The sequence below is a fragment of the Callorhinchus milii genome, unplaced genomic scaffold (assembly GCF_018977255.1).
Source record: "Callorhinchus milii isolate IMCB2004 unplaced genomic scaffold, IMCB_Cmil_1.0 Scaffold74, whole genome shotgun sequence".
Lineage (NCBI taxonomy): Eukaryota > Metazoa > Chordata > Chondrichthyes > Chimaeriformes > Callorhinchidae > Callorhinchus > Callorhinchus milii.
Genome location: NW_024704815.1, coordinates 1,590 through 145,768, shown reverse-complemented (window position 1 = coordinate 145,768; position 144,179 = coordinate 1,590). Strand labels below are relative to the sequence as shown.

The 144,179-nt window shown below is 40.1% G+C and overlaps 3 protein-coding genes across 3 annotated transcripts in view; 2 read left to right on the top strand and 1 right to left on the bottom strand.

Annotated features, from left to right (window-relative positions):
- Positions 1-202, bottom strand: part of LOC103182380 (protein-lysine 6-oxidase) — a 16,361-nt gene extending 16,159 nt beyond the window's left edge. Inside the window, exon 1 of the mRNA XM_042345688.1 lies at positions 1-202. This exon is cut by the window's left edge and continues 521 nt beyond it. Within this exon, the coding sequence (XP_042201622.1) occupies positions 1-176 (176 nt within the window). The 5' untranslated portion in view covers positions 177-202.
- Positions 203-11,943: 11,741 nt separating this feature from the next.
- Positions 11,944-27,392, top strand: LOC103182347 (zinc finger protein 474). The gene is made up of 4 exons (XM_007899326.2): positions 11,944-12,027; positions 13,736-14,255; positions 16,799-16,979; positions 27,146-27,392. The coding sequence occupies exons 2-4, from the start codon at positions 13,893-13,895 to the stop codon at positions 27,295-27,297; spliced, it is 696 nt and encodes a 231-aa protein (XP_007897517.1). The 5' UTR covers positions 11,944-12,027; positions 13,736-13,892; the 3' UTR covers positions 27,298-27,392.
- Positions 27,393-47,593: 20,201 nt separating this feature from the next.
- Positions 47,594-130,956, top strand: LOC103182348 (synuclein, alpha interacting protein). The gene is made up of 12 exons (XM_042345687.1): positions 47,594-47,751; positions 73,581-73,660; positions 76,602-76,710; positions 99,331-99,412; positions 113,265-114,148; positions 116,385-116,564; positions 117,584-117,697; positions 118,222-118,347; positions 119,641-119,810; positions 120,687-120,782; positions 123,689-124,733; positions 129,346-130,956. Exons 3-12 carry the CDS (start codon positions 76,651-76,653, stop codon positions 129,358-129,360), a joined length of 2,772 nt encoding a protein of 923 aa, XP_042201621.1. The 5' UTR covers positions 47,594-47,751; positions 73,581-73,660; positions 76,602-76,650; the 3' UTR covers positions 129,361-130,956.
- Positions 130,957-144,179: the final 13,223 nt, after the last annotated feature.

The window sequence follows — 144,179 nt, the reverse complement described above, 5'->3', positions numbered from 1 at the left end:
TCCCACTGAATCCGCTGTCGCCAAACGGCCTTCTTGTCCTCCTCCTCCGCCGCCGCCTTCTCCTCCTCCTCCTCCCGCTGCCGCTGCTGCTGTCCTCTCACCTCGTACAGCAGACAACTCACATACAGCCCAAACACCTGCACTAACCACAGGACACTCACACTCTTCATCTTCATCCTCTCTCTCTCTCTCTCTCTCTCTCCCGGAGGGACCAACAGATAATAATAATAATAATTGTTATTATTATTTTGTTAATATTAACGATGAAGGTGGGAAAATGTGCAATGAATGAGCTTTAGAGGATACTAAGGGGGGCACTGGGGGAGGGGGGGGGGGGGGGGTTACAAAATAAAAGCCAATGTGGGTTTCAGTCCCCAATGCAATATTTGCATTTGGGAAGTCAATGCAGTTCTTAAAGGCGTGTGAGTGAGTGTGAGTGAGTGTGTGAGTGTGAGAGTGAGTGTGTGAGTGAGTGTGAGTGTGTGAGTGAGTGAGAGTGAGTCAGAGTGTGAGTGAGAGTGAGTGTGTGAGTGAGTGTGTGTGAGTGAGTGAGTGTGAGTGAGTGAGTGAGTGTGAGTAAGTGAGTGAGTGAGTGTGAGTATGTGCTGGTAGTGCTGGTACTGGATGGACTGGACTGGACTGTGCGGCAAAGCGTTCAGACTCCGCTCTGCCCCGGGTTGCAGCTGTACGCAGTGCCTCTCATATTCCCGGTGCTGTGTGTCTGTCTGTGTGCCGTTGGGGCAGGAGAGGGGGATTTAAAGTTGTTGGCACTTTTGCAGTTACACAACCTGCTCCCAGGCTCCTCGCTATTTGCTCACGTAATGCCTAGAAACGTGCACTTTGACAGTTCCTCTCCATTCCTCTCTCCCTCCCTCCCTCCCTCCCTCCCCCCTTCCCCCTTCCCCCCCTCCACTCTTCCTCCCACTTCAGTCGATACGCAGGAATTTCGTGGCCCCAGACACCATCCGTTAGCTGTGCGGCTCTCCAGCCAAACCCGAGGCTGTGCCAAAGTATGCAACACACACACACACACACATACAATTAGATCATCGTGAGGAGCTGCTCGCCGACCCCAAGGCTAACTCCTCACTGACAACACATGGCGCGGAGGTTTGAAGGGGTTTACAGTGGCGCCTCGGGGGTGGCGGGGACTGAGGTTTGGATCACTGTCTGCGTTACGGTGCCTTTGGCCATCAGAGAGCAGGAGAGGCACCAGGAGGACAGGAGCGACTGCAAACAGCCCGTGTCGTGTGTGTGTGTGTGTGTGTGTGTCAGCTTCTGCCTTACGTGCATTCATTCACCTGCATCCTAAATAAATCCAGTAGCTCTTTACGCGAGATCTCTTCGGGTTTCTCCAAAGATTGCTTTTTATTTTTTTGCAACGGGGATTCCTCATTTGACATATCCCCGCTCTTTCCTTGACCATCGCCGAACCCCCGTTGCAAACAGCTGGTCATCGCTGCCTTCACTTGTGTTGACTTGTGGACTGGGTTTAGTGATGAATCCGAGGGGTTGCTTTGTGCAAAGCGATGCCATCTGATCGTTTCAAGTGCAAAGTGTATTAAAAACTCGAGCCCTGGGATTTTTGGTGTTTTTTGTTTTTTTTTAAAAAAAAGACTGCACTTTTAGGAAAACGTTGGTTGGAAGTAACTACGACCTGTTATAGTTTGGGGTGTGGGGAGGGGGGGAGGGTAGAGAAATCTGCAGGATGGGATCTGAAGCCAACAGAGCGACCACCCATCAGCCTCGATTAACGTCTCACCACTGCAGATGTTAGCAAAGGCTTATAAACTAAACGCTCGGGGTTGCATTTCTATTTATTAAGAAAATCAATCCAATCATTCCTCAACGTGGAGTGAACCAGAATTGGATTCTCTTTTGTTGTTGTTGTTGTTGTTTAAAACAGCGAATTCTCATATGTGCGGTGAAAAAAAAAGAAACACCCGACAGTTTTGTCATCTTTTTATTCATATTTTAACTTTGTTTTTTGCAAATATTAGATGGGGGCGACGAAAGTGTCTGAATGCTCTCCGCCACTTGGCTTTTATTTGAGCAGTTCGCCTGTTGTTGAAGGGAGTGCCTTTTTTCTTAGCAGAACAGAAAATGATCAGTTACAAAATGTGGAGTATAATTGGGCCGCTGTTTAGGGCTGAGCTCTTGCGTTGTAAATAGCACAGCACAAGTGGCAATCTGTAGTGAAGCCCCCGATGGGTCAATATTTTCGACTTTTCCTCCACAATCCGTAAATTGCAATTTAATTGAAGGAGTCGCCAAAAATAACCTTTCAAAACCTCAAAGGGTGAACTTTGCGAGACAGGCAGAGAGAGTGGAGATCCGGTCTGGGTGTGTTTTTTTCTCAGCAAAGAAGACTTTTTTTTTATTAATGACACGTAGAGAGCAGAGCCCACATGTAGCGCACTAAACACCAATGGCACTGTGTAACGTGCGACAGTTCTCAGGTGAATATGTTTATACGATTGTCCATTACATTGCTATCGCTGCTGATCGTTCACAAATGAGAATAAAACGATCGCACAGAAATTGTCAACGCAATCTTTAACCATCATTGCGTTACATTTCATATCCTATGTAACTGTGTAGATTAATGTCCCATTCGATGCACTCTGTTCGTGTTCAACCGATTGAAGCTGGAAAAGTCTTTGGTTATAATTGCCTTCCACTGCTCTCTAATTCTACTGCTCTGCAGCTACTTACTGACTGTGAGTCTGTCGAGACCACATAGAAATAAAATGAGTAATCAAATAGGGTCACTTGTGTTTACAACGTGTTCAGCCCTTTATTGTTCACCATCCTCCCTTCACAAACCACCGACACCACAAATGATTCGGGCCATGTGCAACTTCTACACTAATTTTGACAGTTGCATTTAGTTTAGTGCGTTAGACCAATTTAGTAATGATTTTACAAGAATAAAAAATCTGCATTTGATGTGGTTGGCTCCGCTTCAAACTGTGGAGACATTTCAACCAGGACACGTTGTGAGGGTTGAAACTGTGCAAAGCGTTTTGCTGGTTCATTTGCGTCCTCTGGCGGTTAATGCTTTAGTGGCTGCTTTTCCATTTCGCAGTTGTGCATCTGTTAAAATAAAATTGTCTGATTTTCCATCTCAGACACTTGGATTATCCAGTACTTATGTGATTTAGCATAAATGTATTAGGCTATCGGAAACCACCGACAGCACTCATTAAGTACCCATCCACAATAAATTCGAGATTCATCAATCATGTTGTGCTCGTAAGGTACCTCAGCACATTTTCCTTAATAATAATCCTTATATTTGATGTAGTCCCTTTCATGTTGGACAAAACACTTCACAGGATATACAGTAGAATGCAGTGAATAATGAGGTACAATAAAAAAAGAAACAATGTATTGAAATATATTTTTCATATTTAGCTTCATGTGGTTCTTGACTAAATTCCCAAAGGAATTGTGGCACTTGCTAATAAGTTCAACTGCAGCCATTATTAACCTATGCAGAGCCAGAATGCTGCAGTGGTGAGGTGTATGTAATAATTTTGTTTTTGCAGAAGATATCTAATATTTGTAAATCACCAGTGTTCTCTGCTGCAATAGAAACTAATTGTTGTGGACGCTGGTGTGACTTGAATTCCACCGGTAATGTCCAACTTGGTTCCAGGCTGGTTTATTGTGCCATCTAGTGCCGGCATGCAGGTAAAACTATTTCTTTCAGTTTCTTGGAAATATTGTGTGCATCAATCATCAGCACTGGTTCATGATCCTACTTCATGTGCTTGTGGATCAGTGATTACCAAATCTACTTGTCAGCAAGACATTTCTCAGGGCAGGGAAAGGTGTCAGCTGCTGTTTAGGAAGGGACTTGTTGTAGCACCTTAATAAGTCAAAACATCTCAAAATTAATTACTTATTGTTTGGCTACGAACAAAAGAGACTGAAATAAATTTTGACTGCATCCCACACCAGTCATGGGATAGGTCGGGAGGCCTCTGTGATGCAAGCTGCCATCTTATAGGATAAGTTATTCGATCAATTTAACTTTGTATTTACTTACAAGAATTTCTACAATGCGACTATTTACATGTTCAGCTGAGTGATAAATAAAGCAAAGTCTCTTATTGATATTTTGCATGGGAAGCAGCTGGGATATTGATAGAATGATGGCTAAATCAAGGTGGTACAGCCTTTTGGCTGCTGAGGGCTGGATGCCCTGTTTGAGAACCGTGCACAGGCTGCATAAGCAATATTTTTGTGTTTCCCTTTCAGAAACATAACGTAACAAATTAGGTGCTATGGAAGGAGTGGGTGGGCCACATGAAATGGAGGGAGGGGGGCTGCCAGTTAGACCAACCTGACTTAAGTGATTGTGATGAGTTAAGCCAGGGTTGAGTTATCAGGAGTTTACTTAAGTTAAGAGGTTAACAGCTGAGAGGTTCATACCAAATTGTTGGGGAGAAAAGTCCTATTCAATCAGGTCAAACAGAATGCTACCTGCACAAAAGAGCAGAGGTCAATATGCTTTCCAGATTGATGCCATAATTGTTGCAGATTTGGCACAGGAATGGCTAAATTAAAGGCTCATGGACCCAGAAACAATTCTGGATATACAATGAGAATCACCACTCAGAAATGTTTCAAGGATCATCATCAAGATCCATGTTCTCCCTCCTCAGTGTCCTTTTCTAAACTATTTCTCGGATGGTCATCACTGGATTGACAGTCATCCCTCTCACAGCAGTAATATTGTGCAACATTCACCAGACTACTATAATTCTGGCCAGGTTGGGAAGCACAGGGTTGCAACCCGCTGAGCAATGGAGACACTGTCATTGAATACATAATTTATTTACTATCATGATTGGTGCAACACAATTACATGGCACATTTACAGCATTATTCTTTTGGACATTGGAATTTCCCATGAACCTTTTGACACAGGGATATTGTGCAACAAGTGTGTAGTAAGGAATATAATTCTATTCTGTTGCTGTAATGATAAATAACTTAAGCTGTTTAGCAGATCTTGGCCCTATAGTGGTAGTCAGAGAAATGAATGCAGCAGTGTCATGTTGATTGATGCTCCTGTCAGCCACTTCTTGGCAGGTACTTTTTTTTAGGATTTCGCAAGTTAATTTCTGCTGCATGTGTTACTGAATTGCTGTACATTTGTTCAAAACTAGATGTTTCAAAACCACCTGGTTGCCAAGCTTACAGTAAACAGATGTATACCGCAAGTCTATTCCTCCACCCGTCCATTATACACATGACATATCTGCAAAACCTATGGGAACCCAAACAAATAACACATAGATTGCATCTGGAATTGAAACAACACCAAACAGAATGTGCCCGTCTGCTGCAAGATCCTTCCACCCAACTCCCCCAAATCTTTGCTCCAAATCCCTGATACACGCCTAAGGGCTTTTTCAGTGATACGTTGCCTTTTGAGCTTCCTCACTTACCATGTGATCTCTGTTCCCCCACTTACCAATGTGGTCACCCTCCTACTCCACTTGATCAGTCATTCAATCAACAACAACAACAACTTGCACTTATGTAGCGCTCTCCATGCAGGGTAGTATCTCAGAGTGCTTAACAGTACCTGTGCCTGACTCTGAGCCTGGGGTGGGGGGGGATGAGACTGTAAACATGGTCGAAAAGGAAAGGTTTCAGGCGGGACTTCAAAAAGGCAAGAGAGGGGGGGCAAGGTGCAGGGATTGAGGGAGAGTGCTCCAGAGTTTCGGGGTGTAGTGGCTGAAAGCGTGACCTCCGATGGTGGGGCAGAGAGTGTGAGGGATGAGCAGGAGGCCAGTGCCAGTCGAGCAGAGGGGCAGATGGTGGATTGGGGAGTGAGGAGGTTGGAGAGGAGGGCGGTGCCAAGGGGTGAAGGGATTTGAACGCGAGTGTGAGGATCTTGAAGTCGATCCATTGGGTGATGGGAGCAGTGGAGCCTGGTCAGAACTGGTGAGATGTGGGTACGGAGTTTGGTGTGGGTCAGTATGTGGGTGGCAGCAGAGTTCTGAACGAGCTGGATCTTTTGAATAGCGGAGCTGGGGAAACTGGCGAGGAGTGCGTTTGAGTAATCCAGGCGAGAGGTGACAATCGTATGGACAAGGGTTTCAGTTGCATTTGGGGTAAGGTACGGTCGGAGGCGGGCAATGTAGCAGAGGTGGAGGAAGACGGTCCTGGTCAGGGACTGGATGTGGGGGAGGAACGACAGCTGGGAATTGATCTGGATATCTAGATTGTGCACTCGATTGGTGAGTCTGAGGGAGAGCCCAGGGAGGTTGAGGGGAAAAGGGTTATTTTAAGATTGGAGCAGAGCTGATGGGTAAGGTAGGAGAACAGAGTTTGAGTGGCGGAGCGGAGACGACAGCTAAGTGCAAGATTGGATCCGAGACTGGGTGAATGAATGAGGAAACAGCAAGGTAAGCAACAAACTAAAACCGTATAGGTTGCCACTGTTAGACAATCTTCCAGCCGCTTGCCCACCTATAACCTTATCCCTGAAGTATTAGATTGCAGGATTACCAGAGACGAGTGGGAAGAATCCCTACTCCCAGTGAGAGCTGACAGGAGGTAGAGAGAATTCAATGGAGGTGAGTGGAAGATGTGTAGCTGCCACTCGCTAAGTAGAGGAGCTGACAATGTAACAGGAGATTAACTGAGTATAACTGAGAGCTTTTTGTTTGGATCAGCTGGGTAACTGAACACATGTGGAGATGCATCACCAAGCTTGAATATCCATACCAGGATGAGAATTCTACAAATATATGCCACCTAAAGATGGAAAGTTCTCTCTAGCGTGGAATGTTTGTTCTCTCCCTGGAGGAACCTTGCTGACTGAATTTTGGAGAGTATAATGTGTAGGTTGACAAAAGCCCAGACACCAGAGTATGGTGGAGTTTAATCAACTAAAACCGCATAGGTTGCCACTGTTGGACAATCATCCTACCGCTTGTCCAGCTATAACCTTACCTGTGAGGCGTTAGATTGCAGGAGTGGGAAGAATCCCTGCTCCCAGTGAGAGCTGACAGGAAATAGAGAGACTTCATTGTAACAATCACCTTAATTACTACAATATTTCACAATTTGATAGAAAAAAATTCGAAGGATTGAATTTCTTGTATTGTATATTTTCAAAAGTTACAAAAATCCCAGTAGAATCACATCCATAACTTCTAACATTTTTACCATGACTAATCTGTAATTTCCCCTAAAGATTATCATGAGAAAACTAGCGCCTGCTGCCTGATGGATAGTATGCATGTAACCAATAACTCACCCTTTATTTGTTTACAGACACATAGCTCTCTCTCTCTAGGTAGTAAAAGATGTTATTGTTATGCAGTCTTTATTGATTTTAATTATTTGATTTAAGTCTTGTTCAACTGAATGCCCAGTGGAGCCTACTGAACAAGAACAACCCCAGTGTGTTTTATTGGGTGAGATTCCAGCCTGGTATGCAGACCATTGACTGCTTATGAATACCTCTTAATAAACTACTTTTGTTTTACTCAAAGCTGATCCAGTAATCCATACAGAACGAAAAGTATCAGTGGTTAAATAATTCTTATAATCCTTGCATTTGATATAGCGGCTTATCACATTGTTGAGACATTACAAAGTGCTTCACAGAATATATATAGTAAAATGTAGTGAACGCTTGCATCCTGCAATAACTGGGCTGGAAGGCTTTGGCACTGCTTCCAACCCAATAATGGCTTAGTCTCATTTTACAAAGATTTACAAAGAATGTACAGCACAGAAATAGGCCACTCGGCCCAACCATGTTGGTGTTTATACTCCATAGAAGTCTTCACTCGTTCCTTATTCCCTTTCATACTCTTTCATTCCCTTCCCTTCATGTGAAGGTCCAGCTTCCTCTTGAATGAATCACTATCTGATTCAACCACCGCTTCAGGTAGTGAATTCCATAATCTCACTACCTTCTGCGTGAAGTTGTTCCTCCTAAATTGCCTTTCAGATTCCCTAATCACTATCTTATACCATCAAGTATCCTTTGCATGCCTTTCAATTGAACAAGAATATAAATACAACTATACATCATTTGAGGCTGTCAGGCCACCTGCAGGGAAATAGTTCTACAACAATTCATTTCTTTTTGATTTGAAACCCAACATTTATTGTAAATTGTTTTTATGTGGTAACTACATACGGGGAGAAATTCCACCTAGGTCTAGATTTTTTTTAATGATAATCTATGCAGTAACAGTAAATTTTATTTATTTGGTAATTAGGTGTCTGTAGCAGAAGCTGAAAGGGGAACTATCAAGATAGACCATTGGTGTTTCAGGGGAAAAATTATGCAAGTGTTTTTGTTTTGGCCATGATGACTTATGTGAAATGTTTGGGCATGCTCAAGTTACAATGGCTAGCTGGTAGCACTCTTGATTCTTGAATCAAACCATTTATCAGACCTCAAGAAAAAATAACTAAATTGGTCACTTCAATCCACGACTGTTTGTGGGACACTGCTGTGTGCAATTGACTGCCGCGTTTCGCCCACAAATATACAGTCAATTCACTTTAGGTATATTCTGTGAAGCGCTTTGAGACATCTAGACGACGTGAAAAATGCTATATCAAATGCAAGGATTATTATTATAGATTTACTCTGTTAATATTTTAGCATTCTGGAGCATCTAGAATTTGGCCAATTGTTGAACTGAATCTTAACTTTGAAGTCAGTTTTTTGTAACTCTTAAAAGAACTTGGAAAAAATGGCTTCAAATTATGGCTTCAGTTAAGAATTCGCCAAATTACACATGCTCTGAATTATTACATGAATGGATTAAATCTTGACCCAGGTAGAATTTTTTTTAGCATTCTAAATTATTAATTCTGAGTATACTAATAAGGTTGAGGCTTTTTCTAGTAATTTTGGTGACCTGATAACCATATGAATGAAGTTCATGTTCTGCAATTATTAATTTGAATTCAGAAATTAAATTACACTTTATACTTATATAGCACCTTTCATGTAGGGAAATGCTTCTAAGGTGGAAGTTTCACAAAGGTGAAATGGGATCCAGAGTAGGGTAAGAGATGGGGTGGGGGGGGGGAGTGGAGGGGGGAGGAGTTCATAGGAGTAGAGACAGGACAAGAGTTTGGAAGACGTTGAAGGTCATAATAAGCTTCTTAAAGTCAATCTTCTGAGAAACAGGGAAGCCAGAAGAATGGGAATGATGAGTTCATCGTAGCTGGCATGAGATAGAGCTGTGGAGCTCTGTATAATCTGGAGCTTGGAAAGGGTTGAGCTGGGAAGGCCAGCAAATAGGCATTGGACAAATCATATCTGAAGGTGCCATGGATGCTATTTTGTCTGCAGTGGGAGTGAGGTCGGAATGGAGAGAGGCAATATTGTGGAGTTGGAAGAAGGCAGACTTGGTCAAGGACCATATGACAAGTTTAAACAATAATAAATTAAATAAAAAAATAAATTGGTCATTTTCAATCTACGACTGTTTGTGGGACATTGCTGTGTGCAATTGGCTGCCGCATTCGCCCACAAATATACAGTCAATTCACTTTACAGTCTATTCTGTGAAGCGCTTTGGGATGTCCTCCCGACGTGAAAAGCGCTATATCAAATGCAAGGATTATTATTATTAAAGGAGACATGAGGGTGGACAAAAATTGCACATTAGGTCCATGATCTGAAGTGGGTTGCCTCGTAGGTTAATAATAATTTGGTCACTGAATTCATGATTATCTGTGGGACACTGCTGTGCGCAACTGGCTGCTGCGTTTTGCTCACAAAATATACAGTCAATTAATTTTCCATTATATTCTGTGAAGCGCTTTGAGGTGACTCGAAGATGTGATAAGGCGTTATAACAAATGCAAGGATTATTATTATATGATAGTCAGAAACATGGGTGAGTAGGGTCGAGGAAGAGCCAAACAGGATGACTTCAGTTTTGTCAGAACTCAGTTGATAAAAGTTAAGGCTCATCCTGGACTTGACTACAACCTTATGGTCACACCAAACTATAAGCACTGTTTATAGTATATGCTGTAGTCACCAGAAATGAAAACAGTAGTATGTAAAGATAAAATAAGAGTTAAAATGACATTGTTTTAAACCTCTGAGTAGCTATTAATGAAGTAAGTGATGCAAAATAACACAATCACATGATTTACAAGGAATTATTTTTCAATTTTAAAGCAGAATTAGAACTGAATTAAGATCTTTGCATATATATTGCAAAACTCTATTGGTTCCAAAGTGTGGAGATAGACTTATATAATGCAATAAAAGCAGAAAGATTTAGGATAATTTAAGACAAAGATAAGGTGAGAATGGTGATCATTTAACATCTTAAATTTGCTTTCTGATAGTAAACAAACATGTTAGAATCCCTCTATCCCACTGGTTATTAGATATATGCTAATCCAGCTTTGTAAAAGAATGCAGGATTGTTGCTGAAGTTGTTATTGAGCTGAAAGCTACCAGTCATTAAGAGTCCAACTGAGGTTATTTTACGACAATTCTGAGCTTCCTCAACTAATTCTAAATACAGGGAAATAAACAATTTGAATAAAAACAAAAATGTTTTAATAACTACATTACAACACAATAAGAATTTGCCTTATATAATAAGGCAGAAAGATTTGATGAAGGTGATCAGTTTTAAAAAAACAAACACAAATTCACTGCACAGATTTTTCAAGCACTTCAGCTCTCAGTACACATACTGACCACTGAGTTACGCTGTTGCTACTTCATGTAGAACAACTAACTGAATCAATGTGGTGGAAATTTTCAGTGAAAGTCTATTCCGCCAAAGTGTCTGTTTATACTGCACAGGCTTTTGTGGCTATTCTGACGTGATCCACGAAGATTTTATTCTGTGTAGCCTGAGCCGGTTTACACAGACAGCACAGCATGGATCACACTCATGACACTGCTACTTTGCTCTGCTTTTGTTAAGTGCATCATTTTAATTTTCACACCTGTAATAATCAGATACAATAAAAAAACCTTGCATTTGGTATAGTGCTTTTCAGATCGGATGATGCCTCAAAGCGCTTCACAGGATTTTATTGTGAAGTCTAGCGAATGTGAATTTGGTAGGCAAATGTGGCAGTTAATTTGCGCACAGCAATGTCCCACAAACTGCCATAAAATGAATGGATAATTTTTTTTTTCCCCTCTGGCCCACCCGATCTTCAATGTTCACCTGAACAGACAGATGTGACCTTGAGTAAAATTACCAATATTATCTGGGAGGTTGTTGACCAAGATGCCAGGAAAAACTCCCTTCGCTTTCGAATTGTGCCAAGGGATTTTTAGCTTCCAACTGAACAGGCAGATCTGAAGGGCGGCACCTCTAAAACTGCCACACAACCCCTGTACAGCACTGTACTTGAGTGTCAGCCTAGGTTGTGAGTTCAAAGTCCTGACTCAGAGAGGAGAGCGCTCCTAACTGAGCCAGGATGACACCCGTGTATAAACCTCGAGTTTTTGTAGTATTTCTTAGTGTATAACCTGTGCATTTGCAGGCTGTAAAGGGAGAACATAACTCTTTTGGACAGATTGAATCAACACCTATCCAAGCAAGGAGGCATTGGACAAATCATATCTGCAGGTGCCAAAGCCATGGATGCATTGTTGTCTGCAGTGGGGGTGAGGTAGGAATGGAGAGAGGCAATATAGTGGAGCTGGAAGAAAGCGGACTTGGTCAAGGACCAGACAACAAGCGTAAAGGAGACAAACAAGCATTGCCAGTTTTGTGAAAGGAATGGAATTTGCACCAGGTATAAGTGGAGACCTCAGCCTTGACTCAGTCGCTCCTACAACCCCCCCAGAGCGCTGTCAGGTGGATGATTGACGTGCGCTTTGTTGTCACGTTGCTGGGTGACGCAGGCCGTTGCCATGGCTGAGGTGGAACACTATCGCTTGTCCAGAGCAGGAGGCACCAGCCTCAGCGCAGCTCAGCGCTGTGGGCACTGTGGCTGTGGGGGACCTGAGGGGATGACATGAAGATGGAATTCTCTAAGGTGAGTAAAATATGTACACACGTAAAGCCAAGCATTCAAGTTGCCGGTTTATACCTTCCAAACTTCCAAATAGTTTCGGGTTATACCGTTTTTTAAAACACTAGAATTAAACTAAATCAGGTAAAAACACCTTATTATTTGCAGATCACATGGCTAAATATGCACAAACTGCATTAATTAAAGATGTATATCTATTGAAATATAGTTATATTTCCATTTCTTTTTCTACAGTTTTAAAATATAGTATTAATCCTTTGGTATAGCGCCTTTCACGTCAGGAGGATGTCTCAAAGTGGATCACAGGGGTTACTGTTAAGTAGAGTGACTGTATTTATGGGAAAACATGACAACCAATTTGTACGCAGGAATGTCCCACAAACATGAAGTGAATGATCAATTTTATTTGGGGGATTGTTGGCCAGGATACCAGGAGAAACTCCCTTCTCTTTTCAACTAATGCCATGGGATCTTCAACATCATCTGAAAAGGCAGATGAGACCTCAGTTTGCCAGCACCGCATTGAAATTTTATCTTAGACTATGTGATTTTAAGTCCCAATGTGGCACTTGAACCCAAAACCTTCTGACTCAGATGTGAGAGTGCAACCACTGAGCCAAGCTAACACATATAATACACTGTGAGTATACATGTCAGACTGTCTGAGTTAGAAGCATTTCTGGCTCTGTTTAGTACAGCAACAAACAACAACAACTTGCACTTATATAGCGCCCTCCATGCAGGGTAGTGTCTCAGAGCACTTAACTGTGGTGGAGCCTGACTCTGAAAGGTGGGCGGTGGGAGGTAGCCATAAGCACAGTCAAAGAGGAAAGTTTTCAGGGGGCTTGAAAGAGGGGAGAGATGGGACAAGGCGGAGGGATTGAGGGAGAGTGTTCCAGAGTTTTGGGGCGCAGTGGCTGAAAGCACAACTTCCAATGGTGGGGCATAAGTTGCAAGGGATGAGCAGGAGGCCAGTGCAGTTGAGTGGAGGCGCTGGCTGGTGGATTGTGGAGTGAGGAGGTCGGAGAGGTAGGGAGGTGCCAGGGAGTGAATGGATTTGAACATGTGCGTGAGGATCTTGAAGTCAAAAAGGACAGAATCTTGAAGGTTGAGGTAAGAGGAGAGGCAGTGGAGGAGGATAGAGTGGTCCACAGTGTCGAAGGGGGCAGAGAGGTTGAGAAGGACGAGGAGACAAAGGGAGCCCTGGTCACAGAGGGACAGAATGTCATTTGTCACCTTGACCAGGGCTGTTTCCGTGCTGGGGGTTGCACGGAAACCCAATTGGCGGGGTTTGTAAAGGGTGTGGCAGCAGAAGAAGGAGCGAAGCTGAGAAGCAACAAATCTTTCAAGGACCTTGGGGAAAAAAAACGGAGGTTGGAGATGGGGCGGTAGTTAGTGAGTAGGGGTGGGTCCAGGGAAGGTTTTTTTTAGGATTGGGGTGATGACAGCTGTTTTTAGGGGGCTGGGAACAGTGCCAGTTGACAAGGAGAGGTTGAGGAGGTCTGAGAGTAAAGAGGTGAGGAGATGGAACTGGGAGATAAGGAGAGGGATAGGGATGGGGTTGAGGGAGCAGATGGTAGGCTTCATGTGGGTTATAGTGGTGGTAATATAATAGGGGTGGGGTTGACGGAGCAGGTGGTGGTGATTATATATTATAGATATGTAGTAATTGCATAAATGATTAATTCTCAATGATACAACTTTATTTCAGTTCCACAGATTGTTTCTTTCTCAAAAATATCCTCCTTTAAAGCTTCAAATTCTTTAATTTTTGATTTAAAAGAACAATTGTACCATGGGGAAGAAATCTTCCTTCAAACAATAGTTCAGTAGTTCTGAAGTGAAATAATTTGGGGGGATAAACAGCAATGCCAAAGAACTTCAGAGTGTGCTATATCTGTGGGAGAGAGTTTGGATCAAAGTCAATTGATTTCCATGAACCCCAGTGCCTGAAGAAATGGCATATTGAGAATGATAAACTACCAAAACACCAAAGAAGACCTGAACCGATAAAGCCACAGGCTTTGAAAGCTGGTGGTTCAACTGACGTTCAAGCTTTAAATGAAGCAGCTTGGGAAAGTGTAACTGCCCAGTATGTACCCTGTGAAAACTGTGGTCGAACATTTCTACCCGATCGCCTCATTGTACATCAGAAAAGCTGCAAACCAAAAGATGGAAGCATGTCATCTTCACAATCAACATCACCTCAGTCAAGTTCGAATTACAGTTCAGTAAGTGCTTTAATGGTGTTTGTAATAGATAGCTTATATTAAAGTGAAACGTTTCCACATCCTTAATTGCTACATTTATAGAAGTAAAATCAATATCAAATGCTCAAGTCAGTAATGGAAGTGAAAGTTGAGTTGGTTGACAAGTGACAAGAGATATAATCAGTAAAACTGGATAAAGGCTGCTTACGTCTAGGGCAATACAAAAGCAAACCTATTAAACACCAAAACTTTACTTCAATTCAGAGCAAACAATAGTTGTGTATTCAAGACCTCACCAGCTCACAGAGCAAGAATATCACTTCAAGCCCACTGCCTGATTTCTTGCCATATCCCTTCAAACTCCTCTCTTTCATATTCCTGTCTATTTCCCTCTCAAAAGCTACAGTGGACTCTGGCATTCACCGCTACTCGGCATGGCATTCCACATCCCAACAGCTATCTGGGTGAAAAAATTCCTTCCAAGTTCTCCTTTCACTTGTGGCTATCTTGTAACTGTGTCCCCTCATCAATGGCTCCCCTATGAATGGAAATAACTTTCCCCTTATTTACCCTGTCATAATTTTGTACACCTCAAGCAGGTCCCAACTCAACCTCACCAGCTCCAATGAAAACAGATCCAGCTTCTCCATTTGATCCTCATAACTGTAGCCCTTTATCTCCAGAATCATTCTCATAAGCCTCCTCTGCACCCCTCTACAGCCTTTTCTGAAGTGATGGGCCCCAAACTGGATGCAATACTCCAGTTGTGGTCTAACCAATGATTTGTACAAACATAGCGTTACTGCTTTACCTTTGTTGTCCATGCCCCTGTGTGTAAAACCCAGCATGGTTTATGATGTTATACTCTCATAATTTAACACAGTATGCACTGTTAACATCATTGTATCAGCCTCTATGTCTCACTAGTGCTTTAACATAAGTAAATAACTGAGAAACAGAGTTGTCAATTAAAAGCATTCACGCCACAATTTCAAGTGCCGTACCACTTTATATACAACTATTTTATAAATGACACTAAAGAGGAAGTTAAAAGCTGAAATTTATTCTGTTTCACTGATTTTTAAATTATCATTGGTTAGGCCGCAACTAGAGTATTGGGGTCAGTTTTGGGTCCTTCACTTCAGAAAAGGCTGTAGTAGAAAATCTGACACAAGTCAGAAAATAATTTTCTTTCATTAATGTTTAGATTTTAACTTTTCACCAACTGAAATCACAAAAGGAAAGCCCTAACAGACAAAATCAGATTTAACTTTCTGAATAAATTTAGCACACTCAAGGGTATAATAAAACATATACTGAATGCTGGTTTATTCAGTCTGTTATTGGCGAACTATTGACTCTGGCTTCATGACTTGTAACACTCTATATCATTGCTGTAAACCTCAGGTTAATGGTTTTCTCTTTTTGCCCTCAATGGTAGTTCATTTCTTTGTAAATAAAAAGGCTTTAAGTAGCATAGATAATTTCCTGGGTCAATACAATGGGCATTTTAAAGCTGATAGACAACCACTTACTTAGCATTTATAAAATGGTTATGAATTCTGTTGTATAGGCTGTCTCTAATTGGCACTCAAAATTCTCACAGAGATTTGTTTTTATAGATGCATTATATTCAAACCGTGGGGCATCTCTGTATCATCAGAAGCATTTGCAGTTTTAGCCGCAGTATGAGAAACCATACACAAAATTCTAAACTAATGGTCTCAACTATTCTTCCACCCAGGGATGAGTTTTGTTTCACTGTATAGTGGTATGGTATTATTCTTTCCACAGTGCATAATGCTAAATATAAGAAGCAATATATAAAATACCCCTATTAATAGCAGTGCAAGATTTTAGAGTCATGAAGCTAAGACAGGAAAACAGCCCTTTTTAGGCAGCAAAACAAGAGGTACTCCATGTGATGTATTCAGCTGAGCCACACACTTAAGGTCAAGAGATTGTAGCCATAGTATTATTTTATGCTTCTGTTGCTATGGTTGACAGCTAAACATAAATCAATCAGTGTAAGGACTAGGTAGTAAGGAATGGATTGTTTGCCATTATCTAATAGGGGACAATAACCTTATCAGGTACCAAATCCTCCCACCGCCCAATTTTTATTTTGTTTATATTCAATTGGAGAGATGAGGCGCTACTGCCACATGTAACCATTCCTCTCAGTTGCTATGGAAAAATAAATATTGTGGGTGGCACCGAAGCACAAACAGCAAAAGAGGATGAAAATCATGTTTTTTTATTCATTTGGTGAAGTGTATTTCTCTGGGCTGCTGAATGAAATAAACTTCAAATTTGTAGGATTAATAATTAATATTTGTATTATTGTTAAAAACCATTGTGAAGATCAGATCAAAATTTTGTTCCATGTTTACTCGTTTTTTGCAATTGTATTTCTCTTATTCAACTTTGTGGAGAATCAAAATTTATATTATTTTGCTGGTCCCATATCACAAATATTAAGCTTTGAAAGTTCTATATTCTATTATTATTATTGACTTGTCACACCAGTTTTCAGGCCTAAAATTAAGTGATATTGTCTCCAGCCACGAATAGCGAGACGCCCAACAACAATTATCTGTTACATTTGCGGCCGAGAGTTTGGAACTACATCTATAAGTATCCATGAACCCCAGTGTTTGAAAAAATGGCACATTGAGAATGATAAGCTTCCAAAGCATTTACAGAGGCCTGAACCCAAGAAAGTTGCAGTCATGTCTTTAACAGGTAGGTGGAAATCTGAGCTCATAATCTTAAATTGTTTTATTGTATTTTTTAAAAGGTGTGCATGTGTGTTGGGGGTGCTATTTGAATTAATTGGTAAAACATTCAATTCAACAAGATGCATCCTTAAATCGGAACTAAAGTTAATGGTTTAAAAAAAATCATATTCATTTAAATTATACAGGAACTACCAAATGGCTGATACTAAATGGAGGTTTGACAATTAAATATTATAAGGAAGGGAAAATCGAAGGATAATGTATTTTGCTATTCTCGCACATTCCCTAGTAATGGATTTGTGTCAGTTGCTTATAGGTTAGGTAATAATACAAGATATGGGGAACTTGTATCATTAAGGAGGGTAGACAAACCTTTTTTTCATGGAAAGAATGGAAAGAAAACACCTCAAATATATTTTCAACAGAGGTGCCTGTGGAGGTGCTTATTAATACTGTACATTGTGTTCATTTCAAGATTAAGTTTTTTTTTAAAAATCTGGTCTGTGTTTACAGTTCATATAACTTTGAAATGGTAACTTTGGAGAAATGCTAGCATAAATGATGTCATGGACTAGAAAAAACACCTCAGGACATAAAGATATTCTCTTCCAGGAACCATATACAGTATGTGAACTTGCAAATATTTAGCTTTTAGTGAACTTAAGTTGGAGTTGAGTTCTTATGGGGAGTCAATGTGAAATACTTGATCTTTATGAAGTGCTTCATCCTACATGAAAGACATAAGCTAAGTTCAAGATTCACTTCACATATGGGAGCACTTTATTGGATGAAAGGCTCCATTTATTCTATGATTTTCCTGATAAGACATTTTCAGCCCCAATGTGGTAATCTTCCCAATTTCAACTATTTGCCATTAATGTATCCACAAGACTGACTTCTTTCCATTTTAATACAAATAATAGGAATTGCAGTTCAACGAGTGTTGGGTGCAAAGTAGTGTTGCATTTGAATTACTGTATAATAAAAGGGACAAAGTTCCACAGGCAGCAAAACTAGTGAATGAAGGTTGAGTGCAGAATTTCTAAAATTATACAGATTGCTGATACACACTTGACATAATAAACATTCAGATCTTGATTAAGTACTTGCAACTCTTGTGGGTTATTACTGGCAAGCTTCCCACATCTCTCTAGCATTGTAAAGAGTGAACTCTGAAACTGAGCAGCAATTAAGTTTTTATTACTTGGGAAGATTTTCTTCGGCTCCAATCTGTTGTTGTATTTACACAGCAAAATAGTCTGGTGCCCATTGGGAATAGAATCAGTGAGCTGTAACATGTCAGAAAGATTTTGATCTGCATTCTCTTGCTGTCTGCATTTGAAACCCAAGGTGCACATTTCCCCTGACATTTAGCATGGTACATTAAAGAGAATGTGGCTTAATTGCTATAATAATTGAACACCACCTTCTGAGAAGGGCAGCGTTGTTCCTTAATGCTAAGTATGCCTCACTACTTCATGATACAGCTGTAAAAGAGGAGCCAAAGGATCGCAACCTGATAAGTGTCTCAACAAGATGAAAAACTTCAGTACATGTCACACCAAGAACTGAAGAATTATGTGGTAGAAACAGAAGAGCAAGATTAAGAAAAAGTAATCTGAGGAAAGTTTAGTATTCTGTTGTGGCCCAGCAGGCATTGGTAAATGAGGTTATGATGAGAAATAAAAGGAAGTACTGGTTGAATGTCAGAGAAGCTAGAGTAGAAAAAGAGATTGGGACAAAGTTATAGTGCAATTAATAATAATAATAATCCCCGCGTTTTACATAACGCCTTCGAAACATCTCAAAGTGCTTCACAGAATACACTGTAAAGTGAATTGATTGTATATTGATTGCAGCAGTACATAGCAGTGTCCCACAAACAGTTGTGGATTGAGTGACCAAATTATTATTTTTTTTAAGGCATTTTTACCCCCGGAAACACCATATGCCACTCGACTAACAACCGGGTTCCTACATACTGCTAGGTAAACAAACAGAAGCGTCTGGAGTAAGGAAACTTGCCCTGTGTTTCGCCCTGCCGAGGAATCAAACTCAGGTCCTCTCACTTGCAAGGCGAGTGCTGAATAGATAAATTGATAGATTGGCAAGCAAAGAGGAAGCAACTAAGGCGATAAGGCCATGACAATGCTACTCACACCTTGCTACATTCCCCAGCCTCCTTTCCCGTTGTGAGAGAGAGAGAGAATTAATCCTTTAAGGAGGTGAGGAAAAAAATAATATGATTTGAAGAGTGAAAATATATCTGCCACAATTGATACTATTGCCTAAGGCTATCGGTTACAATGTATAACTTAAATGTTCAAGACTCTTTCAATTGAATTTAGCTACGTTGACCCGATCAGTTTTCAAGGAGATGCAGATGACTTAATAGCGTAAACAAGATGTGTACATATAAGGGGGACACCCCAAAAGTAATGCCTCCAATTTATTTTGTGAAGAACTGGAAGAGGTACAGTTATGAAAAACGTACACAAGGTACTCTTGTGGAGTCCCATAATGTATTGGTCAGAGCGCTCCCCTGCAAGCAAGAGGACCCATGTTCGATTCGGGGCGAAACCTTACTTTCTTTGCTCCACACGCTTTTCCTTACTCCACATGCCTCTGTTTACCTAGCAGTAAGTAGGAACCTGCTTGTTAGTCGATTGTCGGATCGCTTTCAGGGGTAATAATCCCTTCAAAAATTAAATAATAATTTGATCACTCAATCCACAACTGTTTGTGGCACACTGCTGTGCACAATTGGCTGCCGCATTTCGCCCTCAAAACACAGTCACTACACTTTACAGAATATTCTGTGCAGCACTTTGAGACATTTCAACAATGTGATAAGGTGCTATATCAAATGTAAGGATTATTATTATTATTTTATATATCCGGCTATTTCTGTGAAAGTTTGTTTACTTCTTATGAGATAGAAGCACATGACAGCAGTTAAAAATGGCACTTAGCAATGATATATGTGTTAAGCAGAGAGCAGAAATTTAATTTCTCACAGCTGAGGGAATTTTACTGATTGAGATTCATTATCATATGATAAAAGTGTATGGACACTTATGTGTTGTTGTGAGTACTGTAAGTCATTGGGGAAATCATGTGAAAAGTGGAGAAACTGAACTTCACTGTAAGTCTAGCAGTGGGCGAACAGCAACAGCTGATAATGAAGAAGAAGCTGAAAACCGTAAAAGGAGAACCCAAAAGCGCTTCTACACTACGACAATATGAAACTTTGCACATGACTTTCCATGAGCCTCAGAACATCAGAAGCCATTGGATGAATTGGATGCATTGTGCTTTGCACAGAGCGTGAAGCACTCTAAGACGCCGTCCGATGTGGAGGGCGCTATATAAATCCAAGTTGTTGTCGTTGTTGTTGCTGCTTCACCCTCCATACAGCCCAGTCTTGGCCCCAAAGACTTTCATCTCTTCAATGCTCCTTCAATCTCTCGCTCAATCCTCCTGCCTTGCCACTCTCCCCTTTTTCAAGTCCCCCTGAAGACCTTCCCTTTCAACCATGCTTATGGCTACTTCCTCCCACCCCATCGGAGTCAGGCTCCACCAGTGTTAAGTGCTCTGAGATGCTACCCTGCATGGAAGGCACTAAATAAGTGCAAGTTGTTGTTGTTGCTGAACATACATGAATTCAGATGACACCCAACTATACCTCTCTACTTCCACCCTTGACTCCAGGACTACTGCTGTCCTGACAAAATGTCTGTCAGACATCAAGTCCTGGATGAGAGCTAACTTTCTTCAGTTGAACATCAACAAGACCGAGACTCTCTTGATTGGCTCCTATCAGCGCCTCCTCACCTCAGGCGCTGACAGCATCACCATCCATGGTTGCACACTTCACCTTGCTAAGCCAGTCCAGAACCTTGGCATCTTGTTTGACCCTCAACTATCCTTTATACCCTACATCTGCGCCATGACCCCCTCTGCTTTCCCCCACCTCCGCAACATCGCCCATCTCCAACGCTGTCTCAGACACGCCTTCATTACATTGAGGTTTGACTTTGTAAACTGATTGCTTGTCGACCTCCCCAACTCCTCTCTCCATAGGCTGCAGATCATCCAGAACTCTGCAGCCTGTATCCTCTCCCACACCAGGCTCTGTGACTCTATCACCCTATCCTCGCCCGACTCCACTGGCTTCCCATCACACAGAGGATACAGTTCAAGATCCTGGTCCTCACCTTCAAAGCTTTCCATGGTCATAGCCCCCCCCACCTCTGTGACTCCTAACCTCCTACCATCCTGCTCACTCCCTCTGCTCAGCCTGATTCACGTCCCCTGCCTCGCTTGCCCCACTAATGGCGGGCGGGCCTTCTGCCACTCTGCCCCCACCCTTTGGAAATCCATCCCACAGTCCCGCCGCATCACTCCTTCCCTTGTCTCCGTCAAGACGCATCTCAAGACCCTCTTCTTCAACTGTGCTTTCAACCTCCCTGCTTCTCTCCCTGTCTTCCACCCCTCCAGTTCAGGTTCGAAACTCTGTCTGTCCAGCGCCTTGGGACGTCCTCCAGACGTGAAAGGCGCTTTACAAGTGTAATTTTGTTGTTGTTGTTGTTGAAGGATGGCCTAGGTGGACAACACTTCAAAAACAACAATGCTATAAGAAGGCAGTTCATCATTGGCTCCATAACAAAAGATACATTATTTTACCACAACAACATGATAGCATTGGTTCCACACTAGTGTGTAAATCATGATGGTGACTTTGTGGAAAAATAAGTGCAGTGGTGTATTTAAAAAAGCTTCTTTTGTGTCTGTGTTAGGTTTTGTAACTTAACAATTAATATTTTTTGAAAAAATAGAAAGGAGGCGTTACTTTTGAGAATTGCCACACATCAAAATGCACTACTTATTGCCCTTTATTACAATATTGTGTGTTTCTGATTTAATCTTATCAAATGCCCTCCTTAGTTGTTTATTTTTAGAGTATGACTACTGCTTCCAACTGCATCCACAGTTGGTCTAATGTTTTAAACCTTGCAGCTAAACATTGATTTTCCATAGGTACAAAAGACAAACTCAGACTGCCTGAACACAACAATGAAAAGCACAGGACTTGGTTTGCAATCCTTTGCTTTTGAAGTGAAAATATCTCCCAGGCAGTAATATTTTCCAATTATAAGAGTTAAATAAGTTAATAAAGACTAAATAGCTTAATATATACGACTCAAAATGTTCAGGATTAAATAAAAGGTAAAAATGGAAAAAAACTTAACACAAAAGATCACTGATTTCCTGAATGTGTTTTCAGAATGTCATGGTCTAGATCTCTTTGAAATACAAGCTTCCTCTTAAGATGAATTTTCTCTCTGTTTTTCTCTCTCTCTATGTTTCTCTCTCTCCCTGCAGTTTACATCTCTGTTGTTGCATATTTCTGCAGTTTGTCCCCTCCTAACAATTAAGAACTCTTCCCAAACAGGTTTCATTCCATCAATACACATTCATTCTTTGAAGCATAAGCTTGTTTCATTCAGAAAGTGAATAGAAAATTTGACACTAGGTTTTGATTAAAGCAAAATAATGTAACCAAATTAGTCTCATTCACACTTTATGGTGAATGGAACTTCAAAAAGTATGTCCATACAATGAGATGTCCTGAGAAGTCAATAATTGAGAACCATCTGTAAGCCCTTTAATTGCTGGTTTTAAAGAACATTTCAGTGATGAATGGAAGGGAATTGTGATTGTGCCTTGGCAACCTAAATTCAGTAATAGACACCATGTATCGAATCCTAAGATGAAACCACATAGCTTTCATAATTGATGTATCCATCATTGAAACAGAATGAATTGTTATCCAAGGCAGTACATCATGGTGAATGGAATTACAAAGGGTCTGTTTTTACAAAGTTTATATTAGTGTACAATATTAGACTCGCAAAAGGAAAACTGACGATATGACCGTGTCCCTTTTTTGACACAAGAGCTTGGAAGAAGTGGTCAGTACTGAGCTAAGTGAAGTCACTGACCCAAATTGTGATTATTGTAGTGTTACCGATTGTGTGGATTATAAACTAGTTTGTATTGTTTGGAGCATGGACTGAATGTTGATTACCCTTCTATGACCAGCTCTACTTTCCCCTACCTCTGCAACATTGCCCAGCTCCGCCACTGCCTCACCCCTCAGGCCACCAAAATCCTCATCCACGCATTTATCACATCCAGGCTCAACTATGCCAACTCCCTGCTTGTCAGCCTCCCCAACTCTTCCCTCCACAAGCTGCAGATCATCCAGAACTCTCCAGTTTGTGAACTCTCCCGCATCAGTCTCTGTGAACCCATCACCCCCACCTCGCCCGGCTCCCTATCCCCAGAGGATAGAGTTCAAAATCCTCGTCCTCACCTTCAAGGCCCTCCATGGTCTTGCTCCTTCCTACCTTTGTGACCTGTTAACCCCACATCAACCTGTCCACTCCCTCCACACAGCAGACTGTGGCCTGCTCCACGTCCCCCGCCCAGCCCACCACACCTTCAGCCTCTGCCCCCATCCTTTGGAACTCCATCCCACTGTCCGTTCGCCTCGCTCCCTCTCTTGCCTCCTTCAAGGCATATCTTAATACCTCCTCTTCAACCACGCCTTTGGCAGTTCTCCAGCTGAGGCAATGCATCATCTAACTCTGAAGCGACAGTGACTGCTATTAATGGTATCTCAATACGAGGAGCATTCCTCGACCTTTCTCTTAGACAAAGTCACACAGAAAGGGATCCTGTTGCTGCTGTGACTGCTCTAATAGTTACTCCAGAAAGGAATAAAAAAAAACTCCAAGAGTGAAACAATCTGGTAAAGGAACACAAGCTGGGAGCAGGCAAAATACTACTGTACATCTTGCATAATGTGTAGAATAAATTAGTTTTAAATCACAATGTAGCAGCATTGGACTCATTTTTGATTTTTTTTGGAGGAAACAATTGTGCAACTAATGTATGTTAATTTCTTTACAGATAATTGAAAAACTGCTATTTATCACTGGCAGTCTATCAAAGTTCAACAATGACGACTATGTCAAAACAATTAAAGAAACATGTTATAGGGTCATGTCATGTTTGCCTGCCAACACTTTACTGAATTTCTTCAGTGTTATACAGTATTTGTCATCAAAATCTCCACGTGCAACTTCAGCTGGCTGTTGCTGTTTGGGAGAAATTCCACCTGGTTTTTGACTTGCACTATTTTCTTAGTATTTCTGTACAGAATTTCCTAAATTTAATTCAGTCTTAATTCTGAAGCCAGTTTTCTGCCTCCAAGTATAGCAATGCGGATGGTTTTACTTTGACTATGTTTTGAAACAGGAAGCACTTTATCCCAAATTTACTGTCTCTTATGGAATAATTATGCAAAGCAACTACAGGATCCAAGCAACCAAATCTTTTTCTTCATTTGCTTTAAAAGGTATCTTCAATGTCAAGTGTGGAGTTCACGTGTGATTGATTATGTGCAACTTCAGAATTTATTTGACAAAAACATAATGGTGCTATTAGCCATGGTATTTAAAGCATACCTCATGTTACCAATGGTCCACCCTTGAATCCTTCTGGACCTTCAAAGAATTAGAGGCAGATTATAATAATAATCCTTGCATTTGATATAGCGCTATTCATGGCTTCTAGATGTCTCAAAGCGCTTCACAGAATATACTGTAAAGTGAATTGATTACATATTTTGTGGGCAAAATGGACACAAAATTTTGTGGGCAAAATGGACACAAAATATATGCATCCATGTGAGATTGTGGAACCTAGATATTGGCTATCAATCAGTGTGATGTGATTTCTCTTCACAATAACCATTGGACCAACTTTCAGTACCTGAATCTTACATTTTTTTGTCGGATAACTGTTTGTGGAAAGAATTGTGTCACATTTCTCCTTACTATGTATTAATAGACTCTCACTGTAACAATTGTATCAGTCCAAGATGATATTTAAGATTGAATCAAATTCATCTTTTTCAGAATTTGCCACTTAAGTAGTTAGTTAGTAGGTGTAAAGTTTTAACTGTCACTATATGGAAAAGAATTCCAATTGACATAGGATTAGAATCACAAATGCTGAAGGCTTGGAGGCTGAGATCACAGGCAGCACAAACTTGTGTTTGCGCCTGATGCAGAACATGGTTCAGTTTTGATGGAGAAAATTATTCACAAACTAATATCAAACAAATGGAGCTTTAGACTCAGTAAATACGAGCTGAAACCTTCGTGCTGTAAATAAACTCTGATGATTTATTGCAGCCAATACAAACATATTCTAGCACAAATCTAATCTATGTTCAATGAAGTAAATACTGTACGTTTAACGGTTTGTCGCCAAGGTTACAACTCGCCTCTAAAAACAAACTATAAATTATAACGCTGCTGTGACTGCTCTAGTAGTTACTCCAGAAAGGTGTACTGTCAAAATTGTCAGTACCCTTCCTTCTCCTTCACTCTACCAACAAGTAACAAATAATCCTTGTAACAAGAACTTCAGGTTGATGTAATGTGTTTTAGATACATCGAAATATATATATTTGACACACAATTGAAGTTTTGACTTTTATCCTTCTATTAATTCCACAGGTGCTGGAACAGAAATTGAGATAAGGTTCTCATGGAATATTAACTGTGATTCTAGCATTTCTTAAGGTTAAAGAATCCCCTCCAGTATGCCGAAGAAAAGTGGGGAATGTTTCTATGTTGGCATGGATGGTATCCCTCATTCACCTAAATTCACCCAACAATGCATAGTATTTGCTGCTCAACTCATTGTTGGTTTGCTGGCACAAATTAACAATCACATTTGCCTACATAACAACATTTGCTTCTTTTTATTTCATCTCATTTTGTCAAGTCCTTTTAGATATCCTTTTATGGAGAGATACTATATGAATATAAGTTGTTGCTCTAATCAATAAACCTGCCTTTATGGCATTTTGATTCACTCCAATTTCAGTTGGGCAGAAAGAGAGTGACAGTGTAAAATATGGTTGAGAGTGAACACAATCCTAGATTCTTGGCTGTGGTGAATAATGCATAACAGCTGGCACATAAGACAATGATGCAGACCAGATCCAGCAAGTCAGCTTATTCTGAATAATCCAGCAGTGATCCATTAGAGCTCACATTCTACAGTAAAATGTACAAATAACAGAGCAACAAGACTTCTTAAAAATAATAGAACACAAATCCTCTGGGTGAATTTTCAGAACAGAAAAAATACTTTACAGTAAGCAGCAGAGCTCATTTGAAGATAAATTCAATCAAGGTGTCAAAAAGTTTGTATTGAGGTACACTTAATGCTATGTATGAATCAAGTAGAATGGAATGTTTTTCTTCTGTTTTGATTTAGCTTGCTGTCATGTGTCCTCAGATCCCTCCTCAGTCTGCTAATACTTGTTAGCCTGCTGCTAGATCTAGTCTGAGTTAAGTTTACTTCAAAGAGTTCTTTCTACACATGTCACCACGCATTGCAGCCATGTTAAGTGAAAATAAAAATCAACCTGTTGTCTCCACTCAAGGTTTCCATTCAGCAAAGATCACTACTTCCACAAATCATCTTCTGAAATAGATCTTGGCACATTTGCGAATGCGGGAGAGGTTTGAAAGAACAATAAAGGAAAGACTGTATGGAAAGTCAAAAAAGATAAAAAAATGTGGATAAGTGACAAAAGAAAAAGGGATTACAAAGTAAAGAAGAAAGATAATGAAAGACGTAAAGCAAGTCGCAAATAGATTTAATGAAAAAAGAAATTGTAAAGAATGTTAAATCAAAGGAGGATATCTTGAAACCAGTTAGAAAAGAAAGATAAATCAACCAAAAAAAGATTTTGTCTGACTTAATAATCAACGATGTTGCCAAACATTGCTTGTAGCTGCTGCAGGGATTGATTCAATGAAATGCTGTATTTCTGTTGTCAGGCAATATATTACAAAAAGTCTTAGCAGTGTACTGGCACTACAATATTTCAATAGGAATATAAGATAAATAGCTACGCCATGTTAAAAGAATTTAGTCTAACATTACTTACCAGATGGGCTCTAAAATTCTTTGTTTAAACTATTCACTCCAATAGTTGTATATTTCCTGAATATATTTCACAAAGCAGACATTTATGTTTGTTCAAAATGAAAACATATTTTTCCTTCATCTTTTCAGGTACAGGTTCATATGATCCAGAGGCTTTAAATGAGGCGGCCTGGCAAAGTTCCTTGGCCCAATTGATACCTTGTGATAACTGTGGACGTACTTTCCTACCAGACAGACTGATTGTCCATCAACGATCATGTAAACCAAGTGTTCCAAAATGACGGTCCAGCTCAAACTGACGTCTCATGATTGACATTAGGCTGGAAAGTATGGGTCCTAAAATGGGTCCTATGAGACAATAAAATAAAAAAAGTGATTAATTTGTTGCCTTTTTACAGTAACAGTTACTAGCATCTGGAACTTACTAGCATCACAAGATGTCAAGTAACATTTTCATTTTTTAAAAAATAATTCTCCTCCAACAGTTTCACAGGTGATCCTGTAAGCCCTGCAATTTAATACAACAACAACAACAAATTACAATTCTTCAGCACCTTTCATATCGGGAGGACATCCCAAGGTGCTGGATAGTCAGGGATTTGGACCTGAGCTGGGGGTTGGGATCATAAGGGGTGGAGGACAGGAAGAGTAGGGGTGGGAAGGTGGCCAAAGGTGCAGTCGAAGAGGAGGGTCTTGAGACAGGGCTTGAAGGAGGCAAGGGTGGGAGCGAGGTGAAAGGTCTGTGGGATGGAGTTTCAAAGGGTAACGGCGGAGAGGCCGAAGGCCTGATTGCCGATGGTGGGCTGGTGGGCGGGGGACATGGAGCAAATCAGAGCCTGCTGAGTTGAGGAAGCTTACAGGTCAGTATGGGGTTAGGTTAGCAGGTCACAGAGGTAGGGAGGAGCAAGGTGGTGGAGGGCTTTGAAAATGAGGATGAGGATTTAGAACTCTAGCCTCTGGGGGATGGGGAGTCAGCAGAGCCGAGCGAAGATGGGGCTCATGCTGTCACAAAGCCTAGTGCGGAGCTGCAGCGTTCTGAATGATCTGCAACTTGTGGCGGGAAGAGTTGGGAAGACGACAAGCAGAGAGTCACCCTATGCTACTGGAAGTACACCATGCTACCAAACAACAACATCCCAAGGCACTGGAAAATCAGTGTTTCGGACCCGAGCTGGGGGTTGGGATTGGGGAGGGTGGAAGGCATCGGGGAAGGAGGGCGATCAAAGGCACGGATGAAGAGGAGGGTCTTGAGACAGGTCTTGAAGGAGGCAGGGAAGGGTAAGGCAAAGGTACTGCGGGGTGGAGTTCCAGAGAGTGGATCAGAGAGGCTGAAGGCCCACCCACCAATGGTGGGGCAGGTGAGGCGGGGGTTGTGAAGCAGACTGGAGTGGGCAGGTTGGTAGGGAGTTAGGAGGTCGCAGAGATAGGGGGAGCAAGACTATGGAGGGCTTTGAAGGTGAGAACCAGGATCTTGAACTGTATCCTCTGTATCCTCTGTATGATGGGAAGCCAGTGGAGTCGGGCAAGGATGGGGGTTACGATGATGGGAAGCCAGTGTTACAGAGCCTGGTGCGGGAGAGGACATGGGCTGCAGAGTTCTGGATGATCCGCTGCCTATGGAAGGAGGAGTAGGGGAGGCCGACAAGTAGGGAGTTTGCGTAGTCAAGCCTCGATGTAATGAAAGCGTGTATGAGGGTTTCGTCGGCATGTGGTGTCAGACAGTTTCGGAGCCGGGCGATGTTGCGGAGGTGGGGGAAGGCAGAGTGGGTCATGGCGCAGATGTGGGGTAGAAAGGATAGTTGAGGGTCAAACAAGACCCCAAGGTTCCGTACTGGCTTAACAAGGTGGACAGGGCAAGCATGGATGGTGATGCTGACAGCGCCTGAGATAGAGTGCTTGTGACACTAGCACTCATGTGAAAGGTGCTGTGTAAAGGCACTGGAGAAGAGGCTTTACTACCAAACCTTTAGTGAAGTGGGTATTACGGCACAGACCAGAAATTTAAAATCAAAATGATTATTAGGTTTATCTACATACAAATACCACAAAAACAAATACATTATATAACGGAATAACATGTATATTGAATTTACACATTTCTGTTTCAGTCACCTATTGAATGAATTGGATTCAGTAAAATTATTTCTCAATCTTCAAAATAGGTTGGTTCAATAAACTTATATTAAAATAATTTACAGGTATATAAATTGCTATACTTACTATACACTGATATGAACAAATGAGCCAAACATGGGTAGCTGGAGGCCTCCTGATATGGATATCAGTCTGTGCTGAGTTTGATGCTTGCAACCGAGCAATGTTCGGAAATCAAAATCAACTGGGTCTGCTGGTCTCACTTCAAAACGCTCTAAACGTAGTGCTTGTTTGTGCAGCCATGTGGGGGAAAAGTATGCTCAGTTGCGAGGGAGGGAGGGAAGATTAAGGACCAAAGAAATGGCACTGAAATCCAAACAAATAAACAGTCAGTTTGAAAATCTTCATAGAATTAATGAAAGTTGGCAAAATAAATCAGATTGCAGTAAATGTCTACTGATAAAAAGCAAAGCCTTAACAGCACAGCAGTAGGCCGTCTCTTCACTCATTTGGTCAGTTGACCCACAAATAACCTTAAAGGCAGATCCACAGCTATTCTAGTAGACACTTGGGAATCAGATAATACTTCTCAGAGGAGAATTTTGAAGCCCTCGGTGATCTTTCGCCCACAAATATACGGTCAATTCACTTTACAGTCTATTCTGTGAAGCGCTTTGAGACACCGAGAAGATGTGAAAAGTGCTATATCAAAAGCAACGATTATTAGTATTAGTATTTTCTTCAGATTAAGGGCATGAGTAAAGGATCAAACCAATTGACATATTCAATATTAAGGTAACTCAAAATATTCAAGAGACAAAACTACAGGCAGTTGAAATCCTTCTTACAGATTTGCTAGATGGAATGAAACACAATATAAGGAAAAAGGAACTAAATGTCTCCAGTAAAGGTGGAGGTGAGAGTAGAAAAACTGCCAGAAAAAATGAGATAAAATAACTTTCTAAGGAAAAGGGTTATTTGGGGATCAGATTGACAAAATATTTGAATGTTTTCAGAGCTAGTTACGTTGTCTGAAAGTCACAGTGGGTATGGTCTCCAGTCAATGTTACCCTTCAAGCAACAACCTCATCATTTAACACAAGGATAGCCTCAATTATATTAGCAGTCCTTTCATACAACTGCTATAATTTCCAGTACTCTCTTTTTGGTCCTTCAGGTTGTCCCATTATTGATGCTCAATAATAATAATAATAATCCTTGCATTTGATATAGCGCTTTTCACGTCGGGAGGACGTCCCAAAGCGCTTCACAGAACACACTGTAAAGTGAATTGACTGTATATGTGTGGGCGAACGCGGCAGCCAATTGCGCACAGCAATGTCCCACAAACAGTCGTAGATTGAAAATGACCAATTTATTATTGTTTTTAGTTTTGGAGGGATTATTATTAGGTGTGTGGAGTAAGGAAACTTGCCCAAGGTTTCGCCCTGCTTGGAATTGAACTCAGGTCTCTCACTTGCAAAGTAAGTGCTCTAACCACTGAGCTACAGGACTCCACGATGCTCAACCATGCAGGGGGGAGGCTTTCCCCTCCCTGTAACTACTAAATGTTAGTCCTGATCTAGTTGTGCAAATGTCTGATTCCCTTAAGGCAATAAAAAAAGACTTAATTCAGCGTAGATCAGATATCAAACCCACAACCCATCTGGCTCAGTACCCTTGCTAAGCTATTAGGGAGCTCCTACGCTAATGTGTAAGATTTGTATTCCAGTTATTATTTATTTTTACATGTAAGAGGTTTTTGTAGCAAATATTTATCCAAGAACCATCACTATGTCATAGTTCATAGGATTCTTAAGTAATCAATTTGACTTTTTAATTGAAAAGAATTGCTGATGTATTTTTATTCATTGTCTGTTTGATTAGAACAGGTTTGTAGTTCATTTGCATGTTAGAGAGAAAAGTAATATCTTTGAACCTCTGCGTACATTTTTCAAACAATTATGTTTTCATCTATTAAATATGCTTATAAAAAGTACAAACATTCCACTGTTTTTTCAATTTGTGGAACATGAAATTGGGGCTCTTTGAAATCTCAGAATGTTTTAACATCTTAAAACATCTTTGAAATCTCAGAATGTTTTAACATCTTAAAACATCTTAAGATGTTTTAACATCTTAAAACATTTGTCTGATTTTAATTTTCTCCTTACTTCAATCCTAGCTGTCTAGCACTTGCCTCAAAAATAATATGAGATTTTTTAAAAAAAGGTTACACAACCCTCTTCTTTGCCCCTGCGGTTAAAAGTGCCTCAACTTTGTTTTATTGGAAACAGTACAGTCATTCTATGAGTTTGTTTCTTTCTGACACACTTGCACCAGATTTGACAACTATTTTTACACTTTTCTTGTTTTCTTACAAGTTGTCTGACAGAAATAATCATGTTGCTTTTGCCAATTCAGATTTTTCCTGAATTTCTAGATCAAGTTTCAAAGTTTATTACAACAAAGATGGGGTTGTAACAGAAGTCGCTGCAGAAAATAAATAAAACTTACACAGGGGATTTTATGGTACTGATGTATATTTTAAGGATGATTCATGTGAAACCTAAATGTTTTTCTATGTTATGAACACTGTACCCAGACTTGTATTACATTATATATTTACTCCACCACCTCGCCCCTAAGGCTATCAAAACCCTCATCCAGGCCTTCATCACATCCAAGCTTGACGATGTCAATGCTTTGCTCACCGGACTCCTCAGCTTGTCCCTACATAAGCTGCAGACTATCCAGAACTCTGTCCTTTTTGTCCTCTTCCTCACTAGGCTCCGTAAGCCTATCACCCTCAGCCCACTCAGCTCCATCGGCTCACCATCCACCAGCAGATCCTTGATCCCTCCTTTAAATCCCTCCACGGTCTCGTCTCACCCTAACACTGTGACCTCCTTCAACCCTATCAACCAGGCCACTCGCTTCACTCAGCGAGCATCGGCTTGCTTCATGTTCCCCACCCTAACTGCCCTGACAACAGCAGGACTGACTTTCAGCCATTCTGTCCATGCTATTAGGATTTGGAATTCACTCCCTGCCTCTCCTTGCATGTCTCAAAATGTACCTTTTGACCCCACTTTCAGTCATCTTTCCTCTCCCCACCCCCAGTCGGGGTGCCCATCCAGCACTGTGAATGTGCTTTGGAACATTCTCCCAATGTGAAAGGTGCTATATAAATATACATTGTATTGTACAAAGATAATATTCTTTAATTGTTCTGTTTTTTATAAAGTTTACAGTGGCATGCACTTTAGATATTTGATTTCCTCTCTCATACATACAACTCCACAAATACATTTCTGTAAATGTTAATACAAATTTGGTAGCTTATCTTAACAGCAATATGGAAGAAGCCTTAGAAGTACATTTGGCCACTTGCATCCTCATCCTCACCTTTAAGGCCATCCATGGGCTTGCCACCTCCTTCCTCTCTGACCTGCTGAATCCCTACCAACCTGCCCACTCCCTCCGTTCATTAGGCTCCGACCTGCTCCATGTCTCCCGCCCAACCCTCCCTACCATCGGTGGCCGGGCTTTCAGCCTCTCTGCTCCCATACTCTGGAACTCCATTCCATGGTCACTTCGCCTCGCTTCCTCCCTTGCCTCCTTCAAGACTGGTCTCAAGGCCCTTCTCTTCAACCGTGCCTTTGGTCTCCCTCCCACCTCTGCCTTCCCTCACCACAACACCACCCCTCCCCCATGCTCGGGCTCCAACACCTGACTGTTCAGCGCTTTTGGACGTCCTCCTGATGTGAAAGGCGCTCTATAAATGTAATTTTGCTGTTGTTGTTGTTGAGTGTTCGTGATACTATATATTCAGTGCCTAAGAATATGACACCAAAGATATCTAATTGAAAGAGATTATTACTCCATGGGTTTCATCACATGATACAATCCAGAACCTGTTTCAAAGTACATTCACAAAATAAATAGAGGATTACGTGCCAGAATCTGTTAATCTGTGATTCCTTAACCCCCTTTGCATGGTTAAAATCACAAAATATCTAACTCTACACATCTAAGAATGTAGATAGTAAAGATAACTTTCCCTCTGTGAGGATAACATAAAATTTATCCTTCTTGGAGTCAAGAAACATCCGTTTTTTAAAAATAAATGGCCTGATGCTCTCCTAGCAAATCTGAATGGAATGAAGCACTACTGCCTGAATGATAAGGAAAAAACTATCGGATTGGCAGTTGAGCGTCTGCTCCAGGAGATAAACAACAGTTACTCTTTCCCGAACAAAGAAAAATCGCTGAACGAAGCTGTTGTCTACAAAATTGCTTACAAAATACTCCGTCACTACACACCACATTAAGTCATATAAAGCATTTTGAGATATTCTTTTGATGTGAAAGATGCTATATCAAATGCAAGGATTATGATTTTACAGTAAAACTCGTATAAGTATTATCTTTATAATTCAGTTTCCTATGAAAACCACTTGGATTTATTGCACTACTCACATTAATCACCTGCTAACCTATGTTCCCTCTAAATTTTTTGGGCCATGAGTGGAATGAATTTTGGTTTGTGGCCGCCGTAAGAAAAGATCAAAACTTTGAATAGAACATCTTTTCAGAAAACATTATTCAGGGTATAGAATAAACACAACAAATGTACAAAATAATGGATAAGTTATTTAGTTAAACAAAACTGGTTATAGAAATTTCAGAAGTAAAGACTACCACCAGAGGAATGGGGACATCCTGATTGAGACCTGGAGACTGTAGATGACAGGCCAGATGATGGAGAAGAAGAGGGTGACTGCCTCTGGTTCAAATGTTTTTCTCTTCTATCTCTCCCTCTCTTCCAGTGTTTATTTTGTCCAGGTTTACTTTACCACTTGACAGATGAGATTTGATCTGCATAAGTATATCAAGGTGATTTTCCTTCAATCCGTTTCGTGATTTCGTTTTTATATTATTCATAAGGCTGAAGTCATGCTCACAATCAGTACTTGAAGCTTGAAATGTTGCACATATATCCACCAGTTATGAAACCACATTGTACTGTTCTGCATTTTATAGACTGAAAGTCACCACGTCCTGAAATGTTTTCAATGACTTTGTTTCAATCTTCTCTGCAATTAAGTAATTGTAGTCATTGTATTGGCTCACAATGAGTTCCGTCTCAACCATGATGTTTTGCCCAGAAGACCTTACTCGACCAAGGATCAGGATTTGTCTGCATTTGTCAACCAGCTTTTCAATATTCTCAATGCCAAATTCATAGCTGATTTATTCTGGTGCAAGTGAAGCAAAATCGAAAGCGGACCATTCATTGAGGTCATTTTCTGGCAACCTTTTTTCCAGATGATCCCATAGTAGGGATATGAATGTCAGAATGGAATCTCTCTTGAACGGTTCATCTCTTGTGCATGATGCAATTAGATTTTTCACTGTGTTGCTCCAGAAGACTGTCTCACCGAGATTACTGTCCTTTGATCCTGCGGATCCTGGCCCTCGCTAACTGTATAGTTTTGATTGTTATTAAACAGCTCTTCTGAAAGCAATTGCACAATTCTACTAGCTCACATAGAATATCATTCAATGCTTCTATGGTGATACTTAAGTAGAGTCTGAGAGCTTCTTCAGGCAGTACTTGGCAACTGTGTCATTGTTCTCTGTTTTTTCATTCTCAAAGTATTGGAGAAGAACATTGTAATTGCGCATCAGAGCACCCACTGCAAAATGTCTCGATAGCCACCTCACTTCATTTTAGAGATCAAAAGGACACAGCTTTGCATTCTGCGACATTTGCAATTTCCTCAAATTGTCCATTTCGAACTGAAGATCTACAGAAGACTGTATAAATGATTTTCAGCAATGTCTCTATTTCCTTTATCATTGGTACTTTGTTCCAGGCATCAACTATTCCTAAATCTTCTTGATTGGTCACAGTGTTGCTCTACTAAATGTGGAATGGACTGCTTAAGCTGTGTGGCAACACCATTGTTTATTCTCAGCATGACCGACGCACCATCTGAAGTGAACATCACCATTTTCATCATGTCCAGCTGATTCAGAATGTAGTCTTTGATAGCTGTTGTAATAGGTTATCAAGAAGATAACTTAATTCCACCGAACACTGTTTTGTGCACTGCAAATGCCGCTTCTCTGAACTTAAAATAAACGATAACCATCTTGCTGACTGAAATATCCGTGCTCTCATCAATAATTATTGTATGAAATAAAGATTGTCAAATCTCCGACGTAATTTCTGCATGGACGACACTGTTGATTGATTCCAAAAATTCAAAGGCATAATTTTTGCTACTCCAGCTTGCTGGTACCTGGAGATATTTAGCCATGTGGTCATGTATATGTTGCACAGAGTGCATGTAGTTGTTCATTTGAACTCCAAGCAGTACATTGTCTATGAAAATCTTTATTTCATCTGGCTTCGATCGCTGTCTCTCCATCAGGTCCATTCTATTCTCTCTGTCAGCAGCAGTTTCTGTTAACATATTCCACAAGCCAAATCCCAGTGGGTAAGAATTTCTGTTTCTAAGAACAACCACAGCAGATTCAGGTGACTTGCTTGATAAATGCCTCTTCATATAGTCTAACTTCCATCCATCTTCCCAATTCTTGTCAGGAGAGAAATCACCAGATATTTTTGTTCCAGCGCACATTTTGCAGATCAAGCCCACATCTGCACTATATTGGAGTATCTCCCTCAGTTGTACACGGATCTTGCTTCTTGATTCATGAGATTCCGCCTCTACAATTTCATCTAGCCTCTGTTCTTTGAATGTGAGACAGCATTTCTTCTTAGCGCTGGCTCCATTGTTGGCTGATGCTGTTACCTTGCACGTAAACATCGGTATGACGGTGTGGTGTTGCAGTGACTCACGGCCTCGTCTGAGCAGTTATCGGCTAGCAAGTCTACAGCCCCCAAATGACCATGACTTGCATGTGACACTTTCTTGTGCAATGCACCGGAATGATTAAATGCGTGACACACCACAGGCTGCTGCGCAGCCCCGCATGCATCCAACTTAGAGGGAACAGTGCTCCTAACTCGTAACGCCACTCCCCTACCCTCCATTACTCCAGAATGTACCTACTACCTTGAATCGCAGGAAATTACACCCTGATCCATGGTGGCCTGCAGTGACGGGTTAAGACTTAATTTCCCACGATTCAATGCAATTCCAAAATTTACCGGTAAGTGCACATGCAGTGACGGGTGAAGGCACATTGAATCACGGAAAATATAGTCTTAACCCATCACTGTATGCACACCTACTGGCTGCAAAGACGAATTACCACATGCACACTTACTAGCTGCATTAAATTACGCATGTGCAGTGTAGGTTATTGATTAAATGGTTTGCCGTAACTCAAACCTCTGGTAATCGTATTAAATTACAACCCTAACTGATATGACTTATATGTGAGTTTTATTGTATCTGTGAGCACTAAAATTATGAAGGCAGTGGCAGATGACTTGAAGTCCACGAATATCCAGTATCAAGTGGATAAGAATAAAATCAACCTGGCACTTGGTTGTTGATCTGGAAAACAGAGATCATTGCAAAAATCTGTGGATAGTTTGTCTGCCGAAGGGGGTGTAAAGATAGGGTAATCTTACTGCATTCATGCCACAACTACACCTAAAATTGATTGATCTTGGTTAGGAGGTGGATAAGGTTCAGCATTCTGGTTATGATTTATAAGAGGTTTAATAAAAACTAAAACTTTATATTTCTCAGTTTTTAAAAGAAGTTACTCTATCAGGCACAAAACAACATAAATGTACAGATCAGTCCACATTACCATGCAGTACATAACAAGAAGCAGAATACCTTTTATGAGATAAAATAAAATCTGAAGGATGAGGGTTAGCACTGAATATCATTATGAGCGGCCAAGGTTAAAACTATGCGCCAATAAATTAATATACTTGAGGAAATGGCAAATAGTTTTTTGACAGGATTAGAGTGCAGTTCTCCTCAGGTGGCAGATGTTGAAAAAGCGAACAGAATCATCAGTGAGTATAGCATTTCACTGAGTTCATAGCTGCTCCTACGTCAGGTATTTTTACGGAGTATGATCCCAATCATATTGTTGCCTGACCTCCCCACTGGGCCTCTTGGCAAATCTTCAGTCAGAGGAATAAAAAAATCTAAATATGATCCCTGAAAATGCTCCAGCCTGTTTATAAATTTAATAACTAATACCTGCAGCATAATGAACTTATTACTGATACAAGTACTAGGGGAATTATTCTACGTTTTAGGTGTTCACTGTATTTGAAGGCTTTCTCCTGAAAAATAATAATAATAATAATCCTTGCATTTGATATAGCGCTTTTCACGTCGGGAGGACGTCCCAAAGCGCTTCACAGAACACACTGTAAAGTGAATTGACTGTATATTTGTGGGCGAACGCGGCAGCCAACTGCGCACAGCAATGTCCCACAAATAGTCGTAGATTGAAAGTGACCAATTTTTATTATTGTTTTTGGTTTTGGAGGGATTATTATTAGGTGTGTGGAGTAAGGAAACTTGCCCAAGGTTTCACCCTGCCTGGGATTGAACTCAGGTCTCTCGTACTAAAAAAAAGAAATTCTAGTTGTACGTTAAGATATTTAAGGTACGTTAAATATTGGTATAGATTTGAATATAATTATTATTCTGCAGTTACCTAAGTGTAACTATATTTCTTTTTTATTTTAAACTGATCGTATTATAAATAAATATATATATAATAATCCTTGCATTCGATGTAGCGTTTTTCACGTTTTCTAGACATCTCAAAGCGCTTCACAGAATATACTATAAAGTGAATTGATTATGTATTTGTGGGTGAAATGCGGCAGCCAATTGCGCACAGCAGTGTCCCACAAACAGTCGTGGATTGAAGTGACCAATTTATTATTGTTTTTTTACTTGAGGGATTATTATCAGGCGTGTGGAGTAAGGAAACTTGCCTAAGGTTTCGCCCTGCTGGGAATCAAATCCAGGTCTCTCGCTTGCGAGGTAGTGCTCTAACCACTGAGCTACAGGACTCTGTTAAACAAATTGAAGCTGGAAACCTGATGCAAACCCACACTGTTATAAAACGCTTTAATAAAAGGAGCTAGCAGACACGAAAAACACTTTTATATGAAAAAAAGTCAAGAGAATAAATTTGTCATCAAATAGAGAATCTAACTTTCAAAACACCTTGCAGCCTTTAAACTGCAAACTTCCAACACTCGCTAGAAGTGAGTGTAACTTGTCATATGATGGAATGGTGTCATGGCCACCACACCCCCATCCCCTTCGCCCCGAGATAAAATAATGATTATTCATTTCTAATATTGTACATTGCTATACATTTGAAATAAAGTACCCTGTTTTGTAAATTAAAATGCAATGAATTTACCTTAGATTCCAAATGTAGCTTATTAAAATATGCACTGGTCTGTTTGTCATGTCATACATCTTTCCAAAGACAGTTTGACACAGTTCTATTTTTGTTTTTGTGGTTTCTGAGACACTTCCATATATTATCATGAATGCCGCTCGGCAGTCTGTCTCTAAATCCTTGCATCTAATTTTATAGATGGGGATAAAAGTAAATTCTTTTCCATAAAGTAGGACTTCAACAGTATGCTTTTCTGTGAAGCAGGGCATTTTTTTGTTGCCTAGAGAAAAATACATTCAACTAAAATATATTACCATCAGCTGCACTATTGCACTCACTTCCTGATCCTGGTAAAGAAAAGCTGAATCCCTTGAATTGTTTAACACACACTGATATGCAGCAAACATTGCGTGTTATTGCATTTTTCAAGTGATCTTGTTTCCAACACCAAACTGATTTCTGTGAAATCAAATAGCATTATGCTGCATACTTGGCATCAGAGTAAAGAAAAAAATCTTGTACCAGTGCCAAACAAGTACTATAACTGAGACAGCGGACAGGTATAGCAAAAACAGAAGTCAGTGGGAACACCCAGCAGGTCAGGCAGCATCTATGGAGAAAGGAAAGTGAGTCAAGGTTTCGGGTCAGGACCCTTCAGCAGAACCCTTCGTTCTGACGTTCTGTGCAATATTGAATCAAATACCTGCACTGAATCAAATTAACAAGCCTGTTGAGATACCAATTAAGACAGTGGATGTTTTCCAAGCTTTCTTTAAAAAATACTGGCAACTAATTTTCTGACAAATTGACTCTACTTGTTCAGCCCCATGTTGGATAACAGTTTAGGCTGAAACTCGGACACATTGCTGGACTGGAGTGTTGTATCATCGGAGGTGCCGTCCTTCAGATGAGGCGTTAAACCGAGTCCTGACTTCCTGTGCAGGTGGACAGGTAGACAGGACCTTTTCAAAAAGAGAGGAAAGTTTTTTCCAGTGTCCTGGACAGCCATCGCACTGATAAAATTGATCATTCACTTCATGGCTGTTTGTGGAACACATTTTGTTAACAAATACACAAGTCACTATATTTTACAGTAAATCCTGTGAAGTGCTTTGAAATATTTCGATAACTTGATAAGGTGTTGCAGCAATTGGAAGGATTATTATTATTATATGTTTACATCCTAACTTGAAAGCTTTACTTTAACAAGTAATGACATGATTCTAACTCCGAACTGTTGTGAGCTTGAAAACTGTTGTGAGCTTTAAACTAAAAGCTTCTGAAACAGAGGCAAGAGTTATCTCTCTTAGATTGTGGAGGAACAGCTCTCTCTTTTTACAATAGTGTGTTGGTGTAGCTCAGTCAGTAGCACTTCTGCCTGTGAGTCAGAAGGTTGTGGGTTCAAGCCACACATTGAGTTTGAACTCATATGGTCTAGGCTAACACTTCAACGCAGTGCTCGGGGATGTGCTGCATTGTTGGATGAGACAAGCTGAGGTCCCATCTGCCTATTCAGGTGAAGGTTAAAGATCCCATGGCAATATTCAAAAAGAAGAAGGGTTTTTTCTCGTGTCTTGGCCAACAATCCCCCAAATAAAATTTGTCATTCACTTCACAGCTGTTTGTGGGACATTGTTGTGCGCAAATTGGCTGCCATATTTGCCCACAAAATACAGTCATTGTACTTTATAGTGTGCCTTGTGAAGTGCTTTGAGACGACCTCCCCATGTGAAATGCACTTCATCAAATGCAAGGATTATTGTTACTATATGTGAAAGAATTAGTCCTTCTCCTGAGAGTTCATGAGCCAACTTGAGGGTCTTTATCCATTTCTTCTGAAAGAATTACTGAATTTAAGACTATTAAATTTAGAAAGAGTTTGTTTTAGGGCAGGGAGACTTCTATTTATGATCATTTCCAATTGCCTAAAATATATTTCAGATTATATTAGTTATTTTGGAATGTCTCTACTAAGCTTTGCAATTTGTGACCATGTGCATATCCTAGTGCAACTACTGTAAAATCTTGCAACCATATGAATACACACACAGATACAGCAAAACCACATGATACTCAATAAGATGCAGCAATGTATGAAAAACGACTGCTGGAACAGCTAAAGTGTTGCTTACAACTTAGAAAACATGCAGAGTAACACCATAAAAGAGATGTGCATATTATTTTTCTAGCTTTCAAGCTATAAACTGATATTTAAAAAAAAATTGTTTTGTCATCTTTAGCTTCCCAAAGAAAGCAATGTAGTTCCAGCTATTGAGAGGCAGTTAAAAAACTCATCAAGGGACTGTTTTAAAAATAAAAACAAAGCATCTGGAGCAGTCTATAACAAAAAGGAAGAAACCAAACTGAATGGATTGTAGCAGACATGCTCATTAGCATCCAAGTCAATTTAGCCAAATGCCATTTATCTGGGTGCTATGGAGAAACCTGTAAAAAACAGAATTTACACAGAGAAAACAATGAAAATCCTGAAGGAATGATTCCTTGCATGAATAGATCCAGTGGACCATTTCAATCACTATATTCACCAAATTTGGAGGAGGTTCTTTTTTCCATTTTGAAAATAGTTTTAACAACAAATTTTATGAAATACAATAAACAATAGTATGCAAAATAAGCAATTTGATTTATACTGTTTAGCACCTCTCATTTAGGACATCTTAGAGCACTTTACAATGACAGGGTTAGATGCCAAGCAAGAGCAAAGGGAGAGGAGGAAAGAGGGAAATGGACCACGGACAATAGAAATTGTTTTCAAGGGATTTAAAGACAGATAGAGAGGAGCGAGGAGGATAGGGAATGGGAGGAAGTTCCAGAGATTTAGGGTGTACATGTTGAAGTTTCGGCCATTAATGGTGGAGCAGAGAGAGTGGGGGAGTTGCACAGCAAGCCTGAGTTACCCAGGTGCAAGGGGTGAGCAGAGGAATGGGGTAGGGAAAGATCACTGAGAAAAGTGGTGCTAGGCTGAGGATGAGGACCTTGAATTTAATCTGTTGAGAGCCAGGGAGTGTGGTAATGCAGTGGCGAGGGCTTGGGTGATGGGCATGCAGAGTTTGGTATAGATGACTATGCAGGCAGCAGAGTTTAAATTAGCTGGAGCTTGCAAATGGTGGAGCTATGGAGACTAACGAAGAATACATTTCAAAAGGCTAGACAGGAGGTAACAAAGCTATGAAGTAGATTTTGGCAATTGGTACAAGATAAATTGCAGAAGCAGGCAATGTGCATTACTAGATCTACTGCTTATTCTCCGAATTGTTTGTTACTAGTGTTGGAAGGCTTGGCAAACATCTGAGGGCCAGATGGTGATGTAGAACAGGAGTTCCCAATTATACTCAGACAAGGTCTGCTAACCTCACTCATCAATCTTAAAGTACGAATTTGATTAATTTTTTTGTGTGAACACCCAGTTTAAAGGAACAACTCTAATTACATAAAACAAGATTTAAAAGTGCTATAAAATCTAGAGATCTCTGTAGAGGTTGGTCTTTAATATGGTCAAAAAGTGATATTTAGCAACTTAGTAGTGTTTGATGACATTTGATGCCATTTATGATCCTTCACTAGTGATTATATATATTTTAGGGTGATTTTTAATAACAGCCACCTTTGCCATAAGCTATCATAATCACAATGTCATTTATTCTGCTAAACTAGACTACCTATTAGAGGATAGATATTGGCGGTGTGACTCAAAAGATAGGACTTTGCTGTGTATACTTTGGAACTGGCCTAAATTCTCTCCTTTCTGAAAGCAGTGGCAAATAGAATAACTGCTCACTGTTAGGTAAACAGAGGCATGTGGGGTTTACAGTGCCTTTTCTGAAGCACAGTGACCACACCCGGGCAGAATAGTTACTGTATTAAGCTTCATAAAGTGTCAGTAATACTTTCTTGGACTTGTTTTCTGTCAATGGATTTATATACCATGACATTTGATCTGCCTGAGAAATTGCTGCTGCATACTATGACAATACAATGTCACTAGTAACAGCTACCCAAATTAGAACCATTTTTATTGATCACTACCCTTTGATTTCTATTTCTACCCCATTTAAAACAACCCTCTTTGTCTCAACTTTTCACTTTAGTCCACAAGTTTCCTGTGAAACATCTTGCCAAATTCATTCTGAAAGTTTACATAAAGTATCTAAATATCTGCCAACTTAGTTAATCCCTCAAATTCTAATAAATTTATTATTAGGTACGACTTGCATATTGACCCAAACTTCATAGACTCCTTTTGGCTTGAAACTGAGGTGCTTACTCTTGTTAAATGCTCTGATTGCTCTTTAGAATGTGTTTAAACATTTTTCCTGTTATAACTGTCAAATTTATAGCCCTATAGTTTCTAAGATGATGTTTCAGACCTTTTTTTAAAGTTAGCACAGCAATTGGCTGCTGTGTTTCACCCCACAAAATATGCAGTCAATTCACTTTACAGTATATTATGTGAAGCGCTTTAAAACGTCTGGAAGATGTGATAAGGCACTATATCAAAATGTAAGGAATATTATTAACTATTTTCAGTTATCTCATACTACCCCTGTATTTGATGAGCTGTAAAAAGCATCTTGGCCACAGCTCCACTATTTTATTTTAGTTTTCAACTTAGATGTTTTCCATCTAGACCTTTTTTCTAAAGAATAAGAATTTTTTTTAAATGGCAATAATATCTAGTTCCTCCATGAGCTTGGCTGCATCGCCTACTTCTACTACCAAAAAGAATATACTGGACCGGTTCTCTATTGTGAAAACCAACGTTTTAAAAGAATTGCAATTGATTATCTCTTCTCATACTTCTCTTAACTGATTATTCACTGCTGCTTTTTAGTGCTTTGTACCTGATAAAAAGATAAATTGCAATCCTTCTTATTTACTTTGACATTTATTTTTTCCGATTATGTCATAGCTGATGGGAACCATGTCACCACAGTAAATGGACAATGATAACCAGTTTTATAACTAAAATGTAACTTTTAGAATATTTATTTCTTCTGCTTCCAATCAATATATCCAAAGACTTATAGGTATGCCCATAATAGTTAACACTTGAATCCTGAATGCCTTTTCGAGTTTCTAAATGTGTAGTTACTTCAAAAAATACATTCGGCACAGTCATGATGGCTTCCTTGCTCTGCTGTAATATTATATGATTCTATGAAAACCCAATGCATACATTTTTGTAGGATTCTGGATGTAATTATGAAGAAATTAAACTATCTTGATCACAATGCAACCTTTTCTTTGGGTTTTTGCATCACAAACCATGTGAACTGGAAGGTGATCTTCCCTGCTTTGCCAATGCTACTCTAAAACCAGTCACTAGGAGGTGTGTGAGAGCAGCTTAAGAGACTCATATAGGCTCCTGCAAATATTCAGCCTGTTACTAGAAAAATTACAAATTTCAATTGAAGGGTGACCACGTCAAAAAAGAGAAAAATATCTCTAAATAATAGAATGTTATGTCCCACGCATTAATAGTCTGCAAAGTATTTAAAAATGCTACAACAAAAAGGAAAACCATATTTGATATACTGTACATGGAACTCTTTCTGAGACAAAAGATAGCTGTGGAGAGGGGAGAGAAAGAGAATATACATCATCACAGAAATGAATGTCTAAATACTATAATGATAGCACGTTTTACTTAGAGGATTCAAGACAGTATTTCTTAAAACTATATTTTAAAAGGTAAAAACAAGTTATAAGTTTTAAGTGTCAAATGAAAATTGCCCTGAATCTGTCTTTGAATTGCAGCTGTGTGATTAGTCTGTGTTTTATATGAGACCACATATTTCTGCTAAAAGTGCCTTATCTAATCCATTAATTTAAGTTTCTAATTCCAACATTTTGGAAAAAAAAGCAAGTGCTGACTTTAAATTGTATCATTTATAATCCTGTTTCTTCCTCCAATGTCAGAAAATGCTTTTAATTTTGGTCTGGATCTCCTTGCCGGTGATATTGATTTCCAATTCACTTCCCCTTTGCTTGGCTTAATTATCGTGAGTGGTGGATGGATTGATTTATTCATGTTTTCCTTTCTGCTTTAATGCTCCTAAAATCATTCCAATACATTTTAAAATAAAGGTTAATTTAGATTTAATTTTAAACCAGTTGATCCTTTAAATTATTTGGCAACTATTGTAATTTGATATTTTAGTATTATAGTAATTAGGTATTTGTATCTTGAACTGTATTATATTTTGACTACAGTATATTGGATCTAAATTGGTATAGTACAGCTATTTAGTTCTCTAAAATATCTAATATATTTGAGGTTACATTTTATTTTAAATATATTAGTCACTAATATTTAGGTGGTACTGTAGTCATTGGAGAGCTTAAATTACCATCATATTTTATTGTTTTGTTAGCATATGGAAAATAGCATCTATTTGGATTGATATATTGGATCACGATTCATGACAGAAAACTGTTGGATAAGGAATTCCATTCTTATATCAAAATATTTACCTGCATAGCTTTGCTTCCACCCAACATAGTCATTCTTTGTATTTTCTAACTCACAGAGATGATTGAATCATACACTATATTGAATATATAAACACTGCATTAGCAGTGATCTGAAAATCTGCAATAGACAGGATTTGAATGGCACAATTTTGATCTGTAGGTAAGAAAGTGTCAGGATCCACAAACCAATCATGATGTTATAAGTGAACCCGGTTATAGCAAGGCATATTAAAAGTGGTCTGTCCTATATTTTAAAAGGAAAACTAGGATAAAATCATTCAGAGCCCTTGGGGGCAATATTCTGGTCATCGGGAAATTTATTAACTTTTGGCAGTATGTACTTATAATGGGATTTTCATGTGGGCTAAAGTGTTGTTCTGAAAGAAACACCTCCATATGCATTTTAGAGCAAAAAAAATGTCACCCAAGCAGGCTATTGTGCTGCTGTTTCTGAGGCTGGACACTGTAATTACAAGGTCTTCACTTCACCTCACTTTCCAGTTACTGCTTCTTAATGTTCTTTGTTTCTTGCTTTTGGCAGAGCAGCAGGAAATCCTGGTAACCAGCAACAAGCAAAGAACATCCACGTTATTCAGTGCCTCAGAAATACTCGTAAATGCAGCAGAGATAATATTGTAGGATTTAGTCATACATTTTTTCAAAAAAAATCATACCCTACTTATAAACCTAATTTATGAGACAAAATCAGATTTGGATTGTATTTTTAACAAATGTTCTGGTTAAGCACAATTGTAAGGATTCTCCAGGGTTACTTCTTTAAGCATGTTTCTTTCAGTTTCCCCCTTCCTACCTTGCCCTTTCAGCTTGCTCAGAAAATATTGTATAATTAATAAATAACAATCAGATTTTTTCACCCACAAAATACCCAGTCAATCCCCTATTCTGTATATTCTGTGAAACGCTTTCAAATGTCCTGAAGACATGGTAAGGAGCAATACCAAATGCAAGGAATATTATTAGCAGATTACCATGGTGGAAAACTACAAAAACACAGATACCATTTGCTAAACACCAGTGCAGCAATGTACACAGGGTTTATTTCATAAATGCTACTAGAAGATATTTCTGTGTCAGTTACGGTCATTTTAAGGTGCCAGCCTACCTTTGAGTCAGAAGCCGGTGACTTCAAACTCCACGTAAATTATTTGACTTCATTAAGACTCGATGACTTGATGATTTCCCTCAGGATGAACCAGCAATCTAACCCAGTCTGTATATTATTTATTACCTGTGTTTTACTTTAATCCACAAAATTTATTAAATTTAAGAGAAAAAGGCACAAGATTAAAGAGAAAGATTAGTTGACTGTTGTAGTGTTATTTTCCTAAATGTGCCAAGTGGAAAGGACTTTATCTGATATAATCCTCTCCCTCCAACACCTCCAATGTCGATTTAAGATATGCATTTCCAAAAGAGAGTTGCAGTTCTGGTTTGATTCATAATAATAACCATCTTTGCATTTGGTATAGCACTTAATAACGTTGGAAGGACATCTCAAAGCACTGTGCAGGATTTACTGTGAATTGGAGTGATTGTGTAATTGTCATGTAGGAAAACTAGGGAACACAATTGCACAACAATATCCCACATGCAGCCATAAAACGAATGACCAATTTTATTATTTAATAAGAACAGTCCTTGCTTTTTGGCACAGCGCCTTCACAGGATTTGCAGTCCACAGCATTTACTATAAAGTGTCGTGATTGTGTTTTTTGTGGGACACGTCAGCCGGTTTGCGCACAGTATTGCCCCACAAACAGCCAAGGAGCGAGTGACCCAATTTTTATTCTGGGGGACTCGCTGGCGAGGACATCGGGAGAAATTCCCTTCTCTTTTCAAATAGCGCCACGGGATCTTTAACGTCCAGCTGAACAGATGGACCTCAGTGTAACGTCTCATTCGAATCACAGCACCTCCCGCAATCCAGCGACTGACTGACCGACCGACCGAAGTGTCAGGCCAGACTGTGGAGAAATTATAATGTGCGTTCGTAGTTTTGCCCTACGGGGAAACACCTGGGGAGGGTGGGGGGGAATTCCTCTCTCTCTCGCTCTCTGTCCAAGAAAAAAACAAGAGCTTAGTCACTCGCTTGGTCCGCGTTTGTGGGACAATACTGTGCGCAAGACCTGGGTGATGCGTTTTCGCCCACAAAATCAGTGCGCTTTAGTGTATATTACAGTCCAAACGTCGCAACGACGCGATAAGGCGCGACATTGAATGCGAAGATATGATGATGACGACGATTATTATTATTATTATTATTATTACTCTCCTGTGAAGCCTTTGGAGGCGTCTCGACGACAGGACAGGACACGGCGCTGGATCAAACGCAAAGATTATCATCACTCACAACCAGAATGATAATAACGATGGGGGACGGGGGGGAGGGAGAAAAAAAAAAGGAAAGTACTGAACGTAAAACACAAATAAATGACCCCAGAAAAAAAAGCTACAGCACAACGTCGCTTCTCCTCCTCCTCCTCCTCCAACAACAACAACTCCTCCTCGCACTGAGCTGAGCGCAGGGCGGAGACGAGGCGTCACTCAGAGGGGAGGGAAGGGGAGGGAGTGAGGGGAGGGGAGTGCCAGTGCGAGAGCCACAGACCGGGCAGAAGCGGCGAGAGTGAGGTGCGGAACGGCTCGGACTTGTGCTTCATGACTTGCGGCGCGAAGGTTGAGCAGAGGACGCGGCGGCGGCGGCGACGACGACGGCGGCGGCGGCGGCGGCGGCTCTGAGTCGTGGCGAGAAGGTGAGAGGGGGGGAGAGAGCTTCCATCATCTGCTCCTCACGGGTCCGCAGCCGTTAAACCGTCCCCCGCCCCTGAACGGAACACCGCTCACATTCAAACCCCGCGTTCCGACCGACCCCCCCATCCCCCCCCCATCCCCCTCCTCCTCCTCCTCCTCCTTCCACCCATTGTGCCTGAAACTCTTCACCGCTATAAGAACAGAGGGGTCTTGGCCAGAAAATAAAATGTAGCCCAAAGTCCACCACGAGCCCAAAAAGTAGCCCGATATTACGCGTCCGTCTCCCAACGGGTACAGCCGCAACAGCCCCAGAGCGGAGTGGCCCCGTTTATTAGGTTCGGTGCTGTTGAAACTGTGTCAGAAAAAGATTCTCATGGGGAGGGGGAGGGGGAGGGGAGCGGGAGAAACATTTTGCGGGTTTCAAATTTTTTTTTAAAAAAATTTTTTAAAAAAGAGAGCTGAGGCACCCGCCCCGGGCTCGGGACGACAACAAAACCCGCCCAATTGGGCGTGAACCCGCCCAACCTGGTGACATTGGCTGAGGAACTGTCCAGAGTGGACATCATCATCACCACCACCCACCACCACCACCGAGACAACCTAACTTGAAACAAAGGAGGAGGCGGGGCGAGGAGCAGGGGGCGGGCCTTAGTGGTTCTCAGCGCGAAGTGATTGGTAGTAGTGCAACGCTTTGACGGCCGCCGCGGCCGCTGGTTGGTCACGGGAGCTGTCAATCTTTCACAGCTGGTTTCCCCCCCCCCCCTCCCCCAGAGGTTAGGTTGTCCGTCGCGGGGAGACGAGCTCCGGGATGGAAAGTGATGTGAGGAGCGGTGTCTGTGCTCTGTTATCTCTATTCTGCTTCTCATTTTGTTTAACCAAAGATGAACAGAGAGACAGAGAGGAGACTTTTTTTGCCCCCCACCTCGGGGATGCCAAATGCTTGTGTTTATAACCCGTACCCACCCACCGACCCACCCCCGGGTACCCACCCCGGATACCCCACCCCCGGGTACCCCACCCGCCCAACCACTCCACCGGGTACCCACCCACCAACCCTCCCCGGATACCCACCCACCAACCCTCCCCGGGTTCCCACCCACCCACCCTCCCCGGGTACCCACCCACCCACCAACCCTCCCCGGGTACCCACCCACCAACCACTCCCCGGTACCCACCCACCAACCCTCCCCGGGTACCCACCCACCGACCCTCCCCGGGTACCCACCCATCGACCTTCCCCGGGTACCCACCCACCAACCCACCCCGGGTACCCACCCGCCAACCACTCCCCGGATACCCACCTACCAACCCTCCCTGGGATCCACCCGCCAACCCTCCCCGGGTACCCACCCACCAACCCTCCCCGGGTACCCACCCACCAACCCACCCCGGATACCCACCCACCAACCCTCCCCGGGTACCCACCCACCAACCCACCCCGGGTACCCACCCACCAACCCCACCCCGGGTACCCACCCACCAACCCTCCCCGGGTACCCACCCACCAACCCCACCCCGGGTACCCACCCACCAACCCCACCCCGGATACCCACCCACCAACCCACCCCGGGTACCCACCCACCAACACTCCCCGGGTACCCACCCACCAACCCACCCCGGGTACCCACCCACCAACCCCACCCCGGATACCCACCCACCAACCCTCCCCGGGTACCCACCCACCAACACTCCCGGGTACCCACCCACCAACCCACCCGGGTACCCACCCCACCAACCCTCCCCGGGTACCCACCCACCAACCCACCCCGGATACCCCGGATATCCACCAACCATGGATTTCGCTTGACAAGCGAATGAAATTGTTGCAGAATTTGAGGATCCAAGTTGGGACGATGGGTTTGAAAAATTGCACCCTCTTTTTTCGTACCGGAACAGAGAGGGTTAAGAAGAGGTGTAGTGGATGACATCAAAATTTGAAAAGGTTTTGTGAGGATAAATAGTGACAAATTATTCCAGCTGGTTGCTGATACTTTAATAATTGTGAAGGGGGGGGTGTAAATTGTTGCTGAAAGAGTTTAGTTGGAGGTTAGTGGAAACATTTTCACTCAGAGGGTTGCCAATGTGGAATACTTTGCCACAAGCGGTTTTTGAGGCTGAAATCATAACATTTAAAGGGGAATTGGATAAACAATTGAAGGACATAAAAGGGCATGGGGTAAGAGCAGGGAATTTGGATTAGATGATGCTTCTCCAGTGGAGGAGCTCGCACAAGCAGAAACGCAGTGGGTCAAAATTTCTGTGCTGCAATTTCTACACATCTATTCTTTCAACACAGGGAAATCTTGTTATATCAACAACCTCATTTACAAGCAAGGTTCAAAAAATGTTGGATTTCTTGGTCATCAGGTCACTGCTGATGTCATTTCCAGCGCGCTAAGTAAAGGAAATTTTGCTAATGTGACTTGTTGTGCGCTATATACATGGAGGCAGCCAGCTGGGTGCACCATGCTTCTGGTTAGTGTGGGTCCACAGTAGACCCACATCAAAAGTGAAGCAGTGCTTCATCAAAAGATACTATAAGTACTTATGAAGCAATGCAGTTCAATAATCCTGTTAAAAAATTCCAATCTGCAGAGAACTTAATGGGGTAGTGATGCAGATGTGAAGCTTTGTAGTGGCTTCCAACATTTTAAAGAATGTCTCATTGAATAATGTCTGTTACATGCCCAAAACAAGAACGTTTTGCTTAATAAGTATTTCTTTCCTGATGTAGATAATGCCAGCAGAGTCTCTAAGATATAAGAATGCTCTTTTGAGGACTTGACACTTCCTGACCTTATAGATGGGTGACATTTCTCTCTTTCTCTCACTTTGAAAGCCCTCCACGGTCTTCTTTCTCCCTACCTCTGTGACCTACGAAACCTTTACCAACCTGTCTGCTCCCTCTCCTCAACAGGCACCTCTCCCCCGCCCTGCCCGCTCCATCATCAGCAGTTGGGTATTCAGCCTTTCTGCCCCCACTCTCTGGAACGCCATCTCAGAGCCTCTTGTTTCCTTCAAGGCACATCTCAAGATCTTCCTCTTCATCCATGCCTTCGGTCATTTTTGCACCTCCACCCTCCTTACTTTCCACCCCTCTTGATTCCAACCCCCATCTTGGGTGCAAACCCTTCACTATCCAGTGCCTTGGGATGTTCCCCTGGCGTGAAAGGCACCGTATCAATAACCTCTTGTCATCAAGTATAAAGTAATAGTGTACTCTGCTGTTCATGACTATGGGATTCAAAAGCATTCATTAGGAAAATGACAGGTCGAGTAACTCTTGAGGTTCAATGAAACTGTTCTGAGTCACTTTTGAGATGTGAATGTCAGGTGTTTGCTTCTCTGTAGATTGAGATTAGTTCCAAAACTCAATAACTGCCTCAGTCCTGTTGCACTTAATAGTCAAGGGACTTGTTGCTTAATCCTGCGAAAACCCTCTACAAATTTTTTTTATAAGCGTAATGACTCATTTTTTCTTAAAACAAAATTCTCGTCTCTGAACTGCAAATATTTAACAGTCAGCTTGTTCTCTTCACCTCTTAATCTGCCCCCCCACACACACACTCTGAATTGGTTGATACGGAAACTGTATCTTGAGTAACAAAGCAGCAAAATGTATAAATGCCACTATTAATGTCATGTTTCCTTTTTGAAGTGCTTGTTCAATTCTAGCACAAGTCTGCAATAAGACCCTGCCTGTAGCATTTACCCACAAAATGCAATCACTACACCTTACAGTAAATCCTGTGAAGTGCTTTGAGACCTATCCACGCCACAAAAGTCACTTCAGTAAGACTCACACAAGTCATATCGGTCTGGACCACAGCATTTATTATGACTTACACAAAGTCCGAGTTGCATGCAAACTGTATAAGCCTTAGAAAATTTGATTAAATCAATCTACATTGTGCATGCGTAATTTAATGCAGTTGATAAGTGTGCAAGCGGTAGTTCAACACTGCAGCCAGGAAGTGTGCATGCAGTGACATGTCAAAACTACATTTCCTGTCACCGCATGCGAATTTATCGGCAAGCATTGGAATCACATTGAATCTTGGGAAATTAAGTTCTTCTGCGTAATGCATTGATAGATCAAGACGACAATATGCACGAATCAATGCAACCGGCTGGTAAGTGCGCATGCATCGATGGGTCAGGGACATCATTTCCCACAATTCAAGATAGTCGGAAAGTTTGGAAGTAATTGAGATGTTGGGGAGAGGCATAACGCTTTAGGAGGTGATTAATATGAGTAGAGCAAAGAAATCTAAGTGGTTTTAGTAGGAAACTGAATTGGACTCAGGTGAATGTACAATTTAGGAGATTATACGATTTATAGGCAAGTTTTACTATATATCAAATACAAGGATTCTTATTTTGTACAAGCAAAAGCTGCTGCTTGTTATCTTAATGCGATAATAATTGATAAGAAGTTGCTTATTAATTGGTATGCTACATACTTAAGTGCTTTTTTAATAAATTGCCCCCAAAACACCATGCTACGACATTAAATACTGTAAAACACTTTGAGAATTCCTTTTTGGTCAGCAGGGAAAAAGTTCTTCCAATGAGACAGGCTCTATATCAAATGCAAGGATGATTTTTACACTCATCTTACAGATTATTCTCTGTTTATTATTGTGAATTGGATCAAGCGTAGTAACATTTTCGATTAGCATAATTTTTTTGTGTCAATTGAAACATCTAAGCTTGGAAATTGAAGTTACTACACACACATTTTAATGTAATCTCTGATATAACCAATAACATTTAATTCAATAATAGAGTCATCAATAATAATATTGATAATATTTGAGTGAGTAAAGTGTAGAGCCTGCAGATAATACTGATTAATGGTAGTATTATGTTGATAGCACTAATGTTTTGAGCTATTACTGTATCATCAAATTGTTTCAATAACTTAACGTATATGTAGCCATGGTAGTACAATAGTAATAATAATCCTTGCATTTGATCTAGTGCCTTATCACGCCTTCAAGATGACTCAAAACCATAAGAAAGAAAGGATGAAAGTTTTGAGGAAGATCAACAGTGATAACAATAACTTCGAATTATTGTTGGATAATCAAATATATACCAAGTCATTTGGATGACCGTTTCACTTCACAGAGTCATTGAGGGGGAGAAGGAAAGCAAATCTAAGGGTCTTGACCAAAGGCATTGCCAAAGCAAAATGTTTGTTTAAAAAGGATCTGAAAGGAGAAGCAGCAAGGCAAATAGGTTTTGGGAGAGATTATGTTTGGAAGTGATTGGAAACCTGGCCGAGGAGTGCAGGACAAGATTCCATGCGAGGCTAAATGTGATGAAATATTATTATACAAAGCAGAAACAGCTTGTGGCATTTTAATTTGTTCCTTGCTATATTTTAAGTACCCTCATGGTTATTATTTACTAAAGGTTCTTGCTCTGATATAGATTAAATTGTGAAATTGTACAAGCCACAAAAATGCTGGAAATTATGTAGAGTGAATATTTCACCATTGTTCCTATGAGACATGTCCTGCATATTGATGGTGCTTGTCTTCACTGCTGCAGCACATAAGACTAGCACAACACATAGGCAATAAAATTTTCACACTGCATTCCAAATGGATTCATCTTCATTAGGCTTGAGAAGTCTCAATGACATGATAAATCACTAGATCAAATGCAAGGATTATTATGATTATTCGGAATAGTTTCCAAAGAACATGTTTAATTGTTTGTGCAGCATTAGCTCTTCATTGCATTTACCTTTGTGGAACATGCAGCTAAACCAAGTACTGTATTTAAAATCATCCACGACTTTCATCTCCTTACCATCGCTGTTCACTTCTTCATTCTTGTTTTTTATTGTGGTGTTCTTTGTTCCGCCACTCTGTACCCATCCTCTGGAACTCCATCCTGCATTCCCTCTGTCTCACCCCTTCCCTTGCCACCTTCAAGACCCACTTCAAGACCCTCCTCTTCGATCGTGCTTTCGATCTCCCTGCTTCCCCCCCTGCCCTCTCCCCTCCCCTATCTCGACCCTCAGCTTGAGTCCGAAACTCTGTCTGTCCAGCGCCTTGGGACGTCCTCCTGACGTGAAAGGCGCTATATAAATGTAATTTTATTGTTCTCGTTGTTGTATGATAGACATCATCATAGTTTTCAGGAAGCTGATATTGTGATCCATTATTGTGGAGTCCTGTAGCTCAGTGGTTAGGTCACTTGCCTCACAAGCGAGAGACCTGGGTTTGATTCCCATCAGGGCGAAATGTTGGGCAAGTTTCCTTACTCCACACGCCTCTGTTTATCTAGCAGTAAGTAGGAACCTGGTTGTTATTCGATTTGGGGATTGCTTTTTCAGGGATAATAATTCCTTAAAAAAATAATATTAATAATTTGGTCACTCAATCCACGACTCTTTGTGGGACACAGCTGTGCGCAATTGGCTGCCGCATTTCACCCACAAATATACAGTGAATTCACTTTGCAGTATATTCTGTGAAGCGCTTTGAGACGTCTTGAAGACATGATAAGGCGCTATATCAAATACAAAGATTATTATTATTAGATAGTGCCAGCTAAGGATTCAGTAAGAGTAGCATTTGCATTTCAGGCTCTTTATCAGCTGCAGTGTAATGCCTTCACCTGCCTCTACTTCCAAATACAATGGAACCTCATTGTAAGTGGGTAGTTAGGATCCATAAAATCTCAACTTTCCTAATACCATGGTTGGCAGAGCTCCACATTTGCATATGTGGTTTGCGTAGCTAGGTGGTTGAACTGCTTTCTGCTTACCAGCCTGCTCCTGTGCTTTTTTAAAAACAACACGGACCAAATTCTGGATCATCAGGTCACGCAGTGTCACTTTTTCTGTGCTATGTGTTTTCAATGCAGGAAGTTGCCAGCAGCGTAATGACGCAGCAGTTGGCCATTTTATCAGGGAAACCTGGGTGTTAGTCGATTGGCGGATCTCTTTTTCCGGGGGTAGTAATTCCTTCAAAAAATTATAATAAGAAATTGGTCACTTCAATCCACGACTGTATGTGGGACACTGCAGTGTGCAATTGGTTGCTGCGTTTCGCCCACAGTCAATTCACTTTACAGTATATTCTGTGAAGCACTTTGAGACGGGATAAGGCGCGATATCAAATGCAAGGATTATTATTATTTTAGCATGGTAGCCAGCTGGTGCAAGTGTGTAAATCAAGCTAACTGACTGTTTACATGTGCAGTGAGTGGGATTTAAACCCCATTTGCATTATAAACAACTCAGTGCTATATTGGGGCTGAACTAGGTACTCTGCTTATGATACTTTCCAAGAAATCATTGAACAAAGTAGTTTCCAAGATGCCATTTGATGGATTCCCCTGTTGACTTTTATAAGACTGTGTTCAAAACTTATAACTACAGTACTGGTCCCACCATTAATATTTCTTGCCATTTTGTTTTGGTTGAATAATAACTTGCAGAGAATATTTTCTTAAAATTACTGGTTTGGGAAAATGAAACCAATCTCTCTTTGAAGTTTATCCTCAATCTGAATTGTAACCTTCGATCCATTCCAAGCAAATTATAAAAGGCAGTTTGAAATTTAGTAATCAAATATGTAAGACTACATTTAAATGTGTTTCCAAAAATATATGATTTAAGGCTACAGAATGCAGATGTCAGGTTGTTATTTTGTACCTCATAAAATACCATGTTCTTAAGGCTACAGCAATATGTTGGCAAATGCACAGTTTCCACAGGAAATGCTTACAGTACATTACATTCCTAAATCTACCATACTTGAAGGTACTGCTTGCATCTGCAACAAATATATTCTATGGAAAATGTTATACGTGGTGCAGTTGTTCTGATGTATTCAGACTAGATAATGGAGGCTGGAAGATATAGGAAGTATATTTACTGAAAGATTAGCACTAGATAATGCAACCGAACTCATTAACAGTAAGTGTGGGTGTTTAAAATTCCACTTTAATGGATGTATTGTGATAGTATTTTCTAATTGAACAGTGCCATGAATGATCTTATGTGGTTTGGATTAAATTGTTTCTATTTTTTTAAAGTGTGTCATTTCTATTGAGTATCATCGTAACAAAATAATAAAGACTACTAAATATAAATGGAATTTTTTTCAATTCCAGGTGTTCCTATTGTTCAGCCAAGGTCTATCTAAACTGAGTAGTTGGAAGTTACATGCAAATACAATGTACAAGGGATTTCCTGTGTTGTGATGAGCGATACACAGGGAAAATAACTGGAAATGACTAAACACAAATGCTATTCATTTGGAACGTATCGTTTCTGCTTAAGTCAAAATAGTGTTCTATTGTTAGGTCAGGGATTTTACACCATTACTTCGGTGTTCAAACTTTCAATTGTGATATGGATTGAATGATATATTTCCCTTCCAAAATATACTTGGATGAATGTAGGACATAAGTGTGACAGAGGAAAAAATAAGATGAGACATATTTTTCTGATAGCATTCATTTTTCATAATGTCTTAAATAATTAAGGTATTGTTACACAACAGGATAGAAAGGTATTCAACTGAATATAAAATGCCCACTGATCCTGAACATTATTTATTGTAGTAAATAACGTCCTCAGGTGCTGACAGCATGACCATCCATGGTTGCATACTCCACCTTGCTAAGCCAGTCCGGAACTTTAACGTCTTGTTTGACCCTCAACTATCCTTTCTACCCGATATAAGCGCCATGACCCTCTCTGCCTTCCCCCACCTCCGCAACATCGCCCGGCTCAGCCACAGTCATACCACAGACCGCCGAAACCCTCACACACACTTTCATTACATCGAGGCTCGACTATGCAAACTCATTGCCTCCCCAACTCCTCCCTCCATAGACTGCAGATTATCCAGAACTCTGTGCCCCATGTCCTCTCCCGCACCAGGCTCTGTGACCCTATCAACCCTGTCCTCACCTGACTCCACTGGCTTCCCATCACTGAGAGGATACAGTTCAGGATCCTGTTCCTCACCTTCAAAGCCTCCCATGGTCTTGCTCCCCCCAACCTCTGCAACCTCCTAACCCCCTACTATCCTGCACATTCCCTCTGCTCAGCGGGCTCCGGACTGCTTCATGTCCCCTGCCTCGCTCACTCCACTATTGGTGGTCTTCTGCCATCTTGTCCCCAACCTCTGGAACTCCATCCCACAGTCCCTCCACCTCACTCCCTCTCTCGCCACCTTCAAGACCCATTTCAAGACCCTCATCTTCGACCGTGTTTTTGATCTCCCTGCTTCCAACCCCCCTGCCCTCCACCCTCCCCGACCCTGACCCCCAGCTTGGGTACAAAGCTCTGTCTGTCCAGCGCCTTGGGACATCCTCCTGACGTGAAAGGAGCTTTACAAATGTAATTTTGGTGATGGTGTTGGAGTTATTTGATACAGGATAGTGTAATTTGAAGCTGACTGAGAACTCAAAATGTGAGCTATAATGTTTCTGTAGATGCTTATTTTCTGTTCCCAATTGTGTTTGTAGGAATAGGATGCCAAATGGATACTTTTAGATACTTTGTTGCACACTAAAAAGTTTATACTTTTAGATACAATATGTGTTTTCTCCTTTCAAAAAATGCCCTTAACTATTGTGAGAATCACCACTTTTAAGCCAAAACTGCAAGGTTCTCTTCTTCCTGTAATTCTTTTAATAATAATGCTTGCATTTCATATAGCGCTTTTCACGTCTTCTAGACGTCTCAAAGCGCTTCACAGAATATACTGTAAAGACTGTATATTTGTGGGTGAAACGCGGCAGTCAATTGTGCACAGCAGTGTCCCACAAACAGTCATAGATTCAAGTGGCCAATTTATTATTGTTTTTTTACTTGAGGGATTATTATCAGGCATGTGGAGTAAGAAAAGTTGCCCAAGGTTTTGCGCTGCCAGGAAACGAATCCAGGTCTTTCGCTTGCGAGGCGAGTGCTCTCACCACTGAGCTACAGGATTCCGTAATATTAGTTAGTATCTGAAAGATAGTATTTTAAGTATTAACTGCCTATTAAAAATGTGGCGCTTTCCTGAATTTTAATATCAGCTTTTTCCCTGAGTGTTTATTAAGTGATGGCACAACCCTGTGATAGTTTGGTTACATTTGTGGAGTATTATTCTTGTCAGTTTGAAGTAAGAGGTTTGTATTGTGCAGGCTTCGTAGTAACTAAACTTTATTTGCCTATAAATGTGCATGAGACGAATTATTGAATTATATCAGAGTCTTAAACACCGTGCAACAAAAGATATTGTTGTAATGGCTGTCCTTTTTAAAGAAACCTAACTTGTTTGTGTTTATCCTCTTTCTCACTACTTTTCATCTTTCTTGATTAGACGATAAGAACAGACTACCAAGGTTTCAAATTAAAAATTCTCTCCAGGATTAAAGAGGAAAATAATTATCTTCTCCGTCTGCCCATCCCCTCTCCCCCCCACTCCTCCCCCCCGTCCTGTCCCGTCCCCCCCCCACCCGAGACCGTTCTCCCGCCACCCTACCGCCCAAACACATACACACAAAGAATAGTGAATTAATGGAACAGACTGAAAAAACCCTTTTGATTCAAAGTTAATTAACTAATTCAAAAAAGTCCCTGCTAACTAACATTGGAGGGCACAGATGGGCTAACCCACACTCCCGCAAAACCCACACTCGGTGGAAAATCAGAGTGCTCCCACTCACAGTCTATGATCTGCCTTCCAACAGACTGTTACAATTGTCACTCAGTTCCATAGCCCAACCCATTGCAGAGATTGTGCAGCCAGGAATAAAATTACACTTTTTATGTACCTATACATCAGCCTGCTTATGTGCAGTGCAGCAATTTATTTGGTGGGAGTTGGATTTGCTTCAAATGGCAGCAGCCACGTTAATTCCTCTCCAACTCGGCTGTGTTCCCTATTCAATTTGGTCAGATTCTTTTCCTTCCCCACCCCAGCGAGGAAGTGAATGACCAATTTTATCTGGGGGAATGTTGGTCAGGACGCTCTGGAAAAACTCGTTTCTTTTGGAATTGTGTCATTGGATATTTAACATCCATCTGAACAGGCAGACTCAGTTTAATGTCTTATCTGAAGGACAGCAATGCTGACAATTCAGCACACCAGCAGCACTGAGTGTCAGCCTAGACTATGTGAGTTGAAAGTCCCAATATTGGGCTTGAACCCACAACTTTGACTCAGAGTGACAGCGATATTAACTGAGCTGAACTGATGCACCAAATCCTGATCACGGAAGTGGGCATTTTATTGTGGTTGTGTTTGTTATTTTACAAAAAAAAATTATTTGGATGTATAATTTCTTCCTCGTTCTGGAGATTTTCCTAATGTAGGGTTAGCTGTTTCTTTTCCACCTTGTTGTGAAGCTATTTTTCTCTGCTGCTTTTGTTGGTGCTGTTCTTCAAACTCCAATCTCTGCTCCTCCATTCTCAATGTGCTGTCATCTCACTCAGCTCATAGCTAAACCTACATTTGCTTTGTATTTGTGGTTATACAATTTTTGTTTCAACAACTTTTTTTTAACTTTGCCATGTCTACCACCAATGTAAGTGGGCTGTGACAATACAAAGTACTGTGTCTATTGGTGATGAATGCAATAACTGATTGAATCAGATTTGTTTTAACAAAGTTATGATGCAGGTACTCTATTAGAATAATCTAAGTTAAAAATCAGGTTGATGTTGGCCTATTTAATTTGGTTGGTAACCATAATGCAAATAGAGGTAAATACAAAATTCACAAGCTTACAGCTACACTGAAAGTTGGAATATTATTTCCCTGCAGGGTGGTAGATTTGTGGAACAGTTTCCTTCATTAAGTGGTTAATTCTGGATCAATTGATGTCTTTAAAACAGGGGTGGGCAAAAGATGGCTTGCGGACCATATCCAGCCTGCCAGATGATTCTATCTGGCCCGTCATTGTGTCTGGCGATAGAAAAAATTATAGTTTGTTCAGTCACAGAAAGTTGCACAAATTTCACATTTGATTCTGACCGGGAACATCAGCCAATTACACTGCTTAGTTGTGCGCACTCTCCCTTAAGTGTTAAATCAGGCTGAAGTCAGAAATGTATGTATGGATTAGCAAATTTTCAAAACGCGCATGTGGCAACTGCGGTAATACTTTTCACTGAAGAGGACGTAAATTCAAAATGAGTTTATCAAAGAAGCGGAAAGTGGACACCGAAGGCCGAATATTCAACACAGAATGGACTTCTAAATTTTTTTTTACCAGTGTGGGCGGAAAATAAAACAAATAAAATAAAAATAAATTTGAAAAATAAAATAAAGAAAATAAAAACTAAGCAATGTTGTGTGCAGTTACAAAATAAGTAAGCAATTTTGCATGTTTTTCATTGGCACTCGATGAGAGTTGTGATGTCAAAGATACAGCCCAGTTGATAATTTTTATTCGAGGTATGACCAAACATTTTGAGCTCACAGAAGAATTAGCATCAGTGCAGCCAATGAAAGATACGACAACTGGAGAAGACTTTTTGGACGCAGTAAATAAGTGTACGTTAAAATTAGGAGTGAAAAAAATTGGTGAATGTGACCACAGATGGAAGCCCAAATCTGACAGGCAAAAATGTTGGGTTACTGAAACGAATTCAAGATCATCAACAACAATATTATATTTGTATCGCGCCTTTCACGTCGGGAGGATGTCCCAAGATCAAGTCAAAGAAATAAATCCAGAACAGAATATTGGTTTTCTACACTGCATTATCCACCAAGAGGTCTTCTGTAAGAATGTTCTTAAACTAAGAAATGTTGTGGACACAGTTACGAAAGTGGTCAACTACATTCGAGCAAAAGGATTAAACCACAGGCAGTTTGTAACTCTGTTTGAGGAATTGGAATCCGAGCACACGGATGTTCTGTATCACACGAATGTAAGATGACTTAGTTTAGGAAAGATCTTGAAAAGAGTGTGGGAACTGAGAACAGAGATTGATTGATTTTTAGGCATGAAAAAGATTCGTATTTCCCACAGCTAAATGATGCAAATTGGCTCTCTGATTTCGCATTTGCTGTTGATATCATGGGCCACATGAATGAACTGAATTCAAAAGTGCAACGGAAAGGGGCCTTTGTGCACGATTTGTATTGCAGTGTCAAGTCATTTATGATAAAATTATTTATTTTATCGTGTCAGATAGAAAACAGACTGTTCGCCCACTTTCCAACTTTGCAGCAGAATACTGTTTGAGATCAAAGCCTTAAAAAGTATACTTTGTCACTACTTGACTTACATGCCGAATTTTCTCGCCGATTCCAGGATTTCAATTTGATCGAAAATGACTTGTCTTTGGTCTCTTCACCTTTCTCATTTGATGTTGACAAAGCCCCATTTGACCTCCAACTCGAGCTTATTGACCTACAATGTGATCCATTGCTTGAGAAGCAATTCAAATCAGTGCCGCTTCCCAGTTTTTACGCCTCTCTTAATGAATATACCTTTGCAAAAATAAAGCATCATGCCCAGAGGATGCTTGTGCAGTTTGGATCAACATACATATTGGAGGAGACATTTTATGTGATGAAATTCAATAAATCAAAACATAGGACTGTGATGACTGATGATCAGCTTGCAGCAGTACTCCGCATTTGCAACAACAGAGACGATGCCTGATTTCAATTGTCTGGTTAACGCACATCAGCGCTTTCATTCTTCGCATTGAGTGAGCTCCTCACATTCTCATAAATATGTGAATAAATGAATAAATATCGAATAAATGTCTGCTCAATGAGTTATTTTTATTTAACCTAATTTTAATGAATGTCAATTATATAGACTTTATTTTATGCATGTACAAGTGTAAGACTTGATTTTGAGCTATTATTAAGCATTTGCATCTATATTAAGTATGCGGCCCGTGAAGCTTACCAAAACGCGTGAAGTGGCCCGATAGCCAAAATAATTGCCCATCCCTGCTTTAAAAGGACCTGTTGATGAAAGAGGTAAAATATTATAGGGATAGTAACAGCTCTGCTTGATTATGATAGTCCAGGATATTTGGAAATCTTGAATGAAAGTGATCTATGAAAGAGGGAGGGTGGTACAATAGTAAGAATGAGGTCCTAAAATCTGGTCAGAGTTATGACTTTTGATGATGATAATAATCTTTGCATTTGATATAGCGCTTTATCCCATCTTTGAGACGTCTCAAAGTGCTTCACAGAATATACTGTAAAGTGAATTGATCATATATTTTGTGGGCGAAATGATGTTGGATTCTAATGGGATTTTCGTATTACAATTACACATTGCCAAAGTTATTACTTGTAATGGGAACTGGAGTTTCAGCCCTCAGGTTTCCTATGTAGATATCAAAGTGGACCCTTAAAAGAAATTTGAAACCAATGACTTGTGGGAAACTGGCAATTATTGCAGAATTCCACTGAAATTTCTCCTGCATGGATTTCCACTGACCCTGTTCATACTTTGTTCAAAATTGCTTTTGCCTCTACCCATAGTTGCTTTGCGTGTCCATAACTTTGCAATAACTAGGTTTAGCTGTGAAATATTGAATTCCTTTGAAGGCCATTATGTGAAATATTTCCCCAAGGACTTCAGGAGTATGTTTTTCCTGATGCCAAAGGCTATGATCATGATTGTACACTAGAGATCACTTTTGCATGGCTGGCTTACTCTGCGCTGTAGTCACTGGTGGCTGTTTTCCTGTGCATTCTCTTTAACTCAGGAAAATGTAAGATTCAGTAATAATCCACATATGCTACTTCCTTTGCCTTAATTTTCCCTTTTCTATGTAGGTGAGAGAACTTTTTTTTGCAATTATATGCTGTAAAGATATTCAATTTGCTGCATTTTATTTGAGTTGTAAATGAGCTTGAAATTGCTGTGAGCTACTGTATCTAAAAGATTCAATTAACTTGCAATGAGCAATGAGCTGGCTTCAAAAACTAGTTTTGAACATGTATTGCCAGCTAAAGTTCCTTTGTGATAGCTAGAGTATGAATTGAGTGGGACTACCTCATTTATAGTACTAGCTCTGAGCACTGTTGGAATGTAACCAGCTAAAAGCACGCATCTTGCCATTGCGAACACTGGCAAGCTTCCGAGCTAGGATTTATCTACCCACTGGGGCTTTGGCTTTCAGGGATAACGGGAGCCAAGTGGGAAGAATACCAGCCCCCAGTGACTGAAATATTCCTTCAAGTCCTCTTAATGAGCCGATCAGCCAGTTGTTTCCAATCAGGGTGAAAAATGTGTGCAATGTCATATTTGATAGCTTAAATGGAAAGAAAAATCCTAGAGGAATGCCTTCTGTTTGAAGTGCTTCCTTTAGATGTAAAAATATATTTATTAATGTGCTCTTGACATGTTAGAGTATTGGTGAGACCCACCTCCTTAAAAGTTAGGCTACACTGATGGCTTAAGTAACAAGGAAGAGATATATATGTACTGCACAATACAACAGCTTGCATATATACCGCACCCTTCTTGAGGGATATTGTATTGGAGTGCTGTGCAGCGTTGGGGTCAACAGGGGAGAGGGGAGATCGGGGAAGTGGACAGTGGCCATAAGCGCAACCAAAGAGGAAAGTTTTAAGGTCGTATTTGAAGACGTAGAAGGTGGAAAGCTGGGAAGGGGAAATAGGTAAAGGGAGGCAGTTGCAGAGTCTAGGAGTATACAATCTGAAAGATCAGCACTCAGATGATGGCTTGAATAGGTCAGCGGATGTGTAGGAAGCATGAGTTACCTGAATGGAGGGGAAAATTGATCTGATTTTGGCTCGAACCGAAGTTTCGCCCACAAAACATACAGTCTATTCATTTTACAATATATTCTGTGAAGCGCATTGAGACGTATCGAAGATGTGATAATAATAATAATAATAATAATAATCCTTGCATTTGATATAGCGCTTTTCACGTCGGGAGGACGTCCCAAAGCGCTTCACAGAACACACTGTAAAGTGAATTGACTGTATATTTGTGGGCGAACGCGGCAGCCAATTGCGCACAGCAATGTCCCACAAACAGTCGTGGATTGAAAATGACCAGTTTATTCTTATTGTTTTGTTTTTTTGGAGGGATTATTATTAGGCTCTGTGTGGAGTAAGGAAACTTGCCCAAGGTTTCGCCCTGCCTGGAATTGAACTCAGGTCTCTCACTTGCAAAGCGAGTGCTCTAACCACTGAGCTACAGGACTCCGCTAAAGCGCTATATCAAATGCAAGGATGATTATCAGCAACTTAGCACATCCTGCCGATGTGAAAGGCACTATACACATGTAATTTGTTGTTGCTGGGAGACGGCGAAGCTTGGGGAAGTCTGAGGTGATGGGCGTTCGGAGTTTGACCCATGTGGAGTTTTTGATGAGTTTGGAGTTTATGGATCACAAAGCCAGGGAAACCAGCAATCCTGGCTGTCGTTTCTTGAGATCAGTTGCCACGAGGTCGTTATTCTAAAGCCTCCATTTCTATTCAAATCAATGAAGCTTCTCTAGGACACAAAGACACCCCCTCCCCTCAACATAGCAGTCTGTGCATGTGCTAGATGCTATGAAACCAGGACCTTGAAATACAATGAATAAAACGATTCCTCTACATAGATTATAAATTGCTATGGTGAAGCTGGATGGTGGGGCGGCGGGGCTTTGAACAGAAAGTTTATCCCCTTGGTTTTCATCTTCATTCAACAGGCTCCATCCTGAATATTTCAGCTCTGGATCTCTGATTAAATATTTTATTTTTCAATTGCATTTGAATGTGTAGGCATGTTCATTCTTGAAAGAACTAAAGTTGCCCTCAGTTAGCTGATGCAGAGTGGAATTAATTGTCAGTGGACAAAACTGCAGCACATTGTGATCTTTTGGAGTTGGAGGAAAGGAAATTTAGGAAAAAGTGAATTTAAGGAAAATGACAACATTGAAGTTGGACGCTCTGGCATCCAGTACCAGAATGCTGCAGACAGTAACGCGTCAGTGGGTTGTTGGGGTAATTTTGCTTCAGTGCATACTTTTGAAATACATACTTTAAACATGTAATTTTTGTGTGGCAACAATTCTGTTTACAATACTTTAAAGGTTGCATAGCAATTGATTGTTGGTTTGGTGATTTCTGATTTTTTTTTTAATATGAATTTGAAGCACTGCCAGTTTCTTCTCTCATTACAAAACTGTATTTAACTATCATCTTCTACTTTCTTAACCATCTGTATAATTAGGTTATATGAAGCTCCATACTACAAATTAACTTTCTGTGCATCCCTTAATTTCAGTGTGTGCACATTCTTTGCTTATTCTGCAACTGATCTATTCAAGAAAGTCAATGGGTGGCATGCATTGCAAAGTATGGCCAGCAATATTGTTAGACCCACATTGTAAATCAACATATACAACAACAAAATTACATTTATAGCGCGCCTTTCCTTTGGGAGGACATGCCAAGGCACTGGACAGTCGGGTCAGGACCCAAGCATGGGGAGGGGTGAGGTAGGGGTTAGGGAAGGCAGAGAGGTGGGAGGGAGACCAAAGGCACGATTGAAGAGGAAGGTCTGTAGACAAGCCTTAAAGGAGACAAGGGAGGAAGTGAGGCGAAGGCACTGTGGGATGGAGTTCCAGAGTGTGGGGGCAGAGAGGCTGAAAGCTTGGCCACCGATCTTAGGGCGGGGCGGGTGGGAGACATGGAGCAGGTCGGAGCCCACTGAATGGAGGGAGCGGGCAGGTTGGTAGGGAGTCAGCAGGTCGGAGAGGTAGGAGGGGCAAGGCCATGGATGGCCTTGAAAGTGAGATCGAGGATCTTAAATTTGATCCTCTGGGGGATGGGAGCCAGTGGAGTCGGGCGAGGGTGGGAGTGATGGGGTCACGGAGCCTGGTGCGCGTGAGTACATGAGCTGCAAAGTTTTGGATGATCTGCAGCTTGTGAAAGGAAGCGTTGGGAGGGCCGATGAGGAGGAAATTTCCATAATCGAGTCTTGATGTGACGAATGCGTGAGTGAGGGTTTCGGCAGCCTGAGGGGTGAGGCAGTGGCGGAGTCTGGCAATGTTGCGGAGGTGATGGTAGGCAGTGCTGCTCATGGTGCGGATGTGGGGGAGAAAGGACAGTTCAGGGTCAAACAAGACTTCCTGATATAAAACGGTTGTAGCAAGGCCAATATGATTTATTTTACTTTGATTTGTGGATAGTGAATCATTCATTGGTTAAATTGTCTTCAAAATGGCTCTGAATTTAAGGATTCTGAACAATATTTGTACGCCATAACACAACATACAGTGGCAGGATCTGGTTTTGTTCATGGCTTTCCCTGAATGTAGATCTCACCTATGATACTTGAAAGATGCTGAAGAAAAACCACAGAGAAGAAGGAAAAAGAGAAGAGCAGAGAGAGAGAGGATCTTCTGAGGTCACTTATTTGTCCAGTAACGAATTATAGAAGGACTTCTTGGCTGGTTTTAAAATGTTTTGCCTCCATCATGGGTATATTGTTACCATATGCTCACTGGCCTTTTAATCACTGTTTGCCTGAGGTCTTGGACTCAATCCGTCAGTTTGATAACATGCCCATATCATAATCTTTCAACCTGCTCCAATTACTATCATCCAGTATTGTGAGTCAGTATCACTTTGAGTGCAGTCACTCATGTAAGGAGAAGTTTAAATGGCAGTAAACAAAGTGGATTCAAATTAGACAAGATAAACAAAAAAAACTCTTCCAATGAAGAATCAAAATTCTATGGAGAGTTGTTTCAATTTAAACAGAAAAATGATTCATCTAGTCTATTAAGCTGTCTTAACAGATTTGATGTCTTCTATAGGCATCTATTCAAGCAAATTACCCATTGAATACCACAAAATTCAATTTTCTTGGCACAATAGAGCATGTTCAAACAAAATTAATGAAGGAAATTATGGAGAATAGAAAGGGTAGCAACAGTATTTCTCAAACAAACCTCAAATGTGCATTGACAGTTACGTGCAACATTTTCCCCATTTAAGGTCCAAAGTTACAAACGTGTCTTTTCTTCAACTTTTACGGTTTCACAGTTCTAGACATTCTACACGTGTTTGATTAGCCTTAAATATTGAACTGTGAAATCTATACTTTATGATATGTGAGAACTTTCATATTGAATTTTATGCCCATTCAATTTTCAAATCTTTCTTTTATACATTCTTCTGAAAAAGCACTTGACTTCCCTGGTTATAATAAAATATTATCGGAGGAACTTATTCTTTAGCAATGCATGAAAATGCATTACTCTTCGCCAAATTTCATTAAGTACATTTCATGGTTACAGATTCACAAAGTGGAACCAAGCTTATGTTGCCTCCCAAGTTCAATAATAAAATGTCTTCCCCAATCAAAATATATCAATTGTTACAATAGTACTATTTTCTTAACATCTGAAATGATAGAAATGTTCGCAGCACAAAAGAAGAACATTTAACCATCGTATCTGTGCAAGCTTTCCTCCGGAGACAATGACTCTAAGCCCATCTCCTGCCTTTTATATTATTTTGCTTCAAATATTTATCCAATTTCCTTTTAATGTTATGGCTAGCCAAAAATGCTCTTTTATAGCTTATTAAGAGCTTAGGATTGATGCTGAATACATAGAAAGGATATATTGAATATATATAGCAAGGAGAATATTGTACCTTTATATAAACAGATTTGTCTTTCTCTCCCTCTGGGAGATGTGGTTAAATAGCTTCCCCTTCATTGCTGAGTAAGATGAATGCTTTCAAACTGATTGTGCTCTTGAGCCATTTTCAAATATCCTTCCGATCCCTAAGATTTTGCCAGACCATAAATCATCCACAAAACTTGCCAAGAGAAGAAGGTAGGACTTCTTAACTGCTTCTGTTTTTTTCTGCTTAACCAAATGTTAGAATGGATCTGTAAAATTATGCTGAATTGGATAACAAGCAGGATTACTCCGACCTTACCTCAATTATCTTTTCCCATTCTGTCTATCTCAGAAAGTGCAAACTAAAAGGTTTCACAAAATGATGAACCACTCTTGAGATTTTAAAGAAGTGATGCATGCAGTTTTATTGATACTTTTTCTGGACCTTTACAAATTAATGGAACAAAAATAATGATTTTGTACTAAGTTAAGTAAATCAAGATAATCCTGAACAATTAAATTGTGGTCCTTATAGGAAATGAAGCACTGAAGTTCATATTTTAAATAATGCACTTTTAAATGCCCCAAAATGTGTTGGATGGATTGTGAGTTCTGATTATTAATATTATTTGGCCGATGGATTCCAAATGTGCAGGGAAGTATATTTTTTGGAGAAAGCATGTAGCCAAGGTCTATTTGAAGTAAAGCTCATTTGATAAACTAATAGTTCATTTGTCCAGAACGTCCTGTGTACATAAAAGATGAGTAAGTTTGGACTCCAAACACTTTTTCTAGATAACTGAAAGCTGTCAAGCCACTAGCTGTGTACAATAAATGTCCAACAATCTGAGAGATCAAGTGGTTACATAAGGCCTGGAAGATGGTTATAAGAACATCGTCATCTAACTGTTCAGGTGTAATCTTGTTTGAGAGCTAAGTGTCAAGGATATTGTCCCAAAGGCAATAGCAAAATTATTTCATAATCCAATTGAATAAGTTCTTTGAGGCCCCAAACTGAACTTTAGCAGGTGGTTTGTTGATATAAGACACTTTTGTTGATATGGGGATTGCTCCAAAATGGTTTAATTGATAATGCTCCAGGCTAGAGAGCGGGTCAGATCTGAGAAAATATCCTCAGCAAAGAAACCATGAGTGTGAGAGAAGACCTGCTTGCTTGTTTGATTGCCTTGGATCTCAAAGAAAAGGTACTGTCTCACAATATGAAAAATAAAAGAATGTTTCTTGGTAAAACTTCTTTCTTATCTTTTTTACTGTGCAAACCCTTTAATGTATCACTTTTAAATAATGTGTGCAGAATTGTTTAGTGTAAATGTAAATTGTTGTTATGGTGTTTTGAAACAAAAGCTTATTTTTTAATTAGAAATGGAATTGGTGAGATTGGTGATGTATTTCCGACCTTATTTCACGGAGACTGAAGGTGTTTCTTGGTGGTTTAGTCATGACCCGGGTAAGTCTGGGCTTGATCATTTATATCTGCATCAGTATAATAATAAGCCTGCCATTTGATATAGCACCTTAACATCATTGAGGCGACTTAAATGATTTCACAGGATATACTGTAAAGCTGTGTGACTGTGTGTATTTTGTGGGCAAACATTATGTAATAGGCTCAAAAGGAGCGAAACCATTTGCAGTTGAAATTGGTAGTGACCAAGTTAGAGGCTACTGAGGGCATTCAATGGAGATAAGCCAGACAAAACCAACATTGTTACAGCATACTTAAGCAATAGCTCTGTGTGACTTTACACAATTGCAATAAATGGTGCTTAAACAAACCATAGGTGGATTGACATAATAATGCTTGCATTTGATATAGTAGTTTATCATGTATGACCTTATCGCACCTCAAAACAGTTCACAACAATTACTGTTGAGTGTAGTGGAGTCCTGTAGCTCAGTGGTTAGAGCACTCGCTTTGCAAGCGAGAGACCTGAGTTTAATTCCAGGCAGAGGGCAAAACCTTGGGCAAGTTTCCTTACTCCACACAGAGCCTAATAATAATCCCTCCAAAACCCAAAACAATAATAAATTGGTCATTTTCAATCCACGACTGTTTGTGGGACATTGCTGTGCACAATTGGCTGCCGCGTTCGCCCACAAATATACAGTCAATTCACTTTACAGTGTGTTCTGTGAAGCGCTTTGGGATGTCCTCCCGACGTGAAAAGCGCTATATCAAATGCAAGGATTATTATTATTATTATCATAGTGACTCTGTATTTAAATGTGAATGTAGCAGCCAATTTGTGCATAGTATGATCCTGCAAACAGCTAGGAAATGAATGATCAACTTTAATTAGAAGATTGTTGGCTAGGACTGGGAGAAACTCCCTTCTCTTTTCAAATATTATCATGGGTTCTTTAACTCAGTCAGAACAAGTAGATGGGACCTTGTAGGTGCCACCTTTCAGAAAAAAAATTAAACCAACAATGCAGCACTCCCCCAACACTGCACCAGGATGTCAGCCTCGAGTCATGATCAAGTCTCCAATACTCTGCCATGATTTACTTCTCACTAGTAGTTTGCCTTTAGGTATTATAGACTTTTGAATTATGGTGCGATTACTATCAGTACAGCAATTTGCTATCTCAGTGTTTTAAAACTCTGCTGTGCATACCAGTATCCAGCAAGTACTAAATTTGCAAATCCCTGACACTTCCTGATTGATACCCTTGGCTAAAGAAGCTGACTAGCACTAACTTTTATAGCTATTCACTGATGGATCCATTACCAATGTCAGTTCACTGGCTCTATGCCAATGTTAGTTAGTTTTGTTTTATGAGGATTTGTACATCTGGATAGATGGCATGTTTAGTGTAATTTTTATTTTAGTACAACTTCTTTAAGCTGAAACCTATTTAAGAAAAGCTTTAAGAAGGTATTTATCTTAATTGAATTCCTTAAATCAAGATTGGCAAAGGAAAATGCAAAATTTCAGGTCTCCGTGGCTTTCACGGCTGTGATAAAAACAACTTGCCTACAAGAAAACAACATTTAAAAATAATCAGAATTGTGATGACTAAACGGGAAAGGAAAATATTTTAAATGAAAGCATTTCTCCACAGCCTGCAATATTGTCCCTTGACGCTCAACAAGCAACGAAACACTATTCAACAGGGAAATCAATTTCAGCAATCTCAAAGTACAGTATTTTAATGTTCACTCTATAATAATCTGGGAGGTTGTATTTATGATCGAGGTTACTAAATATTCAAAAGAAAATACCACCAATAAGTTTTTCTCCAATGCTGCAGCAAAATGAATTGCACAATGGCAATAAACATTATAAAGTATTTGAGGTCAAATATGTCCAGGAATAATGTACTCTTCATCTTGCAACTTTTATTCAATATTTATTCAGTCTTGGTGCAAGTTAGTGCAAGGAACCTCCAGGTTGCACCATAGAATCTCTGAATTGCATTAAACTCAATTAACATACTTCAGTCACATGACATGATTTCCCTTTCATTGGAGCTAATATACCATCTAAGTTTATTAAGAGGGCTACGTTTTGAATTACTATACTATAATGTTGAAAGGTTAGTACACTTCGTTTCTTCCCCCTCCCAGCCTCTTACAAAAGGAAAGTAAAATGAAGCGGCGGTGTGTGATATATTTTTTAAAAACTTAAACTGTATAACTGATTTTAAGAGATGACATACCACAAGATTAAAAAAATGATTTTATAATATGAAAGTATTAGTTTGGGTGATTGCAATTTTCTTATTACGGATTCTTTTGTTTGGACTGAGGGTGGGGGAGGGGTATTTTTTGCCTAAATTTCATTTTTAGGTTAGTTATATAAAAATAAATAATAATCCTTGCATTTGATACAGTTCTTTTCACATCTTGTATACGTCTCAAAGCGCTTAACAGAATATACTGTAAAGTGAACTGACTGTACATTTTGTGGGCGAAATGTGGCAGCCAATTGCACACAGCAGTGACCCACAAACAGTCGTGGATTGAGAGACCAAATTATTATTGGGTGTTTTTCTTGAGGGATTATTATCAGGTGTGTGGAGTAAGGAAACTTGCCCAAGGTTTCACCCTGCTGGTAATCGAACCCAGGTCTCTCGCTTGCAAGGCGAGTGCTCTAACCACCGAGCTACAGGACTCGTTCTTGTTAACTGCCTCCAAATTTTACAGGTCAAATGCATTCTTTGAACTAAAGTTTCTGAAGACCAAGAGCAGCTTTGTGCTACTGTGAAAATATTAGTACAGGCTATGTTTGTTCTAGATCAAATAATACAAACCTCCTGGTCCCTCTGATCCCCGTTGACTCATTGTTTGAATTAAATTAAGTTTAATCTCTGATAGTCCGAACTTTATTAAATAAATTCCTGTTTAAAGCGAGTGTTTTACAGATCCTAGGAAGTAGAGCATTTTAAAAACCACTGTGAAACCAGCAACCCACAGATGCATAAACCCTGATAAAACTAACTGTTTGACTAATCCAAGTGAGGTAGTACAAATGAGGTTTGTCTGTTGGGACCAGCTGCCAAAAGTGACCATAGAATGTCACAGATTCTTTACATCAGGTCTGAATGTGAACCATCTGTCAGGTTGGAATGGTCTGGGATTTAGTTATTGAAATGCTAATTCATGTATGTTGAGTCTCCACTCGAGTGTAAATTGGCACAGCCCAGTTTCAAGAATAGACCTGAAACATGAAAGGTTAATGTGCTCTGTCAAACTGATCCCACAGAAGTATTCTGTATAGTAAATTAATCCGATTATGACCATACTGACATCTTTATTCAGTAATCCAGTTATTTTACAGAAATCTATTTTTTAATAAGAAATTTGTGAAAACAGTAATTTTGAATGGATCATTGTTAATTTCTGTATCTTATACATGTATAATTTTGTTATTTCATGTGTTTTAACTTTCCCCACAATTTTCTTCCCTTTGCTCATGGTAGTGAATGTCAGAGTAGGCATCATAAGCACAAGGATCCCTCATTGAAGGAACCATATACTGTTGGTAGCCTAATCAGACTACTTTCTAATAAAGCAGAATTTTTTTTTGGAACTTTGAATATTAGATTCAGTGCCTTGGGACGTCCTCCCGACGTGAAAGGTGCTATACAAATATAATCTTCTTGTTGTAGATTCGGGTGCCATCTGTGAGATTTGTGAAGTATTCAAATATCGATTTGAGGGAGTTAATGAATTCTGGGGCGGTCCTTATAGAATGGAACAAAGGAAACATGGTTCCCCCATTCAAGAAGGTTGTCTTGGTGATATCTGGCAACTATTAACATGTTAAGCTGACCTGATATCCAAAATTGACAGTAAGAAATCATATGAAGCAGGGTAACTTAACATCCAAAAGGCTTTTGATAGCATCTCATCTTTGTCATTTTCCCTCTTGACAACTTTGGGTGCATTCATACAAACAAATAATTTTTAATTGGGTAATGCAGTTTTTCGATGAAGTATTACATTCAGTATTTCTGTAAAACATGTTTATTTACAAATAATTGGAGGGTGAAGTTTGTAAAGCCATTTCATTAATAATAATAATCCTTGCTTTTCATGTTTTCTAGATGTCTCAAAGCGCTTCACAGAATATACTGTAAAGTGAATTGACTGCATATTTGTGGGCAAAATGTGGCAGCCAATTGCGCACAGCAGTGTCCCAAATAATCATGGATTGAGTGACTAAATTATTTTTGTTTTCTTTTTGAAGGATTATTATTCCCGGAAAAGCGATCCGCCGATCGACTAACAGTTAGGTTCCCACTTAATGCTAGGTAAACAGAGGCATGTGTAGTAAGGAACCTTGCCCAACATTTCGCCCTGATGGGAATAGAACCCAACTCTCTCACTTGCTACGCGAGTGCTCTAAACACTGAGCTACAGTACTCCACAATTGCAATGGCACAATTGCATTTGCAGTTTGCATTTGTTTGTGTAGCTTTTCGTTTTCCAAATTCTCTACTAATAAAGCACACTTTGAATTTTTTAAATATTATTCCCAAACTTTGCAATTTGTCTATTTAACTCTGTTTCAATTACGTATATAGGTTTGCTGTGAGCACATTACAAATATGTAGACTAGATTATTTATGTAAATATAATGAATTTTAATGTCAACTGTGTGGTAGAGAAAAAACAGACTTACCATAACATTGCATTGGTTACATTTTATTCACATTAGCAATAACATTTTGCTGATTTTCTGGTTGCAGGATGTCTTAATTGAATCTCAGTTTAAAGAAATCCCACTGGAAGAACCAATTGCAATAGTAGATTGAAGTCGTTTCCTCAGGTATATGCATTTCTTTTCCAACACAGCTCAAAATTCGCAATTAAAATACTTTGGAAATCATTTGAAAATAATCTAATCAAATTAGACCCAAGACTAAAAAGGTTTGGTACCATACCATCAATATATTTGCATTTTTTTCCAAAGATAAACAGTAATATGTTTGTGCTGAACTAACTGATCTCAGCTGGGATCAGCAGTTGCACTGCAACAGGTCCCAGCACCCCTGAGCAAGGAAGTGGAAAGTCAGTTTAGGTTACTGCACCTGACCAATGTTGAAAAGTATGGGTAACTGGACAGGACGGGAATGAGAAAACAATTTGGCTCAGCTGTTGCCTCCCCCCCACCTCCCCCTCCCACAAATTGTCCACTGACAATCACACATGAAAAAAGATAATTTCAGGGTACTTGACAGCAGTTGGCATCTATGTAACTGTTCCCAAGCATTTGTCAGTGTCTTCAGCAAAGGAGGGGAGAATATTGAAAGGAGAAATTATTTTGAAAAACATTTTGAGAATTAAGCTTAATAAAAGTTATAAACTTTTTAAACAATAGAAGTAGAAGTTGATTTCCAAAACAAAATCTGTCAAGGATTCTTCACATACACATAACAATAGTTCTGGCTTGTTAGTACATGTTTTAAAGACTGCATGCTGAGGTACATTCAAATAGCTGAGAGGTTTATGAAAGTGTCACGTTTTCATAAATCGCAACAGTAAAGCTGAAAAAAGTTTTATGAATGTCAACTGAACCCAAAGGTTTTCTTGATCTTACACTCGTAGCTTTCTGTTTAATTTAACTTAAAAAGAACATCCAATTATTAGTGCAAGCTATAATGTCTTCATTCTTGTCTTTGTGTCTTCAACAAGCATAGACAGTCAGTTCTCTCTTGCAATTCTATGTACTTAATGAAAGAAAGCCATGAAAGAATTATAGCTACAAAATGATCATGGTGTCAAGCCAGGATTGTTAAGTACCTTGGGATATCCCCTGATGTGAAAGGCTAAAAAATATAAAAAATGCAGAGAGAAAATTTCAACATAAAAATCCTATCCCCAAAAATGTAGGGGCATGAAGTTTAGATTAAGAAAATATTAATTGGTGTATCATTTCTTCCTCAAACAATGTACAATTTTTTTCATGAACTCTATTTAAACCATTTTATCTGCTGAGGAGAGGTACTGCAAAGTTTCTGCCTGCACCCAAAGGTAAATTAAGCAAAACTCCAGGAAGCACACAGTATCTAACCTTGGGTCTCATATTATTCATCCTGATCCAGTTGCCCTTGGCATATTTCCAAGGTTCACTAGTTCAGGAACCATTAGGTAGCTAATGTCGAAAGTGTGTTTTTTCAGCTGGTGGTAAGAGTAAGTACTGCTTAAAAATTCATAATGACGCTTTTAGTTGAATATGTAATCAATCTTAGTCACAGTCAGGAGACTTGTTTTGTTCAGCAGCAAAATGTGATTTGCAGGTATTTTAATTTATAGTATTCACTTTTAAAAAAACATAGCATTTACTGAATGTGTGTATTTACCTAACGGAACTGTGGAGATTTAAAGTACAGAAGACCACCGTTCGGTCCATTGTGTCTCTGCTGGCTCTTTAAAAGAGAAATCGATTCAGTCCCATTTAATTGTGTTTTCCCCAAATCCCTGCAAATTACTCCCTTTTAGATATCTAGTTCCCCGATGAAAGCTAATATGGATCCTGTGTCAACCTCCACAACAGCAAGGCATTTCGCATCCTAACAGTTCTGTGTGTGTGTTTAAAAAAAATCCTCCTAATCTCCCCCCTTGCTCCTTTGCTAATTATCTTCAATTGCTGCCCTCTAGTTACTGACTCACTGATTATTGGAAATAATTTCTCCCTGTTGACTTTATCAAAACTCGTCATAATTTTAAAGCCCTCTATCATGTTTCCCCCACCCCTCCCCCTTTCTCTATTCTAGTCAAAATGGGCCCAGTGTTACCAGTCTCTGCCACTAGGTCAAAGCACTCATCCCTGGAATAATCCTAATGGGTTTTTGTGAAATTGTTAAATAACGGAAATCAAACTATTAAAATAAAATCAACATGTGGTACCCAAATGCATTCCAATCGTTATTGAATCTCTACATTCTCTTCCCCTCTCCACCCCCCCCCCCNGGAATTTTTAAAGTTAGCTCCTTTCTTTCGGTAAACACTGTTGCCCACGTCTCGATCAATGATCACCCTTAATGTGCAAGTGCACTAACAGAGCAGGCCTGGTTTCTACCCGTAGAGAGCTAGCTCATTTCCCTCTACACCATTGCCTCACCATTCTGTGGCACGCTGTGTTAGAATGCTAATTACTTCATTGATGTGGCAATCCAAGTGTGTTTTATAAAACAACATACCACGGACTCCAGTTACATAGAAAGGAAGGAGCAGACAGAGCCCCAGAGGCTCATTTCATCTAACACTCTTAACTCCACTTCTCTCCTGTTGTTGGCTACTCAGTCTCTTCCCACGGGAGGTGATAAAACAGTGAAAAACAAAAATCCTAAGGCCAATTTAGGGGACAAAAATTTCTGGAAAATTTCTCCATGGTTCTCAAGCACAGTCAGGCCAGCTCCAGAGAGTTGAGCCTCCAAGATGAAAGCCTATTTAATCAACTACACAACCACTTTTATATCAGTGTTGCACATTTAGGCTCTCAATGGATACCGATCCAGTCTTCCCTGTGATATTCATCGAGATGTCTCTTGAACAATTGAATGCTATTAGTTCCTCTTAAAATGCTAATCACATATCAAAATTGTATTTATTTTCCAAAGGGGCAGAGGATGAGTTTGTCAAGTATAAACTAGATTTGTCTTGATTTTCTTCGTCTTTAATTTTAGCTGAGTATATTCGCAATGTCTTGATTTGGGGTAATCTAAGAAGAGCAGTTCTGTATTCTAATAGTATAATATGTCTTCCAGAGTTTCATCGTAGATGGTGTGCTGTACCTCAAAAAATGTGCCTTGACAAATGATGGACACTCCTGAGTACTTGGATTTGGATGCAATAGATTTTAATGATGATATTAATGTAAGTAATGTCTATTATTCTTATGTCATTTTCATCTTGTTTTAATACGCATGCTTTGTGGTAGACTAAATTGAAGTGCCAAAAAATAGCTTGACATTAAGAATAGAATATACAAAAAAAGTGATTTATTATCTGATAGAAAAGTGGCATAAGCTAACTTGCACAACGTTTACAAATGATATGCAACATACATCATTCCTTGATACAGTAATTCACATCTTACAATGAATTTTCGGTTAGAATGGTCCTCGCTGGGTAAGTAGCGGGAAAATTGCCAGGCAGTGTTTTCAGTGGCAAGCTATGTGGTTTTAGCTGGTTGGACTCCAGCAGTACTCCAACACACTCTTGGGTCTTCAAGCCTTAGCTCTTGCCAACCTGTGTCTAATATGCTAGGGAATTTGGTAAGCAGAGTGTGTCCTCCAGGGAGACAGAGTTGTATACTTCATTTTAGATATGGGAATTTTCAAGTGTAGGTGGCATGCATGGAACTCTGTTTTATTTGGATATTCTGAAGCATGGTAAAAGGTTTCTGCATGTGTCAGACAGCCAATTAGCAAAAAAANGTTGGATTTAGTAAAACTGCTGAATTAAAAAAACAGATGTTACTTAAACTATTGAAAGTCCATAAATGATAGTGACCATCATACTCATTTGTTTTATCTTGGAGTTAAGGCAGGAGTATACAGTACATATCCAGTAGAAATCTTTGAGCTGGTATTGTAGTTATCCTGTCGAACTTTGCAATTCGTAAAATGTGGCAGTAGTATGACTACTCTTACGAGATGGACTCTATTTTGAATAAAAAATACTTTATACTCAAATTAATAATTACATCAAATACTAATTCTTGGCTTTTGCTACAACATCTAATGTTGAAACATCTCAAAGTGTTTACAGTAATTACAGTTACGGGTAGTGACTGTATTTGTAGGCATATGCGGTAGCCAGTGACCAATTTATCTGGAGGATTGGTTGGCTAGAAAATCAGGAGAAAGCCCATTCTCTTTTCAAATAGTGTCGCAGGATCTTTCCATCTCTCCAGGCAAATTGTCTGGCAAATTACTTGTGCAGATTCTGCATTAGTGCAATCTGAAAACTATATCAAATGCATGCAAGGTCTTTGGTATAAATACCTTTTAGATCGGGTAAAAAAAAGATTGTCTTTAAAAAGCCTTCTTCCTAAAAACTTCACTCTCTACAGATTGATCTTTTGATTATGAATTTCTCGTGTGAACAGATTTCCATAAGAAGTTGGCCAAATGTCAAGTTTTATAGAACATTTGTCATTACATAGTTTATATTCCTTCATAAATGCAAGACAATCCTAATGTGCCATGATGTGTTCTCCATCAAGGTTATTTAAAAATACAACTAATTGTTAATAAAGCTCTTATTTACCACAGGCTTCTGACGGGTGATGTTATTTGGTTAAAGAAAAAAAAATGGATAATAAAGAACAAATTATTGGCTTCATTTCCTGTTATGCTCAACATTTAACAGATTTCTTAACATATCTTATTAAGAAAGTGTGCTTTTTGTCTCAAATGTTAAACTAACACATATGTGTTCTTTGTGCTGAGATTATGCTCACAACTGATCTAATGCAATAATTTTTTAAAATAAATATACGGCACAAGAGTGGTGAAACTATTCCTTTCATTTGTACATTATTTGTATTTCTTTTACATATTTATTGTCTCCCAGATAGCTGATGAGAGAACTCTAAAGCTTGAACGACAACTGCTGGAACTGCTGTTTTGTCCACAAAATATACAATCAATTCACTTTACAGGATATCATAGAATTATACAGCACAAAAGAAGGTCATTCGGCACATTATGTCTGTGCCGGCTCTTTGAAAAGAGCTATCCAAATCAATCCCACTCCCCTGCTCTCTCCCCATAGCACTGCAAACTTGTCCTCCCCAAATAATTATCTACTTCTCTCTTAAAAGTTGTTATTGAATTGGCTTCCCTTTCAGGCAATGCATTCCAGATCCGAACAACTCGCTGTGTGAAAAAATTTCCAACCCACCCACCAGTGGAAATAGTTTCTCCTTGTTCACCCTATCGAATCCACTCATAATTTTGAACACCTCTGTTAAATCTCCCCTTAACCTTCTTGGCTCCAAGGAGAATAATCCTAGCTTCTCTAGCCTCTCCTGATAATGGAGTTCTGTAGCTCAGTGGTTGGAGCACTCGCTTTGCAAGCGAGAGAACTGGGTTCAATTCCAGACAGGGAGAAACCTTGGGCAAGTTTCCTTACTCCACACAGAGCCTAATAATAATACTCCAAAAAAAAACAATAATAAATTGGTCATTTTCAATCTACGACTGTTTGTGGGACATTGCTGTGCGCAATTGGCTGCCGCGTTCGCCCACAAATATACAGTCAATTCACTTTACAGTGTGTTCTGTGAAGCGCTTTGGGACGTCCTCCCGACGTGAAAAGCGCTATATCAAATGCAAGGATTATTATTATTATTATTGAGCATCAATAATGGGACAACCTGAAGGACCAAAAAGAGAGTACTGGAAAGTATAGCAGTTGTATGAAAGGACTGCTAATATAATTGAGGCTATCCTTGTGTTAAATGATGAGGTTGTTGCTTGAAGGGTAACATTGACTGGAGACCATACCCACTGTGACTTTCAGACAACGTAACTAGCTCTGAAAACATTCAAATATTTTGTCAATCTGATCCCCAAATAACCCTTTTCCTTAGAAAGTTATTTTATCTCATTTTTTCTGGCAGTTTTTCTACTCTCACCTCCACCTTTACTGGAGACATTTAGTTCCTTTTTCCTTATATTGTGTTTCATTCCATCTAGCAAATCTGTAAGAAGGATTTCAACTGCCTGTAGTTTTGTCTCTTGAATACTTTGAGTTACCATAATGTTAAATATGTCAATTGGTTTGACCCTTTACTCATGCCCTTAATCTGAAGATAATAATAGTAATACTAATAATCCTTGCTTTTGATATAGCACTTTTCACATCTTCTCGGTGTCTCAAAGCGCTTCACAGAATAGACTGTAAAGTGAATTGACCGTATATTTGTGGGCAAAAGATCACCGAGGGCTTCAAAATTCTCCTCTGAGAAGTGTTATCTGATTCCCAAGTGTCTACTAGATTAGCTGTGGATCTGCCTTTAAGGTTATTTGTGGGTCAACTGACCAAATGAGTGAAGAGACGGCCTACTGCTGTGCTGTTAAGGCTTTGCTTTTTATCAGTAGCCATTTACTGCAATCTGATTTATTTTGCCAACTTTCATTAATTCTATGAAGATTTTCAAACTGAATGTTTATTTGTTTGGATTTCAGCGCCATTTCTTTGGTCTTTCATCTTCTCCCTCCCTCCCTCCCTCTCTCCCTCCCTCAATTGTTCATAGTTCTGTTTTCTTTCTTTTTTTCTTTTCTCCTCCTTAACTACCACCTCAGTATCTTATCTGTGATACGTGATACGTGAAAAGCGCTATATCAAATTGCAAGGAAGGATTATTATTATAACTGAAGTCCCTCATTCCTGGTACCATCCTAGTAAATCTCCTTTGCACCCTCTCCAATGTCTTGACATCCTTCCTAAAGTGTGGTTCCCAGAACTGAACACAGTACTCTTGCTGAGGCCTAACCAGTGTTTTATAAAGTTCATCATAAATTCCTGACTTTTATTTTCTATGTGCCTGTTTATAAAACCTAGTATCCCGTAAGCTTTTTTAACAGCTTTATTTACTTGTGCTGCCAACTTCAAAGATTTATTTATGAAACCCCAGGTCTCTCTATTCTTTCACGACCTTTAAGATAGTACCATCTATCTTATATTGCCTCTCCTCATTCTTCCTCCCAAAATGCATAACTTCACATTTCTCCACATTAAACTTCATCTGCCACGTGTCTGCCCATTTTACATAACATAACATAACATGTAGGAGCAGGAGTAGGCCTCTCGGCCCTTCGAGCCTGCCCCGCCATTCAATCATGGCTGATCTTCTAATCTAACTCCGGCTAATAGCATAACCCTGCCTTATCCCCATATCCCTTAATCCCTTTTGCAATAAGAAATATATCTATCTCAGTCTTGAATATGTTCAAGGACTGAGCGTCAATAGCCCTTTGGGGGTAGTGAGTTCCATACATTCACCACCCTTTGAGTGAAGAAGTTCTTCCTCAACTCAGTGCGAAAGGGCTGGCCTTTGATTTTAAGGTTGTGACTCCTGGTTTTAGTTTCTCCAACCAGGGGAAACAATCTCCCACTATCTACTCTATCATGCCCTTTGATGATCTTATAGGTTTCTACCAGTCTGTCTGTATCCTCTTGCAGTCTGCTACTCTCCTCTTCACCATTTACTACTTTTCCTAGCTTAGTATTATCTGCAAACTTGGAAACTGTACTCCCGATACCCAAGTCTAGGTGATTTATATAGATCAAAAATATCCTGTGAAGCGCTTTGAGACATCTTGAAGATGTGATAAGGCGCTACATCAAGTGCAAAGGACTATTAATAATGTGATTGTTTTGCAGCTGTTTTTCCATTGCTGCGCTCAGGACATTCTATTGCTTAGGATTAGGCCCCTTTGACTGCAGTATTAAATATAGTTTTGTTTGGACAAATAGTCATTGTGTAGTCTGTCCCTAATCAGCCCGTGTCATAGTCTGACTGAAGGTGGATAGGTGAGATTTACATACCGACTAAATAGTGGGAAGGGGGAATTACTGAAAAGAAAAGTTCTCGATCACAAACCATATTTATGTACTTGTGTGTAGTTCTGGGTTAGAAGCACTTTAGTTGTTCTCGTTTTTCTTCAAGGACAGGAAGGTCTCAATGCAGGTTAAGCTCGAGGCATACAAGACGAGTGTCCAAACAGTTTCCTAGCTCTTGGGTGTTCAGTGGGGGGGTTGCCTCTGGCCTATTCGTGAAGTTCAGGATCAAGCAGTGAGATGAATTTGTGGTAACTAAGGGAAGCGGCTACAGGGAGGGAGGGCTCCAGTCACAATCCATCTGACACATTGATTGATATGACCTGTTGCTGAGCACCTCAAAGGTGATGTTGACTTCACAGAGGGCACGTCTTATTTGGCAAAGCTTCTCGCATGAGGACCTGGATTAAGCAGCTGGTGCTGATCAAGCCTGGTAAACGGCATTGGACTTGGACCTCAAGAACATCAAGGTGTATGGCACATCACAAGTTATCTGGTAAAAGTCCTCCCACCACACTGAAGGCAGATGTTACCCAGATAGCTGATGAGCGAACACCAAAGCTTGAACGACAGTTGCTGGAAGGCGTTACTTTGGAGTCTGTGTTCCTGAACACACATTCATATATTCAGGGCTTGGAATCCACCTTGATTGATTTGCAGAGAGATAGGTTCAATTTTCGCAATTCCATGTGTTGGAATCATCGCTCAGTAGGTGGGGATGTCACATATACATAAAAATCGACCATGTGGCCTTGCTGGCTTACACATTTAATGCAGAGCTTTAGTCAGGAATCTAAATGTTATCTTGAAATACATTTGGTTGGAGTCCAAACTTACCAATCTTTTATGTGCACATGACGGTTTTGAAAAAATGAACTATTAGTTTACCAAATGGACTTCCCTTCACATAGATCTTGGCTATTTCCTTTGTTGAAAAACATGCTGGCCTGAACATTTGGAATTCATCAGCCAAAAATACATTGATATTCATAACTCACAATCCATCTAACACTTTGATTGATATGTGGAGAACTAAGCAGCTGCTGCTCAAGTTCAGCACTTCAACTGGTGAAATTGTTGCTTAATGAGTAGGTCTGCCTCTCCAAGTTCTGTCAATGAGCCAGGCTGGCTGGCCTGTCATGAGCAGTCAATGGGGGCAGGCCCTATTAATCCTGGAGCCAAAGCCCGAACAGATAGACTGGACAAGCAGTTGGAAGTTTGTCAGACAGTGCTTTCAACGGCAATCTATGCAGTTTTAATTAGTTAATCTCCAGCAATACCCCAACACACACTCTGGGGGTCCTAAACCTTGAGTTTTGCCATCCTGTGACTAATCCTCTCTGGGATTAGGTAAACTGGGTCCATCCCTCAAGGGAGAGCGTGTGCATTTCGTTCCAGACGTAGCATTCAAGGAACTGATGGAACGCAGGTAGAATTACATAGCTTGCCATCATGGACACTAGCAAGCTTCCTGCTGGTTGTCCAGCTAGCACCATAGTACCCACTGTGTGCTGCAAAGTTGAACAAAAGGTCCGAAAATAATCAAGGTTTCAATCAATATGGTAGCCTAATTCACTAGGCAGCTGTGTTAATCATACATGACTAGCAGGCATGTGTATATGCAAGTCCATATAGATCCATCCAAGAAAGCCGAGATTGGTACATTCTCAAAGAGTCCTGGGACTGTGAAATCCATCCAAGTCCATTCAAGAAGTTATTATTAAATCCTTGCATTTGATATAGTGCCTTTCATGCTGAGAGGATAAAATGATTGCAATATAATGTGTAATGATTCTATTTTGTAGGCAAATGCGGTAGCTAATTGGCAGACTCGTGTTTTACAACCAACTATTAAGTGAATGATCAATTTTATCTGGGGAATGTTTTGCCAGAACATTGGGAGAGACTCCCTTCTCTTTTCCAGTGGTGGCATGGTATCTTTAACATCTACCTAAACAGATAGATAAGGTTAATGACTCTTTAATATCTCATCCGAAGGATGATATAGCACCCCCCCAGCGCTGCACTGGAGCGTCAGCTGTGTCTAGGCGAATTCTAAGTCCCAATGTTTGGCTATAGACATTACCTTTTGATCTAGAGGTGAGAGTACCACTAACTGAGCCAGGCTGACACCTATTCAATTTGCATCATCAAATCTAGGCACCACCACCTAAAATATTTCTATAAAAGATTCCCTCTGAATTCTCTTCTGGCTAAACCGATAAATGAATAATTTAAACAGCAACTAAGAGCCCTCAATTTTCTAATTTGCTTGTAATGTTTAACAGAAATATGATGTATTGGTACCCAGGTGATCTAAATACTATAAGTGAGTGCAAAGTACTTGGAGTAGAGAAATTAGAAGCAGCTGAGAAACTAACCTAATAATACTGGAGAAATAGGAGCAGCTCACAGATCATGGCATGTTTGAAAAATGAGAGGTCTGACAGCAGAACATATTAGTGACAATGTTCTGATTGTGTATGTACATTTGGCTTGCTCCACAAAATATTTAAATGTGGCATCACACTGGGACTTTGACGTGGTCATTTTACACAATGGGTGAGTAATATTGTACAGCAATTATCTTTCTCAGTGTTAAAAAACATTTAAAAAGAAAACATTGAATCAATGGGCATCATCGAGGTGGAATGCAACAGATGTGTGTTTGTAGTTTGTGATTCATGACCTGGAAAATGTGACTTGTTCTTTTCACGCAATTTCAGTGGTGAAGAGTGACAGTAGCAGTGTGGCATGGCATATGGTCTTTTGGAGGTATTTCACCCCCAGAAGAGTGGTTGCTTTCTATTGCAGATCGGTGACTTTGTTTAGAATAATGTGGTTCCAGTGAATAGTTTGGGAAGATTTATATCAGAACAGGGGATACAATTATGATGAGTGCCTTAGTTGGGATCTTTCTAACCTCTGCATGCAATTATAATTCATTGAGGTCAAAATTCCAGTATTCTGCTCCTTATTAAAAGAATGTACGTTATTAAAATATGTTATGAAAATAACTCTGGCACACAGTTTAAGGATAATGGGAGTGCTTAAAACCAACTGAAAATGATTGGAGCTCTTGGATTCTTACATTGTGAGTTTGTGAGGTCGAGTGGCTTTTCAGCCATTTAACCTGCCATTGCCTCTCCCCAATTCCCTGTACCTGATCCTTCTCTCACTGCCTTTAATACACTTGTTAAAACAATTTCTTGGACTGTAAATTTGGCTCACATCCTCAAATTCTTCCTCCTTCCCATCTGCTTGGTGATCCCCATTGACTAGTGTTTTTGAAACATTGTCCTGTGTAAGAAGTGCTATATAGGTGATCAGTTGTTACTAACTTAATGCTGTTAGCCTTTGATATAGGATTTTGTTTCGCAGTCTTAATTGGGTTTCATTCCCGATTATTTTTAACATTTTTAGTTCTCTTACAGAACTTCTACAAATTGTAGCTATAGCTATTACACAGAAATTAGTTCCGCTGTTGCAAATGTCCCAAAAAATGATCCATTACAATCTTCTCTAGATTATATCTCAATATGTTTTGTTTTCCTTTTCACTTCAGCTGTTTATTTCTGTCTTGGCAACTTTATGGCCTTTCAGCATTTCTTGCCTTTTTTTTTACAACTTTCTACACTGAATCTTCTTTCTGGTAGTTTTTTTAATCTTTCTGTTCACCAGCTGACCACATGTACTGTATTTATGTCTCTCTTATGAAAGGTTTTCTGATCTGTTGGTTTTGTTTTAACTATTCTGCTGTTCTTGACTTCTCTTCAATCAGTTACTTACACCCTCCTTTTACAGCTGGAACTCTTCAGTGCTTGAACCGCCACTTACTCACTGGCCTTTTTGTACCTCTCTTCCCACATTATGGAACCCATCAGTTTCAAATGTCAGCATTCCAGCCTTTCAGCTAACTAGCGTAAAGTAACAGCTGTCTACAACAACAGCTAATCTGTATGCTGCATTCCTGTAAACAGCTTCTAAACAAAACCTAATTGAAACATCAGGTGTGAGCTAAGCACTTGAAGTTTGAATCCAGCACAAAACCATCATTTATTTTGAGTAAGATCTCGATTCCCCCACATCACAGTTGAGGACTGTTCACATTACTATTGCTGCGTACAGATGGTCTTTGATGGGGTGGACATCCTAAATGCTAAATGTATGTTTTATTGTGAATGCTAAAGTAATCAGTTTTCATGTATCTTAATTATTTTTATTTATCAAGGTATAAAGAGTTCTAGCATTAGGGAACGGAAGATTTTTGCCATTTGAGGCACCAATTATCAGGATCAAACACTCTCTGGTCTACGACTTCAAGATCCTCACACTGGTGTTCACATCCCTTCACTCTCTGGCACCTCCTTACCTCTCTGACCTCCTCACTCCCCAGTCCACCACCCAGGGCCTCCACTTGTCTGGCACTGGCCTCCTGCTTGTCCCTCGGACCCTCCACTCCACCATCGAAGATCGCGCTTTCAGCCACTATGCCCCGAAACTCTGGAACACTCTCTCTCAATCCCTCCACCTTTCAAGTCCCACCTGAAAACTTTCCTCTTCAATTGTGCTTCCTGCCACCGCTTCCCCAACCCATACACCCCCCCACCCCCGCCAGCTCGGAGTCAGTCAGGCTCTGGCTCTGCCACAGTTAAGTGCTCTGACATGCTACCCTGCGTGGAGGATGCTATATAAGTGCAAGTTGTTTTTGTTGTATCTGTAGCACAGCCAGCTGTAAAGTAAAGCACCGTCTACTCTTAACACAGTGCCTTAACCCCAGCTTCATTAAACACCCACCTGTTGCACCAGTCTGAGTTTTTCCATTTCCCACACCAGCATGCTCTGAAGCAGTGCCAAACTTAGAGACTGTTTTGTGCCTTGAGCCTACATCTACAAGGAACTGGGCTGCGACTGCCCAATCCCATTTCACATAGGACTATTATAACCAGCAAGAAGGAGACTTTAGCCCGTACATTTAGAATGGATTTAAGACCCAATCCCAGAAGTCTTCACATACTTTTATTTACAGCCTTTATGGGGAGACTTTCAGTTTGAGAGTATGTTTCTTTCTTTCCTCCCCCTACCCCAGTACTTGCAAATACAAACACACACAAAGCACATGTGCACTCGCATTCTCCTTTGATGATTCAATATTAATAATCCTTGTATTTGATATACCACCTTTCATGTTGGGAGGAAGTCTTACAGCACTTAACAGGATTTACGATGCATAAGAACACAAGAATATAAGAAATGCTAGATGGAAAAAAACCAAAGTTCATCTAGTTCACCATCCACCTTCCTAGCAATCACGTCACATATGTCCCAACCTACCTATGTACTATCCCATAATGTTATTTCCTAAAAGAAAACTAATCTGTTTGAAAGAATCAACACTTCCTGCTTCAACCGTTCGCTATTTGCTCACTGAAATAGTGTTTGCATAGATTCATTCTGAATTTACCCACCTTCAATCGCAGGCCATGTTCTCTGGTTTTACTATTCTGGACAAGTTGAAACTGCCTGTCATGATCTATATTATCTAGCCCTTTCAGAATCTTGAAGACAGCAATCATGTCGCCTCTCAATCTTCTCTTTTCCTGGGTGAACATGCCCAATTTACTTAGTCGTTCCTCATCGTCTAGTCCTTCCATTCCCTCAGTCATTTTGGTTGCCCTTCTAGATTTCATACGAACATAAAAATTAGGAGCAGGAGTAGGCCATTCGGCCCCTCGAGCCTGCCCCGCCATTCAATACGATCAATGGCTGATCTTCAGACCTAATTCTAATTACCTGCCCTATCCCCATATCCCCTAATCCCTCTATTTTTTAAAAAATCTATCAGTCTCAGCCTTGAAGATGTTCAAGGACTGAGCATCTACAAGAAATGTTTCCTCAACTCTGTTCTAAAAGGCTGACCCTTAATTTTAAGACTATGACCCCTGGTTATAGATTCTCCTACCAGGGGAAACAGTCCCTCAGTGTCTACTTTTATCCAGCCCTTTAAGAATCTTATATGTTTCAATAAGATCTCCCCTAATTCTTCAGCACTCTAGAGAATATAGCCCTAGTTTATTCAGCCTATCCTCATAGGTCAGTCCCCTCATCCCAGGAACTAACCGAGTGAATCTATGCTGCACCCCCTTCAGGGCAAGTGTGTCCTTTTTTAAATAAGGAGACCAAAACTGCACACAATATTCTAGGTGCGGTCTCCAACACCTTTTTTGTACTGCGGCGACCAGAACTGTACACAGTATTCTAAGTATGGTCTCACCAATGATTTATACAGTGGCAGGATTACCCATTATTTCGGCTTGCTATTGATATCTTGATACATCGCAACATCTGGTTTGCTTTACTCACTGCCACAGAGCAGTATTGGGAGAGCTTCAATTTATTGTCAATCAGGATCTCCAGGTCCTTTTCATTTTCCATACATATTATTTTTCTTCCGTTCAAATAATAGTCCCTTCCAGGATTTTTTGACCCCATGTGAAGTACTTTACATTTCTCCACATTGAATTTCATCTGCCACCGATCTGCCCAATTCCCAAGTATGGGACGTCAAATTTACTGGTCTGTAGTTTCCTGGGTCACTCTTGTTACCTTTCATAAAATAGGAGTAACATCTGCCTTTCTCCAATCCCCTGGCACCTCTCCAGTATTCAGTGATTTTTGAAAGATTTGTGCCAGCGTTTCTGTGACTTCCTCCCTTAGTTCCTTAAGGATCCTCGGATGCAATTTATCTGGCCCCTGAGATTTATTTACCTTAAGTTTGCCCAGATGTTTGGCAGCCATGCTGGTAGTGATATGAACAGCGTCACAACTTTTCTCTGCAACATCCTTGAGTTCTCTTTCCAGATCAGATAGGTTACCAATCTCCTCCTTGATAAAGATTGATGCAAAAAAACTTATTTAGCACTACTGAAGCCTGTGCAGTATTATTTGTCATGTTCTCTCTCAAGCTCACCTTCTGTGGCCCTATTCCATTGCTTGTTTTTCTTCTACTCTTAAAGTAACTGAAAATCTTTTTGTTATTATCCTTCACATCTCTTGCCATATTCAGTTCAAAGCTTCCAATGAAGAGTAGAGACGATATTTTTTGAAGTGAATGGACCTGAAAGATCCTACATGTAATAATAATCCTTGGATTTGATATTGCACCTTATCACATCATTGAGTCATGTCAAAATGCTTCACAGAATATATTGTAAAGTAAATTGACTGTATATTTTGTGGGCGAATCCCCGTTGTGCTGAGTTTGTTGATCTCACCCGAGGACTTATTGGGCATTACAATTGGCTTCAATGCCATGTGTTAGGGAGGGTAAAAATTAGCCAGGGTTACCTATTTCTGATCGCTACCCAGCAAAACGAATTGGAGAAATGGGTGTGTACATTGGGCGAGGACAGGAATGGCCTTCGCTTCAATGGTAGCCAAAATCCACCTATCAAAGCCCCTGCATGAATAATAGCCATTTGGATATGGTTCAAGAGTATGTCAGGCATCTACTGACCATACCTCAGTCAAAGGGAAAAGGAGCCAAAAATATTCAGGAAACTGAAATGGATAAAATTCTTCAGAATGGGGAAAATTCGTATTTGACTCGAGTTGAGTGTTCCTGCATGTCTTATCCTGGAATGGAAATTTGGAACTTCAACATTAATTTCAATCAACTTAAGGTTCTCAATTCTATCATAAAATCCAGTGGAACATTCATTATTATCATTCATACATAATTCTTGTCTTAGGAATGTTGGCTTTCACCACATGTTAATGCCTGCTGCCTTAGCAGATTGGATAAAAGCCGAAGAATTCAGGAACACAAAAAGCTATACAGCACTCCAGCTCGCTGCATCATCCAAGTCTTGTTTCATGTTCTGATCTGACCCTTTTTCACTCGCACCTCTTTATGAAGGAGGTTTGTATGTTCCAAAGCACTTGGAACTCGCAGTCCAGACTTGCACTTCAGAGCAGTACTGGGGAGCAATGAACTGTTGGAGGTGTTGTCCTTTGGATTAGATGTTAAAATCAACGCCCTATCTGCCCGTCAGGTTGAATTTAAATATCCCATGACTATCCAATAAGAGAAAAGAGTTTGTTTCTCCTTTCTGTTTCAGAACTTGAAAAGAGTTTCTCCTATTTGTGAGACATTGCTGTCAGCAAATTGGCTGTTTGTGAGACATTGCCATGAGTAAATTGGCTGTTTGTGAGACATTGCTATGAGCAGATTGGCTGTTTGTGAGACATTGCTGTTAGCAAATTGGGTGTTTTTGAGACATTGCTGTGAGCAAATTGGGTGTTTTTGAGACATTGCTGTGAGCAAATTGGCTGTTTGTTTGCCTTCATTACTTTTTGTGGAAAATACCTGTAAAGCCCTTTGAGACGTGTTTATATTATAAGCACTATATCAAAGGCAAGGATTATTACTATATTTGGAAGGCAAATATTCTCTTGATTCCTTTCGTAACCGTGGGCTGTAATTCATCATTTTGGGAAGGTAGATATCCTGCTCTGGCCTCCATCAATGGTGTTCTACACCAGTCGCACTTGGTGTTTGCTTTTTGTGAGTATCTTCCTCAGTGCAGAGCTGAGATTAGGAACTTAGTCCAGTAGGGAATTCAGCTGAGCACCATTGAGACTCTTCCAACTCAGTGAGCGATGGAAACAAAAATAATGGTAAAATGGTGGTGCAACTAGTATTCCTCAAAATGTTTTAGAACATAATGACCATCTCCTCCAAGTAATTTTGTGTATGCCATGCTGACTCATAAGAACTCGGAGGTAAAGTGACCTTTGGAAAGAACAAGTTCTCACAAGTCATTATGATGTACATGGGATTTTCTGCAGGAGACTGACCTTATGTTGAATTTGCAGTGCTGTTTTCCCAAAGAGCAATTTTTTGATGTCTGTAATGTGAATTACTGCTACAACATAGGGGATCACTTTATGTTCCTCCACTCTTTGAATGAAGATGACCACTCATCTTTGGAATGCCTCAATAACTACTTTGTTACTTATTGTAATTCCTGAAACAATCCTGAAAGTGTAAAGTTATTTCCCTCACCATCTCGCTTTTACTTTTGTTGGGCTACAATTGCACAGAAGTTGGTCATTCTGAAGTCCTATAGCTCAGTGGTTAGAGCATTCGCTTTGCAAGCAAGAGACCTGGGTTCGATTCCCAGCAGGGTGAAACCGTGGGCAAGTTTCCTTATTCCACACGCCTGATGATAATTCCTCAAGAAAAAAAACAATAATTAATTGGTCACTTCAATCCATGACTGTTTGTGGGTCACTGCTGTGCGCAATTGGCTGCCGCATTTCGCCCATAAATATACAGTCAATTCACTTGACAGTTCCTTCTGTGAAGCGCTTTGAGACATCTAGGAGATGTAAAAAGCGCTAGATCAAATGCAAGGATTATTATTATTATTATTCTCCATTACTCTGCCTTTTTCACAGAGCTAGAACAAGCACAACAGGCACTCCACATTCAGAAAGGATGGTCTCCATCTGTATGTAAAAAAAAAACTAGGGTTTTTGATAATGATGGTGGCAAAGTTGAGCACAATCCTGCCCTATCCCGATCTCCACATATGCACACTTCAGCAGGGTCTTCCAGATGGATACCAATTGAGAGCAAAACCCTAACTGCTTTTTCTCATCTAATGGGGTTCTGAGGCCAAGTGTAACACTCCTAGTGTAATTCCAGATGAAATTAGCTAACCATTGTAGATTAGGCAGTGAACGTAGTACCTTCTCAGGCTCCATTTGTCTTTTAGTTAGCTGTGGTGAATGTGCCTTTAGCTTAATCAAGTGTTAGGAATGTCTCTTGAATCATTTTATATATAAACAGATCTGCCAAACCACACTCATTTTGGTTTACGCAAGCAACCTATTTTGATGTACATCATTCCTAAAAAAAATACCATTCACTTAAATTAATACCATTCCCTTTTATTAAAAACATTACATCTGACATCTGCCCATTTTTAAGTATCTTATGTCAAAGGAAGTTCAAAAATTGTCAGGAACATACAACAAGGATATTGTTCACTTTCATTCCATTGAGAGCTTACACTCTTCACCCCACTCATTGTTGCTGTAGAAGGAGGCCTTATAGTGTATGATCATCAAAGATAATTATGGAAAAACTGCAGAATATTCATCTACCCTTACATTTCAGCTTGGCTCAGTTGCTAGCACTCATAAACTCCTTCCTTCCACAGAAAACTTCTGTTGCCCCTTCCCAGCTGGCTGGACTGAAACATACAAACAGATTTGGTCCATGATGTATTTGTCTTAGTCCTCACTTAACTCTATACATTCCAGTACTGTTCCCAAGCAGATTCTTATCAAGGTTTTTGAAGGAGGTAATCAACACTGTCTCAATCGTTTTGCTGGAATTGATTTGTACACATCACTATTATGTGGGGGAGGAGAGGAAATGAAAACACATTCAGCGAGCCTCCTTGACGACACTTAAGAGTTCAATGTCCAGAATCATCCTTATTGCTCTTCTCAACTCTCCCAAGCTCTTTATTGTACTTCAGCAAGCATAGTGCCCAGAACTACTTACCATATTCCAAATGTGACCTCCTTAATCTCCTAGGTTAAAATAATTTGTATTGTATTGTCAAATGAGCTTTAAATGCAATCTAGGGAAGGCAAAATTTAAATCCTGCTTCTTTTCCTGCTTGTTCAAGAATATACTACTCCCGTACATCTGTGAGTCCCGATTAAATGTACCTGCGGATAATCAGGGCAGTTTCTTACTGGATTGTGCCTCTAGATTGTATAATTTCTTTGAAACGTAAATGGTTGTAGGCAATCATTTGCTGTGTAATCTATAAAGATTCTGATCTTTTCTATGCAATCCTATAAAAGTGATCAAGCTGGTCATAAGTGTGTTCAAATAAATGAAAGAACATTGCTCTTTTAACAGTGCGTCTATTTAGAATCACCCCCCTAATTTCTACTTTTTCATTCCCCCTTTTTGAAATTTTAAGTCTTCACCTTCAATTGTCTTTTTTTTAAGTTTCCTCAAATCTTTTAAAATGGAAAGGAGAAAGATTTTTTGGAGCAAAATGTGATGACGGCAAGAAGTTAAAACAACATGTTTAAAAAGTGCAGAGAGAGGAGTGTGACCAAACAAATTTGATCACAGACTTGCTTGCCAGAGCAATCAGGAAGAGAAGAGGGTTTTGATTTCTATCTGCATTGATTTTCCACTAGTGTGGATAATTTTGCTTGTAAGACATTATGAGGGACTGTTACAAAAGTGGAAAGCAGTTTAATTTTTATGTGGTCATATGTGGTTGGCCACTGCATTAAAATCCTTCAAGTGGGGCCGGTTAAGGATTGCGTCTGTTGGCTTTGCTTGGATCAGATTTTATTATATCTAGAGAATTCCAATGGAGCAGACTGCTTCACAATCACTCCTTTTTGTTCATGACCAAAACTTAAAATATTTCCCGATTATCCAATTTTCTTTAATGTTTAACTGACTAAATAGTTAGTCCATTTCATCTGCAAAAGAACGTTTTATTTTTTCATAGTGCAAAATTACTTTTGAAAGAAGTTTTGTCCATTCACTGCTTAAAAGTGGGGGAATAACTTTATTTGGAAGGAAAAACACGCCTGCCCAAATGAAAGAGCACAGTTTTAAAAAATATTTTTCCCAGATTGAAGCAGTTCGATGAAAGAGCTCATGGGACCAGTAAGTGGTTCTAAAATCACTTCAAGTGAAGTTAGGAGAGGAGTGAGATGGCTTGAATCTGGCAGGAGACAGTTTGGGTGTCGCTGGCATTGCATTCAGTGACATTGGTGTTTACAGTAGTGGGAATGTGAAGTCAATAAAATACATCTGGTGCCTCTAACTTTGGAAAATGGGTTTTGTACAAGGCAGCTTTTTTTTTCTTTGTGTTTGTCATGTTCCATATTGGCGAATATGTTTATTTCAGTTTAGGACATTCAGAAAAATACTAAAGGGGAATTGTTTTCTTGCTGCTATGACTCTGTGTGGGAAATCCATTCATTAGATTACATTGTCAAAAAAGCTACATTTTGTGACATGACACATTTTTCATCCCAACCAATAATAATAATAATCCTTGAATAGCGCCTTATCATTGAGACGTCTCAAAGCACTTCACAGAATACACAGCAAAGTGAACTGACTGTACATTTTGGGGGTGAAACATCACAGACTTTAAGTTTTCATTTAGCTCAACATTTTCAATAAGTGCTAAAATGGATTTTCGAACAAAAGTTTGAAGCATTACTCTTTTTATCTTTATGTTCTAGAAATCCTAATAACAAGCATGGGATTATTCAATGGCAGGTCTCATTTGATATTTTAAAACATGTCTCAGATTTATGACATTAGTCTATGAGTTGACATAACATGACAAGTCCAATCTTTACAATTCTGGCACTCGATTGACTGACATATCATCCTTTGGAACCAGTATTCATCCAATTGGGAAGCCAGATTTTCCCAGCTCTGAAATAAATGCCACAACTTGGATAAGTAAGTTATGTTGCTTTTACAACATTGAGAAAGTTAAAATGGTTAGTTTAAAGGGGAAAGAAAAGTAAAAATAATAAATATTGAAACAGGAGCATAATTATAAATAATCCTTGCATTTGATATATTATTTTACCAATTCATGCACAGCTATTTCCAATAAATAGCCATGAAGTGAATATTCAATTATTTATCTGGGGGATTGTTAGCTGGGACACTGGGAGAAACTCCCTTCTCCTGTTAAAAGATGCCTTGGAATCTTTAAATGACCTCCCAAACAGGCAGAAGGGATCTCGGTTTACCTCATCTGAAGAGCAGAACTTCCAACATTGCAGTGCTCTCCCCAGCACTCCATCAGTGTCAACTCCTAGACTATGAGCTCAAAGTCTGGCACAGGGCTTGAACCCACAACCTTCTGATTCAGAGATGAGTTTGTTACCAGCTGAGCCAAGCTGCCACCAGAATGGTGATAAAAGAGGAGGCATGACAAGCAGAATTAAAGTGGTATATTTTATACAGACAACATTCTTTTAATACTGTGTAAAAAGAATAATTTTCATGTGGATCAACTTTTTGGGCAGCTGATCGTTTGGAGAATAAAGGCCAGTATAGTTTTTATTTTTGCAGTGGAAGTATAGTGCGGCCATATTGCACAGCATAATTTACTGAACACAGTGTCAGACAAGTGGCAGGTTGCAATCAGTGGATAATAATCCAACAACCACATAAAGGAGGAGTAGCTACTGCCTAAAAAAATCAAGCAGATCTAGGAAAGCCCAAACGATGTCACAACATCTCTGTTATATTCCTAGACCAACATCCTCCTGGTGGGGGTGGGGGTAAATACAGCAGGTTCTCTTTGGACCTGAACTGTTCCAAGGAGACCTGTTTGGCAACAGAATATCTAAATTCTGTTGTACTTCTCATTGGCAGGATTTGGAGGGGCAGACCTGTCACTGGTGGCAACGATTCTTTCCATTCGGCTTCTGTTAACCCTACAAGCCAAGGCCGTAATAGGTAGGGTGGTCCTAGCTGAGATCAATAGGTTAGTTCCTGGGATGAGGGTGTTGACCTATGAGGATAGGTTGAGTAAACTAGGCCTATATTGTCTAGAATATAGAATTAGGGGTGATCTTATAGAAACATATAAGATTCTTATGGGGCTTGACAGAGTAGACAGTGTGAGACTGTTTCCCCTGGTAGGAGAATCTATAAATAGAGGTCACAGTCTTAAGATTAAGACTCTTGTGACGATCTTGGTAGTTTGAATCCTTAGCCAGGCAGGTCCATGGTACATAAGGGTAACTCTCATTGGCAGGATTTGGAGGGGCAGACCTGTCACTGGTGGCAGCGATTCTTTCCATTTGGCTTCTGTTACCCCTACAAGTCAAGACCCTAACAGGTAGGGTGGTCCTAGCTGAACAAGCAGCTGCAAGCCTGCCAGACATTGCTTTCAATGGGAACAACAACAACAAAATTACATTTGTATAGCATCTTTCACATCGGGAGAACGTCCCAAGGCCCTGGACAATCAGTCGTTCGGACCCGAGCTGGGGGTCGGCATCGGGGAGGAGGAGGGTAGGGGGGAAGGAGGGTGACCTAAGGCATGGTTGAAGAGGAGGGTCTTGAACAAGGCAAGGGAGGGTTGTGCAGCGGAGGGACTGGGGGATGGAGTTCCAGAGGCTGGGGGCACAGTGGCAGAAGGCCCGCCCACCAATGGTGCAGCAGGAGAGGCTGGGAACATGAAGCAGGCTGGAGCCCACTGAGCGGAGGGAGCTGGCAGGTTGGTAGGGGCTTGGAAGGTCACAGAGGTAGGGGGGAGCAAGGCTATGGAGGGCTTTTAAGATGAGGACCAGGATCTTGAAGTGTAACCTCTATGTGATGGGAAGCCAGTGGAGTCGGGTGAGGATGGGGGTGATAGGGTCACGGAGCCTGGTGTGGGAGAGGACACGGGCTGCAGAGTTCTGAATGATCTGCAGCCTATGGAGGGAGGAGTTGGGGAAGCTGACAAGCAGGGAGTTTGCATAGTCAAGCCTGGATGTTATGAACGCGCGTATGAGGGTCTCGGCAGCCTGTGGTGTGAGACAGCAGCAGAGCCAGATGATGTTGCGGAGGTGGGGAAGGCAGAGCAGGACATGGCAAGGATGTGGGGTAGAAAGGATAGTTGAGGATCAAACAAGACACAAAGGTTCCGGACTGGCTTAGTAAGGTGGAGTGTGCATCATTGTATGATGATGCTGTCAGTACCAGACAACCTGGCAACCTTCCAGAATTAGGTAAGCAAGATGCCTCCCTCCAAGGAGAGAGTGTGGATTCCATTTCTATGCGTTGGTGGTATACATGGAACTCTGCTTGGGTTTCTGCATTTGTCAAATACCCATCTGAGCAAAAAAAAATATTCTCCGACTATGTCACTTGTACATTGTAGCATTTCATTCAAGCAACAACAGTCACAACTATATATAATAATATAATAATCCTTGCATTTGGCAGATATAGCAGATGCAGATGGATATAGCGCCTTATCACGTCTTCAAAACATCTCAAAGCGGTTCACAGAATTGACTGTATATTTTGTGGGTGAAACGCGGCAGCCAATTGCGCACAGCAGTGTCCCACAAACAGTCGTGGATTGAGTGACCAAATCCATTGGTTTCAGGGGAGGTCAGAGTATTATCTGAATGGAATCAATCACAAGTCATTTGGGGCCCGACCTGCCCTACCATCGGTGGCCGGGCTTTCAGCCTCTCTGCCCCCACACTCCATCCCACGGTCCCTTTGCATTGCTTCCTCCCTTACCTCCTTCAAGGTCGGTCTCAAGACCTTTCTCTTCGACCATGCTTTGGTCTCCCTCCCACCTCTCTGCCTTCCCTCACCCCACACCACCACCCCCCCTCCATGCTCGGGCCCCGACACGTGACTGTTCAGCGCTTTGGGACGTCCTCCCGACGTGAAAGGCGCTCTGTAAATGTAATTTTGTTGTTGTTGTTATAGTGAAGGTGGTCCACACTGCTTCAGAGCTCGTGGTTTCTTTGTTCCTTCTGTATTTCATCACACCCAGCAATATAGAGAGATCATTTAGCACAGCTAGCGCATGCATATAAGAGTGTAATTTCCCATGCATTAGACATTGCATGGGAGAGCCAGTAAACCTTCACCATAGAACAGCTCTAGATTTACAGAGAATGGGTATGTAAAATCTGAATGTGTGTGAATTCACTCTCAGACATGTTTGTGAAATGTTCAAGCACTCTGGGATACTACCCTGTGTGAGGGTCGCTATATAAATGCAAGTTGTTGTTGTGACAAGACCTTCTGTGACACCCTGGACACCTCCTAAGACAACCAAAATTTAATGTGGTGCACACAGTCTGCCTTCACCGCGGAATATTAACTGCACTCAAGCACCTCAAATTAAACCATTCTGCACTGGAGGCGAGATCCTTTTTCCCCTTTGAAAAAAAAGATTCATCCAAATGACGGAGTGTAAACACAAAGCCATTGAAAATATATTCTCCCAAAGCAACAACAACAACAAGATTCCATTTATAGAGCCCCTTTCACATCGGGAGGACGTCCCAAGGCGCTGAAAAGCAGATGCTGAACTTCTACAGCATAATCGCAGAATGTTGATTTCAATTTGAATCCTGCATTTCTAGTTGCATTATGAATGTTGTGAACACCAGGATTTTATTTTGATCCAAAATTCAAACCAACTTTAAATTAACTTTTAAAAAAATTTCTACCCTATGATCACTATGCTGAAATGTTTTGACTCACTCTATGAACAGCAATTAAACTACTTTTTGTGGCTACAATTTTGCCTCGTCTCAGACCTTAACTAAAATTCCTATTTCTGAGATCCTTCACATGGCCTAAAATAGTTCTGAAGCAAGGTGAAAGGCATACATGCTTGTAATTACTACCATGAAAATTAAACCGAAACTGAGCTTTTAAATCATAGAATTCTACAGCACGGAAGGAGGCCATTCGGCCCATCGTGCCTCCGTCTCTTTGAAAGAGCTACTGACTAGTCCGACTCTCTTGCTCTTTCCCCATTTGAACATTAGGAAGTACCATTTTTAACCTTCTGAATTTTTCGACCAGCAATCTTTAGAAAGTTGTCCGTTTCTACACTAACGCTGAAACAAGGCTAAAATAACAGTGATAAAATTATCAAATGTCAGTATTAGTTTTACTGTAATACTGATTCTATTAAAATACATGAGCAAAATCTTAATTAAAATCTGCTACTTTGCTTCGCTTCCCTCTTCAACTTTTCTCTTCTATTTTAACTTTGTTTCTTTTTAATTTCTGATGTAAACTTTTATATACATTTACATTTTAAAACATTGGAAACTAATCCTTTTCCACCCTCTTTGGTTCATTTTGGAGGTAGAAGCAAAATCCATTTGCTTAATCTCTCATTAGCTTTAAAAAAAAGTTCCAAAAGCTGTTTTTCTTAAGCCAATTGCCAAGTCCATGAACTCTAAAGATCGGATCACAGAGCAATCTAAAATGCAGGACTCATTTAGAATCTAATCTTTTTAAAACTGTATTTAATCACGGAGCAAGATGTTTTCACTGGTTCCATGACAACAATAAAACTATTTAGGACTCTAACAGCCCACGTTCTTTGACCTAAAACACAGTACCTGTTTAGGGGATTTTCCGTCTGGAAAATAAAGAGATGCATGAAAAAGAAATGGGGTTGAAAGTGCAGCTGTCATTTATTTAACATAACTCAATACAATGGAACTTTTGCTTCCTTGCTTTCCACCCTCTCCCCACTTTCTGGATGTCAGAAATCAAATAGGTCAACAAAAATGTTGATTTTTAGTGAGTGTACAGATGTAATTCATACTTTATTTGCACTCAAATTAAGATTTTCTTATTCTTTTTTCATCTTTCTCGTCTTCAGACTATGAACATTTGATTCACAGCAAAAGCATCTGACACCTCTCTTCAGTTTAGCTGTGGCAAAATGCAAAACTTTTAACTATGAGAGTAACATTTGTGTTTCCCACTGTACCTTTTCACTCTCACAGCAGAGAGGTATGAATTAATCCCATGATTGCCAGATAGAGCTGTTGGTAACAGTGTTCCAGTGAAGTAGAGGTTTGATCAATGTCTGAATATGTCCATGAAAAGTGAGATACTAATTGTAATCCTTGCATTTGATATAGCACCTTATTACGTTGTCACAAGGTATACTATAATGTGGTGTGACTGTATTTGTGGGCAAAATAAGATAACGATTCACGAATAATACCTAGGCCACATGACTCACGATGACACACACATGTCTTTATTTTTGCAGAGTGAGGAATGTGAAATCTTTATGTTATGGGTTCCTATGTCTAATATTTTCCCCTATTTTCTTTCTTCCTCAGTTTGGAATTCCATCAGCTAAAAATTTTTCCGAATTATACAAGAAATCCGATCCACAAAATGAAGACCGAATAGGTATTACATGTTAGTAACTCTTGCATTTCCTATTTTTGTTAGCTTCTTGTGTGGGTGTTGTCAAAACTGGATCATTAGATAAAGTATCTTATTTAGAATTATTTAGCAAGTGGGACAGTTCTGTGACGTGCAAATCTCTTTAAACTGCTTTTGATTATCATGCTGGCTGATAGCAAAGATAGACCATGACAGAATGCTTGTGAAAGAGACTGCTATAGAGATGAATTGTTTGAAAACTTTGAACAATGAGGGTCATTTTGAGACATGGAGCTAAACTTGTTCATCAGCTTGATGTATCGTTTTAATCAACGATATAAAAAAAAGACGCAGATAAACCAATTTTTCGAGCCTGATAGTTTGCCACGTTTTCATGCAGAATACACTGTAATCCATTTATCAGCCTCAGTGTACCTCTGGTGTAATCCGTTACCTTCACAAGGAAAAACATCTGGAGATATTCCAGACCTGAAATTTCATCTTTAAAACCATTTTATCTGAAAATTTAAGATCACACAAATTGTTGGAAAGTTCTTAAATTAATCTTAATTTTGAAACTGCCTCTTTTTAAGTGCTGCAGAAAACCGGCTTCTAAATTACGAATGAATTTAAGAATTTTCTACAATTACAAAAAGTTTAAAATCTTACATTTTAAAATAAAATAATCCCAATAGTTAGAAAACTGTGGGATTATTTTATTAGGTGCAATTTTGGGCATACTTAGGCAAACAAGGCACAGCTTGTCAATACCGTTCAACCAAAGTTTATATTGGGTGGTATTCTGGTTACATCCTCCATTTCCATCCATTAAGAAAAACTAGTTAACACCTCAAAAGCGTTGGAACACCGCAGTGAATATTTGTCACTGTTGTGCTAGATTAATAATAATAATAATAATCCTTGCAATTGATACCCTATCACGTTTTGCCCACAAAATATAGTGAATTCATGTTACAGTATATTCTGTGAAGCGCTTTGAGCCATCTTGAAGACGTGATAAGGTGCTATATCAAATGCAAGGATTATCATTTTTATCACGTTGTTGAAATGTCTCAAATCCCTCCACAGAATATATTATAAAGTGAATTTATTATAATACACAGCCAATTAACAGTATTAACAGTATTAGATTAACAGTTTTAAGAAATATTTGTAAACATTTTCTTGTTTGGGATTCTTGTTCTTGTAGTCTCTTTTATAAGTTTGACCCCAGTCTTGGTTTGGTCAACTCCCTTCACAATCCACAGCCAAACTGGACCTGTTTCTGTTCAGTTTCAATCAATTCATTCTCTGTTTTCAATTGATACCAGCTCTCAGCTTACATCAAATATCATTTATCCTACCCAGTGACTTACTCAAGACACCAACTAACCAATTTTTTGTATTGCTTAACTTCCCAGTTAAAGTAAGCTTAACAATGGAGCTCAATAGTACCTTTTATATGACATTGTGTAATTCTCAATGCTCTTCTCTCTCTCCCCTCCCGACAGTGCTGACTCACACGAGAGTTCTATTACACGGTCACTGGCAATCTTCCAATACCTCATCTTAAGTGAACATTTTTAATGCGTGAGCTTGAGCAATGATTGTTGGCAAGCTCTGGGACCATGTGAGGGGGAATCATAACCAAGTTGGTTCCTGTCCTGTACTGGCAAATACAGATTGTGAACTTTTCAGCAGGGATCACTGGATAGCAGTCAGGAACAGGGAATCTGGCTTTCTCCTGCACTGATCGAAGGCTTCCGAGGCCAATTAGCTCAGTAAAATTCAGAACTTCCAGTTCATGTGCAATACCTTGCTTGACAGTGCATTTACCGACTGAGCCATTAAAGGAACACAAACCATTTTATCTTAGTTTCAGTCCATGCAAGAAAGCATTTTTCCAAGTAAGGTAAGGAGTTGATGGAAGTCAAGGCTGCCTGTAAGAGTGATCTTTCACTCCTGGCTGAGCGCAAGTCTTTTGACAAATCGTCTTTTCAGGGAAAACGTCCACATCTTCTGAGGTCAAATGATAGATGTCATGGTTCAGCAGCAGATCTGTGTTAGCAGGAGAAACAAAGCAAGTGTTTACAGTATCTAGAGACTTTTTAAACTTATGACATGTAGCAGTGTTATCTTCTGGATGCATCTTTTCAACTTCAATCAAAGCAATTAGCTGTGTATTTGAGGAATGGTCACAGAGCTAGATTGATATCATATACCAACTATGCCAGGAGACTCAACTCTGGCACAACAAGTCCCTGTGACAGTCAGTGGCTCATAAATGGAGGACCACATCACCATGACAGATGACCCAATCAGGTGTGGATTCCCAGCACTGCGCAATTGCAACGTCTATATTACTGATATCAGCCTGCTTGGTTATCCAAGGCTGTAGAGTCCGGGTGTTTTATCTGTAGCCAGTGCTTTATAAAAACCTGATCTGCAAGAAGTATTTTTAGTCCTCTGCAAGATGAGGTTTTGATTTATATTTTGTATAAGGTGCCCCTACAAACAGTGTCTGCACCATCTACCTCTTTGATGATGCCGATGATTACTTCCTCCTCCCCCTTCTCCTTTGCTTGGTGTCCAACCCTGCCACTGTATAAAACTCCAAGATGCTATCCTTTGTGAAGGGCGTTATGTAAAGGCAAATTGTTATTGTACCATAGAAACATAAAAAATTACAGCACAGAAGAAAGCCATTCGGCCCATCGTGTCTGCTCTAGTTTTTTTAAGAGCAATCCTCTCAGTCCCATTTACCTGCCTTGTCCACACACCTCATTTTTAGGTGATAGTCACAATAATAGTTATCAGTAATGGATCAAGCTATGTGTTATTGAGGTGCCTTGCTATGAACTACTTACATACCTTCTGTCCACTTCAGCAATAATATGCACATTTATGCGGATGACGCCCAACTCTATCTCTCTGCCTCCACCCTCGTCACCAGCACCACTGATGTCCTGATAGACTGCCTGTAATAATCCCTCCAAAACTAAAAACAATAATTAAATTGGTCATTTTCAATCTACGACTGTTTGTGGGACATTGCTGTGCGCAATTGGCTGCCGCGTTCGCCCACAAATATACAGTCATTCACTTTACAGTGTTCTGTGAAGCGCTTGGACGTCCCACGTGAAAGCGCTATATCAAATGCAGATTATTATTAAGTCCTGGATGACAGCCAACTTTCTACAGTTCAACGTCAGCAAGACCGAAGCCCTCCTGATTGGCTTGCGCCAATCACACCACCTTCGCCCGGCTCCACTGGCTTCCCCAATCCCTCAGAGGATCCAGTTCAAAATTCTTGTCTTCACCATCAAGGTCCTCCATGGCCTTGCCCCCTCTTATCTCTTTGACCTGCTAACCCTTTATCAATCTGTCCACTCCCTCCGCTCAGCAGGCTCTGGGCTGCTCCATGTCCCCCGCCCGGCACACCCGACCATCGACGGTCAAACCTTCAGCCTCCCTGTCCCCACCCTCTGGAACTCCATCCCACATTCCTTTTGCTTGCTTCCTCCCTTGCCCTCAAGATCCTTCTCTTCGACTGCACCTTCGGCCACTATTTCTGCCTTTCACCCTCCCTGATCCCCCCCCCCCCCCCCGGATCCTAATCCCTGACTGTTCAGAGCCTTAGGACTTCCTCCCAACGTGAAACACGCTCTACAAATATAATTTTATATTGTAATGTATCAGGAGATTAAACTCATGGCAATAAGATAGTGCTGTTTAAGCACCAGCACTAATAAGTGCCACAAAGCTCTACCACCAGCAAACCTCAAAGAGCATGGGTGATATCAGGAAAGTGCTTCAGGGAAAGGGTGTCAAACAGTGTATTGATACTTCCTCAGAGAGGAGGGAAATCATTAGAGTATACAATTAAACCCATTATAACATGGTAGTTGAGGTCCTTTAAATCTCAGTCAACCTTCTAACGTGGCTCGAAAGCCAATCAATGTTCCTACATGACAACATTATAGAAGACATGACCGGTGATGACACTGTGCATGAGCGTGGGAAGCCTCCCGGTCATCGGATCATCACCAACACTGAGTGTTGTGCATATGTTAACGCAGGAAGGTGTACAGTTAATCCAACAGCAGGTCCCCAGATACCCACCTTATAAGTGAACTCACGTTAAGGGGGCACCTTTTAACAGGATTCTACTGTATAAAGATTATTATAGGATCATAGAATATTATAGCACAGAAGGAGGCCATTTGGCCCATCGTGCCTGTGCCGGCTCTATGGAAGAGCTATCCAATCAATCCCACTTCCCCCGCTCGTTCCCCATATCCTTGAAACTTCTTCCTTTTCAAGTACCCCTCTAATTCCCTTTTGAAAGTTGTTATTGAACACATTTCCACCACCCTTTCAGGCAGTGCATTCCAGACCGTAACAACAACAAGATTACATTTGTATAGCGCCTTTCAAGGCAGGAGGACGTCCCAAGGCATTGGACAGTGTCTAGCATTTCAGACCTGAGCTGGGGTCAGGGGGGGAGAAGGGAGGGGAGGGAAAGGGGGGTGGCCGATGGCATGGTTGAGGAGGAGGCTCTTGAGGCAGGATTGAAGGAGGCTAAGGAGGGGGTGAGGCAGAGTGACTGGGGGATGGAATTCCAGAGGTTGGAGGCAGAGTGGCTGAAGGCTCTCCCGCCAGTGGTGGGGAGGATGGGTCGGGGGACATGGAGCAGGCCAGAGCCGGCTGAGCAGAGGGATCAGGCGGGTTGGTAGGAGGTTAGGAGGTCGGAGAGGTAGGGTGGGGCGAGGCCATGGAGGGCTTTGTAGGTGAGAACCAGGATCTTGAACTGGATCCTCTGAAGGATAGGGAGCCAATGGAGTCGGGCGAGAGTGGGGGAGATGGGGTTACGGAGTTTGGTGCGGGAGAGGACACGGGCTGCAGAGTTCTGGATTATCTGCAGCCTGTGGAGGGAGGAGTTGGGAAGACAGTGAGAGAGATAGGAATCAAATCAGGCAAGGGCAGGTCTGTGAAGATTGAGTAAAGCGGAGTGGCAGTGTATGAGGATGGAGTGGTCAACAGTGTCGAAGGCGGCAGAGAGGTCAAGGAGGACAAGGAGGCAGAGGGAGCCCTGATGACAGATGTTCAGAATGTCATTAGTGACTTTGACCAGGGCTGTTTTCGTGCTATGGGCAGCACGGAACGGAAGCTGGATTGGAGGGGTTCAAAGAGGGAAAGAAAGGAGCGGAGCTGGGACCCGATGACTCGTTCCAGGACCTTGGAGAGAAATGGGAGGATAGAGATGGGGCGGTAGCTGGAGAGGAGGGATGGGTACACAACTCTCTGTGTAAAAACATTTCTCCTCATCACCTCATATTGAACAAACATTAATGAATATTTATTATAAGATGGGCTTGAAGATATTTTTGAAGAAGAAATCCCTCTTTGCATCATTTCTCTATCATCTTTCCTTGCTAGTGCAGTGTTGTAGCATTGTGATAGATAAATAATTAACTTCAGCAGAAAAGTGCACTTATCAATTCACTCACTGACAGGAAAGGTGAACAATGACACCAATTTCTGTACAGCACTAGCTGTTGTTCTCCTTGGGTCTATCACACCTTGTTGTGTCTGAAGCAAATTGTAACAACTGGTTTTGAATATGTTGCAGTAGTCCACGGAAGATTGGACTATCTGCATGATTAGCTCTCACATCCAACAGATATGACAGCTACAACAACAACAACAACAACTTGGATTTATATCGCGCCCTCCACGCCGGACGGCGTCTCGGCGTGCTTTACAGTTTAGGATCCTGGGACCGAGCCAGTGAGGGGTGGGAAGGTGACCAAAGGCGTGGTCAAAAGAAAGGTATTCAACAGAGACCTGAAAATGGGAAGGGAGGGAGCGAAACGAAGGGAGTGAGGAAGGCAGTTCAGCTGTTGAATGCTGATGATTTACAGTACTGACAAGGCAAGAACACTGCAAATCACCATCAAATCTAAAGAACAGAAAGTCAGAATTGAGGCATTTTGTTGTATGTAACAGAGAAATATTTAGAAAATCTGTAATTAATGTTTGATCTTAGATTTTTTTTAGAGATGTCAGTGTTAAGTTTTGAAGTACCGACTGAATTGTTTTATTTGACTCAGTGGTAGGACTCCTTTTGGGAGGACTCCTGTGGGAGGACTCCTATCAAAGCTACGCTAACCGAAGGGGTTTACTGTGTGATCCGGCAGGTCCTCGAGTTATTGTAAGGCTTCCGTGTAGACAACATTTGTAATTTTTCCTCCTTCGGCCATGATGTACAGGTTTTGAGATGAACCCACATGTGAGCATCCAACATAGAATTGTCCATGGGAAATGCAGGGTGTAATCAAGTAAAGACCAGCAACCTTTAAGCTCTGCCGCTGTGCCTTGTTAATTGACATGGCAAAGGACATTCGGACAGGAAATTGGAGCCTTTTGAACTCGAACAGGTAGTCACTTGGGAGCAGTGGGATGCAAGGAATGAATACATCGTCCCCTTTGATCTGACCAGTCAGAATAGTTGCTTCTGTAATATGTGGTTTCAACTGCTTTACCACCAACCTTGTGCCATTGCATAGCTTCGGTGGATCTAGATTCCTCAGCAGCATGATTATGCATCCAACCTTTAGTATGAGTTTGTATGGAAGCATACTGGATGGTTCCAAAGAGTTTAAAAACTTAGTTGGGTATTTGACGGCATTTTTGATGTCAGGAACAGTATCTATGGACTTGTACAGAGTTTCTTGTCCAGAGATGTCACTGAGTAGCTGGGAATTGATCTCACTCCATTTCTTGGAGCAAGAATTGCTCGTTCACACAACCACTTATGATTTGTATAAGTATGATTGAGGTTCGGGAAAACTTTGGTTTTGAGCTCTGCTATATCTTGTACAATGGTTTGACAACCTTCAGGGATCTGAATTTGGCCATCTGTTGGATCCACTGGAATTTTGTCATCTCCAATTTCCAGAAGGAGGTCGGCATATGCCCCAGCTGTGGAATTGCCATGAAGATTGATTTGCATGTTTGTTTTGAGGCTCATCTTCTTCACACGTGCCCACAGTCTGGAAGCCTTAAGACTGGCATTCAGTTCATCAGCACGGGTACCACGTTGTATGACAGGTAGTGTCTGGTGGAAGTCTCCCGACAAAATAAGTGTCATTTCTCCCATCGTCTGGGTGTTTTCTCCTGTTGGGAGGACTGAATGGGAAGACTCAGTGGCAGGAATCCTTTTGGTAGGACTCAGTGGGAGGGCTCCTGGTTGGGAGGACACCTGTTTGGAGGACTGTAGCTCCCATAACTACTCAAAACTGCCATACATTTGTTGCAGAATATATTAGTATCAATGTATCTCTTTAGAAGGGTTTGTGCTTTCCTCTGTCGCTACTTTGTTACAGAATACCATGCATACCTCATATTTGGGGGCTTAATTAAAGCATTTTTTAAATATAACTCATCAACAATAGGTGATCCCCAAAACACTCACCCATGACATTCCCGCATGCAAGACCATTCTGATGAGGTATAAATCATGTCACTACGTCAGTCGGTTATTGCATTATTGGCGGAAACACAGACACACACACACACACACTTTGTCTTTATTAGTATAGATAAATTGACGGTTTAAAGATGGTAATCTGACAGCTAATTTCCCTGTCAGGAATAGAGATGAAAGTAAGATTATATTTCTAGCATTATTAGAATGGTACAGAGACTTCAAGTGCAATGTTAATACCTCTCAACTTGACTTCTCAAACCACTCCTCTCCAAACTACCTAGATTCACTAACCACAAGCTATCCACCTCTGTGTCTTCAAAACCCTTCTAAGATCTTTTCTCTTCGACGGCGCCAACGATCACCTACCCCTTCTCCCCTCCTGCCTTGCTTGCCTTCCAACACCGAGACATTGCGAAGAGTCTATATAAATGCAAATAACTGACTTTAATTTGAATGGCCTCAAAATGTATAAATTTGCTATCCATGTAATCTCGATTGTAGTGAATCGGTTGGATACAGACCCTAAAACATTTGTCAATAGTAAAGACTGAGAACCCAGGTCTGCCTCGGTCCCACGGATCAAGGGCTTTAACTGCCAGTTAGTGAGATATCAACTTTTTTTAGTTAATACACTTAAAAACCCAGTATCCTGCTAATCGGCAATCTAACACCATGGGCTCAGCTTCTTCATCATCACCATTGGGATTGATATTGGAAGGGACTCTGGTCCATTAGATGTGATAAATAACACAGTGACTGTAAATTTGATCCAGTATGTACAAATTTAATACTTGCAATTTCTTGAACAATCATTCTTATTTTTTGCAAACCAGTTTTTACGGACAATGATTTCTCAACTTTATTCTGCCATGAAAAGAATGCATTTGTATTTTTTTTGAACAGCTAAACAATGGTGGGACACAGGATACTGCCAGGATAATACAAAGTTCACAATGTTGGCAACTTTATGAAGGTCTAAACCTGCCTCTGCGAGGGTTTGTTTTCATTAGCCCTGGACAGGATTTGTCTACTTCAAGGTCTTTAATAGTTCTTGTCAGTATAAAACAGCTGGGAAACATCTGGCATCCATTTTCTAATATCACTTGGAAGGAATTTCACATGTAAATAAAACCAACATAAAAGAGTGGCCCTGTGAACCCCAGCTCTTATACAGTGACAATAGTTTCCTTGTGTTAAGTTATAAGTTACTAGTCTGTTACTCTGTTACTAGACGATAACCTTTCTAAGTATCTAGTAATGTGTAAGTTAAACTTTTTTTAGCAGTATGAATTATGTGCTGTTTATCTTAGGATGTAAAAATATATGTATCAATTTATAGAACATGTCCAGATCCTGACAACAAGGTTTTCCTTTGTAATATAGGAATATATCTGTTGCTTACTGATCAGTTACAATATATAGAGGAATGAATTACTTCTGATAAGATCTTTACTGTCTTCCACAATTGAGACTGAATTGCAAAGCTGATTATAATAATAATATAATGCTAATTCTTGCATTTGACATTTCACATTGGGATTTACTATAAAGTGTAATGACTATTATTTAGCCGAGTGCAGCAGCTAATTTGCGCACAGCAGCGGACCATAAACTGATTATACTAATCACATACAAAGTTAGGCTTTAAGTTGATTCATGTCTTATTCTTCAAGTATCCATTAGTGGAATAAAATATAGTACTGCATCTATAAAGATCCTGTAAGTTAATGTGACACTCCAACAGGACATAAGATTATGGCTCCCTTGTTCATAATTAGGCAATTTGCTCTAGAAATCTCACTATTGCATTTTGATCAGTGCATACTGAATGCATTAATGTTCATATAACTTACATATTAACTATGGGAAATAATTTTCAAAAGCATTGTTGCACGTTTCACATCCAGAAGATTAACATTTTTTACCTCTGGAGGATGTCCCAAAGCGCTTCACTTGATATACTAAAGTGCAGTGACTGTTGGGTTTTTTGCGGGTGAACTCAGCAGCCAATTTGCACACAGCAGTATTTCACATAGAGCCATGAAGTGAGTGACCAATTTTATTTGGGGGATCGTTGGCTAGGATAACAACAATAAATGACATTTGTATAGCGCCTTTCACGTCGGGAGGATGTCCCAAGGCGGTGGACATTCAGGGATTAGCACCCGAGCTGGGGGTTTGGGATCGGTGGGGGTGGAGAGCAGGGAGGTTAGGGGTAGGAGGGTGGCCGAAGGCAGGGTCAAAGAGGAGGGCCTTGAGACATGCTTTGAAGGAGGCAAGGGAGGGTGCAAAGTGAAGGGACGGAGTTCCAAAGGGTGGGGACAGAGAGGCTGAAGGCCAGACCGCCAATGGTTGGGCAGGCTGTGCAGGGGTTGTGAAGGAGGCCGTAGCCTCCTGAGTGGAGAGATTGGACAGGTTTGATATGAGGTAAGCCTTGAAGTCAAGGACGAGGATTTTGAACACTATCCTCTGGGGAATGGGGAGCCAGTGGAGCTGGGAGAGGGTGATAGGGTCAAGGAGCTTGGTGTGGGAGAAAACACGAGCTGCAGAGTTCTGGATGATCAGCGGCTTGTGGAGGGAAGAGTTGGGGAGGCCGACAAGCAGGACATTGGCATAGTCAAGCCTAGATGTAATGAAGGCACTTATGAGGGTTTCGATGGCCTGGAGTGTGAGACAGTGGCGGAGCAGGGCGATGTTCCGGAGGTGGGAGAAGGCAGAGCAAGTCATGGCACGGATGTGGCGTGGAAAAGACAGTTGAGGGTCAAATAAATGCCAAGGTTCTGGACTGGCTACCACTCCCTTCTCTTTTTGAATATTGCTTGGGATCTTTAACATCCACCTGAACAGGCAGACAGGACCTCAGTTTTTAGCATTTCATCTGAAAGCCAGCACCTCCAACTATGCAGCACACTCACAGCAATGTATTGGAATGTCAGCTTAGACTATATGAGTTCCAAATCCTAACGTGGGGCTTGAACCCACAATCTTCTGACTCAGCGACAGGCATATCAACTGATCCAGGCTGACTCATCAAGAAAATGTTTTGCTGTAAATCTGTCTTTCAGTGGTTCACCCCTAGCGTTATTAATCAAACGTATTACACCACTAACCTAATTTATGGTGCATATAATGCTTTGTTAACTGATAGAGCATGCTAAATCCCAATTTGTTTTAAAAATCAAACTTTTAATTATATTCTGGGAATATTCAAGAAAGCTGTGGGGAAGAATGCATTTGGCCAATGTGAGATTTGCAAGAAATTAGTTTTGAATATATTGTGCTAAAAATGATCTTGCAGTCTGATCTTAATGTCTTAATGATAATAAATAGTTATAAAATGTATAGGCAACAGTGTCTGTTATAAAATGCTTTTCCTCTGATCTCATTAAAGCTGGGAAAGTCCTGAACACAACAACAACAACAAAATTACATTTGTATTGCGCCTTTCATGTTGGGAGGACGTCCCAAGGCGCTGGACAGTCAGTGTTTCGGATCAGAGCTGGGGGTTGGGATTGGAGATGGTGGAGAGCAAGGGGGGAAGCAGGGTGATCAAAAGCACATTTGAAGAGGAGGGTCTTGAGATGGGTCTTGAAGGAGGCAGGGTAGGTTGGTAGGGGGTTAGGAGGTCGCAGAGGTAGGGGGAAGCAAGACTATGGCGGGCTTTGAAGGTGAAGATCAGGATCTTGAACTGTATCCTTTCAGTGATGGAAAGTCAGTGGAGTCGGGCGAGGATGGGGTGAATACAATGAAACCCTTGATCAGAACTGGACAACTTATCTGAAGTGCCTGCTCCAATGAGATACATAGAATAATAATAATCCTTGCATTTGGTATAGCACCTTATCACGTCGTTGAGACGTCTCAAAGAGCTTCACAGAATATATTGTAAAGTGAATTGACTGTCTATTTTGTGGGCAAAATGCAGCAGCTAATTGTGAGCAGCAGTGTCCCACAAATAGTCATGGATTGAGTGGACCCAGGGGAGGGTTTATTACTTTGCCAGTAACCACAAATATTGCAATAATTCTGCTAATATCACATGTCCCCTAGACTTCCCGGCACATTTAAGGACTGTAGAAATAAATATAAACCCTCTTAAATATAAACCCTTCTACTCCAACATCATCTTGGAGGCTAAACACAACCGTAAAATCCTTTTTTCCACCACTGACTACCTCCTCCGTGCCCCCCCTCAGACCTCCTCAATCTTCGTATCAAATGCCAAGTGCAAGGAGGTCATGGACTTCTTATCATCTAAAATACTTAACATCCGCCAGGTAGCCTCATCCACCTGCCCCTTGTCACCCACCACCACCACGCCCTCTCTGTTCCCCTCACCTTCCTCATCATCTGCTCCTACCACCACCCCCATTCTACATTCCTTCTCCCCATCTCTCCCTCCTCCCTGTCACCCACCATCACCTCCATGAAACCCATCACCTGCTGCCTCGATCCCCTCCACCAACTTACTGGTCACCCAGCTCCCCCTCCTCTGCCCACTACTGGCTGACATCATCAACCAGTCCCTCTCCTCCAGATCAGTCCCTGCCTCCCTCGAAACTGTTGTCATCACAGCCCTCCTGAAAAAACCCTCCTTAGATCCCTCAAACCCAGGCCACTATCGCCCTATTTCTAACCTGCCCTTCCTCTCAAAAGTTCTAGAACGCGTTGTTGCCAACCAATTTCGCACACCCCTCTCCTCCCACTCCCTCTTCGAACCCCTCCAGTCTGGTTTCCGCCCACAGTACAGAGACTGCGCTTATGAAAGTCACAAATGACATCCTCTCTATCTGTGACTAGGGCTCCCTCTGCCTCCTTGTCCTCCTGGACCTCTCCGCCATGTTCGACACAGTCAATCACGCCATCCTCCTCTACCGCCTTTCCTCCGTCATCTACCTCAGTGGGACCGCAATCGCCTGGTTCGAGTCCTACCTCAGAAACCGCCAGCAGTACATCTGCACAAACGGCTTCTCCTCCCGTTCTCACCCGGTTACTTGCGGGGTACCCCAAGGATCCATCCTTGGACCCCTCCTCTTTCTGATCTATATGCTCCCTCTTGCGGATGTCATCTGCAGACATGGGGTACACCCAACTCTATTTTTCCACCTCTCTTTGCGACCCCCAGTCCCCTGATGTTCTGTCAGCCTGCCTGTCAGATCTCAGGGGCTGGATGAGCACAAATTTCCTTCAGCTGAACGTTGACAAGACGGAAGCCATACTCTTTGGCTCTCATCATCGTCTAAAATTTCACGGCTCTCACCTCCTCCACCTGCTCGACCTCCCCCTAAAACTCTCTGAACCCGTACGCAACCTCGGCGTCAGGTTCGACCCCCAATTATCCTTCTTCCCCCACATCCAGTCCCTCACCAGCACTGCTTTCTTCCACCTCCGACGCATCACCCGTCTTCACCAATACCTCTCCGCTGAAACCCTGGTTTCCGGATCCATGCCTTTGTCACCACTCGGCTGCACTATTCTAACGCCCTTCTCGCCGGTCTCTCATCCACTACCATCCATAAAATCCAAATCATTCAAAACTCTGCTGCCTGTATTCTCACCTGCACAAAACTCTGCTCCCCGATCACCCCAGTCCTTGCCAGACTGCACTGGCTGCCTATCCCAGAGAGGATCGACTTCAAGATCCTCACCCTCGTATTCAAGTCCCTGTACTCCTCTGCACCCCCCTACCTCTCTGACCTCTCTCCTCAAAACAGTACCTGTTGCCTTCGTTCCTCCGGATCTGGCCTCCTCCTCGTCCTCCTCGTCCTCCTCGTCCTCCGCTCCACCCTCAGCAGCCGTGCCTTCAGCCACTGTGCCCCGAGGCTCTGGAACTGCCTTCCTCATTCCCTTCGTCTCACTCCCTCCCTTCCCATTTTCAGGTCTCTGCTGAAGACCTTTCTTTTCGACTGTGCCTTTGGTCACCTTCCACCCCCCTCCCCCTGGCTCGGCCCCGGGATCCGTTACTGTGAAGCGCTCTGAGACGCCGTCCGGCGCGGAGGGTGCTATATAAATCCAAGTTGTTGTTGTTGTATACATCCAATATTTTTCCTTTCTCCACATTTTCTCTTCTTTCTTATGTTTATATTATTCTTTATTTCAAGTAAGTAATAAAATCTAATTTAACTGTTCAGTTGCCATTTTTTACAGCTTAAACTTTAATGCTCTCTCTTCCCCCTGCCTTCTGAGTCCAATCGTCACGTTTGCAGTTGAGATACATATCAAAAAGCATAACCCATTAGTTATTTTTTTAAGTTTAATTTTAAGAAACAGTTAAATGTTTTATTTATCAAAACTTGGATCTCTTTTGCTGTTTGGGATATGTGTAGAGGAGATTTGGTTAAAGAATACTTTTTCAGCTGTTTTGTTTCCTAACGTTTTTGATTCACTGTTAAGTTTCTAGTTCCAACTGGCCTTGTGGTGGTACAGCACCAGTTAGCAGTGGAATAAAAAGCAAAGGCACCGCAGATGTGTACAGTAAATTCAGACCTGTGAAAAGGGTTTCACCGCTCAAGCATCAACCAGAAAACCCTGAGAGTGACACAGATACTGATCAAAAGGAACTGAATGAAGAATACAAAAAACAAGATGACCCCGAAAATACAAATCAATGCAGTCCCTTGTGCCACAGTAACGGGCAGTGCTTTAAAATCAAAGACAATGGCAATAGTATTTTGCTTGGGGAACTTGAGCATTATGATTTGGATATGGATGAAATTTTGGACGTGCCTTATATCAAGTTGAACCACCTTCCTAGCCAAATCGGTGGTCCCGTTACAAAGGCTGCCTCAGAAAAACGGTTTGCAGACGTGTGCTCAGGAACGAGAGGTGATGCCAGCAGAATCTGTTCTGCAGTAAAGCGTGAGAACTCACCAGCTAATTTGACACAGTTTTGTGTTTTGTCACCAGTAAATAGCTTAGAGTTGCGAAAAGTACATGCTGTTGTCACAGATCACCACAGGCATGCAACTGGAAGCTTAGAGAGCTTGCAGGCGCCAGATAAATGTGATCCAGCACATGACGTTGAAATTCAGAGTAAAGACGTGACCAGAAGAACTTCAAGTTTGTTTGTCGATTCACACGCACAGAAGATTGGCAGCACAATGCCAAACTCTCGACCACGGACGTTGCCTCTGCAAATCTCAATGGGAAACAAACTAGAAGAGGAAAACACTACTAGGAACTGGAACAACATGGGAGGACCAGGAGAGCAGAGTGAGGAAGCAAAAAATGTTAAAAGCATTTTAAATATTGTCAGAGAAGGACAGATTTCATTGTTGGTAAGTGAGCACTTACCGTTTTCTGTAATGTGAGACTGGAGAAACTGTTTTTTAAAAATATATTTTTTACTGTGAGTTTAAAAAAGCCTGAAGAATGGAGATGGAATATTCCTCTAGTATTCATGTGCTTTAATATAATGTAAAACTAGCATAAGAACTTTGTCATAATACAATAGGAACCGTTCTATTGGAATGAATATCGGATGTGCTGACAAATATGGTGTTAAACAAAGCTCTATTTGTTATGCACAGAAATGCTGTTCCGAGACTGAATTTACTAACTCTGGTTGAGAAAGCAAAAAAAACATCGGATAAATACTTCCAAAAGTTTTTCTGAACAGACTTCATTGATGCTTTTTTAGATGTTGTTGCAACAATTCAGCACCTATACTTTACTGTAAATGAACAATGTTTATTTTGTATGAGGTGTGCTTTTCTTTAGAGCACCATAAAATGTGCTGGAGAAAACACCAGGCCTGGTGAGAGCCGAACAGCTTAGAAACCGTTATGGTTCACTTGTCCACAGCTATTCGCCGATTTACTTAGCAGTTGTGAATCTGATTTAACTAACCTGGAGAACACTGAGCCCTCTGTGATACACTAATTAGAATTCAGTGCCGTTTGTGTTGTTGCAAGTAGATCACAGCTTGAAGTTTGTGTGAAAGTGTCTTGGTTATTTGACTTTTATCCAAGGTTCCAGTTAGTTCCAGTTCTGTGATCAAGCACCATCATAATGTGTTGCCAAAGAAACTGGCGTTGGATACATAAACTGCCGTTGGATAAATGGTTTGGGTTGTTTTATTTTAGAGTACTGGACTTAATTGAAAAAACATTGTTATGGTTCCATAAACCCTGAGGAGTCTATGCTTTTTGTATATTTACTACTGCTGGGCATCACTTTGCGATTTATATTTAGGGTTTATTATCATTCAGTGAGGAAATTCAGAATGTGTACTGTAAATCCCAACATCATTGGTCAATTACTTTGGTTGTTTATTTGTAATTGGTTGCAAGATTTTGTAGGGAGATTGCCTGTCCGAGTGTTGGGAGAATAGAATATTTTCCTATTTTAAGAACTCTGCCTGATTCAAGTGCCTCCCAGATGACCTGCTTCTAGGAGTTTGTTCTGACGTTTTATAGTCAGTTAGTGAATGAGAATATCCTAAACCTGTTGCCTCAGAATTGTTTCCTTCCCTACTGGAAAGAGATAGGCACACCCATTTTCCAATGGAGCCTGCCTTCAAACATAGATTTGATGTTATGGAATATAATAGGCTCACACCATGTTCTATCTACGTGATGTTTTGGAGCACCTAATGCTCCTTACCACCAAAATATCACCGCACAGCTTTTTATGCAATCTTCTAAAATGTCATCACATTGCTCAGATATCCATATGCAGTGTATGAACGTTTACATTGCACCCAAGTTAAATTATTAGATAGAAACCAAATCATTTCAATTTAGAATTTAGACGTGTCAGTTTTTATATTTAAAAGCTGGCTTCATCCAGGCATTTTATTAAAATAAATGTATTTCTACAGCTTAAACTTATTTTTAGAGTAAATCATATCAATGAGTTGCTATCAACTGTCCACCAGAGTAAGGCTGTTCCACAGAGAATATCTCTTGTTACAATGAGTTTCCACTATTTCTTTGAGTAAGGGAGATCATAACTCATAAAGTATTGCTAACGTGAATGAGTTGTGATGGAACTCTTCTCAAGCACAAAAACACCTGGAACTCACTGTCACTATCAATATAATCTATGTATCCCAGGGAAACTGCAATTTAATGAAATCATTAAGTTTTGCCTGGCCAGCTGTCAGTTGATAATTCACACCATGTTACAAAAAAACTACTGTAAATCATCACTTAAATACTTCATCATTCCATGTGGTAGTGAAACCTGTCGTTCATTTCAAAGGAATGAATGTGCATCTGATTTCTGCTATTGGAGTAGTTTCCGAAGAGTTGAAGTGATTATTCTTTCCCAGCTCTCAGCCAAATTAAACTTGAAAGCAACTGGCAAATGCCATGTTTAAAATTATTTGGGGAATGGAAATCAAGTACTATCCTATACATTAATAAGAACTGTAAATTGTGAATCTGAAATCAAACCAGTTTCAAAAATTGCTAAAAGCTCATAGGCAATGCAAGATGATGTGTTGTTGTAAAAGATTAATTGGGAAAATTACAACTATAATTTTTTTTCTGTTTACCATGTGACGATTAGCCACACGTAACAGTTGACAGTCTGGAAAAAATTCATGATGATAAAGGAAATAATCTGCTGCACATTGCGGCCTCACAAGGACACCTTGAGTGCTTACAGCATTTAACCACCTTAATGGCAGAAGATTGCCTGACTGAGCGTAATAATGAGAAACTTACTGCTTCTGCGTTAGCAGTAAAGGTAAGCCACTTGAGAATTCATTGCTGACGTGTTGGTATATCAGCATTGCTTTGTCAATTTAGTGATATTGGAGTAAAGAGGATCCATATGATAAAGTACTTGCCTCTCCTTCCCTCCCATTATTCAACTACAAATACAATTACACTTTGAAGTGAATTCTGTAAAGTACTTTGAGATGTTTCAGTGACACAATAAGTACACAGATTATTATTAATGTAATTTTAAACAACTATTTTCTGTGTTTCCCATTGAGTAGAAAAGTAAATCATGTCACTTACCAGCTTTGTTACAGCCAGAAGACAGTAACCTAGCGCAGACACATAGCAAGCCTGCTTATGGGTGGGTTTGGATGCTGCTCCTGAAGATCCAGTATGTTTTTAAGTTTATTTATTCTTTAATTTTCTCCCCCATTGTTCTGCCCTTTGATTGCCCAGGATTTGTACAATCCACAATTAGGTCCACTGCCAATTTCTCTCCTTTTTCCCCATCACTCTTTGTTCCATACTCAGCGGAGCTCTGTTTCATGGCTCAATGGGGAAGTTGGGGTCCATAAAATCCCAACCAGCACCATTTATGAATACGTTCCAATTTTATTTCATCTACTTTGGTGCACCCATAGCACAGACCATTGCTTGAGCAATATGGAAGACAGATGAGCTTTGCATCTTTATTAAATAATATTGTGGTACAAAGCTGGTCCTTGATACAATTAAAACAGATCAACAATCAGCATCTGAAGGAGAGGTCAGCATTTTAAGTATCAACCTTCATCAGAACTAAAGGAATGGTTTGGATCCCTTGATGCTGTTTGCTGGTTAGTAATGCACTGTGACATTAGGTTCAGCAAGTGTAGTATAATCTATAAAGCATTAACAGGAGTATAAAATCAGTTATGCTGTATTATAGAAATAAAATTGTGCATTGAAATGAATGTTTTAACTGCAGTACTAACTGCAGAAAACAAATTGATGTGAATTTTTAATGGGGTTAAAACTATGTCTCCGATCTTGCAACTACAGCAAGGGCAGCTTGAATGCTTGCGTTGGTTGATGAATGAGACTGAAGCTATTGCTGAGTTAAGTCCACTGAATGGTTACCCTGCACTTATACATTATGCAGCAAGCTACGGACAGGTAAGATCATACAGTAAAACTAAATACAATGTTACAAGTTATCCTATTTATTGTTTCATTATAATTTTACTACTGCAGTCCAATCTATTCATTTGTAGTATATTAACTTGTACTCTATTAACCCACCTTTTCTGCTGCCAGTTTTTATCCACATATTGCTTTATTGTCTGCAAGTTATCTCCTTTTACATTTTTTATATTTAAATGTGTATTGTTACAAAATGTCCAATAGCCAACACCTTAAAATGTTTGCATTGTTCTGATCTGTAGGCTCTTCTTATTGCATGGGACATCCTCCTGACGTGAAAGGTGCTATACAAATGTAATTTGTTGTTGTTGTTGCATATCCAAGGAATATATTCTTAGATTTTATTATAGAAACGTTTTTAGAATCCATGAATTTGATGGATTTTTATCTGTTCAACCTTTTCTATTGCGACCTTCTCATGGAGTAAGAAATTATTGTGATTGTTACACACATTTCGAGTTTCTCTTCTAAAATTGTTCATATGGTCTTTATCTTAGGAAAAAACACTCCTGTGGCTTCTACAGTATATGCAGGAACAGGGTATTTCTTTGGATGAACTTGATCAGTACGGCAACAGTGCAGCTCATGTTGCTTCCCAACATGGTCATCTAAGTTGTCTTCAGGTACTATTTGCTGATACATGTAAAAGCTGCTGTACTAATCAGACCTCATTTTGGGGGTGGCATCTACTTGACCATACGTCATGGAACCTCAATTATCCACCGTAGTGGAGGAGACCTTCCTGTTTGAGGGTGGAATTTACATAAAATCTAAAATATTGGTTAATTAATAAAATACCAATTATATAATACACAATACATTAAGTTTTAGAGACTCAGTATAATGTAAAGCTCAGATCATTTAAAAAGTAATACTTTATTAATGAATTACGCATTTGGTACAAGATGTTTCAAAGCAATCAATATCAGTTTTCTTGCTTTAAAATTGATGTTAGACTTCTTCAAATTTATCCATACAATAAAATCAAGTGAGATTCTAACAGTCAGAACATTCAGGTTTTGATCTGTCACTGCATGCACACATACCGACCGGCTCATTGAATTACACGTGCGCAGTGTGGATCATTGAATCAGATTTTATACAATTTATACAGTTCACCTGCGACTCAGACTTTGGGTAAGTTATATTAAATGTTATGATCCAGACTGATGAATTATGTGAGTTTTACTGTACAATTAAAGAAAGAATAAGTATAAATAACCCTTAAATACCCATAAGTATTATTATATTACTGTATAAGTATTTATGTTAGTACCTGTTATAAATATTATTATATTACTGTATAAGTATATATGTTGATACCTCCTCATGGTGATGACGGGAAGAGAGTCTGAGAAGGGGGTAAGTATATTTTTATGTAGTGTAATGGCAAGTGTATTTTTATTATTATATTTTTTATTATTCCGAAATAGCTGATTTTATGGTAAATTTATGTTTTGTAAAAAATGTAGACGTAATGCCATGGTGAAGTATATGAACCCACTAAGTTCATTCAGTAGTAGACTCCTGCTACTGTGCTACTTATGTTGCTTTCTATCTTAAGCAATAGGTTATATTAGCTGAGAAAATAAAATTATGATGCACAATGTTTTGAGTAGAAAACATCACCAAAAATGTATTCTTTTACGGTATAGAATTATTCAGCACCAAATGATATTGGAGGTCCAAATATATTTCTAAGTCATATGAGAACATGGTGATGTTGCTTGTCAAATCATTATACCCAATAGAAAGAATCAAATAAGGGATGATTTTTTTTAAACTAATAAAGAAGACTTATTCTTCTAATTCCCACCTCTTTTTTTTCTCTCGATATATTTCTTCTTAATGGTTTTTATACACAGAATTAGTCCTGCTATTATCCTCTCCGAGTTTATTCAAATGTTCTTGTTTAGACATTGGTGGAATATGGAGCAAATGTCACTGTACAGAATCAGGCTGGAGAGAAGCCTTCTCAGAGTGCCGAACGGCTTGGACATACCACCTGCTCACGCTACCTGGTAGTTGTCGAAACCTGCATGTCGCTGGCATCACAAGTGGTAAAGTTAACAAAACAGCTAAAAGAGTAAGTCACAAGCGTTCTGAAATGCAAACCAAAACAGTTACAAGGAGAAATAGTGTAATTTGCATTGAATAAATAACCTGGGGCCAGGTGTTAGCTTGACTCAATTGGTAACACTCATTTCTGAGTCAGAAGGTTGTAACTTCAAACACCTCACAGTCTAGGCTGACGCTCCAATGCAATACTGGGAGAGCGCCGCATTTTCAGAAGTGCTCTTTGATTGAGATATTAAACTGTCGCCTCTTCAGGTGGATGTTAAAGATCCCGTGACACTATTTGAAAAGAGAAGGGAGACTCTCCTGCTATCCTGGCAGATTCTCCTGAGATTCTTCTGCTATCTCCTACAAGCCCAGATAAAATTGGTCATTCATTTCAGGCATGTTTGTAGGAACATCTCTATGTGTAAATTGGCTGTTGGCTACATCTGTGAATACTCAGTCAGCGTACTTTGCAGTAAATCCTGGAAAGAGCTTTGAAACATTTTAATGCCATGATAAGATCCTCTATCAAATAATAATAATCCTTGGATTTGATATTGTGCCTTATCACGTCTTGCATAGGAGTTGTACATAAACCAAAAAATACCAGATCTATGGTATATTTCAACATATAGTCATTAGATGTCCTCCCAAAATGAAAGGCGCTATATAAATGTATTGTATATTCAAAAATAATATAACCATTTGCTGAGCAAATGTGTTTCCCATCTAAAGGCCAGGTGGAAACTACTTTTCCTTCTTTCGGCATCTGTTTTCATCAGCCGAGGATCCATTCATTATTTACGGATTTAATTTTGCCATCCTCATAAATTATTATTGAAATCCTTCAGCATAATCTAACAAAGAACCCCCAATTTACTGTGTGTACATCTGCTTGCAGGCAAACATCGGAGCGAATTAGTTTGCATGACCAACTTCAGCATTTGTTACAAGCCCAGACGGCACCAGCAGAAGGATCAGATTCTCAATCTCTAAGGTACCTGCTTATATACTTAACTACACCTCTAACATTGTAATAATAATCAATGTTTTTTCTGAATTGCACACTAAATACTTTGTTTAAATGGGAAATAAACTTAAAGAAGTTCCTTCTGTTTCAAAGTATTCCCTTTAGCTATACTGTGCTAGGAAAAATCTAGTATTTTAGAGTTTCCCAATCCAAGGAAAGCACAGACACATCTGGGTAGTGTTGGATATTCAGAGATACTGTGCTTTCCTGTGTCAAGGGAACTATATCAGATCCCCAGCTGGCTCAAAGAGCCTAACCTTATTAAACTAAATTGAATCACTAACCGGAGACTTAGGCAAATGTAGGGAGCAAGGCAAAGGGAATGTGGGATGGAGTTCCAGAAGATGGGGGCAGAGAGGCTGAAGACCCGATCGCCGATGGTGGGGCGGAGAGGGAGGGGGACATGGAGCAGGCTGGAGCCTGCTGAGCAGAGGGAACGGACAGGTTGATGAAGGGTTAGCAGGTTGGAGAGGTAGGAAGGGGCAAGGCCATAGTCAAGCCAGGCGAGGGTGGGTGTGATGGCGTCATGGAGCCTAGTGCGGGAGAGGACATGGGCTGCAGACTTCTGGATGATCTGCAGCTTGTGGAGGGAAGGGTTGGGAAGGCCGATAAGCAGGGCATTGGCATAGGCGAGTCTGGTTGTAATGAAGGCATGTATGAGGGTTTCGGCAGCCTGAGGGGTGAGGCAGTGGCGGTGTTGGGCAATGTTGTGGAGGTGGGGGAAGGCAGAGCGGGTCATGTCACAGATGTGTGGGAGAAAGGACAGTTGAGGGTCAAACAAGACGCATAGTTTCCTGACTGGCTTGGTGAGGTGGAGTGTGCATCCTTGGATGCCAGTGGCTGAGGTGCAGAGGTGCTGGCGCGAGTCAATTAGGAGGGCCTCAATGTCTGTGGATGATGTTACCAAGAGGGAGCATGTACTGGTTGAAGAGGAGAGGACCGATGACAGATCCCTGAGGAACACCACACAAGACGGTGAGGGGGCTTAGGAGAAGCCATTTGTGGAGACGGTATGAGAGATAGAATCTGAACCGTTCAAGGACAGAGGGAGGCCTGATCACAGATGGACAGAATGTAATTTGTCACCTTGACCAGGGCTGTTTCCATGCTGTGGTCAGCACAGAAACCCAATTGGAGGGTTTGGTAAAGGGACTGGCTGGAGCGGAAGGAGTAAAGCTGGGAAGGAACACCTCTGTGAAGCTGGGAAGTAACAAAATGACTTCAGAAGTGGAAAGGACAAAAATTGGACATCTGTGAATTTCATAGACCTGGAGTTACAATTAATCCAGCACATCTAGTTTGTGAAAATTGCTCTGGAATACTGGGATCTACCTCGAGCTTTGACACAGTGCAAGCTGATTTTAACTGACTCTAACCCTTTTATCTTTTTTGGATTCAAACCCATTGGTATCTGGTAGGGAGGCATGCTTTGCTACTTTCTGGGTTCCTCAATAGGTTCCACATCAGATTCTTTATTCCCATATCCCCTAAACACATAAGGGCTACAGTTCTCAGTTTCTATATCAGTCATGTGGCCTGATTTTTTTTTAAGGATTACTTTTCTAATAATCAGTTTGACTCTAAGGTTACCTGGTATGCACCATGTGTACAACAGCCACTTAAAACCGGATGAAACTTTAGAGCTTGAATACTTTATTTTTTAAAATCCGTTGTTCAGACAGATTAATGATTACTGGGCTTCCTTAATAAATTTCCAAATGTATAGTTGTAACATCTGTACAAATAATTTTACACAATTTTTGAATGGAGGGACTATTGTGCTCTATATTCAAGGGATTGGGAGCGTATTTTTNCAGCAGAATTCTCAGAATAAATAAACTTTATGTTTTTGAAACGGTCTTGCAGACCACTTAGTAGCATTTGTGATCTTTGCAGCAGAAGACAAAGACAATTTAAAGCAATGAGTTTCCTGTAACATGCACGAGTGCTGATCTGTAAGTGGCAACTAGACAAGTTCAATTGTATTTTTGGCTCACTTTCTGTATAGTGCTCCACCCCACCAAAATTTCTAAAATTCACCCATTTGAGGCATGTGAGACTCTCAAATTTGTGATTTTCTGATTCTGTGAGATATGCACAAGGTACCCTATTTTTTNCCTACTGCTACTATCGGTACAAAACAAAATTCATCTACGGAACTAAACAGCATCTCAAAGTATTTCTAGGCGTATAACTTAATAAGTTTAGACACTCATTCCGTACACCTGTTGAGATGCTTTTAAGTCCGCAAACTGTCTGGTACTTCAATCTATAAATTACATAGAACTATACAGACTGCACAGACTGAAACAGGCCATTTAGCCCAACTTGTCCGTGCTGGTGTTAACTCTGCACAGGAGTCTTAACCCCTCCTAATCCCCTCTCCTTAATCCTCTCGCATACCCTTTTATTCCCTATGCAGTACTATTCATCAAATCTCAGCTCATTGAGGTGAAATCTGTTGCTTTTAAATTGACAGGAAGGAAAAGATAATGGGTAGTTTCAACTCAGAGCAAGAATTTATTGACTGAACATAGAGCTGTAATAATGATAATAATAATCCTGGTTTGGTATTTGGAATAGCGCCTTTCATGTTGGGAAGGGGTTCCAAAGCGCTTCACTGGATTACTGTGAAGTGGAATGACTGTGTATTTGAGGGTGAATGAATTATTAATTTGCAAGAGCTCGTGTGGGTAAAATGAGAATTGAATTTGTTTTCTTAAATGAAAAATGGCATTAGTTATATCACTGTTCCTAAATAATTAGAGCAGCTTTGCTTAGAAAACTCAAAGCCGATGGGGTTGTTTAGTAGTGAACAAAATGTTTGAACTTTTCTTCTGATGCTTTTTTTTATTCACTTTCTGCCACACCAGTTCCTCTTTATCGCCAGAGACCAGTAAGAAACAAGCTCAGCTATTGCGGGATCAAAAGATGGCTGGTGGGAATCCAAATGGGGGAGCAGCAACCTACAGCACTGACAGAAAATCAAAGACTGCCACGAGAGGCACGCTGAAACAAAAAGGCGAAGAAGCAGACAAAATTCTTCGACAACTCCTGGGAGAAGAGATTTCTGGAAATGTCTCCACGCAAGAAAAACTTTCTTTGGAATTTCAGGAGGGGCAGGAGGCAAGTGTTGTAACAGGGTCCACAAGGAAGGTCCTGAGAGACAAAAGGGAACTGAAACTGTGCAGACTGAGATATTCTCAGAGGTCCTCTAGCGAGTCAGACACTGACTCCCATTTTAATGAAGACCAGAAGAATTCTCCCATTAAAAAAGTTGACAAGCCACGGCCACAGCCCATTGTTGAAAAAGAGGAATGCACTGAAAAATTGCACTTGATGATTAAAAAGCACACTTCAGCAGTAGGCAGAATGTTTCCTTTTGCCACTAAAAGCTCTGGTTCATCAGACGAGCAAAGCTGTTCCCCTACTGCTGAAAGCTATGATTGTCAGCATCAGATAAGAAGTCCTGTCAGGACCCAGTCTACTGAAGAATCACCTCTGCCTTGTACTGACAGTGCTACACAGAAAACTACAAACAGTCCTAAAAGTGCTCTTAAGTCACCATCTTCAAAAAGTAGAACTTCCCAGAATTTAAAGCTAAGAGTGACCTTTGAGGATCCTGTTGTGGAAATTGAGCAAACAGTAATTGAATTAGATAACGGGAAGGGCACAAAAAGTGAAGCAATGTTTCCACAGTCTCCATATAGTATAGAAATGGGTGATCAATGGAACCGATATGTTGGACATTTTCAATCGCCAGTGGAACCTATAAACAATAACCAGAACAACAATAACTCACAAGCCATTCATTTAATCATGACATCTACTCCTAATTTACCAGTGAATTCCATAGGAAGGAAACCTGGAAGTTCAAAAGCAAGTCTTCTAACTCCCACAAAAGTTAATACCAAGACAGTGAGTGTTGTATAAAAGCTATTAAGTATAATTTAAATTAAATTAACCTTTCAAATCAGTACCAATTATTATTTTGTGCAGATTTATTGTGGAGGAATGTAAATGAACAATCTTAAGCTTATTTTGGTTCTGTGCTTTACAAAAGGTTTTAATGCCCGTGTAACACACAAAGTTAATGAGGTGAAATTTGCAGCACTTGATAACATGTTCTTTGTGATACTCATCACATCATGTTAACATGATATGAAACACAGATCAAAATTTAGTACAATTTAAAAAATAATCATGTGTGTATATTACAAATAATATGTTGCGATTGATATTAATTATTTAACAATTTTATATCAATAGCAAAATGGTATAGGGTAGATGATCGACAGGTGAATGGTTCCAAGATTGATGTTCCACATTTAAACTGCTACTATATTGAGAACATAATAATAATAATCCTTACATTTGATATAGCGCCTTATCACGTCTTCGAGACGTCTCAAAGCGCCTTTTTGTATGGAATACGGAAAAAGTTCTGAAAACTTTTGAAGACCCATGTGTCTCACTGACTCTTTTTTTCTCTGGGAACTAAATTGTGGTAAGAAATGGACACCTTCATGCTTCTGCTCTCCTGAGGTTGGCATTCAAAGCACCTTTGAGCAATGTTGATTTACTCTACAGCTGTCTTCACTAGTTGTAAAAAGAGTGAAGGCGTGCCATTTCTATAGCATTAATGTTTTTAACTAAAGTTTAATTATTTTTCTTGGATGTAGATTATTTCCTGTTTTATATATAACTTTTCAAAGTATCAATGTGAGATCTCAAAACTTAAAAAATATTTTTTTTGTTCTATTGAAATTTATGATTTTACTTTATTTCCAAGCAACATAAATGTATTTTTGAAACAGACCTTCAGACATCACAATCCTTTTTCCCTCTAGTTCATTATTAATACAAGAACAACAATCAAATGATAACCATTTCACCAGAACACTGTCTTACTGCTGAGTTCTTCACATCTTTTGGCTGACATTTAGCTGTGTTTGATGTTTGATTTTGCTTATTATTTGAATGGAATTTTGAATTCTGGCAAAACTTTTATTTGCATTTTTTCCTTACGTTTTTGGAATGTCATGACATTTTGCTGATTTGTGCAAGACCAAAACATCGCAGTGCAAACATAAATATTAAGTTAATGCCTCCTACTGAAGCATACACTGTAGAACCCTGTTCAAACACGCATTCATAACATCGAGGCTTGACTACCCAAACTCCCTGATTGTCGGCCTCCCAAACTCCTCCCTCCATAGGCTGCAGATCATCCAGAACTCTGCAGCCCGTGTCCTCTCCCACACCAGGCTCCGCGACCCTATCACCTTCATCCTTGCCCGACTCCACTTGCTTCCCATCACACAGAGGAAGAGGATACAGTTCAAGATCCTGGTCCTCACCTTCAAAGCACTCCTTGGCCTTGCTCCCCCCTATCTCTGCAACTTCCTAACCCCTTACCAACCTGCTCGCTCCCTCCACTCAGCGAGCTCCGGACTGCTTCAGGTCCCCCACCCCATCATTGGCAGGCGAGCCTTCTGCCACTCTGCCCCCACCCTCTGGAATTCATCCCTCAGTCCCTCCGCCTCGCCCCTTCCCTTGCCTCCTTCAAGACCCATCTTAAGACCCTCCTCTTGGACCGTGCCTTCGGTCACCCTCCTTCCCCCTGCTGCCCTCCACCTTCCCCGATCCTGACCCCCAGCTCGGGTCCAAAATACTGATTGCCCAGCACCTTGGGACGTCCTCCCGACATGAAAGGCGCTGTACAAATGTAATCTTGTTGTTGTTGATCAACAATCCAACAATGCTAATGTTTGAAAAGTGCTTCTTATATGTACCGCACATTAAAAATTATTTAAAATGTGTTACACTTCTAGTTCAAATTTGTGCCCCTTTATTAATTATCGATATATTCTACAGTGTTTGTTTATTAGGAACAATTGGATAAAGATAATATTTGCTCTTCAGGAAAGCACTGCTATGTTTCTTTACGAAGGAATGAGTTCACTATGGGGTCGGTAACAAAATCAGTTATTTAAAGCTGCATGACCCTATGTAAAAATGTGCCTTGATATGTTCATCTATTAAGCTGTGTTTCTTTTATATATCGTGCATTTTATATCCTGTTTTGTGTTTTTTTTGTTTGAAAATATGTTTTTTCTGTTAAAACATTTTCTTTAGATTTCCATTTACCAAAACACTCTAGCAGTACAGTATAATTGTCCCCTGTATGACATGAGAGAATGCTAAATAGAATAAGGTCAAATCTTTATCACCGTATACCGTGTGTCTGTTAGGACTCTGGTAGAATCATGGAACTTTACAGCACAGGTGAAGGTAATTCGGACTATCGTGTCTGTCCTGGGTCTTTGAAAGAACACTGCATACTAAAGTACTAAAGAATCAATTACAGTATTTAAATATTTGATTCCTAACATTTTCACCAGAATGTTAAGAAGGCTAGCAAAACCCATTATTCAGAAGCTGAAAATATTAGGACTGACATATCTCATCTGTATTTAAATCCCAACTCCATTATTGTTAGAATTGAGTTGAAGAAATTTACATCTAATGTGGTGAGGGTTAGATTGATGGCAGGTAGGCCTGATCATTTCTGTATAAATTATCGTTGGATTACTTAAACTGGAAGAGAACAGGCTTTGTATATCAACAATAATAAGAGGGGTTTGTGATTGATTTTCGTAAATGAATTCTGATGGTGAATTTACTTTTAATTTTTATCAAAGGGCCATTTGGAGCACTGTAGTTTTAATACAGTTTAATTTTGTTCAGAGGACAAAAACAATCTAGTGAAGTAGGTATCTATACACCAGCTGTTGGACAAGGAAAGGGAGGATAAGATGGTATTTGTACAGCTGCAAGTTAAATAACTCAAAGTGTTATGGTGTTCTCACAACTGCTCGGTGAATAAGGAGGAAACTACTTGTTTATTCAATTTCTGGAAGGGGAAATAATGTGAATCACTTAAATTTCCTATGTTTTCCTCTTTTTAAAAAAAAGTCAATCCGCATGAAAACAGAGTCTTCTTTTAAAATCTGCATGTGCTCCCCTTTGGTGACTGGGGCTTTTCTCTGATCTGGTGGATCTAAATAAGCATTCAATTCTTCTAGGATTTTTGCAACGGCAACACTCCTCCTCGTCCTGCATGCTTAATGATTCAGGGAAACAAAGCATGGTATGTTTTAATGCCCCTAAAAAAAACTGCATTATTTACAAATTATTGCACATTGATATTAGTGTGTAGATATTCAGTACTAACCTTCTCTATCATCATCTAACAGGTGTAGAGCAGTCCTTACCCATTCTTATTCATCTTCTTAACAATTTAAATTTATATAGTTTGAAAGCAATAACTACTTTAAGTTACATTTGACTGGTTTTATTGTTTTTTTTCTAAGTTATGGGTCATGTCATTGAACTGAAACAAACAGTGATTTTGATTAACATAAAAACAAGCTATTTCACAAACTTATTAAGTATCAGAAGTCAGTTCATTGTCATAGTAGCCGGAAACATTGTCAGTTCATTGTCACAGTAGCCCATTCAAAAAATGTGTTTGGTTTTCAGTTAACTATGTTTTTCTCTATATTTCGAACGAAAAAGCGATTAACTGTTAAGCAATGTTGAAACAGTTTCAAATCTATGCCTATAATTGCATTTAAAAGATCTTTTCACAAACATAACCTTTGTCACCTATTCTGTAATGTTACATTCATCACATTTACAAAGAATATTTATCAGAGGACAAACTGCACATTACTGACACATTGCAGCTCTTGTTTTGTGACAGGTTGCCCAAATTAGATATTCTAATTCTATTTTAAGTTTTAAGCAAACTTTTAATAGAGACCTTGATCACTATTGACCAATAAATACTTACTGATCATATAAATATAGTGCACTGCAAGTTTCCCCAAAATAAAATTGGTTCAAAGTGTACTTTCAACTACCTGATTTCATCCAAGTAGGATTTTTTTAACTGAAAAATAGATTTGAATTAAAAAAAACATTATTTATGGAGCCAAAAGATTCATTGATTTTCATTTTCTCCCTTGCATCCCCGAAAGTAAATTACTGTTCACAGCACAATAAGCATAAGCTTACTTTTAATTTCTGTAGCAAAAATGTTTGTTCATAATAAAATAGACTTTTTTTACAAAAAGAAAATGTGAAAGAAAAAACAACCCAATAGCAAAGCTCTCCATTTTCCCATTCACAGTCTCAGTGAGCATTGGCACACTTTGTCTCCAGAAATCAATGTCATCCCTTGATTTGTGTTATATTAATGTTTGTCAGGAACCCACAAATTTCAGATTGTTAGGGAGTGTGTGGAGTGGAGGAGTAAAGCAGAAGAGGGAAGATAATGGAAGAAGATAATGGAAGATACTCTTAGTATAATATCTCAGTCTCCGATTACTTCACAGAAAGTTTATTAGCACTTTATCTTTCATTGTTTTTGTCTCAAGTTGTTTTTGAAAAGAAAACAAGTTGTGTAACTTGTGAATTTAAGATCTAAATATCTAACTACATTTTAATTTGTCTTTTGTTATAGGCACGACCACTTTAATGATGACTTCAAGAATCCTATGCAGAAGAAATTATTCAATAAAAGCATGAAGGACAGAGAGTTACAAGAATTCTTCCTGTAAATTATAGTAGCTGCAAAACATTCAGTTCACTTGAGAGATAGCTACACTGTGATTCAACCCAATGTTATCCACATTCAGAAAAATTCTCCAATGAAACATTGTTCTCCACAAAATCTGTAGCAAGAACAATAGAAAACAACAACATCAAACTCTGGATTTGAAGAGGACTGCAAACAAGAGCCAGGTGCTGCTTTGTGGAATACAAGAGCTGGTTAATATCTCCAGTGTCCATAATGAGTTGAAATTGCTTAGCTGGGTGTAAGGTGTACCCAGATTTGGAAAGCTACTTAAATGATTGAAAAGTGCAAAGTAATAGTGATTGAAGACAAAACTGGTATTTCCAACAGTGTTCAGCAGCTTGTATCAAACGGAAAAGGAGTTTTGTATTTGTTATGCTGTTTTAGTGAAATTGTCTCTTTTAAAAAAAATCTAGGATCTCAGATGTTCTGTGGAACGTAAAATGCTTAAATGTTACACTTTTCTGTTGGTGTTACAGATTTCGCGATAAACATTGGGAAGTGCACTTTTTACAATGATGAATATGTTTTTTTTAAGTAATCATAAATAAATATTATTATGTGCCCAAGTTTGAATTGGGTGGAGGATAAAGAGTTAGTGCAGTTAATGCACCATCCACGCTCTCAGTCATGTGTATAAAATGCAACTCAAGCATGTATTTCAATGCCTAATATACATTCAGCCAGATATTTTGTTTCTCAGGACAGGACAAGTAAGAAGCATAATATCAAGAAAGACTATATGAACTTGTTTTTAAGTTTTTTTTATTTGTTTGGCTGATAATTGTGAACATACGTTTATTTTGCAACTCAGCTTTCAATATTTTTTTTAAAGAAAAGGTCCTTTTTTTAAAATGGGATGTTTCGTTTAGAAAACAACTAAAGAAACTCAGTGGAGGCTATAATTCATTCAAACCAGCAAACCCTGATTGTGACAGTGAATACGGATTCTTTGAAGTGCCCTTCTGATATCTTAGTGAGTAGCTGCACCAAACTGGGAAACTTTGATTGCTGGCCTTGGTTAAAGCTTCAGCTGGAGAGCCACAGGAATGCTGTAACTGAAATCAGTGCCCAGTTTAAGGGTGGGAAAAATCCACCAGGGTTTCCACTATTGATCACTCCCCATGCTCCAGGAGGAATGTGTAGGTCAGGTTAGAAACAGACTCAGCTGTGATGCCTCCTTTTGGCAAATAGTTGGCTAGATTCTTGGCAAATGGTTGACTAGATAGGCGGAAATCGCATTATAATGCAGTTGGCTGGCTCCAATATCTCACCAACTGCATTACTGCATAGTGATGCATGAAAAAACGGTTTACTTCCAGGTTATCAGATTGTCATTGATGTCACTTCCAGCACACTATGCACAGAAAGTGCCTCAAAATACAGTACAACAAAGACATTTACAATATATATAGTTCCTTTCTCATCAGGAGACCATCCCATGAAGACAAGATGATTTCAACAACAACAAAATTACATTTATAGAGCGTCTTTCACGTCGGGAGAACGTCCCAAAGTGGTGAACAGTCAGGTGTCGGGCACTCCCTGTGAATATCACATTTATGTTCAACATTCAAGAAATGTCATCAGCATCAACCTGACCACTGAGAAGTTGGACATCTTTTAGTAGAGGAAGCAGGCTTGTCAGCACCAAAAGATGAGTTTATCTTGCATCAGGATAGAACATATATAACGGAGTTGCCCTGTATTCAGTTACTCCCTATCACAATATCCAAAATTCTACTTAGTCTTATCGTGTAAGACGACTGCATTCCACTCACTCCCTTTTTCTGGCTTTACGTTCCGCCTCAAAACTTATCTCTCACCTAACCTACCTCGCTTTCGCTCAACCTTGCTCAGCATCCATTGCTCAGCATCCCTGTACATTGGCACTCTGAGACATTACCCAACATAAAGGGAGCTATATAGTGTAAGCTGTTGTTTGTATGTAAAATTGTGGAAAATTCTTGAATTCAGTCTCAAATTGGAAGCTGGTTTTACACATTTCTTAAAAAGAACCATCTTCGAAATTAAGGCTAAATTTGAGCTTTCCACAATTCTGTACAATTTTGAATTTAAAAAGAAATGGTCTTCAGGTGGCATTTGGGGCCTATGATGCCAACAAACTGAACATTATAAATCTGTGCCTCTGATTATAGAACTAAAATGATGTTGTATTTTACTATTGCCTGTGTATGAGGGTGGAAGTGGTGCTAACAGACTTCCCATGTTTTCATTTCTAAGTGAAAAACAAAGTGAGAATCCTTAACAGGCTTCAAAGATATGTTTGTTCTGCTAAATGGAAGAGCTATTAATGAAGTACATTAATCACACCAAAGGGTGAAAACAACAACAACAAAATTACATTTGTATAGCGCCTTTCACATCAGGAGGAAAAGTGAGATGTGTGATAATTATCACATCACATGCCACATTTTTCTTCCTCTAATGTACACGTAAATTGAGTGCATATAGTAATTAAGTCTAATTTAAATCTAAATAAGAGTCAATTGTCAAGAAAATACATACAAACTTCTATACCTAAAATGTAAAAGTGCCTGTTACACTAGCAGAGTAATTGTTTTGCTATGTTTGCCTACACTATTCTATTGGATGTTCTTAACCTCAATGAAACTAAAGCAATTTTCAACACCTAAATTGTAAAATCCTTCCAAGACCAGCTGGTTTAAAACTTTAAACATTGGATGGATGTCAGGCAGAATAAACTTTTAAGGAAATTGATACAATTAAATAATTTATTGCAGATTTTTTTAAATAATGGAAAACATTTTCAACAACAAGAAATGGGAAACATAGGTGATTTTTGGTGAAATGTTTAAGCCACCTGAATCTATAGTAACAATCTACATTCTGTGCAACTCACTAAAGTCAGAATTGAATTTTTAAATGTTTCTTGTATAGAAATTCAATTTTATTTAGGTGTAGCACATGCACTCACTAATGGACAGGGCTAAGAGACAAACAAAGACCTGTTGATTATGCTATAATCTATAATGTAACAAAACACTACGGAAAAAATAAAGGTAAAAAGAAAAACAGCTGGAGAACTGAAATGTCAGAAAATGCTGAAATTGCACATGGGGAGTTGGCATATGGTCAAACACTTCCTAGAAACACGGAAAATCTGAGGGAGCTGCTCTTTGTGCTCCTCTTTTTGCTGATTCAGAGCAGAATTGGAAGAGGCCTGAGAACAGCTTGCAGCACCTTTCCAAAGACTTTATCTGAACAAAAAAAGGGGAAGAATTGCAAACGTGTGAAAGGATCTCATTAGATCAGTTTTGCAAATAATTGGTATAGATCTACCGTTAATAAAGTTAGTAAATTTCCACATAATAAGATTCTTTCTCATTCACCATTTTTTATATACAAATGAGTATTCCCTGCTTACAATCAGAGTTACAGATTCTGTTGTTCAACATACAGAAAAAAGCAATTTTTGAGAAACAAGGGAACTAAGTATCAACATTAGAATTGTGAATTACTGATTTCTTGAATTTGAATTAGGGGCCAATTACTTCTTAAAATTGTCTCTTAATTTATCATTTTGTTGATTCATTTTACAAATGTGCCAAGGTGGATCTTCACTTTATGCGTATCGAGAGAACAATATATCCAACATAGCAATGCCTTTCTGTGCTGGTTTCTGAGTTAGGGATAAAACCTCATAACTTTCAACATAGTTTTTTAATGACATGATCTGTTCAAGTTTGATTCGTACATCTCCTATTCGATAAATATAGCATCACAATTGCAGCAATATAATCAATAATTTTAGAAGCTTACAAACGTGTAGTAGTAAAACGAGACACCTATGGACCTCTGAAGTGAAGACTGATTTAGCAATAAATGAAAAGATAACAGATTTTTCTCCACAAGTAATACTCAGCTGGGAGATAACTATTCAATAATTTATGAAGTAGTAGCTTGCCAGATAATTTAGTTAGCTTTTAATTCTTAGCATTTTAATTAATAAAGTTGCCCTTCTTAACAAGTATATTGGCTAAGAAAGTACCAATCAAAATGATCAGATGATTCAGGGTTTAGTGGTTCTCATCACTGTTCAAATTGGCTGCTGTGTTTTCCTACAAAATACAGTCATTACACTTTACAGTAAATCCTTTGAAACGTTTACAGACGTCCTCCAAATGCGAAAGGTTCTGTATCAAATGCAAGAATTATTATGATTATTATTATGATTGATATTGCATCTCCAATCGTCATTGTTTTGGAAATAGAAACAGTCAAAATGTGGAACGAATGACTCACCTGGCACTTAGTGTCTGCATCAACTCTTCCAGATGAGGTATAGCAAGATTCCAGTGTCCAACAATATCCCCAACCTCAGAAGAGCACTTCTATTGCACGAGTATTTTTTTCAATTCAACATAACTATATCCAATTAGCTTTTGAGTGAGAATGTACATTGAGGTGAATAATGGCAGCTTAGGCTAAATGGCAGGCTGCACAAACTTACTTTAAATCCAATGGACAAAGAGGACTTTTCATGGGTTAGCCTGGGCTACATTCAAAACACATTATTGTCAGGAAAGGTGGTAGGGGCCAGGACACTGGACTCATTCAAAAAGCCTTTTGATGCTGTGATTGGGGATGGTAGGATAGGCCGAAGGTCCTCGTTCATCCAAACCAATCTTGTACCTCTGAGCTGAAAACCTCCAAGTAATTCATTAAACCACCTTTTTTTTTCTTCAACTGGAACTGTTACCCTTGGTTTTATTTAAATTTATTCTATTACACTAGTTCCTTTACACCAATTTCCATATATTCAATACAATTTTATAAATTTAGAATCAAAAGCACTGCTCTGAGCTCGAGGTAACATGTTCTTTAATTTTCATTGGGCAACGAAAGGTTAACCTCAGTTCACATTATCTGCAACTGTTAGCAATACTGTTGGTTGATGTTTGGTTTGGCTGCAGTACAGTCAACTTCTGGAATTTGCAGTCTGTGCTGATGATTATACAGCTGTAGTTAGCATTTGTTTGGTTCGCAGTTTTTGCCTTTTAAAAACTTTTTAAAGTGGATGGGGACGCACATATTTTTATGAAACACTTCCTAGCTGTTTATGTTGTATGAATGATTAATTAACAAGTAGTTTGACAAACAGCTGATCTCATTTTCTTTGTGTGTACCACTGGATCATGAGAAATTACAGCTGTAGAAGTAACTTATAGTGTTGCACTGAAACATATTGCCTTGTTCCTAGATCTCCAGTCTCCCTGGTGTACAAACTGTTATATTGATGTAAAGGATTGTTTTCCTCCTATAACTCATCTGTAAAATACTGTATTATTTGAAAGGTCTCATTCTCTCAAGTGAACAGTACTTTTCAGTACTTTCAATTTCAGTCATTGTAATCACACAAAGATCCTGTACTTTTTGTCATTGGGTTTTATTTTAGTATTTCTTAACATATTTCTTAAACATTAAATGTGCAAAAATGCATTATTCAGTACATTCCACATTTTAGAAATTTGTTAATTAAGACATCTGTTCAGAATTGCTGCAGTTTAAACTCTATTACCTATAAAATAGTTGAAGTAAATTGTTCTGTGAATATATTTTAACCCACTGTAAGTATGCAGACTAGATCATCACTATTCAGTTGTTCAGAAAATTTGCAGAATTTGAATTTTTGTATACTACACCTTAATCAACTTGGATTAAAATAGTATGCATGTTAAGACATTGTTTTTCTTTTATTTCTTATATTTTATAGCCATACCCACCACCCGATGGGAACTGTACTTGTACATCTGTTTCCACTACATTCTGAACACTTACATGTGTTTATAAATAGTGTTTTATATTTATAATATAGGTCCAAGAATAGCTTTATCTTCAACTTCTCATATTGTCAAACATATCATAAAACCTAAGGTTAGCTCATATTATCGGAAAGATTTAAACTAAAAGTAAATAAAAGTAGTTAGTTGTTAGGAAATTTGTATTGTATTCTATTATAACATTAATTAAAAATTACAACTTCCATTTTTAGCGCACTTTACATGTAAAAATAAATGCCTCAAAGTGCTTTGCAAAATCTAATTAATCAAAAATGAAGTGAACGTAGAAGCTAATCTGCATTAACAAAGTCCCATAAACGATGGTGAAATGAGCAGCCACATTTGAGTTTGGGTGGGGCAGCAGGTCAACATGGATTTGGTGGCAACAATAAGCAAGACTCCCAACTTTCTCTGAAATAGTGACAGTGAAGACAGACAGATCCTAAAATTAATTGTATAATCAAAGATTGGGATGAACATCCCGAGATTTAAAACAATCTCTCTGAAACTTAATCCTAGAGTCCCTCCACCTCACCCATTCTCTCCTCAGTTTTAAAGCCCATCTTAAGATCTATCTTGGAAGAGACAAAGTCTGGGATAGGTTGAAGTAAAACCAGGAAGGGAAAGAGAAAGGTGGTGAAGCAGAGAGAAGAGGGGGCAGAGAAGGATGTAGTAATCCACTGTGTTCAGGGCGCCAAATAAATCACGGAGAACAACAACAACTATACCTTGAGGTTTAGGGTGGATAGGAGGGCAGTAAAGTCAGAGGAGATGGGGCAGGAGGAATTGGGACAGGAGGAGTTGAGGTGAATGTTGAATTCACCCATGATGAAACAGGCGCTCAGTGCAGAGGAACAGGGATGAGAGGAGTCAGGAGATATTATTGAGGAAGGAGCAGGAGGTTTGGGGGCAGTAGACAAGGAATTTTGAGGGAGGAGGGTTGGTGCAGGCTGAGGTGTTCAAGTAAGGGGAAACAGCCAGAGGAGTAGGGTTATAGACCAAGGGAGGTTTGGGAGATGAGAGCTAATGGGAGAGGGTGGAGGGGCTGAGAAGTTTGGGTGGGGGGGGTTGTAGATTATGGTGGGAAATGACCGTGGGTCATGAGGATGGAGGAGAGTTGGGAAGGATGCAGATGTGGTTGAAAGAAGGGGGTTTGCCTTCTGGAGGTAGGAGAGGTTCTTACGGAGAGAGTGGGCAATGGAGCAGTTGAAATGTGTCGCGATGAGCACAGCAGAGGATGCCCAGTCATCCTGATGTGAAAGGTTTCTATACTGCACCTCCTTTCCCCTCTGCACAGAATTTCCCATTCTCTCCAAATTCCTGTTTGAGAGGTATCATTCTGTCCCCAGCCCACTCAATTCCCACTCTCTCCAAATTCCTGTGTAGAGGTATCACTCTGTTCCCAGCTTGCTCTGGTGGGATCTCTACTTGGTGGCACTGAGAGCCCAAGTTGCAGATGGAGAGAATATAATTGATCACTTTGACCAGGTTAGTCTTGGGGGAATAAATTAGATTGAAAACGCTCAGAAGGGAATGATAGGAGAGGAAGGAGCAAAGCTCGGAGGCAACGGTTCCTTCCAGCATCTTGGAGAGAAAGGTTGAAGAAAGACTGTTAGCTGAAGATTATGAAAGGGTACAGTGAGGGTTTCTTGAGGAGGGTGGTGATGATGGCAGGTTTGAAAGGGGAGGAAGAGGGTACTGTGCCAGTGGAGGTGCTGTGCCAGTGACGAGAGAGAGGTTGCTGATATTGGCTAGCTGGGTCATGAAGAGGGGAAGCTGACAGCAGGTAGTAAGTTTTATGCAAGAGATGAGGGAGGGTGAGAAGCAGGAGAAACAAGGACAAAAGTTTGGAAGGAGGAGGTGAGTGTAGGCTGGAGGAGGTGAGGGTATGGAGGGGGTGAGTGTAGGCTGGAGGGGGTGAGGGTATGGAGGAAATATGTGTGTATTACTGGATCATGAGAAAATACAGCTGTAGCTCTACACCTGAAACTTCTGTCTCTCTACCAACAGTGTTAGGTGTCATGAGAAATTATAGTTTTTTTTCCTGAATGTGTCACTCCACAGTTAAGTCCCCATCTTTAGCAGCAGAAGACTGAATCAATACATTGATCAGAAACGGTGACCAATACTGTGCTGCCAGACACCTCTCCTCCAGCCGCATAACGAGGTGGTGTCAGTTTTTAAAAAAACTTAACTCTTCAACTTAATAACGACATTGAAGACAAATTAGTCGCAAACATTTGTGCAAAGGCTGGTGGGAGAGTGGGCATTTCTCAGTACTCACTGTACATTGTCTGGAAGCAAGTGTGCTATGAAATATAAGATCCAATGAGAACCAATGAACTAAATAAATAACAAGCCAGAATAAATGTGCCTGTTAAACAGAATAAGCATAAAAGCCCACAACACAGCTACTAATTCTTGGGCTTTTGAAGCCGGCTATTGTTTTGTGTTCAGTGACCACAGTTACAGGCCTGTGAAGCCTTGTGTGACTCATTGTTTCTAACATGAGTTTGCTGCAGGCTAATTTGCTACCAACTCTAACCTGGGACAACCTGATGTTTTGATAAACGCAAATTTTTATTTCACTTTGTGCAAGAATTTTGTAACATTTCTATGGGTCTTTGGTGTGGGACAAGTGTGCCTACAAACTACTAAGCCAATAAACTGAATAGATAACAACCTGGCACAAGCTTGCCTGTTAAATAACACCTGCGAAAGAAGCACAAAAAACCAAACACAAGGGACTTGGCAAAAGCCATTCTTGAGGTTTTGTATCAAGGCTGTTGTTATGTGTGAAGTGACCACTGCTACAGGACTTTGTAACCTGTGTGTGGCTGATTGTTTCTAACAGGAGTTTGTTGCAGGTTGATTTGTGTGTGTGTGTTTTCTCTCTCTCTCTCTTGTCCTTCTCACGCTTCGATTCACATTACACCAGGAATCAATGCAGGGGAGAGAAGCATCTCACTGCATTCTGCTTACTGGTAACCAAGCGACCCAGGTCAGGGCGATCCAGCCGTGTTGGGAAGGCAAACTTCTATCTTGAAGCGCCACACAATACACTTCACACTCTACACACTGCTAGTTACACGCTCTGCAAAAGTGCTTCTGCAGCAACACAGTAAGCACTGGCTTCGGTGGGTGAAGGACTGAAGTGGCAGTGGTCAGATCGATTGAAAAAAGAAAAGAATTCAACGTGTTGTCAGGATTGTGCAGTAACTCTTTTTTAAAAAATTGATATAAAAAGGACAAACGGTGTTAATTTGATGTAAAGATTAATTTGAATACCTTACTTTTGAAGGAAAAGGAACCCATGTCTTGGTGATCAACAGTGCAACTGTTTTGGACAAATTTACCAACTATTGTGAGTAGATGATATTGATTATTGTAAACAAAAAAGTTGTATTATTTGCTTTATGGCGATTAACAGTATTTTTAATGCCTTCTTAACAAAAGATAGATCTCTACTGTCATTTTATTGTACAGAAATGTCATCTGCCTTAGAGATTAACTGACAATAAATGTTTCTGATGTAAGATATGCAGTACTGTATGTGAAAAAGTGTTTAAAGGGTAAACATAGGAAATAACTAGGAACAAGAAGAGGACATTCAGCCCATCCAGCCTGTTCCACCAATTTATTAGCTCTTGGCAGATCGCTTAATCCCAATCCTCTGTCTATCACCCAAATATCTATCTCTCTTTTAATCATCAATATTGATTCTGCCTTTATAGCTTTCTGAGACAGTGTTTCTGTGTGTGAAGAAGTGTTTCCTGACCTCAGTTCTAACTGTCTTGGCTCTGATTTGAAAGCCGTGTCCCTCGGAATGGATCCCTCTTTCATTATTTTAAATACCCCAATCAAATCTTTGTGAAAAGGTCTCTGGCAGTGTTTTGGTAAGAAAAAAGAGACGCTGGGTGTAACATTCAGTCATATTATCTGTTAGAAGTGTGATGTATTTAGCTTTTGCTTGGTTAGCCGAGAGTCTGACACACATAGAAACCCATCACCACAATAAACAGTCTTCAAACCGAATTACTGAGAGCTTCACATATGAATGGACTTTATTTCTCTTGTATGGAATTGTGCACTCTCTCCCTGGAGAGAATCACCCTGCTTACCTAATCCTGGAACGTTTAGCTGCAGGTTGGTAAAAGACAAAGCTTTGGGACCTCAGAGTATGGTATTGCTGGAGTTTAAACTACACAGTTTGCAATTGCAAAGTTAACTTCTAGGGTTAATGGGAGCCAAGCAGGAAGAATCCCAACACATAGCATTGTTTCACCCAAAGAGTAGTGGAAATCTGGAACTCTCTTCCCCAAAAGGCTGTGGATGCTGGATCCATTCACATTTTCAAGACTGATGTGGATAGATTTTTCTTAGGTAAGAGTATCAAGGAATATGAGGCAAAGGCGGATAATTGGAGTTGAGGTACAGATCAGCCATAATCTAATAGAATGGGGGAACAGGCTCGAGGGGCTAACTGGCCTACTCTTGTTCCTATGTTCCTCGTGTCTGGTCCAAACCCAATATATGGTTTGTATTGTGTGTTATCTTGGTTGCAGAAAATTCTTCCAAGAAGATGTGGCGCATTTAACTTGATATAAAATACTTTATTGCAAGATTTGGGTTTCTTCATATTTACCTCTCAAGATCATTCCTTACGGTGGAGAATGGAAGGTTAAAATCTCACTCAAAGCAGCAAGTTAGTTGGCTCAGTTGTTGAGAGTTACTCACCCTCTGGATCAGAAGGTTTTCCTGTGTCAGGACTTGAACTCAAAGTCTAGGTAAACAGTCTAGTCTAGTGCTGGGGTGCTTTGTCAAAGTGTTGCTGGTCAAATGTGCCATCATTTGGAGAAGACATTAAACCCACCCAGGCCTTATTGGCCTTTCAGACGGATGTTAAGGATCCTTTGACAGTAGTTGAAAAAACAAGAGAGTTTCTCTTGGTTTTCTTTATGCGATTGCAACCGTGAGATCTTATTGCAAATCAGTGCAATATTTTAAAACAATTCCATTGTTTGCTTGGGACATAATATTTAATATCTTTAAACAACAGATGAGTAAATCAAAGTTTACTGCTCCCTGTGTCCTATCCCTGGCTTCCATGGAGGATTACATGAAAGAGATTGAACTCCTAGACAAAGGAGATGGACCAGCCCTTGCTGTGTTAAAGCAAACAGCACAAATTCAGAGCCAGAGGAAAGCAGAGGAAATGAGAGAAGAACTGGAGAGGATAAAGAGAAGAGTGAATCTTGTAAGTACATGGTACTACATCCGTCCTTCGGATGAGACGCTAAACCGAGGTCCCACCTTCCTGTCCAGGTGGGTGTTAAAGATCCCATGGCATTATCTGAAAAGAGAAGGGAGTTTTTCCAGTGTCCTGGCCAACATTCCCCCAAATAAAATTGGTCACTCACTCCAAGATTGTTTGTGGGACATTGTCGCGTGCAAAACTGGCTGTCGTGTTCGCCCACAAAATACACAGTCAATCCACTATATAATTTATTCTGTGAAGCACTTTGAGACATCTCGATCACATGATAAGGCACTATATCAAATATAGAGATTATTATTACATCATGTGTAAGCGTAGAAAATGAATGCGGTCAAATTATTGCTACATTTGATATTTAGAGCATAGAATGTACCGGGATGCGTGGGAGCAGACTCCATGCCGTTCCGAATAATTAAGTCTGTGAAACCTGACCTGCAGCTTTAGACTTCTAGCTCGCAGTATTTGACTTCAGCTATGGGGTTGAGGCTCTTTTTCATTAAAATGCAGTATCCTGCTAACTGCCAAGCAGCAAACCAGATTCCCAATGACTTGCTTCACAATCTTTGCCATTGATAACAATGTCTGGAGGAGTGTCCTGTGCGAAGGCTGAACAAGTATCCTAGATAATTGTGGATAGAAAGAGACCAGTTAAGATTACGTTCTGAATTATGATGGGAAGGAGATCAAACTGGCTGAAGGGGCTTCTTCAACCACACCTCTCTTCTGATCTACAGAGAAGAGACATTCTTCTGACTAGACAGTATGACAGTATACAGAGACACCTTGCGCTTGTTTATCAGATCTTAATGAAAGGACAGTTTTACTGTCATGCTCATTTGTGACTACAACAACAACAAGATTATATTTGTATAGTGCCTTTCACGTCGGGAGAACTACTGAATGTTCACAATGATGAAATACTGTGAAGGAGATTGAGCAGGCAAGAGGTGAAGGAGATGATGGCCATATGTTTTGACTGTCTGCCAGCTTTGTAAAAATACCTGAATTAAGAACACTTGATTTTTGGAGCAAAAAGATATAAAACCTTGGCTATAAGATATCAGTCCTGGGCTATAACTCTGTTTTCCATTTTAAACCTAGCTTGAAAGTTCAAGTTAGGCTTCTTACCCTGTGGCTACCTTGTGTTTGAAGGTTGTGTAGCTGACCCTCCATCATTAGCAGGCTTGCTTGACATTTGATTGCTATTTTGCTCTCTTGGGTTGAAGAAACTATAATTAAATATCACACTTGCTGTTGACAGATCTTTCCCACAAAACTAACAGGATCTGGTTATAGTCTTAACAATCCCAATATAAACACTAACAGTCAGTAATGCCAAAATTTCTTGCAATTCTTTCGATTGATTTTTGCAATGATTTTGTGGCATATTAATTCCAAATCCTCCCCAGATCAGGTATGACTGACTTAAACAATTAGACAGATTCTGGCACCCTTCAGGTATCATTTTTTGAGTTGACACAAGAGAAAAAAATATTTTACACTGGATTCTTCCATAGCTCATTAAAAAATCCATATATTCTTTAGCTCTGGATTTGTAGAACAATTCTTGCAAATTCTAGAATGGTGACAGCCTTTCAAACTGAGAATTAGACCAAGTTAGTCATATTTATCATGCAAAGTGTAACAAATCACAGAGCCCATCTTGGGCTAAAGAAAATTGTAAACTGCTTTGCAACAATAAGAAGCTAACTCTAAACAAACCTATAAGAAAGAATTGTTGATATAAATGGCGTTAACAATTGGATATGGTGAGTAGTTAAAGAAGATGGCATTTTGACTGTAATGGATTCAGTAAACAATCCCAAGGGATATTGGTGAATTACACATTTTCTCTTCCCTGTGTTTCTATTGTATTCACAATGAACTAAAACCCAACTAATCTCCACACTTGCTTTGGCAGACCATGAGTGATTATGAAAGAGACAGAAAACCACTCCAAGACACGCTTTATGGAGCGAATATGGAGTTTGTCATTGATCTGGTGAGTCTAAACTTAAAACATGACTGATGCCTCCACACACTGTCTCCTCTAAAAAGGAAAATAACATTACCAATTCCCAATGTTTCAGCAAATTTATGCAGTGACTAGCTTCACTATATATACCAAGATGGTCCCATACTCGATTCCCCAATCTGTGCTGAAATACCTGATCACAGAAAATGTGATAGCAGGCCAATGCATTTGGCTCAATGCCCTAGTTTAAGCAGGAGAAAATTCAGCCAAAATTTCCACTGTTGATTGCTATCCAATAACTGTTGCTGGAAGTAATGCGTGCTTCGATATGGTATCCACACTGTGACTTTCAGCTCATAGTTTAGTCTGACGTTCCTGGGGGGACTGCTGCATTGTTGAGTTGCCTTCCTATTGATAGGATGCTATACCAGATTCTGTCGGTCTGATTAGGTGGATGTTACAGATTCTCCTGTTGTCCTGTCCAACAATCGTCTGGTTAAAAATGTTCATTCACTTCATAGTATTTGTGCAAATTGGCTGTTGCATTTGCCTAAATACACAGTCACTACACTTTACAGTGAATCCAGTGAAGCGTTTGAGATGTCTTGCTGACATGATAAGGCACTGTGTCAATGGAAATTATTAAGATAATATTATTACTTTACAGAAAACTGGCTTCAAAATTAGGGTTCTGTTTAAGAATTTAAGAGTAATCTAGACCAGATGGAATTTTCCCCAAGAGTGAGGCAGGGTCGACTGAATAATAGCCATTTGCTGATGCATCTAGTATTGGATGAAAAACACGCTCTGTTCTAGCATACCATAAGACTTTAATGAGACTGCCATAGTTTAATTTACCTCGCCAATTTTTCCTTATTTTTATTTGCAAAGGTTTTTGTTGCTGTCATAATAAGACTAAATCTAATGTTAACGATGTTCCTCGAATGATCAATCTCTGTTGCATCAAACTTGTCTATATGTTTGCAATTTTTTTGCTTGAAAATGACAATGTGCAATTGGTGTATGATTTTGTTTTCATTCCTTATTGCTGAACAAAATACCTTTTTGGCAGGGTTTTCTGCACATTTTAGTTCAGATGGAGCACAACATCAGAGCTCTACTGCTCTTCAGAGTCCTGTAGCTCAGTGGTTAGAGCACTCGCTTTGCAAGCGTGAGACCTGAGTTCAATTCCAGGCAGGGCGAAACCTTGGGCAAGTTTCCTTACTCCACACAGAGCCTAATAATAATCCCTCCAAAACCAAAAACAATAATAAATTGGTCATTTTCAATCTACGACTGTTTGTGGGACATTGCTGTGCGCAATTGGCTGCCGCGTTCGCCCACAAATATACAGTCAATTCACTTTACAGTGTGTTCTGTGAAGCGCTTTGGGACGTCCTCCCGACGTGAAAAGCGCTATATCAAATGCAAGGATTATTATTATTATTACACAAGGTGCACACGCACACACAATATTTGCCCACGTGGGACTCCTGGATTTCTCCTATGCCTTCAATCTCTAGTGTGGACAATTCCCTGAAGTCAGAAAACAAAAATGAAAGCTTCACTCATTCTTTACTGTTCTCACACACCTCCTAGTGATCACATACAGAATTACTAGATAGAAACCCAAACAGCAAAT

Bases quoted from the DNA above. Each gene is read 5' to 3' on its own strand.
- LOC103182347 (XM_007899326.2), top strand. From the start codon at position 13,893: ATGCCAAAGAACTTCAGAGTGTGCTATATCTGTGGGAGAGAGTTTGGA. The intron at 14,256-16,798 runs GTAAGTGCTTTA...TATTGTCTCCAG, and splicing joins CAAGTTCGAATTACAGTTCA to CCACGAATAGCGAGACGCCC. The intron at 16,980-27,145 runs GTAGGTGGAAAT...TCATCTTTTCAG, and splicing joins TGCAGTCATGTCTTTAACAG to GTACAGGTTCATATGATCCA.
- LOC103182348 (XM_042345687.1), top strand. From the start codon at position 76,651: ATGATGGACACTCCTGAGTACTTGGATTTGGATGCAATAGATTTTAAT. The intron at 76,711-99,330 runs GTAAGTAATGTC...TTTCTTCCTCAG, and splicing joins ATTTTAATGATGATATTAAT to TTTGGAATTCCATCAGCTAA. The intron at 120,783-123,688 runs GTACCTGCTTAT...CTGCCACACCAG, and splicing joins TCAGATTCTCAATCTCTAAG to TTCCTCTTTATCGCCAGAGA.